Below are 130,375 nucleotides of genomic sequence, written 5' to 3'. Positions count from 1 at the left end.
CCACAGTTTATTGTGATCCACACAGTCAAAGGCTTTGGCATAGTCAATAAAGCAGAAATAGATGTTTTTCTGGAACTCTCTTGCTTTTTCCATGATCCAGCAGATGTTGGCAATTTGATCTCTGGTTCCTCTGCCTTTTCTAAAACCAGCTTGGACAATGGAAGTTCACGGTTCATGTATTGCTGAAGCCTGGCTTGGAGAATTTTGAGCATTACTTTACTAGTGTGTGAGATGAGTGCAATTGTGAGGTAGTTTGATCATTCTTTGGCATTGCCTTTCTTTGGGATTGGAATGAAAACTGACCTTTTCCAGTCCTGTGGCCACTGCTGAGCTTTACAAATTTGTTGGCATATTGAGTGCAGCACTTTGACAGCATCCTCTTTCAGGATTTGAAATAGCTCAACTGGAATTCCATCACCTCCACTAGCTTTATTCGTAGTGATGCTTTCTAAGGCCCACTTGACTTCACATTCCAGGATGTCTGGCTCTAGGTGAGTGATCACACCATCGTGATTATCTGGGTCGTGAAGATCTTTTTTGTATAGTTCTTCTGTGTATTCTTGCCACCTCTTCTTAATATCCTCTGCTTCTGTTAGGTCCATACCATTTCTGTCCTTTATGGAGCCCATCTTTGCATGAAATGTTCCCTTGGTATCTCTAATTTTCTTGAAGAGATCTCTAGTCTTTCCCATTCTGTTGTTTTCCTCTATTTCTTTGCATTGATTGCTAAGGAAGGCCTTCTTATCTCTCCTTGCTATTCTTTGAAACTCTGCATTCAGATACTAATATCTTTCCTTTTCTCCTTTGCTTTTTGCTTCTCTTCTTTTCACAGCTATTTGTAAGGCTTCCTCAAACAGCCATTTTGCTTTTTTGCATTTCTTTTCCATGGGGATGGTCTTGATCCCTGTCTCCTGTACAATGTCATGAACCTCAGTCCATAGTTCATCAGGCACTCTATCTATCAGATATAGTCCCTTAAATCTATTTCTCACTTCCACTGTATAATCATAAGGGATTCGATTTACATCATACCTGAATGGTGTGGTGGTTTTCTCCACTTTCTTCAATTTAAGTCTGAATTTGGCAATAAGGAGTTCATGATCTGAGCCACAGTCAGCTCCCAGTCTTGTTCTTGCTGACTGTATAGAGCTTCTCCATCTTTGGCTGCAAAGAATATAATCAATCTGATTTCAGTGTTGACCATCTGGTGATGTCCATGTGTAGAGTCTTCTCTTGTGTTGTTAGAAGAGGGTGTTTGCTATGACCAGTGCGTTCCCTTGGCAAAACTCTATTAGCCTTTGCCCTGCTTCATTCCGTACTCCAAGGCCAAAAATTTGTCTGTTACTCCACGTGTTTCTTGACTTCCTACTTTTGCATTCCAGTCCCCTATAATGAAAAGGACATCTCTTTTGGGTGTTCTAAAAGGTCTTGTAGGTCTTCATAAAACCATTCAACTTCAGCTTCTTCAGTGTTACTGGTTAAGGCATAGGCTTGGATTACCGTGATATTGAATGGTTTGCCTTGGAAAATAGGCAGATCATTCTGTCATTTTTGAGATTGCATCCAAGTACTGCATTTCGGACTGTTTTGTTGACCATGATGGCTACTCCATTTCTTCTAAGGGATTCCTGCCTGCAGTAGTAGATATAATGGTCATCTGAGTTAAATTCATCCATTCCAGTCCATTTTAGTTCACCGATTTCTAGAATGTCGACATTCACTCTAGCCATATCCTGTTTGAGCACTTCCAATTTGCCTTGATTCATGGACCTAACATTCCAGGTTCCTATGCAATATTGCTCTTTACAGCATCAGAAAGGTCTTTACAGCATTGCTTCCATCACCAGTCACATCCACAACTGGGTGTTGTTTTTGCTTTGGCTCCATCCCTTCATTCTTTCTGGAGTTATTTCTCCACTGATCTCCAGTAGCATATTGGGCACCTACCGACCTGGGGAGTTCCTCTTTCAGTATCTTATCATTTTGCTTTTTCATACTATTCATGGGGTTCTCAAGGCAAGAATACTGAAGTGGTTTGCCATTCCCTTCTCCAGTGGACCACATTCTGTCAGACCTCTCCACCACGACCCATCCTGCCTCTTGAGAAAGCTATATGTAGGTCAGGAAGCAAGAACTGGACATGGAACAACAGACTGGTTCCAAATAGGAAAAGGAGTATGTATATTTTCACCCTGCTTATTTAACTTATATGCAGAGTACATCATGAGAAACGCTGGACTGGAAGAAGCATAAGCTGGAATCAAGATTGTCAGGAGAAATATCAATAACTTCAGATATGCAAATGACACCACCCTTATGGCAGAAAGTGAAGAAGAACTCAAAAGCCTCTTGATGAAAGTGAAAGAGGAGAGTGAAAAAGTTGGCTTAAAGCTCAACATTCAGAAAATGAAGATCATGGCATCTGGTCCCATCACTTCATGGGAAATAGATGGGGAAACAGTGGAAACAGTGTCAGACTTTATTTTGGGGGGCTCCAAAATCACTGTAGATGGTGATTACAGCCATGAAATTAAAAGATGCTTACTCCTTGGAAGGAAAGTTATGACTGACCTAGATAGCATATTAAAAAACAGAGATATTACTTTGCCAACAAAGGTCCATCTAGTCAAGGCTATGGTTTTCCAATGGTCACATATGGATGTGAGAGTTGGACTGTGAAGAAAGCTGAGTGCCGAAGAATTGATGATTTGAACTGTGGTGTTGGAGAAGATTCTTGAGAGTCCCTTGGACTGCAAGGAGATCCAACCAGTCCATCCTAAAGGAGATCATTCCTGGGTGTTCTTTGGAAGGACTGATGCTGAAGCTTAAACTCCAGTACTTTGGCCACCTCATGCAAAGAGTTGACTCAGTGGAAAAGACCCTGATGCTGGGAGGGATTGGGGGCAGGAGGAGAAGGGGACAACAGAGGATGAGATGGTTGGGTGGCATCACCGACTCAATGAACATGAGTTTGAGTGAACTCTGGGAGTTGGTGATGGACAGGGAGGCCTGGTGTGCTGCGATTCATGGGGTCGCAAAGAGTCCGACACGACTGAACAACTGAACTGAACTGACTTAACTGAAGTCAGAAAGAGAAAAACAAATATCATACATTAATGCATATATATATATGGAATCTAGGGAAAAAAAGGGTATTGAAGAACCTCTTTTCAAGGAAGGAATGGAGATGCAAATGTGAGAATGGACTAGTGGACACAGTGGGGGAGGGAGAGAGTGGGACGAATGGAGAAAGCAGCATCAACATATATATACCATCACGTGTAAAATGGATAGCTGATGAAAAGTTGCCATATAACACAGGGAGCCCCATCTGGCGCTCTGTGATGACCTAAGCGGGTGGGACAGCGGGGACGGGAGGGAGGCTCAAGAGGGATATATGTACAAATATGGCTGACTCACATTGTTGTACAGCAGAAACCAATACAACATTGTAAAAAAAATTTTTTAAATAAACAAATATAATACTATGGGCAACAAAAATAAATAAGTAAATAAAATGTTCCCAGATAGGTAGTACCCCAGGTGTCTAGCAGAAGAAAACATAAATCTTTGTTAGAGGAACTCACTTTCATCTCAGGATTCAAATAATTTCCAGCAATAAAATTCCAAAGAAAATGAACAGCAACAAATAGCAGAAACTCATCTACAAAGGAACCAGTTATTAGAATTATGAGACACAGATTATAATATATGTTTGATATATTTAGAGAAAATAATCCTGTTGCTTTTGGCTTTTTTTTTCTTGTCTTATTGTGCTGGCCACAGAACAATGTTAGGTAGAAGTGGTGATGGTGGGTATGTTTGTTTTGTTCAGAATTTTAATGCTCCACACTTTTTCTTTAGGATGATACTTATTGTGGGATTTTTGAATACCTCTCTTGATCAGGTAAAGGAAGTTCCACTTTATTGCTAATTTACTACAAGTTTTATCAAACATATGTTGAATTTTTCAAAGGTTTTTCCTGCATCTTTTGACATGATCATATGGTTTTTCTCCTTTAATCTATTACAATCAATTCCATTTCAGTTCAGTTCAGTTGAGTCACTCAGTCATGTCCGGCTCTTTGCGACCCCATGAACCGCAGCATGCCAGGCCTCTTTGTACATCACCAACTCCCAGAGTTCACTCAAACTCATGTCCATCGAGTCAGTGATGCCATCCAGCCATCTCATCCTCTGTCGTCCCCTTCTCCTGCCCTCAATCTTTCCCAGCATCAAGGTCTTTTCAAATGAATCAGCTCTTTACATCAGGTGGCCAAAGTACTGGAGTTTCAGCTTCAACATTAGTCCTTCCAATGAAGACCCAGGACTGATCTCTTTTAGGATAGACTGGTTGGATCTCCTTGCAGTCCAAGGGACTCTCAAGAGTCTTCTCCAACACCACAGTTCAAAAGCATCAATTCTTCGGCACTCAGCTTTCTTTATAGTCCAACTCTTGCATCCATACATGACCACAGGAAAAACCAGAGCCTTGACTAGACGGACCTTTGTTGGCAAAGTAATGTCTCTGCTTTTGAATATGCTGTCTAGGTTGGTCATAACTTTCCTTCCAAGGAGTAAGCATCTTTTAATTTCATGGCTGCAATCACAATCTGCAGTGATTTTGGAGCCCAGAAAAAGAAAGTCAGCCACTGTTTTGACTGTTTCCCCATCTATTTGCCATGAGGTGATGGGACATTTATTAATATTAATATTAAATTTCACTAATATTAAATTTACTTTCCTGAGATAAACCAAACTTACTTGAGGAGTTTAGCATTTATTTTACATATACTATTTTATTTGATCTAGTAGTGTTTTGTTTTGGATTTTTGCATCCTGTATTAATAAATGAAATAAACCTGATGTTTTCCTGTTTTTTGTTATTTAGGACTTGGTTTCTAAGTTATTCTAGCTTCATAGAGTGTGTTCTTGTCTCTGAAGAAGTTTGTATAAGAATAGGATGATTTGATAGTTGTAAGTTTGGTGAGACACATCTGTAAAGCCATCTGGAACTGGTGCTTTTTTGTTTTAATGGAAAGTTTTTTGTTTGGCCTTGTTTTGTTTTGTTTTACTATTACTTCTGTTTCTTTAACAAGACCTTCATTTATTTTTTTGCTGCCCTGTGTGACTTGTTTGATCTTAGTTCCCTGGCAGTGAAAGCGCTGAGTCCTAACCACTGGTGCACCATGGAATTCCCTAACAGGACTATTTACAGAACTATTTCAAGTTTTCTATTTCTTCTGCATCAATTCTAAGAATTTATATCTTGCTACGAATGTCTATTTTGTCTAAGTTTTCAAACATATTGTCATAAAGTTAATGATGAAATTCTCTTTTTATTTAAATTGGAGGATAATTGCTTTACAATGTTGTGTTGGTTTCTGCCATACAATAGTATGAATCAGTCATAACTATGTATATATATCTCCCCTCCCTCTTGAGCCTCCCTCGCACTGCCCTACCCCACCCTACCCTCTAGGTCATGACAGAGGTCATCACAGAGTGCCAGGCTGGGCTCTGTGTTGCGCAGTAGCTTCCCACTAGCTGTCTCTTTTACATAGAGTCGTGTATACACGTCAGTGCTATGCTATGCTATACACGTCAGTGCTACTTTCTCAATTTGTCCTGCCCTCTCCTTCTCACGCTGCATCCACAAATCCATTCTCTATGTCTGCATCTCCATTCCTTCCCTGCAGAAGATAGGTTTATCAGTACCACTTTTCTAGATTTCATATATGTGTGTTGATATATGATATTTGTTGTTGTCTTTCCGACTTACTTCACTCTGTATAACAGGCTCTAGGTTACATCCACCTCACTACAATTGACTCAGATTCATTCCTTTATATGGCTGAGTAATATTCCATTGTATGTATATTATCTTTTGAATCTGCTTCCTCTGTAATTGTGCCTCCTTCATAATATGTATTCGTGCCATCTCTCTTTTTCTTGATTCTCATTGCCAGAGACTTGTCCATATTTTAATTATTGTAAAGGATATTTTTTTTTTGCTTTGTTGATCTTCTCTACTGTATCTTCTAATTTCTTGATTTCTGCCCTTATTTTTATTGTCTACTTCCCTCTATTTTCTTCAAGTCTACTCCTTCTTTAAGTCACTGCTTAAATTGGAAACGTAGTTTCTTAACTTTTGGCTTCTCCTTTTATTCTTATGTTTTTTCTTAAATGTTCCACAGTTCTTTTTTCTTGGTGCCCTGGATTTAAGTTGCTTCATGCAGTACCTTCATTGCCAAGTGTGGGTTCTTCCTCGTGGCGTGCAGGATCTTTAGTTGCAGGCATGCAGGATCTACTTCCCTGACCAGGAATCAAACCCAGGTCCCCTGCTTTGGAAGCATGGGGTCTTAGCCACTGGACCACCAGGTAAGTCCCACTTTTTCCTCTTTTTAAATATAAATAGAAAGGCTATAAATTATTCTTGGAAATTCCCTGCCAGTCCAGAGGTTATAACTTGGCATTTTCACTGCTAAGTGAGGGCCTGATTCCATCCCTGATGGAGGAACTAACATCCCACAAGCCTTGAGGCACTGAACTCCCCCCAAAAAATTACCCTTGAAAAACTATTTTCACTGCATTTCACATGTTTTCATTATCATTCAATTCTGAATATTCTAAAATTATCATTGTGATTTCTTCTTTGATCTGTGAGTTATTCGGAAGTGTGTTAATCATTTCCAAATAGCATTATTTAATGTACATTTTTGTTATTATCTTCTAACCTCATTGTATTGTAATCAAAGAATCCTGCCTGCACAATACTTATTCTTTGAAACTGCTGTGACTTAATCAATGCTTGTAAAGGTTACATGTGTGCTTGTGGTAGTTAGTCTCCAAGGTGACCCCCCGTTATTCTCCTCTCAAGGTATTTATTCTTTTGGGTAGTCCCCTCCCACAATGAAATAGGGCTGTTATGTACAGTCAATAGGACACTGCAGAAATAACAGTATGTGCCTTCTGAAGCTACATCGTGAAACATTTCGCAGTGTCTATCTTTCAGTCTGAAGTTGCTCACACTGAGGGAAGCTAGCTGCCATGTCCTGAAGACACTCAGCCCTGTGGAAAGAACTGCACGGGAAGGAACCAAAGCTTCCTTCCAACCACTAGCACCAACTTACTAGTTATGTGGGTGAGTCTGTTTAAAAGCAGATCCTCCAGCTCCAGGCAAGTCATCAGAAGACTGCAGCCACTTACAACATTTATGTGACTCTCATAAGAAATATTAAGCGGAAACTACCCAGCCAAGCTGATCCTAAATTCCTGACCCACAGACACTTAGAGAGTTTTAGAATGTTTATTTTCATTTTACACTACTGAGTCTGTACAGCAGTGGATACCTAAGACAGTTTTGGAGAAGATTTTGTACTCTCTAATTGTAGAAAGGAGACTTATGTACAGTCAAGCTTCTGTTCATTCAGTTTTATTGTTTATATCTTCAATATGTTTATTGAAACTTTATCTGCTTGACTTGCCCACAATTTTTTAAAATGTGCTGAAATCTCCTCCTGTGACAGTGGATTTGTCTATATTATATTGCAGCCTTATCAAATTTTCTTTATGTGGTTTAAGGCTACTTTGTTAGGTGCATGCATGATAGGATTAAAGAGGAAAAATAAAGCTATCATTTTTTTCAGATGATATAATTGTCTGCCTAGAAAATAATCTAAAGACAAATTATCGTATTAGATCTAATTGTATTTAGCCATGTGTCTGGATAGAAGACCAATTTACAAGAGTCACTTGCATGTTTTTACATTAACACAATAATAAAACACGTAATTTGTAGAAGTATGTCACTTATAATAGCTATAGAGATGTTAGATATTTAATATTAAATCTAATAAAAGATACATAATAGCATAAATATTTACTCAAAGTCATTTAAAAAAAGACCCAATCAATGGAGAGATATTTCACATTCATGGATAAAAAATTATAATTTTTTTAATGATCTCAGTTCTTCCCGTTCAACATTATTTCAATTTTAAAAAATTTGATAAGCTGATTCTAAAGTTATTATGGAAAACTAAAGAACCAAGAACAACTAAGACATATTCTTTTAAACTTTTTATTATGAAAAATATCAAACATACACACAAATATATAGTAGAGAGATAACTATAATCCCCCCACCCGCATGATCTATTACCTATATTTAATTATTATTATAAATTCCTGGCCAATTTTGTTTAATCTATATCTTCTAGTCTCCCTCTCCATATTATTTTGAAGCAAGTCATAAACATATTTTATTAATACATATTTTAGTATGTATATAAATGATCACATTTTTAAAATTTGACAATCCCTTAAAATCATCAAACATCTAGGGAAACAGCCAAACAAATTTTCTGGCTTCTCATACATTGTACAGTGGACCTTTGAACAACATGGGTTTGAACTGTATATGTCCACTTATACGCAGATTTTTTTCAATGAACGTGTGAAGGCAATGGCACCCCCCTCCAGTACCCTTGCCTGGAAGATCCATGGACGGAGGAGCCTGGTAGGCTGCGGTCCATGGGGTCGCTAAGAGTAGGAGACGGCTGAGCGACTTCACTTTCACTTTTCACTTTCATGCATTGGAGAAGGAAATGGCAACCCACTCCAGTGTTCTTGCCTGGAGAATCCCAGGGATGGTGGAGTCTGGTGGGCTGCCGTCTCTGGGGTCGCACAGAGTCGGACACGACTGAAGCGACTTAGCAGCAGCAGCAGCAGCAGACAAAGAAGAAGTGGCCATTGTTTCTGGATTTCCTCCTATTATTGCAAGACCCAACCCCTCTGGCTAAAGTGATTTCCAGTGGATTTATGGGACTGGAGCCTCTTTTTCCCTTTCATTTTCTTCTTTTCCATTTTTGGAACACAGACATTAAATACCAAGATATTTAAAAGCAACTACATATTTAAGACAAATTAAGAGTGTCACCATGCATGCCCAGGAAAAGATACAGGCTCAGAAAATACCTAAGAAGATATTAACTTTACACCACATGTTGATCCTTGGTACAGAAACAGCCTACAAGAATTTATTTTTTAAAAAACAATAGCAAACCCTGGGGATGAAGGCAAAATCTGATTTCCAAAATTGCCACATTATTAGATTAAAATGTCTAGATTTCAACAAAAAAAGTCACAAAGCACACAAAGAAATGGAGAGGTATAGCTCATTCAAAGAAAAATAATAAGCCAACTGAAACTGTCCCCAAAAGAGACCTAATGGTGGATTTATTAGCCAAAGACTTTAAAACAACTGACAATAAAAATAAAACAAAAAGATATTCTGAGATGAAAAATACAATAACTGAAATACAAATTTACTAGAGAGTTTCAAAGGCAAATGTGAGCAGGCAGAAGAAAATATCAGTGAACTTGAAGATAGGGCAATGGAAAGTCTTGAGGCTGAGGAACGGGGAAAAAGAGGTTGAAGAAAAATATACAGAGCTTAAGGGACCTATGGGGCACCTTAAGGGGCTTTGGGGAAGGAGAACATTGTAGGAGTCCTAGAAGGAGACAAGAAAGAGAAAGGAGCAGAGAGAATATTTTAAAATCTCCCAAATTTGATGAAAGACATCTATATAAACATTCAAGAAGCTCAGTAAATTCCAAGTAGGTTGAACCCAAAAAGACCCACACTGAGACTAATTATAACTAAATTTTTAAAAGATAAAGACAAAGAGAATTTTGAAAACATATCAAAGAAAAGCAGTTTGTCACAAACAAGGGATCATGATTAAAATAGTAAGCAAAGTTCTCATCAGAAAATTTAGAGGCCAGAAGAAAGTGGCCAATATATTCAAAGTGTTAAAAAGAACAAAGTTTGGCAAAGTTCTTTTTCAAAAAGAGGGAGAAATTAAGACATTTACAGATAAACAAAGCTGAGGAAGTTTGTTACTATCAGACCTGCCCTGCAAGAAATGCTCAAGAGTCCTGCGAGTTGAAATGGAAGGACTCTAGACAATAACTCAAAGCTGTATGGAGAAATAAGATCTCACTAAAGGTAAATTCATAGACAATTATAAAAGCTAGTATTATTGTAACAGTGATTCATAATTGTATATTTGGGGTTTTTTCTACATGATGCAAGAGACTAAACATTTAAAGAAAAATTAGTATAAAAGCTAATATTACTATTAATTTGGCTTGCAACTTCAAATCTTGTTTTCAACATAATTTAGGATACTAATGAATTTAAAAGAATTATTAGTTTATATTATGGGACACATTCTACATAAAGACAAAATTTTGTGACATGAACAACTGAAAGAGATGGGGACAGAGCTTTTTGTATGTTATTAAAGTTAAGTTAGTAAGTTCAAATTATTGTGTTATAATTTTAGGATTTTAAAATGAAATCCCCATAGTGACCACAATGAAAATAGCTCTAGAGTACACACAAAGGAAATGAGAAAGGAATTTAAATATTTCACTGCAAAGAAAAAAACACCTAAGCACAAAAGAAGATAATAATGCAAGAACAAGAGTGGCTATACTAATGTCAGACAAAATAAAATTCAAATCAAAATGCATTACAAGAGACGAAGAAGGACACTATGCTGAGTGAAAGAAGCCAGTTATAAAAAGATAAATACTACATGATTCCACTTATGTGAGGTATTTAGAGTAGTCAAAATCATAAAGACAGAAAACAGAATAGTGATGGCCAGTGACCGGAAGAGGGACTGGGGAGTAACTGTTGCAATAGGTATAGAATTTCAGTTTTGCAAAAGGAGAAGAGTTCTGGATATGGATGGCAGTGATGGTTGTACAGCGACAAGAATGTACTTAATACCACTAAATTGTACACTTAAAAATGGTTGTGAGGGTAAATTTTACGTTCTATGTAGATTACCACAGTTTTTTAACTGAAGAAAAATATTAACAAATTTGAATTCTGTTTAAATTAAGCAGATGTTCACTAACAGACACCGTTAAAAGAATGAAAAGGCAAACCACAGACTGGGAATAAATACTTGCAATATATGTATCCAATAAAGAACTCATATCCAGAATATAGGAAGAATCCATCCAAATCAAGATGAAACAAAATAACAAGCCAAAAATTTTAATGAGAAAAAAATCTTGAGTACTTCTCAAAAGAGGATCTCTCATTGGCCAAAAAACCTCAGTTGGATACCACACACCCAATAGAATGACCATATTTTTAAAAGAACAATACCAAGTGCCAGTGAAATGTAGAGCAACTAGAACTCTGGTGTATTACTGGTAAGGGTGTAATGGTACAATCATTTTTAGAAAACTCTTTCACAATATCTCGTAAAGCTAAGCACACCTACACTATGACCCAGCAATTCTACTCCTAGGTATATATCCCTCCAAAATGAGTGCATATGTTCATCCCAAGACATGTACATGAATGTTCATAGCAACTTAATTCATACCGGCCCCAAACTGAAAACAACAAAATGTCCATCAATGGTAAGATAAGTAAATAAATGTTAGACTATTAATACAATGGAAATCACTCAGCAATAAAGAGAACAAACTACTGCTACATGCTACAACATTGAAAACGTTATAACCACATTCTCAAAATGTGGTCCACAAACCAGCTGTATCAGCATCACTTGGGAGATTATTTATTTAAAATACAGCATCTAAGATCTTACTGAATCAGAATTTGCATTTTAACAAATTCACTAGTTGATGCAAATACACATTGAGATTTGAGAAGCACTATTTTGATAGTTAAGTAGATGTATGCTAAGTCGCTTCAGTCGTGTCCGACTCTGTGCGACCCCATAGACAGCAGCCCACCAGGCTCCCCCATCCCTGGGATTCTCCAGGCAAGAACACTGGGGTGGGCTGCCATTTCCTTCTCCGATGCATGAAAATGAAAAGTGAAAGTGAAGTCGCTCAGTCGTGTCCGACTCTTAGCGACCCCATGGACTGCAGCCTAACAGGCTCCTTCGTGCATGGGATTTACCAAGCAAGAGTACTGGAGTGGGGTGCCATTGCCTTCTCCATAAGTAAATGTATATACATGTAAATTTTCACCAATCTATACACATAAGATAATACTTCAGATTGTACATATCCAGATCTATACATTTAAGATGCGCTCTATGGGTTATTTAAATTCAACCACAATTAAGATAATTGAATAAAAGTAATGATTTGGTTCACTAGTATTCTGAAGGGGACCAATGAGGATTTTTAAAATATCATTGCAACCTCATGGATTTAAACATACTTGACGTATTTTAATACACTGAATTAGTTATTCTACTTTTGCTCTCTTTTTCCCCGTCTTTGACCAAATGGAGTCTCTTCAAGCTGATGGCTGGGAAATTTTCAACCCCAGAAATCTTGGTGATTTCTTTACTTTTTAATGTAAGAAAATATTTCAACTCATTTTGTACATTTTCTGTCTAGATCTGAAAAAAGAAACAATTTCTCCAAGGAGCCAGGGTCCTTTTAATTTTTTATTTGTATATTTATATAAATACATATCAAATATATAATTGTATAACCAATAAATGTTTAATTATGTAACATCTATTTATTAAAGATATATATAAAGATTTATTATAAGGAACTATATCATGCCATTATGAAGGCTGAGAAGTCCCCAAGCCTATAGTCGGCAAGCTGGAGACCCAAGAGAATCACTGATATAGTGTGCTAATCCAAGTCCAAAGTCCTGAGAACAAGAAGGGCATTTGGTACAAGTTCCAGTCTGAGTTCTAATGCAAAAACAAGAAAGGACCAATGTCAACTCAAAGACAGTAAGGCAGAGAAAGAATTCTTTCTTACTCAGCCTTTTTATTCTATTCAGGCTTCAGTACATTAGGTTGAGGAGGGAAATCTGCTTTTCACAAATGTTAATCCCATCCAGAAACACCTTCACAGACTTACCCAGAAACAATATTTAACCAAATATCTGGGTATCCTATGACCCAGTCATGTTGACACATAAAGTTAACCATCACAGAAGTATGTTGTTGTTCAGTCACTAAGTTGTTTCCAACTCTTCAGCCCCATGGACTGCTTGCAGCATACCAAGCGCCTCTGTCCTTCGCTATCTCCTGGAGTTTGCTCAGATTCATGGCCATTGAGTCAGCGATGCTACCTAACCATCCCCCTTCTGCTGATCCCTTCTCCTTTTGCCTTCAATCTTTCCCAGCATCAAGGTCTTTACCAATGAGTCAGCTCTTCACATAAGGTGGCCAAAGTATTGGAGCTTCAGCATCAGGCCTTCCAATGAATATTCAAGGTTGATTTCCTTTAGGACTGACTGGTTTGATCTCCTTGCAGTCCAAAGGACTCTCAAGAGTCTTCTCCAATAATTTGAAATCATCAGTTCTTCAATGCTCAGCATTCTTTATGATCCAACTCACATCTGCACATGACTACTGGAAAAATCGTAGCTTTGACTATACGGATCTTTGTTGGCAAAATGATGTCTCTGTTTTTTAATACACTGTCTAGGTTTGTCATAGCTTTCCTTCCAAGGAGCAAGTGTCTTTTAATTTCATGGCTGCAGTCACCATCTTCAAGTGATTTTGAAAGTGAAAGTGAAAGAAGCTCAGTTGTGTCCGACTCTTTGCAACCCCATGGACTGGAATTCTCCAGGCCAGAATACTGGAGTGGATGGCCTTTCCCTTCTCCAGGGGTCTTCCCAAACCAGGGATTGAACTGAGGTCTCCCATATTGCAGGCGATTCTTTACCAGCTGAGCTACGAGGGAAGCCCCTCCAGTGATTTTCAGATCAGATCAGTCGTTCACTCATGTCCGACTCTTTGTGACCCCATGAATCACAGCATGCCAGGCCTCCCTGTCCATCACCAACTCCCGGAGTTCACTGAGACTCATGTCCATCGAGTCAGTGATGCCATCCAGCCATCTCATCCTCTGTCATCCCCTTCTCCTCCTGCCCCCAATCCCTCCCAGCATCAGAGTCTTTTCCAATGAGTCAACTCTTCACATGAGGTGGCCAAAGTACTGGAGTTTCAGCTTTAGCATCATTCCTTCCAAAGAAATCCCAGGGCTGATCTCCTTCAGAATGGACTGGTTGGATCTCCTTGCAGTCCAAGGGACTTGCAAGAGTCTTCTCCAACACCACAGTTCAAAAGCATCAATTCTTTGGTGCTCAGCCTTCTTCACAGTCCAACTCTCACATCCATACATGATCACTGGAAAAACCATAGCCTTGACTAGACAAACCTTTGTTGGCAAAGTAATGTCTCTGCTTTTGAATATGCTATCTAGATTGGTCATAACTTTCCTTCCAAAGAGTAAGCATCTTTTAATTTCATGGCTGCAGTCACCATCTGTAGTGATTTTGGAGCCCAGAAAAATAAAGTCTGACACTGTTTCCACTGTTTCCCCATCTATTTCCCATGAAGTGGTGGGACCGGATGCCGTGATCTTCATTTTCTGAATGTTGAGCTTTAAGCCAACTTTTTCACTCTCCACTTTCACTTTCATCAAGAGGCTTTTCAGTTCCTCTTCACTTTCTGCCATAAGGGTGGTGTCATCTGCATATCTGAGGTTATTGATATTTCTCCCAGCAATCTTGATTCCAGCTTGTGTTTCTTCCAGTCCAGCGTTTCTCATGATGTACTCTGCATATAAGTTAAATAAACAGGGTGACAATATACAGCCTTGACGTACTCCTTTTCCTATTTGGAACCAGTCTGTTGTTCCATGTCCAGTTCTAACTGTTGCTTCCTGACCTGCATACAAATTTCTCAAGAGGCAGATCAGGTGGTCTGGTATTCCCATCTCTTTCAGAATTTTCTACAGTTTATTGTGATCCACGCAGTCAAAGGCTTTGGCATAGTCAATAAAGCAGAAATATATGTTTTTCTGGAACTCTCTTGCTTTTTCTATGATCCAGCAGATGTTGGCAATTTGATCTCTGGTTCCTCTGCCTTTTCTAAACCCAGCTTGAACATCAGGAAGTTCACGGTTCACATATTGCTGAAGCCTGGCTTGGAGAATTTTGAGCATTACTTTACTAGCGTGTGAGATGAGTGCAATTGTGCGGTAGTTTGAGCATTCTTTGGCATTGCCTTTTTTTGGGATTGGAATGAAAACTGACCTTTTCCAGTCCTGTGGCCACTGCTGAGTTTTCCAAATTTGCTGGCATATTGAGTGCAGCACTTTCACAGCATCATCTTTCAGGATTTGGAATAGCTCAACTGGAATTCCATCACCTCCACTAGCTTTGTTCGTAGTGATGCTTTCTAAGGCCCACTTGACTTCACATTCTAGGATGTCTGGCTCTAGGTCAGTGATCACACCATCGTGATTATCTGGGTCGTGAAGATCTTTTTTGTACAGTTCTTCTGTGTATTCTTGCTACCTCTTCTTAATATCTTCTGCTTCTGTTAGGTCCATACCATTTCTGTCCTTTATCGAGCTCATCTTTGCATGAAATGTTCTTTGGTATCTCTGATTTTCTTAAAGAGATCCCTAGTCTTTCCCATTCTGTTGTTTTCCTCTATTTCTTTGCATTGGTCACTGAAGAAGGCTTTCTTATCTCTTCTTGCTATTCTTTGGAGCTCTGCATTCAGATGTTTATATCTTTCCTTTAGAGCCCCTAAAAATAAAATCTGCCAATTTTTCCACTTTTTCTCCTTCTGCTTGCCAGGAAGTGATAGGACCGAATGACATGATTTAGGTTTTTTAATGTTGCATTTCAAGCCAGTTTTCACTCTCCTTTCACCCTGAACAATAGGCTCTTTAGTTCCTCTTCACTTTCTGCCATTAGAGTGGTATCATCTGTATATCTGAGGCTGTTGATATTTCTCCTGGCAATCTTGATTCCAGCTTGTGATTCATCCAACCTGGCATTTAGCGTGATGTCCTCTGCATATAAGCTAAATAAACAGAGTGACAATATACAGCCTTGGCATACTCCTTCCCCAATTTGGAATTGGTCAGTTATTCCATGGTGGGTCTAACTGTTGCTTTTTGACCTGCTTATGGTTTTTTAGGAGATGGGAAGGGTGGTCTGGTACTCCCATCTCTTTAAGAATTTTCCACAGTTTGTTGTGATCCTCACAGCCAAAGCCTTTAGCAGAGCCCATGAAGCAGAAGTAGATGTATAAGAAAATATTATTCTGAACTTGTATTAGTTCCAGGTGGCTTGGTGATAAAGAATCCACCTGCCGATGAAGGAGATGCAAGAGACGTGGGTTTCATCCCTGGGTCAGGGAGATCCCCTGGAGCAGGAAATGGCAACCCACTCCAGTATTCTTGCTGGGATAAACCCATGGACAAAGGAGCCTGGCAGACTGTAGTCCCTGGGGTCACAAAGAGTTGGACACAACTGAGCGCACACACAAACTTGGATTAAGAAGATTTTCTTGAATAAGACAAACAAAAAACACTGTCTAGGAAAGATAAGACTGATACACTTGACTATATTAAAAATCTTCTATTCATAAATCATCTTAAAGAAAATGAAAAGACAAGCTACAAATGAGGAGACATTTGTAACATACATAACTGACTAAGAATTGGCATCAAGCCTCAATACCACTATTAGAGAAACGCAAATCAAAACTGCAATGAGGTACCACCTCACACCAGTCAGAATGGCCATCATTAAAAACTCTACAAGTAACAAATACTGGAGAGGGTTTGGAGAAAAGGGAGCCCTCCTACATTGTTGGTGGAAATGTAAATTGGTCCATTCACTATGGAAGACAATACGGAGTCCTCAGAAACTGAAAATAGAATTACCATATGGTCTAACAATCCCATTCCTGGGTATATATTTTGACAAAATTATAATTCAAAAGGATACATGCACCCCTATGCTCATAGCAACACTATTCCCATAGACAAGACATGAAAACAGCCTAATGGATATATAATAGATACATATATAATAGATACATAATATACCATTAAGTACTGCTCAGCTTTAAAAAAGAATGAAATCATGCTATTTGCAGAAAAATGGATGCAACTGGAGATTACTATACTATACTAGGTGAAGTAAGTCAAAAAAGAAAATACCATATGGCATCACTTATATGTGGAATCTAAAATATAACACAATGAACATGTCTACCAAGCAGAAGCAGACTCATAGAGTACAGACTTGTGGTTGCCAAGAGGGAGGGTGGGGAAGGGATGAACTGGGAGCCTGGGGCTAGCAGAAGCAAACTATTATGTATAGAGTGGATGGACAACAAGGCCCTACTATATAACACAAGGAACAATATTCAATGTCCTGGGGTAACCATAATGAAAAGAATATAAAAAAGAATATATATATATGTATGTATGCATGTATGTATGTGTATAACTGAGTCACTTTGTTGTATAGCAGAAATTAACAACATTGTAAATCAGCTACACTTCAATTAAAAAGAATTGGCATCAAGGATTTTGTAATTTCTTTATATGAATTTCTTCAAATGAATGAGAAAAAGATAATCAAATAGAAAAATACATGGTACAAGAGTAAGGTACATGAGCAAGATATATGAGTAGGGAATTCTCAGAGGAAAGGCCAATGGCCAGTATACACTCAGAGAGATGCTCCAACTTATTAGTAAACAGAAAATCAAGACCACATTGTGGTACTAACTTACACCTATTTGATTGGCAAAAATTAAGATATCTGACAATTTGAAATGTTGGAGAGAATGTAGATCAACAAGATCTCCTGTATTTCTTGTGGAGGTATAAATTCGAACAACCATTTTAAAATAATTTGGCTACAAAGTTTATTTCATAGACCCTCAAGGATAATACTGAAGTATTAACAACCAACACCACATGGGTACTGCCCAATTAAAACAGATGCCTGCCCAACCAGACTGGATGCTAGCCAATAGTTCTACTGGTGTGCACTGGCTTATTACTAATCCTGTTTTCAGCACAACTCAGCATTCCACCTCTATTTACATACACAGTGGAAACTTGCTCCTGTTTATACAGAGATAGATATAAGAATATTCATAGCAAGACTATGAATTAGTTAGTAGCTCTTAATGCCTCATCAAAATTCCCAGTAACAGAAAAATGAATAAAATAATCATGGAATAGTCACACAATGGAATTATAAAGAGCATGCCGAAATATGGGTAAATCTTAGTTAATATAATGTCAATTTTTCTCTAAGTCCCAGGAGATTATATACACTGTGATATGTTGTTTTTTTTTTTTCATAAAGTTCAAAAACAACTAAAACTGAACAATATATTTAGGTCACATAGATAGATTAAAAAACTGTAAAAACAAAAAAGAAAGAGAATAATCATCACAAATTTAGGAAGAGGGAAGCACGGTTATAAGATGAAGAGGAGCAGATAGATAGCTCTCCTGGTTGTTGGATGGTGGGACTGTAGGTATTCACTACATTGGACTTCCCTGATGGCTCAGAGAGGAATGAATCTGCCTGCAATGTGGGAGACCCAGCTTCACTCCCTGGGTCAGGAAGATGCCATGGAGAAGGGAGTGGCCACCCACTCCAGTATTCTTGCCTGAAGAATTCCATGGACAGAGGAGCCTGGCAGGCTACGGTTCATGGGGTTGCAAAAAGCTGAACACAACTGAGAGACTAACACTTTCACTTTCATACATACATACATATTCAAATCAGAGGTCTATGTCCAATAATACCATTGACTATGAACCAAGGGTAATGATTTATCCAATTCTGTGTGTCTCAGACTCATTGAAAAGTAAAAGGTGATTCTGAAATATGAGCAAAGAGCAAGGAATTTTAAAGAATGACCAAGCAGATAAGAAAAGGAACTAAATATAATTTCTAGGAATGAAAACTGTAATAGTTATAATTAGAAACTCAATAAATGGGTTTAACAGCCAAGTGGATGCAGGTGCTAACTGAACTGGTGAAACAGAAAGACAGGGCTGAAAAAATACATGCAGGAAGCAGCATAGGGAAATAAAGCTCTGAGAAAGAAGGGCTAAGGGATGTGAAGGGAGCATGAGGTGACCTAACATACTTCTAATCAGAAGCCCCCCAAAAGAGGGGGAGAACAGGGCAGAGGCAATAAATGGTGAGATAACAGCTGATAATTTTCCAGAACTGATAAATATATCAAGATGTAAATCTCCAACAAATTTCAAGTAAACAAATAGAAATAAATACACACCTACAACATCATATTAAAACTGTAAAACCAGAGATAAAAAGAAGATTTAAAAGCAGCCAAAGAAAAGACGGGTTGTCTTCAAAGAAGCAATAGACAAGCTAACCACTGACCTCACAAAGCAACAACAGACACCCAGAGGAAAATGGATCAGTATGTTCAATGGGCTGAGAAAACGAAACGGTCAACTTAAAATCTATGCCCCGTTAAAAAAGACTTTTCAAGGACCATGGTGAAATAAAGATATTTCAGAGAAGAAAAAGATCGAAAGATTGCCATTAACAGACTTCACTAAAGAAAATTATCGTAGGAATAGAGATGCAGACATAGAGTACAGATACATGCACACATTGGTGGGGGGGCGGACTGGGAGAGTAGCACTGACATATATATGCTATGACGTGTAAAACAGATAGCTACTGGAAAGCTGCTCTATAGCACAAGGAGCTCAGTTGGATGCTCTGTGATGACCCCGAGGTGTGCGATGGGGAGGGTGGGGTGGGAGGGAGGCTCAAAAGAGAGGGACTATATGTATACATATAGCTGATTCACTTTGTTTTACAGCAGAAACTAACATTGTATAGCAATTATACTCCAATAAAAAATAGAAAGGAAGTTCTTTAGACAAAATATCCTTTCATGTAAAAGTGATCTCAGATGGAAGGCTGGGATGCAAGAAGTAATGAAGAACAAAGAAAATAGTCAATATGCAGATACATATGAAAAAGACTTGACTGTATAAAACAGTAATAAAACAGGTTGGTGGGTTTTTCAAAGATAGAATTAAAACATATGTCAACAATAGTATATACCTCTGGAGAAGAAAGAAAAGAACAGAATTAAAGTTTCTAAGACCCTAGTATTTAGGGAGAGGAGGATAAAGAGATATATTAACTTCAGACTTTGATAAGTATATATGTTAAATTTTCTGAAGTAGTCAAAAAAAGAATAGAATACTTCCCAAACAGTTGTAGAAAAATTGAAATAAATATCCTCGATGAAAGTGGGAATCCCAGTAGCATTTCAAGATGATTAGGCTGTGGGCATGATGATAGAAGATGAGATTAATGATAAAGCAAGTCACATTACAAAGGGTCTGAGGAGCCCAGCTGAGGTGTCGGACACCTAAGCAATGCGGAGTCAGTGAGGTTTTGATTTAGGTGAGACTGGCTACCCCACACCCGAGGCCAGGGGCGGCGGCCGGGAGGACCAACCCCACATCCAAGGAGTGGTGGCTGTGCGGGCGCAGGAAGCCCTAGAGGCGCTATCCCATGCTGAAGGTCAGGGAGGGCGGCGGTGAGGAGATACCCGTCGTCCAAGGTAACGAGCAGCAGCTGCGCTTTGCTGGAGCAGCCGTGAAGAAATACCCCACGCCCAAGGTAAGAGAAACCTAAGTAAGATGGTAGGTGTTGCAAGAGGGCATCAGAGGGCAGACACACTGAAACCATACTCACAGAAATCTAGTCAATCTAATCACACTAGGACCACAGCCTTGTCTAACTCAATGAAACTAAGCCATGCCCATGGGGCAACCCAAGACAGGCGGGTCATGATGGAGAGATCTGACAGAATGTGGTCCACTGGAGAAGGGAATGGCAAACCACTTCAGTATTCTTGCCTTGAGAACCCCATGAACAGTATGAAAAGGCAAAATGATAGGATACTGAAGAGGAACTCCCCAGGTCAGTAGGGGCCCAATATGCTACTGGAGATCAGTGGAGAAATAACTCCAGAAAGAAAGAAGGGATGGAGCCAAAGCAAAAACAATACCCAGCTGTGGATGTGACTGGTGATAGAAGCAAGGTCCGATGCTGTAAAGAGCAATATTGCATAGGAACCTGGAATGTCAGGTCCATGAATCAAGGCAAATTGAAAGTGGTCAAACAAGAGATGGCAAGAGTGAATGTCGACATTCTAAGAATCAGCGAACTGAAATGGACTGGAATGGGTGAATTTAACTCAGATGACCATTATATCTACTACTGCGGGCAGGAATCCCTTAGAAGAAATGGAGTAGCCATCATAGTCAACAAAAGAGTCTGAAATGCAGTACTTGGATGCAATCTCAAAAACAACAGAATGATCTCTGTTCATTTCCAAGGCAAACCATTCAATATCACGGTAATCCAAGTCTATGCCCCAACCAGTAACGCTGAAGAAGCTGAAGTTGAATGGTTTTATGAAGACATACAAGACCTTTTAGAACTAACACCCAAGAAAGATGTCCTTTTCATTACAGGGGACTGGAATGCAAAAGTAGGAAGTCAAGAAACACCTGGCTGCTGCTGCTGCTGCTGCCAAGTCGCTTCAGTCGTGTCCGACTCTGTGCAACCCCATAGACGGCAGCCCACCAGGCTCCCCTGTTCCTGGGATTCTCCAGGCAAGAACATTGGAGTGGGTGGCCATTTCCTTCTCCAATGCAAGAAAGTGAAAAGTGAAAGTGAAAGTGAAGTCGCTCAGTCGTGTCCGACTCTTAGCGACCCCATGGACTGCAGCCCACCAGGCTCCTCCATCCATGGGATTTTCCAGGCAAGAGTACTGGAGTGGGGTGCCATTGCCTTCTCCGAGAAAGACCTGGAGTAACAGGCAAATTTGGCCTTGGAATACAAAATGAAGCAGGGCAAAGACTAATAGAGTTTTGCCAAGAAAATGCACTGGTCATAGCAAATACCCTCTTTCAACAACACAAGAGAAGATTCTACACATGGACATCACCAGATGGTCAACACTGAAATCAGATTGATTATATTCTTTGCAGCCAAAGATGGAGAAGCTCTATACAGTCAACAAAAACAAGACTGGGAGCTGACTGTGGCTCAGATCATGATCTCCTTATTACCAAATTCAGACTTAAATTGAAGAAAGTAGGGAAATTCACTAGACCATTCAGGTATGACCTAAATCAAATCCCTTATGATCATACAGTGGAAGTGAGAAATAGATTTAAGGGCCTAGATCTGATAGATAGAGTGCCTGATGAACTATGGAATGAGGTTCATGACATTGTATAGGAGACAGGGATCAAGACCATTCCCATGGAAAAGAAATGCAGAAAAGCAAAATGGCTGTCTGGGAAGGCCTTAGAAATAGCTGTGAAAAGAAGAGAAGCTAAAAGCAAAGAAGAAAAGGAAAAATATAAGCATCTGAATGCAGAGTTCCAAAGAATGGCAAGAAGAGATAGGAAAGCCTTCCTCAGTGATCAATGCAAAGAAATAGAGGAAAACAACAGAATGGGAAAGACTAGAGATCTCTTCAAGAAAATTAGAGATACCAAGGGAACATTTCATGCAAAGATGGACTCGATAAAGGACAGAAATGGTATGGACCTAACAGAAGCAGAAGATATTAAGAAGAGGTGGCAAGAATACACAGAAGAACTATACAAAAAAGATCTTCACAACCCAGATAATCACGATGGTGTGATCACTGACCTAGAGCTAGACATTCTAGAATGTGAAGTCAAGTGGGCCTTAGAAAGCATCACTACGAACAAAGCTAGTGGAGGTGATGGAATTCCAGTTGAGCTATTTCAAATCCTGAAAGATGATGCTGTCAAAGTGCTGCACTCAATATGCCAGCAAGTCTGGAAAACTCAGCAGTGGCCACAGGACTGGAAAAGGTCACTTTTCTTTCCAAACCCAAAGAAAGGCAATGCCAAAGAATGCTCAAACTACTGCACAATTGCACTCATCTCACACGCTAGCAAAGTAATGCTCAAAATTCTCCAAGCCAGGCTTCAGCAATATGTGAACCGTGAACTTCCTGATGTTCAAGCTGGGTTTAGAAAAGGCAGAGGAACCAGAGATCAAATTGCCAACATCTGCTGGATCATGGAAAAAGCAACAGTTCCAGAAAAACATATATTTCTGTTTTATTGACTATGCCAAAGCCTTTGACTGCGTGGATCACAATAAACTGTGGAAAATTCTGAAAGAGATGGGAATACCAGACCACCTGATCTGCCTCTTGAGAAATCTGTATGCAGATCAGGAAGCAACAGTTAGAACTGGACATGGAACAACAGACTGGTTCCAAATAGGAAAAGGAGTGTGTCAAGGCTGTATATTGTCACCCTGCTTATTTAACTTCTATGCAGAGTACATCATGAGAAACGCTGGACTGGAAGAAACACAAGCTGGAATCAAGATTGCCAGGAGAAATATCAATCACCTCAGATATGCAGATGACACTACCCTTATGGCAGAAAGTGAAGAGGAACTGAAAAGCCTCTTGATGAAAGTGAAAGAGGAGAGTGAAAAAGTTGGCTTAAAGCTCAACATTCAGAAAATGAAGATCATGGCATCCGGTCCCACCACTTCATGGGAAATAGATGGGGAAACAGTGGACACAGTGTCAGACTTTATTTTTCTGGGCTCCAAAATCACTGCAGATGGTGACTGCAGCCATGAAATTAAAAGACGCTTACTCCTTGGAAGGAAAGTTATGACCAATCTAGATAGCATATTCAAAAGCAGAGACATTACTTTGCCAACAAAGGTCCATCTAGTCAAGGCTATGGTTTTTCCAGTGATCATGTATGGATGTGAGAGTTGGACTGTGAAGAAGGCTGAGCGCCGAAGAATTGATGCTTTTGAACTGTGGTGTTGGAGAAGACTCTTGAGAGTCCCTTGGACTGCAAGGAGATCCAACCAGTCCATTCTGAAAGAGATCAGCCCTGGGATTTCTTTGGAGGGAATGATGCCAAAGCTGAAACTCCAGTACTTTGGCCACTTCATGCAAAGAGTTGACTCATTGGAAAAGACTCTGACGCTGGGAGGGATTGGGGGCAGGAGGAGAAGGGGACGATAGAGGATGAGATAGCTGGATGGCATCACTGGCTCCATGGACTTGAGTCTGAGTGAACTCTGGGAGTTTGTGATGGACAGGGAGACCTGGAGTGCTGCGATTTATGGGGTGGCAAAGAGTCGGACACGACTGAGCAACTGGACTGAACTGAACTGAACATGATCAGATCTGCTTTAAGAAACAGCTCTTTAACAACAGTGTGGATATAGACTAGATTTTATGTACATACACACTCACACATTTATATAAAATCTCACAAAGATAATCAGAAATCTCAGACTTTGCCAGGAGAGGAATACAAATGTCTCTCATTGACATTCACTACTAAATCTTGGTAGCTTAAAACCCAGACCTTGAGACTTCTCCATGATCCAATGCTAAGAATCCACCTTCCATTGCAGGAGATGTGGGTTCCATCTCTGGTCAGGGAACTATGATCCCACATGCTGAGGGTCTACTAAGCCAACACTCACAATAAAGAACCAGTGCAATCAAAATTTTATTTTAATTAAAAATTTAAAAAACATGAGAACAAGATGGCAGAGGAGTAGGTGGACGTGGAGTACATCTCTCTCCACAGATACATCAGGAATACACCTTCAGACACAGAAGTGCATGCAGAACACCAGCTGTGAGAGGACAGGAGTTCCTGACCAGAGGAAAAGAGTATATAGAACCACGAAACACTCGGTAGGACAAAGGAACTAGGGGGAAAGACAGGAGTGTTAGTAGGGCTGGACCTGCCTTCTGCCGGCGGGGGAACTGAAGCAGGGGTCCAAACCCCACATCGGGGCAATTGTCTGGGTCAGAGGAGAAACATTTTAAGGCTGAGAGTTAAACAGCTGACTTGTGGCAGCTTAAATGGAATCAGAATCAGACAGTCCTGGCCGCAGTCATACAGACCCCGGACAGGGATGCAGGTCCCCTGGAAGGCGCAGAGGCTGGGAGCTGGAGTTCAGGGATTGTGGAGCAATCCCAGGGCGACGGCTGCTATTGACTGCAGAGAAACAGATCGAGGGGATGTGAGGGAGGAGATTGTGGTGGGAAATGCCTGTGGAGAAAAACCAGGCAGCCATGGAAGCAAGGCAATACTGCTGAGTCACACATAGAGGGTGGAGCCATTATCAGAGCCTCTCTCTCCTCTTATGCCAGCATGGGCACCTGAACAATAGAGAGGCTGGGCCATCAAACGCCTGACGCACTGAACTACAGAGCAGGACCCCACCCAGGGTGCTCCTTCAAGTGACTGATGCACCGAACTACAGAACAGGACCCCACCCAAGGTGGGGAGGCCTTAAATGCCTGAGGCACCAATCTACAGAGTAGGACCCCAGCCAGGGGGGGCCCTCTAAGTGCTTGATGGGCCGGACAGCAGAGAAGGACCCCAGGCAAGGGAGACTTCTAAGTGCCTGAATGGGTGGAGCTACAGAGAAAGACTGGCCAAAGAGGCCTTCTGATTGCCAGCTACAAGAGGCTGGAAAAAAGACTCTGATAGGGCCATAACTCCTGCTGCGAAGGCAGTCTGTGTCCCTGCACACCTGGCGCTGCCAGGATCCCCACAAGCCAAGCAGCCGTGCCACCTTCACTCTCAACTCTCACTGGGGCAGAGCTGCCACAGGCAAAAAAAAGTCTTGCAACTATGCACACAGGGTCACTTAGGTCGTGTCCAACTCTGTGACCCTGTAGACTGTGGCCTGCCAGCCTTCTCTGTCAGGGAGGGGGTCTCCAGGCGAGAATACGGGAGCGTATTGGCCAGTACTGGTTGCCATGCCCTTCTAAAGCACTATATTTCCTGCTGCCCTAGTCGCCAACTCCCCTGAGTACCCGGAGCTGCCAGAACCCCTGCGACCCAAGCAACTGCACCACCTCCACACCTGGCCCTCACAGGGGCAAACCCAGGTCCTCCAGGGCAGCCACAGGAGCAAACCCCAGTGGACGACCAATGTGTAGAGGTGGAAATAAAACTACAATTGAAACTCAGGGGCAGTGTGGATAAGGAAGAAGACCCCAAACCTTCCCACCAGCTGTACAAGGTGCAGATTAAGTCCACATGATCAACTAGGCAGACTCTGTGTCTATGGAATATACAAAAGGTCATTGAGAGCTCCCACAAAAGAAAACGCACTGGTCCTGATAGCCGTGGACATTGGAGGCAAGAACAAACAGGAGTAGGACCAGATTAGAATCTGAGCTGCCCCCACAGCAGGTCCAGAGATCAGCACAGCGTTGGAGGGCATGCTAGGGAGGTGAGTTGGACCGTGACTCCCAGAGAGGTAAAGGACTCTGACAGCAGTGACTCAAGAAAAACATTTATTATTCTTAGATTTTGACTTGTTCTGTAGATTCTTTTGGATTTTTTTCCCCCTTTTTTCCCTCCTCTGTTGTAGTTGTCGATTTTATGGGCACTGCTGCTGCTGCTGCTAAGTGGCTTCAGTCGTGTCCAACTCTGTGCGACCCCATAGATGGCAGCCCAGCAGGCTCCCCTGTCCCTGGGATTCACCAGGCAAGAACACTGGAGTGGGTTGCCATTTCCTTCTCCAATGCATGAAAGTGAGAAGTGAAAGTGAAGTCGCTCAGTCGTGTCCAACTCGGCACGACCCCATGGGCTGCAGCCTACCAGGCTCCTCTGTCCATTGGATTTTCCAGGCAAGAGTACTGGAGTGGGGTGCCATTGCCTTATTGACACTATGAAATCTAATTAAGCTTTTGAGCTTTTTTTTTTTCTCAGTCACATTTTTTCTTGTTATAAACCTCTGCCTCTGTGTTGGGCTTTTGCAGTTCTATGCAGTTTTCTTTCTTTCTTTTTTTTTCTTTTCTCTTTTTTTAATTTTAAATTTTAATCTTTTAAAACTATTTTTTTCTACATTTATTTCTTTGTTTGCTTTTCCTACTGTTCTTTTCCCCTTGCAGTTAATCTTTAATGTATATAAATCTTCTTTATCTACCTCTATTTAACTTTGAATATCTATTCTTTCTTTCTTTTCCTTCTTTCCTTTCCTCTCAACATATTTGTTAGTTTTGTTTTCATTGCTTTATTCCCCACTTGGCACCTTGCTTTAGTTTTGTTTTCCAGTTTGAGCTTTAGTTAGTTTTGTTCTGGTAGTTATAATTTTTGATTTCCTTTGTTCACTGGGTCGATCTATTGTACTTTATTTTTGTTGGACTGTTTTGATTTTGCTTATAGGTGCATACGTATATGAGTATATTCAGTCACACTTTTTATTGTTGTTATAAACCTCTGCCTCTACATTGGGCTTTTGCAGTTCTGTGGAGTTTCCCTTTTTCTTCTCTTTTCCTTTTTTCTTTCTTCTTCCATTTTTTTTTACTTTTCTCTTTTTTATAATTTTAATTTTTAATTTTTTAAACCTATTATATTTTTCTATGTTTATTTCTTTGTTTGTCTTCCTTACTGTTCTTTTCCCCTTGCAGTTAATTTTAATGTATATAAATCTTCTTCATCTACCTCTATTTAACTTTGAATATCTATTCTTTCTTTTCTTTCATTCCTTTCTTCCCAACATATTTGTTAGTTTTGTTTTCATTGCTTTATTCCCCACTTGGCACCTTCCTTTAGTTTTGTTTTCCAGTTTGTGCTTTAGTTAGTGTTGTTCTTAATTGTTAAATATAATTTTTATTTCCTTTGTTCACCAGGTCAATCTACTGTACTTTATTTTTATTGGATTGTTTGACTTTGCTCATGGGTGTATATATATATATGTGTGTGTGTGTGTATGTGTATATTCCATTATTTTAATTATTATTTGCCTGATTTTGTAACTGCCATTTGTCTGGGGTTCATCTTTGGTTTCTCATTTTTGGATATTTGTTTTAATTTCACTTAATGCCATAATATACCACTTGTGGAATCTTCATTCCTGACCAGAGATCAAGCCCTGAACCTTTGGAGTGGGAGCACTGACTCCGAGATGCTAGACTGCCAGATAACTAACCCTAGGGAGTATCAGACAGTGAGAACTCACACAAAGGAAAACACTTGAATACAAGACCTGGCATCACCTAACCACAGTAGCACCCTGTGCAGGACGCCTCATCTAAACAACAAACCAAACAAAAATAAAAGCCCAGTCATCAGCAGATAGGATTACCACCTCACTCAGCCTTGCCCATCTGAGGAAAAACGAACAAACAAAAATTCAGCACAAACCTCACCCTATAAGTTTACACAACCCACAGGACCAAACTTAGGAGGGCAGAAACCAAAAGGAAGAAAGAATTCAACTTTGAAGTTTGGGAAAAGGAGAGCTCAAACACATTAATTTAAAAAAGAAATAATGAAAAGGCAGAGAAATACTACACAAATGAAGGAACAAACTAGAAACACAGAAGTTCAAATAAATGAAGAGGAAATAGGCGAACTACCTGAAAAATAATTCGGAATAATGATAGTAAAGATGATCAAAAACCTTAAAAACAAAATGGAGAAAATGCAATAATCAATTAACAAAGACCTAGAATAATTAAAGAATAAACCTATAGAGACAAACAGCACAATTACCAAAATTTAAAATACTCTAGAAGGAATCAATAGCAGAATATCTGAAGCAGAATAACAAATCAGTGAGCTGGAAGATAAAATAGTGGAAATAACTTCTGAAGAGCAGAATAAAATAAAAAGAATGAAAAGAACTGAGGATAATCTCAGAGACCTCTGGGACAATATCAAATGCACCAACATTCGAATTATAGGGGTCCCAGGAGAAGAAGAGAAAAAGAAAGAGTATGAGAAAATTTTTGAAGAGATTATAGTTGAAAATTTCCCCAACGTGGAAAAGGAAATAGTCAATCAAGTCCAAGAGGCACAAAGAATCCCATACAGGATAAACCCAAGGAGAAACATGCCAAGACACATACTAATCAAACTAGCAAAGACTAAACACAAAGAAAGAATATTAAAACCAGCAAGGGAGAAGCAACAAGTAACATACAAGGGAAACCCCATATGCTTAACAGCTGATCTTTCAGCAGAAACTCTGCAGGCCAGAAGGGAATGGCAGGATATATTTAAAGTACTGAAAGGGAAAAATCTACAACCAATATTACTGTACCCAGCAAGGATCTCATTCAAAATTGATGGAGAAATAAAAAGCTCTCCAGACAAGCAAAACTTAGGAGAATTCAGTACCACCAAACCAGCTTTACAACAAATGTTAAAGGGATTTATATAGTCAAGAAATACAAGAGAAGAAAAAAGATCTACAAAATCAACCCCAAACAAGTAAGAAAATGGCAATAGGAACATATATATCAATAATTACTTTAAATGTAAATGGATTAAGTGCTCCAACCAAAAGACACAGACTGGCCGAATGGATACAAAAACAAGACCCATATATATGCTGTCTTCAGACCTCAAGACACATATAGACTGAACATGAGAAGATGGAAAAATATATTCCATGAAATAGGAAGCAAAAGAAAGCTGAAGTAGCAATCCTCATATCAGACAAATAGACCTTAAAATAAAGAATGTTATAAGAGATAAGGAAGAACACTATATAATGATCAAGGAATCAATCCAAGAGGAAGACATAACAATTGTAAATATCTATGCACCCAACATAGAAGCACCTCAATACATAAGACAAACATTAATAGACATAAAAGGAGAAATTGAAAGTAACACAATAATAGTAGGAGACTTTAACACCCCACTCACACTAATGGACAGATCATCAAAACAGAAAATTAATAAGGAAACACGTCTTAAATGATACATTAGTTGAGTTGGATCTCATTGATATCTTCAGGACATTCCATCCAAACGCAGAAGAATACAGCTTCTTCTCAATTGCACATGGAACATTCTCCAGGATAGACCACATCTTGGGTCACAAATCAAACCTCAGTAAATTTAAGAAAATCGAAATCATATCAAGCATCTTCTCCAACCACACACTATGAGACTAGATATCAATTACAAGAAAAAAACTGTGAGAAACAAAAACACATGGAGATTAAACAACACGTGACCAAATAACCAACAGGTTACTGAAGAAATCAAAAGGGAAATCAATTCTAGAACAAATTCTAGAAACAAATGACAATGAAAACATGACAACTCAAAACCTGAGGGATGCAGCAAAAGCAGTTCTAAGAGGGAAGTTTATAGCAATACAATCCTACCACAAGAAATAAGAAAAACATTGAATAGACAACCTAACTTTACACCTAAAACAACTGGATAAAGAAAAAAAAATCCCAAAAATTAGTAGAAGGAAAGAAATAATAAAGACCCAAGCAGAAATAAATGAAAAAGAAGTGAAAGAAACAACAGTAAAGATTAATAAAACTAAAAGCTGGTTCTTTGAGAAGATAAACAAAATTGACAAGCCTTTAGCCAGACTCACCAAGAAAAAAAGAGAAGAATCAAATCAACAAAATTAGAAATGAAAAATGAGAGGTTACAACAGAAATAACAAAGGATTATAAGAGACTATTATGAACTATTATCTGACAATAAAATGGGTAAGCTGGAAGAAATAGACAGATTCTTAGAAAAGTTCAATCTTCCAAGACTGAACCAGGAAGAAAGAGAAATTATGAACAACCCAATTACAAGCACTGAAATTGAAGCTGTGATGAAAAATCTCCCCAAAAATAAAAGCCCAAACCAGATGGCTTCACAGGAGAATTCTATCAAATATTTAGAGAAGAGCTAATGCCTATCCTTCTAAAACTCTTTCAAAAATTGCAGAGGAAGGAACACTTCCAAACTCATTCTATGAGGCCACCATCACCCTGGTACCAAAATCAGACAAAGAAAACTATAGGCCAATATCACTGATGAACATAGATGCAAAAATCCTCAACAAAATTTTAGCAAACAGAATTCAGCAGCACATCACAAAGCTCATACACCATGATCAAGTTGGTTTTATTCCAGGAATGCAAGGATTCTTCAATATATGCAAATTAATCAATGTGATACACCATATTAACAAATTGAAAGATAAAACCATATGATAATCTCAATAGATGCAGAAAAAGTCTTTGACAAGATTCAGCACCCATTTATGATTAAAACTCTTCAAAAAATAGACATAGAAGAAACTATCTCAACATAGTAAAAGCCATATATGATGAGCCTACAGCAAACATTATTCTCAGTGTGAAAAACTGAAAGCATTCCCCCTAAGATCAGGAACAAGACAAGGGTGTCCATTTTCACCACTATTATTCAACATAGTTCTGGAAGTTCTAGCTACAGAAATCAGAGAAGAAAAAGAAATAAAAGGAATCCAGATCGGAAAAGAAGAAGTAAAGCTCTCACTGTTTGCAGATGACATGATACTGTACATAGAAAACCCTAAAGGTAGTATCAGAAAATTTCTAGAGCTAATCAGTGAGTTTAGCAAAGTTACAGGATACAAAATCAATACACAGAAATCACTTGCATTTCTATGTACTAACAATGAAAAATCAGAAAGAGAAATTAAGGAATCAATCCCATTCACCATTGCAACAAAAAGAATTAAATATCTAGGAATAAACTTACCTACGAAGACAAAAGAACTATACACAGAAAATTATAAGACACTATTGAAAGAAATCAAAGATGACATAAATAGATGGAGAAATATTCCATGTTCCTGGTGGGTAGAAGAATAAATATTGTGAAAATGAATATACTACCAAATGCAATCTACAGATTCAGTGTGATCCCTATCAAATTACCAATGGCATTTTCAACAGAACTAGAACAAAAAAGTTCACAATTCATTTGGAAACACAAAAGACCCTGAATAGCCAAAGCAGTCTTGAGAAAGAAGAATGGAGCTAGAGGAATCAACCTTCCTGACTTCAGATTATACTACAAAGCTACAGTCATCAAGACAGTATGGTACTAGCACAGAAACAGAAATCTAGACCAATGGAACAAGATAGAAAGCCCAGAAATAAACCCATGCACCTATGGGTACCTTATTTTTGACAAAGGAGGCAAGAATGTGCAATGAGGCAAAGACAACTTCTTCAATAAATGGTGCTGGGAAAATTGGACACGTGAAAGAATGAAATTAGAACACTTCCTAACACCATACACAAAGATAAACTCAAAATGGATTAAAAACCTAAATGTAAGACCAGAAACTATAAAGCTCTTAGAGGAAAACATAGGCAGAACACTCATTGACATAAATCAAAGCAAGATCCTCTATGACCCACCTCCTAGAGTAATGGAAATAAAAACAAAAGTAAACAAGTAGGACCTGATTAAACTTAAAAGCTTTTGGACAGTGAAGGAAACTACAAGCAAGGTGAAAAGACAACCCTCAAAATAGGAGAAAATAATAGCAAATGAAACAACTAAGGATTAATTCCCAAAATATACAAGCAGCTCATACAACTCAATGCCAGAAAAACAAACAACCCAAACAAAAAATGGGGGAAAGACCTAAATAGACATTTCTCCAAAGAAGACATACAGATGGCTAACAAACACATGAAAAGATGCTCAACATCATTAGAGAAATACAAATCAAACTACAATGAGCTATCATCTCACACTGGTCAGAATGGCCATCATCAAAAAGTCTACAAACAATAAATGCTGGAGAGGGTGTGGAGAAGAGGGAACACACTTGCACTGTTGGTGGGAATGTAAATTGATACAGCCACTATGGAAGACGGTATGGAGATTCCTTAAAAAACTAGGAATAAAACCACCATATGACCCAGCAGTCCCACTCCTAGGCATATGCCCCGAGGAAACCAAAATTGAAAAAGACACATGTATCTCATTGTTCACTGCAGCACTATTTACAATAGCTAGAATATGGAAGCAACCTAGGTGTCCATCAACAAATGAATGGATAAAGAAGTTGTGGTACATATACACAATGGAATATTACTCAGCCATAAAAAGGAATCCATTTGAGTCAGTTCTGATGAGGTGGATGAACCTAGAACCTATTATACAGAGTGAAGTGACTCAGAAAGAGAAAGCTAAATATCGTATTCCAACACATATATACGGAATCTGGAAGAATGGTACTGAAGAATTTATTTACAAGGCCGCAATGGAGAAACAGATATAGAAAATAGACTTACGGACATGGGGAGAGGGGAGGAGAGGGTGAGATGTATGGAAAGAGTAACATGGAAACTTACATCACTATATGTAAAATAGATAGCCAACAGTAATTTGCTATATGACTCAGGAAACTCAAACAGGGGTTCTGTATCAACCTAAAGGGGTGGGATGGGGCGAGAGATGGGAGGGAGGTTCCAAAAAGAGCAGATATATGTATATCTGTGGCTGATTCATGTTGAGGTTTGACAGAAAGCAACAAAATTCTGTAAACCAATTATCCTTCAAAAAAAAAAAAAAGACTGAGAACAAAGTAAAATAAAGAACCAAAACACCCCAGACCTTTTGAAAGCAAGCAAAAACTGGGAGCTTTAGGCCATGACTAGCCAAGCCAGAAACCTGCTCACTCAGGATCCAACCTTTTGTGGAAGCTCCACTCCACACCGGCACTGGCGCCTCACTCATTACTATGTCTCATCGTTAATGGAATTGAAATGCTGCTGCTTTGGCTTGATCTTTGAGGTTAACGTTATCTCTTTTCCATGTTGTGCTCAGTTGGAGAGGTCCTGCAGTGAAATTGCTTGAGCTGTTAGTTAGGTCATTCTTCTCCTCACCACCATGGATATCCAGGCAGGGACTCCATAACCTCGGGCCCTAATGATTCCATGAGAGTCACACTCCTGCTGAAACTCCATTCCTATCGATGTTATCACCACCACCAGCTCTGGGAACCAATGAAGCAGGAACTCAGCCATGCTACATGCTGGTAGAGCTGGAATTCAGCTGTAGCCCGAAGGCCATGAAACTTGGACCCTATATGGTACTCAAGGCCAAAAAATCCATGTCTTCACTCCTTGAAAGTCAGAAAGAAAACTCTCTTAATGAATTATCAGTGGAAGAGAGGAGGGAAGCTATAGCAAGGTTGACTAAGCCCCACATTGTTATAGAGATCGATGATTTGGTTCTTCTAATTTAATTCTATTACCCATGTCTCCCAGGAAGCACACCCACCACCATAGGGGCTAGACTAGAATTACCTCCAGTATCAGCCACTGTCTTGTACCTGGAACCAGAACTCTCTTCATTACTTAGGATCTACTGCTAGAGCTGGTTCTTGTACTCAACTCCTTTTTCTATGCTTCAGGAGTTCCCCCTTAGTAGCTTCTGGTCTCCTTTCTTATCACCAGACTTCTGTTTGGGTCATGGTTACATATATTCATAAAGAGTTCATGACTTATTTTCAGGGGTTCATCAAGACCTTGTGTAAATCAGTAGATGCAAATGGATACAAAGGGAAGAGGATTCTTTTCAGAAACACCTGAGCCCCAGTTTATATTTGTGGATTTTCAACCCGGATGCATGAGTCCTGACTATCCCACATCTCCACCTCCTGTCTGTCTTGTGGCAGTTCCTTTTTTAACATCTTTAGGTGTGGGACTTTTTTCCTGCTAATCCTTAGGTCATTCTCATAGATAGTCGCTCTGTAAGGAGTTGTAATTGGTGTCTCTGTGGGAGGAGGTGAATTCAGGGTCTTCCTATTCTACCATCTTGACCACTTCCCTCTAAGAATTTTCTGATTTTCCTTGTGATTTCGTCTTTGATATTTGTTGTTTAAAAAGAGAATTGTTTAATCTCCACAACTTTGTGAATTTTCCAGTTTTATTTTTGTTACTGATTTCTAACCTCATCTGCTGTGATCAGAGAGATACTTTTTTGATAACTTTTAAAATCTGTTGAAATTTGGGATTCCTTGGCAGTCCAACAGGAATGGGACCTTCCAGAGCAGGGAGTGTGGGTTCAGTCCCTGCTAGGAGAGCTAGGATCCCACATGCCTCGTGGACAAAAAGCTAAAACATAAGACAGAAATAATATTGTAATAAATTCAATAAATACTTGAAAAATGGTCCACATTAAAAAAAAATCTTTAAAATAAAATCTACTGAAGCTTAATTTGTGGCCTAACATACAGTCTATCCTGAAAAATGGCCAATAAGTACTTGAGAAGAGTATGTATGCTACTGTTGTTGATAGAGCGTGTTTTGTACATGTCTATTAGATTATTTTGGTTTATTGTAGTGTTTAAGTCTTCTGTTTCTGTACTTCTATCTGGTTGATCCATCTACTACTGAGAGTGGAGTATTGAAGTCTTCAGCTATTATTGTGGAACTATCTATTTCTCCCTTCAATTCTTTCAGCTTCTTCTTCATATATTTTGATGGTAATTTGGTGGCAAATTTTATAATTGTTCTATCATTTTGCTGTATTAAACCATTTATTAATATATAATGTCCTTTTTAATCTCTTGTAAATTTTTTTATTTAAAGTCTGTTTTGTCTGATATTAGTACAGCTCATTTGGTTACTGATGCATGAGATAATCTTTTTTCATATTTTCACTTTCAACCTGTTTGTATCTTTGGATGTCAAGTGAATCTCTCATAGACAGCATATTCAATTCAGTTCAGTTCAGTCGCTCAGTCGTGTCCGACTCTTTGCGACCCCATGAATCGCAGCACGCCAGGCCTCCCTGTCCATCACCATCTCCCGGAGTTCACCCAGACTCACGTCCATCGGGTCGGTGATGCCATCCAGCCATCTCATCCTCTGTCGTCCCCTTAGTCTCATCATATATTTTATCTGTTCTACTAAGTTCCGTCTTTTGACTGGAGAGGTTAATCTGTTTATATTTTAATTACTGCAACTCTCTTCTGTCATTGTGCGATTTGTTTTCCATATGCCTTCTAGCTTTTTCTGTCCCTCGTTTACTGCATTACTGTCTTCTTTTGTGTTTAGCTGAATTTTTCTTAGTGAAACATTTAGATTTGTTTTTCATTTCCTTTTATGTATATTCTAGAGCTATTTCCTTTGTGGTTTCCATGGGAATTAGATTTAACATCCTAAAATTATAACACTATAATTTGTATTTACATCAGCTTAACTCCAATAACATACAAAATTGCTCCTTTATAGCACTGTCCAAACCTCTTTCAGCTGTTGATGTCAGAAAATTATATCTTCATACAATTCATGCTTAAAAACATAAACTAATAGTTCTTTTAAATTCATTAGTATTCTAAATTATGTAGAAAAGAAGATTTGGAGTAAAACACCAAAGTTACAGTAATAACAGCTTTTGCACTCATAACTTTTAAAAAGTGTTAGTATCTTAAATTACAGAGAAAGCAAACAAAATACAGTTATAAGTGATTGTTACAATAATTGCTAAGTCGTTTCCGTCATGTCCGACTCTGTGTGACCCCATAGATGGCAGCCCACCAGGCTCTCCATCCCTGGGATTCTCCAGGGAAGAACACTAGAGTGGGTTGCCATTTCCTTCTCCAATGCATGAAAGTAAAAAGTGAAAGTGAAGTCGCTCAGTCGTGTCTGACTCTTCGTGACCCCATGGACTGCAGCCTACCAGGCTCCTCTGTCCATGGGATTTTCCAGGCAAGAGTACTGGAGTGGGGTGCCATCGCCTTTTCCGTGTTACAATAATACTTGCTGTTATAATTGACCATTTATTTACCTTTACTGACATCTTTGTTTCTCCATACAGCCTCAAGTTACTATCTAGTGTCCTCTTGTTTCACTTTGCAAGATGCCCTCGAGCAGATTATAGTGTAACAAACTCCTTCAGCTCTTGTTTTCCTGTAAGTCTTATTTTAATTTACTCCTCTCTTTTGAAGGACAGTTTTGTCAATATAGTATTCTTTGTTGGTGGTTATTTTTTTCTTTTAGCACTTTAAATTTATTTGCCACTCATGGTAACCCACTCCAGTATTCTTGCCTGGAAAAGCCCATGGACCGGGAAGCCTGGTAGGCTACAGGCCATGGGGTCGCAAAGAGTTGAACACAACTGAGTGACTTCACTTTCACTTTCTAGTGTCCAAAGTTTTTTGATAAGAAAGTTGCTGATAATCTTATTGATGATCCCTTGGATGTGACAAGCCACTTATCTCTTGCTGGTTTCAGGACTCTCTCTCTCTCTGTCTTTTGAAAATTTGATTATAGTATCTCTCAGCATGAGTCTTTTTGAGTTCATCTGCCGTGGAGATTGTTAAATTTCTTGGATCTTTATATTCATACCTTTCATCACATTTGAGTAGTTTTCAGCCAGTATTTTCTCACGTATTCTCTCTGCTTCTCTGTCTCTCTCCATCTCTTCTGGGACTCCTATGATGCTTATGTTGATCCACATGGTGGTGTCCCACATGTCCCTTAGACTCTGTTCACTTTTCTACAATCTTTTCTTTTTCAGTTTGTCAGCCTCAATAATTTCCATTGTCCTATCTTCAAGTTCACTGATATTTTCTTCTGCCTGCTCAGATTTGCCTTTGAATTCTTCTAGTGAATTTTTCTTTGAAGTTCTTGTACTTTCATCTCCAGAATGTCTTTTTTTGTTTGTTTGTTTGCTTGTTTTAGATTTTCTGTTTAATGATATTTCCATTTTGTTTATACTGCTTTCTTGATTTTCTCCACACTTTCTTTTTCTTCTTTGAGCATCTTTGAGGCAGTTGTTTTAAAATCTTTGTCTAATATATTTTCCATGAGATCTTTTTCAGGGGTAATTTCTATTGTTTTATTTTTCTTCCATTGAATGGGCTACAATTTCCTGTTTCTTTGTGATATTTTGTTGAGCACTGTACATTTTAATCAGTTCTTTTAATTTTAGCCATCCAAAATCAGATGAGTATGAGGTGGTATCCCACTGCAGTCTTAATTTGCCTTTATCTAAAACATAATAATGTTGAACAATTTTACAAATGTTTACTAGCCATTTGGATATCCTCTTTTGTAAACAACTCATTAATACTTTTACCATTTTAAGACTTCAGTTGTATTTTTTTTAATATTACTAATGGAAGAGTTCCTGATATATTCCTGTTATTAATTATTTTTCTAAATATATGCTGCAAACATTCTCTATAAGTTTGTGATTTGCCTTTACAATCCCTAATTTTGTCATTTTGTTGAAGAAAAATGTGTAATTTGAACAAAATCAACATTACCAATATTCGTTTTATAGTTAATTTTTAACTACAAGCCTTAAATTAAGTCCTGTTTAAGAAATCTTTGCCAACCTGAAGGTAATGAAGATATCTCCTCTGATTTCTTTTAGAAGCTTTACCATTTCATCTTTCACACATAGGTCTATGCTTCATCTCCAATTAGTTTTTAGGTACAGCATGAGGTGGGGATCAAGGTTATTTTTTTTTTTTTATTGTTAATTCAAAAGACCCACTTTCACCCTCACTGAATCACAGTAGCATTTTAGTTAAAAATCAGAGGACTATATAGGTGTGGATCTATTTCTTCTCTTCTACTGTGCTCCATTGAGCTAATTGTCAATTTTGGTGCCAATTACACAATATCTTAAAGCAATGTCCACCTTGACTTCAGCTTCTGGCAATGGTGGAATAGCTGGCCCCATGATTACTCTTCCACCAAAAAGAAGTAGAAAACATGGCAAAGTATATGAAACAACTGTTTCATACATTGGACACACAGTGCAGAACTGTGACCCTGAGAGAAGGAAAACAAGTATGGTGAACCCTATGAATTCCCCAGAAATCTGCTTGGAGATATATTCTGGACCATGGTACAGAGTAGATGATCTGATCCTAAGCAGAATACAGAAGTCTTATTTAATTGGGTATAGAAACTGGGATTCATGGAGCCTGACTTAGCTTCAACTCACAGGCAAAGTTATAAATAAAAGGAACCCTGAAGAAAAAGAGCTCTAGAAATCTGGTTAAAGGTCCCCTTGGGTTTATCCTAACCTCCAAACCATACACAAAAAGGGGAATACCACGGGGCAAAGAACATGTAAATAATTGTAAAATTAAAAGTTATCAGAGCTCACACAAGTTTTGGAGACATCCAAACTCTGAACAGTTAGAGTGGAGAGTCCCCGTTTAACAACTGTGGCATTCAGTAAAGCTCTCAGGAGGATCATGTATTTGTAGTAAGGCTAAATTTTGCCTACAGCAAAAGCTACTCCAAACTAGCCCTGATAAAACTTTAAAACAGTGCTCAAGAAGATCAATATGATTTGAAATAATTTAGTTGCCTCATAGTACAAAGTACAAAGCTCTTTAAAAGAAGACACTGAAACTCAATAACATAACGTCCACACACATATACATAACTTTCATATATGACTTTCTTTTGAAAGCGTAACTTTTTCTTTTGAAGGTGTAACTTATGAAAACATAACTTTCACAATGCCCAACATCTAACCCAAAAGTAATATACATGCTAGAAAAATGTGACCCATAATGAAAAGAAAAAAATAGTAAATAGATACAAATATCAGAAATGAGAAAAATAATGGAATTATCAAACAAGGACATTAAATATCCATCATATATGTGTTCAATATAATGAAGAATGTGAAGGAAAATGGAACATAATAATAAGAGAAATAGAAGACTTGAAGATAACTAAGTGGAATTTCCAGACATAAAAACTATAGTATGAAAAAGCCACTGGATGGGGCTAATCACAAATCAGACACTGGAGAAAAAAAGATCAGTGAAGCTGACAACACACAATAAAACTCCAAAATGAAGACAGAGAGAGGGGATAAAAAAGACTAGGAAAAATGAACAGACTGATGGAACAGTTTCAAGTGGGTAGAAAGAACCCCACCAAGCTGTGGGGATGGTGTTGCCACCACAGTGTGTCTGAATGGCAGCACATCTAACCAAGAGGAAATTTCTCCAGACTTAAAATCTTGTGACGCTTGCCTTGCTAGATTTTTTACTGTTTTGAACCCATTGCTCCTTCCTTGCTTCCTATGTCCCCCTTTTGGAATGGTAACATCTCTCCTATGCCTATTCAACCTTGTATTTTGGAAACACATAACTCGTTTGGTTTCACAGGTTCACAGCTGGAGAGTAATTTTGTCTCAGAACGGATTATACCTTGAGTATCATTCATATATGATTTAGATGAGACGACTTTATAGAATTGACACTAAAATGAGTTAAAGTGAAAGTGAAAGTGAAGTCGTTCAGTCGTGTCCAACTGTTTGCAATCCCATGAACTGCAGCCCACCAGGCTCCTCTGTCCATGGGATTCTCCAGGCAAGAATACTGGGGTGGGTTGCCATTTCCTTCTCCTGGGGATCTTCCCAACCCAGGGATCGAACCCAGGTGTCCCCTCTTGCAGGCAGACTCTTTACCCTCTGAGCCACCAGGGAAGCAAAAATGAGTTAAGACCGTTGCAGATGTTGGGCTGGATTAAATATATTTGGCTTATGAGAAGGTCATGAATTTGGCAGGGGCTTAGGCAGCAAGGATGAAATACAGTGGACTTAAATGCTTGTGTCCCCCCCAAAATTCATTTGTCAAAATCTGACCGCCTCCTCAATGTGATGGTTATTACAAAGTGGAGCATTTTGAGCTAACTAGGTCATGGGAGCAGAGCCTTCATGAATAAAATTAGATAATCATCATAAACAAAACTCTTTCAGAAAATAGGTGAGAAGACATCCCAACTTGTTTATAAGAACAGAATTACTGCAATATAAAGGCCAAAGATATTTCAAAAACATAAAACTACTGATCAATATCTCTCATAAATATAGGCACAAAAAACCCTAGGCAAAATATTAGCAAACTGAATACAACATTATATTAAAAAATATGTCTTGATATCTGAAAGTGTAAGTCCTCCAAAGTCCTGTTAAGATTGCTATTATTGCTTGGCTATTCTAAGCCATCGATATTTCTATATAAATTTCAGAATCAGCTGTCAACTTTCATAAAAACAATCATGCTTAGACTGTCACTGAGATTGAATTGAATCTATAGATTAATTTGAGCAGCACTGACATCTTAATAACATTGAGACTTCCAGTCTATGAATGTGGTATGTCCCTTCACTTACTTGGTTCTTCCCTAAGACTATCTTAAGATATTTCAGTTTAGAAAGTCTTGCACATCTTTCATTGAATTTATTAATAGAATCTGTGTGTGTGCATACATACACATTGGTAAATGATATTATTTTGTTTCCTAATTGCTTGCTGTTGTTATATAGATATACCATTATTTTTGCATGCTGATCTTGTACCCAATAACCTTGGTTGTTATTCATTTTTCAGTAGCTAAGTCATGTCCAACTCTTCCAGACTCCATGGACTGACGGGCTTCTTTGTCCTTCACTATCTCCCGGAGTTTGCTCAAACTCACATCCATCAAGTTGGTGATGCCATCCAACCACCTCATCTTCTGTCGCCACATTCTCTTCCTGCCTTCAATCTTGCACAGCAACAGAGTCTTTTCCAAGGAGTCAGCTCTTCGCATTAGGTGGCCAAAGTATTGGAGTTTCAGCTTCAGCATCAGTCCTCCTTCCAGTGAATATTCAGACTGATTTCCTTTAGGACTGACTGGTTTGATCTCCTTGCTGTCCAAAGGACTCTCAAGAGTCTTCTCCAGCACCACAGTTCAAAAGCATCAATTCTTCAGCACTTAGCCCTCTTTATGGTCCAACTCTCACATCCATACATGACTACTGGAAAAACCATAACTTTGACTATATCTTTGTCAGCAAAGTGATATCTGCTTTTTAATATTATGTCTAGGTTTGTCATAGCTTTTCTTCCAAGGAGCAAGCATCTTTTAATTTCATGGCTGCAGTCGCCATCTGCAGTGATTTAGGAGCCCCCCCAAATTAAACCTGTCACTGCTTCCACTTTTTCCCCTTCTATTTGCCGTGAAGTGATGGAACCAGATGCCATGATATCAGTTTTTTGAATGTTGAGTTTCAGGTCAGCTTTTTCACTCTCCTCTTTCATCCTCATCAAGAGGTTCTTAGCTCCTCTTCACTTTCTGCTATTAGAGTGGTATCGTCTGCATATCTGAGGTTGTTGGTATTTCTCCAGCAAGAAAATTCACTTTTCTTGAATTCTAATATTTTCCTAATATTAATTAGGAATTAATATTCTAATTCTAATATTCTAATATTTTGTCAGTTTAGAATTATACACAATCATCTACAAATATTAATAGGTTTAGTTCTTCCTTTCCAATCATTTTAACACATTTCTTTTTCCTTCTTTATTTCCTTTTTTTCCTCACTAGAATCTCCAATAACATGTTGAACGACAAGGTGACAGCTGACATCCTTATCTATTTCTGACCTCAGGAATAAAGGGTTCAAAATTTCATAATGAAGAATAAGATTAGGTTTAGAGCTTTTGGCAAGTAGCTTTTATCAGAATAAGGAATTCTTCCATTCCTCATTTTCTGAGACTTCTTGTCATAAATGGGTATTGAATTTTATTAAATGTTTTTTCTGAATCTATAAAGTTTTTATTTATTCTGCTAATATGGTAAGCTACATCGATTGCTTTTTAATGTTAAATCACATCTTGCATTTTTAGAATAAACTCTCCTCACTTGTAATGTATTATCCTTTTTGTATATCATAAAGTTTGTCAGAATCTTGCTTGTGATTTTTGCACCTCTGTTCATGAAGGATATTGGTCTGTAACTTTCCTTTATTATAATGCCTTTATCAAATATCATTGCTATGGTGTTCTCACAAAATTGAGAAGCCTTTGCTCTTTTTTCTATTCACTGGAAGAGTTTTTGACTAATGGTATTAGTTCTTCCTTAAATACTGAAAGTATTCACTAGTCATGTGGACTTGGAACCTTCTTTGTGGGAAGGCTATACTTGTAGATTCATATTATTTACTGTATAAAGAGAGAAGTTCTAATTTTTATTTTTTTCTAGTACAGAATTATGTCTTTCAGAGGATTTTCTCATTTCAGGTTTATTATTTTTTAAATATTTCTTACAATTACTTCCCCTATTGCTACTTATATTGATAATTTGGCTTTTCAATCTTATATTTATATCAGTTTTGCAGGTTATTTACCAATTTTATCAATCCTTTCAAAGAACCAACTTTTGGCTTTGTTGACCTTATCTTTTGAATGTCTACTTTGTTTTGCATTGATTTCTGTTCCTTATTCTTTTCTTCTACTTCCTTAGGTTAAATTTGTGTACTTTTTTGTGGTTTCTCGGGATGAAGGCTTAGACTGTTGGTTTTAAATCTTTCCTCTTTTCTAATATATTTACTTAAAGCTGTAATTTCCTTTCTAAGCATTGCTTTAGCTGACTATCACAAGTATAACAAAATATTTGGAGCTCAATGATAATGATAATGAAAATGCAGTATCATTCAACTCAAATATTTTATGATTTACCTTGTGATTTCTTCTTTGACTCATGGATTAATTAAGAGTGAATTGTGGGACTTCCCTGGCAGTCCAGTGCTTAGGACTCCATGCTTTCACTCCTGAGGTCCTTGGTTGGAGAACTAAGATCCCACCAGTCTTAGTGAATTGATTAAAATACAAATATTTGAAGGGTTTTTGTGATTGCCAATATAATTTCACTGTGGTCAGAGCATGAGGTCAGGGCAACTTTTGAAAGTTGCTGAAAATGGTTTCCTGCTATATCATGTTACACCTAAAAAAAAAGTTGTTGAGTATTGCCTTATTTTCTTGGGCTCCAAAGACTTTATTTTCTTGGGCTCCAAAACCACTGCAGATGGTAACTGCAGCCATGAAATTAAAAGACACTTGCTCCTTGGAAGAAAAGCTATGACAAACCTAGACAGCATATTAAAAAGCAGAGATATTACTTTGACAACAAAGATCCATCTAGTCAAGACTATGGTTTTTCCAGTAGTCATGTGAGAGTTGGACTGTAAAGAAAGCTGCTCGATGAAGAATTGATGCTTTTGAACTGTGGTGTTGGAGAAGACTCTTGAGAGTCCCTTGGACTGCAAGAAGATCAAACCAGTCAGTCCTAAAGGACATCAGTCCTGAATATTCATTGGAAGGACTGATGCTGAAGCTGAAACTCTGATACTTTGGCCACCTGATGCGAATAGCAGACTCATTGGAAAAGACTTTGATGCTGAGAAAGATTGAAGGCAAAAGGAGAAGAGGGTGGCAGAGGATGAGATGGTTAGATAGCATCACCAACTCAATGGACATGAACTTGAACAAACTCTGGGAGATCGTGGAGGACAGGAAAGCCTGGAGTGCTGCAGTCCATGGGGGTCAAAAAGAGTCGGACACAACTGAGCAAATGAACTGAACTGGTTGTGTCTTATGAATGTCAATTGGGTGCAGTTGATACTGTGTCATTTAAACATTTTAAATTCTTACTGAAGTTTTGTCTATGTATTGTATAAGTTTTTGAGAGAAAAATGCTACATCTCCAGTCTAATTGTAGATATCTTTATCCCCCCTTTTAGTCCCGTCAGTTCTTCCTTTACATATTTCCTACATAGTTTTAAGATGTATTATTCAGTTCAGTTCAGTTCAGTTCAATCCCTCAGTCGTGTCCGACTCTTTGTGACCCCATGAATTGCGGCACGCCTCCCTGTCCATCACCAGCTCCCGGAGTTCACTCAGACTCACATCCATCGAGTCAGTGATGCCATCCAGCCATCTCATCCTCTGTCGTCCCCTTCTCCTCCTGCCCCCAATTCCTCCCAGCATCAGAGTCTTTTCCAATGAATCAACTCTTCGCATGAGGTGGCCAAAGTACTAGAGTTTCAGCTTTAGCATCATTCCTTCCAAAGAAATCCCAGGGCTGATCTCCTTCAGAATGGACTGGTTGGATCTCCTTGCAGTCCAAGGGACTCTCAAGAGTCTTCTCCAACACCACAGTTCAAAAGCATCAATTCTTCGGTGCTCAGCCTTCTTCACAGTCCAACTCTCACATCCATACATGACCACAGGAAAAACCATAGCCTTGACTAGACGGACCTTTTTTGGCAAAGTAATGTCTCTGCTTTTGAATATGCTATCTAGGTTGGTCATAACTTTCCTTCCAAGGAGTAAGTATCTTTTAATTTCATGGCTGCAGTCACCATCTGCAGTGATTTTGGAGCCCCCAAAACTAAAGTCTGACACTGTTTCCACTGTTTCTCCATCTATTTCCCATGAAGTGATGAGACCGGATGCCATGATCTTCATTTTCTGAATGTTGAGCTTTAAGCCAACTTTTTCACTCTCCTCTTTCACTTTCATCAAGAGGCTTTTTAGTTCCTCTTCACTTTCTGCCATAAGGGTGGTGTCATCTGCATATCTGAGGTTATTGATATTCCTCCCTTAGATCATATAAATTTAGATTTGCTGTGTACGTGTTTTGGATGGACTCTTTTTATCATTGAGTTGTTGTCATGCTGTGTTAGCCACTCAGTGGTGTTCAACTCTTTGTGACCCCATGGATTATAGCCAGGCTCCTCTGTCCATGGGATTCTCGAAGCAAGAATTCTGGAGTGGATTGCCATGCCCTTCCCCAGGGGATCTTCCTGACCCAGGGACTGAACCTGGGTCTCCCGCATTGCACACAGGTTCTTTACCATCTGAGTCATCAGGGAAGCCCCTTAAGAAGTATCCTTTTTCCTCTCTATTAATACTGCTTGACTCAAAGTCTACTTTAATATTAATATAGCTGCACCAGCATTCTTTTAATCAATATTCATATATCTTTTCCATATTTTCACTTTCAGCTTGTCTGCATCCTTTTATATAAAGTGTATCTCATAAAAAGCAAATCGTTGGGTTTTGTTTCTTATCTGATCAGACCGGTGTTGACTCCTAATTTGATCATTTTGTGATTTACATTTAATGTAATTACTGATATAGTTTGGCTTAACTCTACTATCTTGCTGTTAGTTTTCTCTCAGTCCCTTTATTTCTTTGCTCTTTTATGTTACTTGCCTTTTTAAAATTAATTGGTGTTTCTCATTTTCTATTTTTCACTTCTATCACCTTCTATTGCTATATATTCTTCTATAATTCTTTCAGTGTTTAGCCTAGAGGTTGCAATATGCATTCTTGACTTATGACAGTCTATCCTACATTAGTTGTTCTTATATTGTAGGGATACTAGTGATGCCTTCCTCAGTTTTTGCTTGTCTCTATTTCACCTTTTTTCTGGCTGCACTGGGGCTTCATTGCTGCAGGTGGACTTTCTCCGGTTGTAGCGAGTGGGGGCTCCTCCTCATTAGGCACACAGGCTTCTCACTGGGGTGGCTTCTCTAGGAGCAGAGCACAGGCTTTAGGCATGTGGTCCTCAGTAGTTGCAGCACACAGGCCTACTTGCTCCTTGGCATGTGGGATCTTCCTGGCCCAGGGATCAAACTCGTGTCCCCTGCACTGGCAGGTGGATTCTTAGCCACTGGACCACCAGGGAAGTCCCAATTTCACCTTTATTTTTGAATGATTTTTTTTTCTAGGTTGTCAGTTTTTTCCCCAACACTTTGAATATGTCATTCCATTGTCTTCTACCTCTCACATTTTCTTTGAAAAAGTACATTTTAATCTTATTATTGCTTCTTTGAATGTAATGAGTCGTCTGTATGATTTTAAGATTTTCTACTCTCTGAATTTAAACTCTTTGACTAAAATATGTCTGTGAGGTTTTTGTTTGGTTGTTTGTTTTTATTTACCGTACTTGGAGTTTACTGAAGTTCTTGAAACTGTGAGTCAAAGTATGTCATCAATTTTGAAAAGTTCTTAGCTCTATTTTCTTCAGATTTATCCCTTACCCTATCTTCTTTATCCTCTCCTCTGGCTCTCCATTACAAGCATATTGGAGTTTTCATTAATCTCATATTTTTTGCTCTGTTCTTACACTTTTTTTTCTTCTTTATTCTCTATGCTCTTCTATTTGAATATTTTCTATTGGCTTTTCTTGAATTTTGCTAATTTTATAATCTATGTCCAATCTGCTGTTGAGTCCATCCAATGAGGTCTTAATTTCAGGTCCTAGAATGTTTATTTGATTCCTTTTCTTTCTTTTTTAATGTCGAAGTTTTTTAAAGTAAAGAAATTCAGATTAGTTTTCATTTTTCTTGGCAAATAGTGATAGCTGGGGGGTTTAGACAAAGGTGGGCTATAGTCTCAACTTGGAAGTCCCGGCTATGACCAGTCATAGACAATCACAGTCCTCATCAGCAGGTACTGCCAGAAGGGACTCTCCCTTCTAACAACATTCTCTGTTTCATTTGCAATGGAAATATGTGAGCACTTCTTTTAGCAGAGGATATAAGCTACTATCCCTGTTTGTTTAACCCTGTCCCGTTTCTTAATAACAACAGCCTTTTCAGAATGGTCACTCACCTGAGTCAGCCAGAGAGAGGAACCTGTTTTTTTCAGTACATACTCTGGTTTTAGTTAAAATTCATAATGTAGAAGATCAGTTATAATACAAAATCTCAAACATCTCCACTTCTGACATTGTGCTAACAATAAGTTTCTTCTTACTGTTACATTCCAGCTTCTCTGTTTCATGTTGAAAAATACTGGGATATAATTCATTCTTACATATCCAAATTTCCTAGTCAATATTCAGCTTCAGTGTCTGTCCTGAGTGTGACCAGTGTTTAGATGCTACGTTTTATATTCCATTATATTATACTTGGGCTTCCTTGGTGGCTCAGCTGGTAAAGAATCCGCCTGCAATGTGGGAGACCTGGGTTGGATCCCTGGGTTGGGAAGATCCCCTGGAGAAGGGAATGGCTACGCACTCCAATATTCTGGCCTGGAGAATTCCATGGACTGTATAGTCCATGGGGTCTCAAAGAGTCAGACATGACTGAGTGACTTTCACTTTCATATTACACTTTATTCCTACAGCACTATAGAAGCAAATCTATGCAAAGAAGTCCAAATTAAAAACAAAATTTTCAAACTGAGCGTTTAATGTTCAACCACTAGATTCATCACAATTGCAAGAATTAGCACCACCGTCTATTGACACCTTTCCATTTTCAAGTATTTTTAAATTTTTTATTTACTCATTTATTTGGCTGCCTGAGGTCTTAGTCTGCATACAAAGGAAGGTCTGTCTAGTCAAGGCTATGGTCTTTCCAGTGGTCATGTATGGATGTGAGAGTTGGACTATAAAGAAAACTGAGCACCAAAGAATTGATGCTTTTGAACTGTGGTGTTGGAGAAGGCTCTTGAGAGTCCCTTGGACTGCAAGGAGATCCAACCAGTCCATCCTAATGGAAATCAGTCCTGGGTGTTCATTGGAAGGACTGATGCTGAAGCTGAAACTCCAATACTTTGGCCACCTGATGCAAACAGCTGACTCATTAGTAAAGATCCTGATGCTGGGTAAGATTGAGGGCAGGAGGAGAAGGGGACAACAGAATATGAGATGGTTGGATGGCACCACTGACTCAATGGACATGAGTTTGGGTGGGCTCCGGGAGTTGGTGATGGACAGGGAGGCCTGGCATGCTGCAGCTCATGGGGTTGCAAAGAGCCGGACACAACTGAGCGACTGAACTGAACTGAGGTCTTAGTTGTGTCATGTAGGATCTTTTATTGCAGCACGTAGAATCCCCAGAACACGGGCTTAGCTGTTCTGCAGCATATTGGGTCTTACTTTCCCAATTAGGGATCAAACACTTGTCCCCTGCATTGCAAAGCAGATTTTTAACCACTGGACTACCAGGAAAGTCCAATATCCAAGTATTAGAAGAGACACCTTATGGGTGCTGTCTCATCCTTTACATCTGAGTAAAACTGATCATATGAAGGGGCAGTACTTTGCCAAGGTCCTGTATCTGGAACATGGTAAAGGTGGGATTCTATCCTGCTGCTGCTGCTGCTGCTAAGTTGCTTCAGTCGTGTCCAACTCTGAGTGACCCCATAGATGACAGCTGACCAGGCTCCCCCATCCCTGGGATTCTCCAGGCAAGAACACTGCAGTGGGTTGCCGTTTCCCTCTCCAATGCATGAAAGTGAAAAGTGAAAGTGAAGTCGCTTAGTCATGTCCGACTCTTAGCGACCCAATGGACTGCAGCCCACCAGGCTCCTCCATCCCTGGGATTCTCCAGGCAAGAGTACTGGAGTGGGCTGCCATTTCCTTCTCCAGTGCATGAAAGTGAAAAGTGAAAGTGAATTTGCTCAGTCGTGTCCGACTCCTAGCAACCCCATGGACTGCAGCCCACCAGGCTCCTCCGTCCATGGGATTTTCCAGGCAAGAGTATTGGAGTGGGGTGCCATTGCCTTCTCCCGGGATTCTATCCTAGGTCTCTCTAACTCCAGATCCCATGCTTTTCCTCGTCTGTATCCCATGCTTCTGTCATGCCTTAATTTCCAAGAAAAATTTAACAATCCAAGCAAAATAATTTGAATGTATTGGAATATTAGATTTTGTATTTTCTTCCAAATCATAGTAATATATCATTTTTTTCCCTCAGTTGGCGCTTTTACAAAGACAGTTTGCTTATATGGCTTATGCCTTCCCTATGTAAACTGCTGCCAGTTTTGAATTTTCAACCCCAGCTCTGATTATCTCTGATGCTCCAAGACAGAAGCCTTGACAGGCTACAACTAAGAAGGTTATTTGACTCATCATTTTGTGTGCCAGAGGCCGATAAATTATTTGATGATAGACTTTTCCTATGTTGTTTCCATCAGTGTTGAAATGCTAATGACTCTTTCTTCCCCAAAAAATTACTATGGTAAAACTTTATTCTGTAACACTAATTGCTCATGTTTACTGATAGATTTGCTTCTAGCAAGAGATTAATTGTTTTACTTTTATATATAGGTTTTTGACTGGGTGAAATTTGATATGTGAATTCTGCTTGTTAACTGTTATTCTGTTAAAAAAAAAAATCCCAAGGGTTGCCTATATTACCTTCTCTCTATTGTTCTCAAATCAATCATTGGATTCCTGTTTGAGAATTCTAATTCTCCACTGAAAATGTCTATTTTTAATACATTTTGTCCTTATTTTCCTCTATTTTCTTTAATCGTTTTAATTAATTTTAAATATTTAAAGTCTTTGTCTTATACTCCAACACCTAGATCATTTATGGATCCATTTCTATTTTCTGTTTATTCTCTTGATCAGTTTCATTTTCCTACCTCTTTGCATTCCTAGTAACTTTATTGTATGCCAGACATTGTCTGTAAAAGACATGTAGAAGCTCTGTATGGTATCTCCCATCATAGAAAATTCCATCTTTTATCTCTTAGGCAGACAGGATAAGGGACTGATCACCTCAATCCAGCCAGAAGTTAAATAAGACAGAACTGGGTGACAGTTTTAGTATGATTCAGCCCACTTACAATTCATTTCTGCTTTCAGGGTGGTGTTTCTCTGGATTTTGACCAAGAGTCCAGAGGCTCTCTGTCTCCTCAACCCTGAAAGACCTGCCGGAGATTCAGCTCTGCCCTTTAAGACTCTGCACCTAGCCCTTTAGCCTCTTTTTCTACTTCCTATTTACCCTAACGTCTTCTAAGTCTGGAAACTTTCTTGAGAGGAATATCAGCAATGTTTTTACATCAGGCCTCATTCTTCTAGTTGGACTTTGTGTCCCAAGCATCTCAAGATTATGAGAGACTTTGCTTGGGCTTTTGGAAGCACTCATCCTAGCTTTCCAGCCTTTCATACTCAAACTGTGAACTCAGAAAATATCCTATAGTTATAACCAGCATGTTTTAGAGATCCCAACTTTTCACAACAGCCCCACTTAACTGCCAAAAGACTTGTGGTTCTTTTTTCTACCAGCAGAAGCTCTTTGCATGAGTCAAGCTCAATTCATGCATAGAATGAGCAAATGCCCAGGGAAGAAAATACCCAGTGACTATCTATTTCTGCTTTATTGACTATGCCAAAACCTTTGACTGTGTGGATCACAATAAACTGTGGAAAATTCTGAAAGAGATGGGAATACCAGACCACCTGATCTGCCTCTTGAGAAACCTATATGCAGGTCAGGAAGCAACAGTTAGAACTGGACATGGAACAACAGACTGGTTCCAAATAGGGAAAGGAGTACGTCATGGCTGTATATTGTCACCCTGCTTATTTAACTTCTATGCAGAGTACATCATGAGAAATGCTGGGCTGGAAGAAGCACAAGCTGGAATCAAGATTGCTGGGAGAAATATCAATAACCTCAGATATGCAGATGACACCACCCTTATGGCAGAAAGTGAAGAGGAACTGAAAAGCCTCTTGATGAAAGTGAAAGAGGAGAGTGAAAAAGTTGGCTTAAAACTCAACATTCAGAAAACGAAGATCATGGCATCTGGTCCCATCACTTCATGGGAAATAGATGGGGAAACAAAGGAAACAGTGACAGACTTTATTTTCTTGGGCTCCAAAATCACTGCAGATGGTGGCTGCAGCCGTGAAATTAAAAGACATTTGCTCCTTGGAAGAAAAGCTATGAAAAACCAAACAGCATATTAAAAAGCAGAGACATTACTCTGCGAACAAAGTTCTGTATAGTCAAAGCTATGGTTTTTCCAGTAGCCGTGTATGGATGTGAGAGTTAGATCATAAAGAGAGCTGAGTGTTGGAGAATTAATGCTTTTGAACTGTGGTGTTGGAGAAGATTCTTGAGGGTCCCTTGGATACCTAGGAGATCAAACCAGTCAATCCTAAAGGAAATCAGTCCTGAATATTCATTGGAAAGACTGATGCTGAAGTTCCAATACTTTAGCCACCTGAGGCAAAGAACTGACTCACTGGAAAAGACCCTGATGCTGGGGAAGATTAAGGGCAGGAGGAGAAGGGGATGACAGACGATAAGGTGGTTGGATGGCATCACCGACTTGATGGACGTGAGTTTGAGCCAGCTCCGGGAGTTGGTGACAGACAGGAAAGCCTGGCGTGCTACAGTCCACAGGGTCGCAAAGAGTCGAACACAACTGAATGACTGAACTCAACTGAACTGATAGTTTCAAGTTGTTCTGATAGCAGTGACATTTTTTGGAGTAATTCAGGTTATACACAATATTTTCTGGAAATTCCCAAAGATGGAATACATTGATGAAATACAACAGATATGACCTCAGTGTCACTTTCAGACACATGGTAGAAACCTCAACTAAATGACATTAATTATATTTAATTTAAGATATATACCAGAAAAATTAAATGAAACAATTAAAATTCTCCAATGAAAAACAAACCATACTCATTGATGGAAAAATATATTAATTTTAAATAGGTATTACCAAGTTACTTGATTTATACTATTGCTTGTTAATTAAAAATGTTAGAAGGCAATGGCACCCCACTCCAGTACTCTTGCCTGGAAAATCCCATGGATGGAGGAGCCTCGTAGGCTGCAGTCCATGGGGTCGCTAAGAGTCGGACACGACTGAGCAACTTCACTTTCACTTTTCACTTTCATGCATTGGAGAAGAAAATGGCAACCCACTGCAGTGTTCTTGCCTGGAGAATCCCAGGGACAGTGAGCCTGGTGGGCTGCCATCTATGGGGTCGCACAGAGTCGGACATGACTAAAGTGACTTAGCAGCAGTAAAAGTTTATAGAAACAGCTGACTAGTTCAGTATTAAAACTAAAACATATTTCTATCAGTTCAGTTGAGTTCAGTCACTCAGTCATGTCTGACTATTTGCAACCCCATGGACTGCAGCACGCCAGGCCTCCTTATCCGTCACCAACTCCTGGAGTTGACCCAAACTCATGTCCATTGAGTCGGTGATGCCATCCAACCACCTCATCCTCTGTTGTCCCCTTCTCCTCCTGCCTTCAATCTTTCCCAGCAATGGGGTCTTTTCAAAATAGTCAGTTCTTCGCATCAGGTGGCCAAAGTATTGGAGTTTCAGCTTCAACATCAGTCCTTCCAATGAATATTCAGGACTTTAAGATGGATTGGTTAGATCTCCTTGCAGTCCAAGGGACTCTCAAGAGTCTTCTCCAACACCACAGTTCAAAAGCATCCATTTTTTGGCACTCAGCTTTCTTTATAGTCCAACTCTCACATCCATACATGACCACTGGAAAAACCATAGCCTAGACTAGACAGACCTTTGTTGGGAAAGTAATGTCTCTGCTTTTGAATATGCTGTCTAGCTTGGTCATAACTTTCCTTCCAAGGAGTAAGCGTCTTTTAATTTCATGGCTGCAGTCACCATCTGCAGTGATTTTGGAGCCCCGAAAAATTAAAGTCAGCCACTGTTTCCCCATCTATTTCCCATGAAGTGATGGGACCAGATGCCATGATCTTCGTTTTCTGAATGTTGAGTTTTAAGCCAACTTTTTCACTCTCCTCTTTCACTTTCACCAAGAGGCTCTTTAGTTCTTCTTCGCTTTCTTCCATAAGGGTGGTGTCATCTGCATATCTGAGGTTATTAATATTTCTCCCAGAAATCTTGATTCCAGCTTGTGCTTCATCCAGTCCAGCATTTCTCATGATGTACTCTGCATAGACGTTAAATAAGCAGGGTGACAATATACAGCCATGACGTACTCCTTTTCCTATTTGAAACCAGTCTGTTGTTCCATGTCCAGTTCTCACTGTTTCTTCCTGACCTGCATACAAATTTCTCAAGAGGCAGATCAGGTGGTCTGGTATTCTCATCTCTTTCAGAATTTTCCACAGTTTATTGTGATCCACACAGTCAAAGGCTTTGGCATGGTCAATAAAGCAGAAATAGATGTGTTTCTGGAACTCTCTTGCTTTTTCAATGATCCAACGGATGTTGGCAATTTGATCCCTGGTTCCTCTGCTTTTTCTAAACCCAGCTTGGACATCCGGAAGTTCACGGTTCATGTACTGTTGAAGCCTAGCTTGGAGAATTTTGAGCATTACTTCACTAGTGTGTGAAATGAGTGCAATTGTACGGTAGTTTGAGCATTCTTTGGCATTGCCTTTCTTCGGGATTGGAATGAAAACTGACCTTTTCCAGTCCTGTGGCCACTGCTGAGTTTTCCAAATTTGCTGGCATATTGAGTGCAACAGTTTCACAGCATCATCTTTTAGGATTTGAAATAGCTCAACTAGAATTCTATCACCTCCACTAGCTTTGTTTGTAGTGATGCTTCCTAAGGCCCACTTGACTTTGCATCCCAGGATGTCTGGCTCTAGGTCAGTGATCACACCATCATGGTTATCTGAGTCATGAAGATATTTTTTGTACAGTTCTTCTGTGTATTCTTGTCACCTTGTCTTAATATCTTTGCTTCTGTTAGGTCCATACCATCTCTGTCCTTTATTGTGCCCATCTTTGCATGAAATGTTCCCTTGGTATCTCTAATTTTCTTGAAGAGATCTCTAGTCTTTCTCATTCTATTGTCTTCCTCTATTTCTTTGCACTGATCGCTGAGGAAGGCTTTCTTAGCTCTCCTTGCTATTCTTTGGAACTCTTCATTCAAATGGGTGTATCTTTCCTTTCTCCTTTGCTTTTTGCTTCTCTTCTTTTCACAGCTATTTGTATGGCCTCCTCATACAGCCATTTTGCTTTTTTTTGCAAAAATGTATTTCTATTTCTATACATATCAGAAAATGGTTTTTTGAAATTAAAAAACACGGCATGTGAAAATACAACCATAATGAGATCGCACTAAAATATAAGGCAGTTAGAACAATGAAAGGAAAATATTTGTCTGACAATGAATAAGATTCAGACCAATAATCTCAAAACAAATTTCTATAGAGGCTACTTTGTGGCCACTGTAGATTGAGTTATAACCCTGATTGAAGAAAGAGCTGAAGAAATTTAGCAACAAGGTGTCCTTTTCTGTTATTTTAAAATTAAATTTTATTATTGAAATTTTTGAAAAAAACTCAAGAATTTCTGTGTGAGAATAGAAATGGCTTGAAGAAATGGTAAAAAATTATAGTAACACATATAATGAAATTAAAGTAACATATTTTCTGTAATAATAATTTATTAAATACCACCCAAATATAATATTTAAACATAATATGTAGAATTAAATTCAATCGTCTTTGATAATTTGCTGACTTTCAGTCTTGAAAAACCACAGCTTGTCAAGATAGATGGATGAAACACATTTTATTTAACAATGTGTTTGCTTAATTAATTTGCTTAATTTTGGCTTAGCAGTAATAGAATCCACTAGCAACGCAGGAGATGCAGGAGACATGGGTTCAATCCCAGCATCAGGAAGATGCCCTGGAAGAGGAAATGGCAAGCCACTCCAGTATACTTGCCCAGAAAATCCCATGGACAGAAAAGTCTGGCAGGCTACAGTCTGGGTCACAGAAAGTCAGACAGGAATGAGCACACACACTTTCATTGCTTGCTTAATTTATAACTTGCAAATATTTAGACATATAATATGTGGGCCTCCATCTATACTTTTGCCCAGGATCCCACAAAGGCTAGGGACGAGCATGAACCCAGCAGCCCAACCAGTACATTTCAGAACTAGACTGGTGCTCAGTAAGAATTAGAGGTGAGGAAGTATGCTTTAATGATCACATTAGCGGACTTCCCTGGTGGTCCAGTGGTTAAAAAATCCACCTGCAAACGCAGGGGACATGGGACCCATCCTGGGTCCAGGAAGATTCCACATACCGCAGGCAGCTAAGCCCAGGCACAACAAATACCAAAGCCTGCACACTCTAGGGCCTGTAAGCCATAACTAGTGAGCTCCTGTGCCAACAACTACTCAAACCTGCGCATGCCCTAGAGTAGGTGCTCCGCAACAAGAGAAGCCCCCGCAAGAAGAAGCCTGTGCACCGCAACTAGAGAAGATCCCCTGCTCGCCGCAACTAGAGAAAGCCTGCACACAGCAGCCAGGGCGGCCAAAAAAATATTTTAAATGTTAAAAAAAAAAAAAAAAAAGATAGCATTAAGGCCAGATGGTGGTCATGTGCTACACCAGTGGCAGAATAGTACTGGGAGAGTCCTAGAATGACAGTTCTGGGAAGAAGGTCCCAGTCCCTGAAGCTGGAATGTAGTCCATGGAGCTGGTTTCAGGGCCAGTGAAGGACAGCTGCAGCCACAGGGGCACCTAGGGGACCCAAGGGGAAACGCTATATTCCCACTAAGTCTAGAAGAAAGGCTAATAGATGGCAAGGCAAAGAATCAGCTGCAGAGAGCACACCTGGGGCCAGGGCCTGAGGACAAGAGAGAAACCAGCTGAAGTCTGACAGGCTTCCCTACAGAGGTGGAAGGAGCAGGTGGGGCCTGGTCTCCAGGGTAGGACTCAGGAAGAGCAAGCAGGGTCACAGAGGATGCGGGGCTGGCTGAGGGACTCTAAGCAGGTGTTTGCAGAGCCCAAGGGGTTGGATCCAGAGACCTGGACAGTAACTGAATTGAGGGAAAGAGCAGGGGTCAGTAGAGAAGGGAAACTTTCTTCTGAGTCAGGAGCAGCTTCTCTGCACCACATGTGCACCCCACAGCCACAGGGTGTGGCCTGGGTGGGTCGGGGTGAGAGTTGGGCATTTCTGGCTTCACTAGAGGGACAGGGGCCTAGGGCATACTGAAAACATGCGCTAGACGCCACCAGCTTCTGGAAACAGTTGGCAGAGTTTTTCCTAGATCCTAGAGAAAGTGGGTGTCCAGCATCTAATCAAGGACCAACCTGGGCTCCTTCTTTTTCATCCTGGTTTGAGAGTGGGTCTTAGGTCAAATTCTTGAAGGTTTAGAATAAATAAGGCAACCAAGAATCCAAAAGGATTGACAGTGCAAAGCAGTCTAGTCTCTCTTATCCCTCAGGCTCTTTGCCTCTGGGTTATCTCCCCAAGTTCCCACTCCTCTGAGTCAGCAGGGAGAGAATTCCAACACACAGTAACTCCAGACAGATGCCTTCTTTCCATTGTGCCTGACCTCCCAGAGGCAATCGACTCTCAAGTTCTTTTTCCCTAGGTCGGACAAATAAGACTAAGTTAGACATCTCCCAAAGGAAACTACTTCACTAAGGGAAAAGTCACATCAAAAGCAAGATAGTACAAGACCACAGGGATGGATGATGCCACAGGGAATCATTTTTTATTTGGACAAAATAAAATTCAGCCTCAGGAGATTCAGCTGGCTCTAGTGTGGACACAGGATCATTTCTCAGACTCAGCTTTGCACAGTCCCTGGGGATGAGCAATTCATTCCACCAAAGCAAGTGAATTCATGATGTGGGCTCAAGCTGTTTCTGCTGGCCTTGGCCTGAGATGATGGTTAGTGTTGCATGGAATGAGCCAACGAAACTCCCAGGGAAGAAGGATGACAATTACTGCAGACCTACCAGTGGGTATTTGGGCTCTTGCTTAATTCCTCCAGTGAGAAAGACAGGGTAAAGTTTGGCTAGTGCGAGGTCTCAGGTGATACCCTTTCTCTTCCTACTCCTGCCCCAGACAGGTTTCAAACAAATATGGAGGAGACTGAGAAGCCTTCTAGGAAAAAGAACAAATTAACTATGCTCACAGTTGAAATACAGACAGAAGTCCAGAGAGGCAAGTGAAAATATCCATTTCTAGTGAGGGTGTGGTAAAACAGGGAGTGTTACAAAGTTGTTGATTGGTATGTAATTGGTACCCCATTTTTGGAGGCAATTTGGTGATGTGATTAAACAACTTAAGTGCACATACATACTCCTTGACACAGCAATTTCATTGCCAGGGATTTATTCTATAGATTTACAAGTATGCAAAGATTTGTGGACAGCGACACTCATTGCATCATTATTTATCACAGTAAAACAGTAGAAACAAATGCCCATTAACAGGGGGACCAATTGAGTAAAATAAATACTTTGCATTTATTTAAAAAATGAGGTTGATCGATATGTGCTGATATTAACAGATGTACAAAATATATTAAATGAGGAAAGCACAGAAAAGCCTTGTACTACTATCCCATTTGTGGATTTTTGGAGGAAATTGACTATACATATATTTGTACTGAAATAGAAAACCTCTGGAAAGATATACACTACAAGAAACTGTGAACAGTGGTTACCACTGGGGGACCTTTATTTTCTATTTTGCATTTTTCTCTAGTACTTTGAATTTATTTTTATGAATGTGTATTACTTTTAAAATGCAAAAGAAAACATTTAAATAAGGAATAAAGGACCAATGAAAGGTAATTTATCAAAAATAAAAGAAGAAATTTCTCAAATTTACTATTAGAAGGCAAATTCAGTAATAGGACTGGAAGTCAGTAAGACATGGTGGCTGATCGGTGAACTTGTCCTGACCCAGCTGACTTGGCAACGTGAATATGCTGCCCTCACTCATTAAACTCGAGACCCAAGCAGTCTTGCTATGGAGCCCCCAGTAACATGGCTGAAGAGAGGGAGAGGTTCCCTTTCCCACTTGAAGCCAACTGCTAAGTCATCAAGGCACAAGGAGAGAAAGAACCAGAGGCCAGAACCATTGGCAGGGATTTGCACCGACAGTCTCTCTGCTCAGCTGAAGCTGAAGGCAGCAAGTCTGGCCAATCCCTCTCCCAGGTAATAGCAGGATGGATATCCAGCTTGGTTATCACCAAGTCTTGGCCCTGGAATCTTGGCACATTGGAGGTGATGGACGAGTTGCAGATAACCAGCAACAGCAAAAGGAAGCAATCATCAGTACTCAGTCAGGAATGCAACTGGGTAATATAAGCTTAGAGAATCCCAGAAACACTTGAAGAAAATCTGAGACTGGAGTGTCTGAATGAGTCCTTGGGCATTTTAAGCTAATGATATTCACGTTTCATGCATTCATCTGACATACTGAAGTGCTACTACGTGCAAAGAACAGTAGCAAGCAGTAAATAAGGCAAACATGGAATTCATTAAGTTGAATTGGATAAAAATAAAACTGCCACTATTCAACCTTTCTGGGTCTATAAAAATGGCACTTTCTTATGGATCAACATAAACACATTCTGAAAAGAGAAAGAACTACAGGCAGAAAAACTAAGAAAAAAAAAAAAAGGAAAGAACTATCCAGTTAATGGATTGCAATTATGGAAAGACCTGTTAGGGAGCAATCATATCTAATCCAGTCTAGGGTATGGCGTATGTGGTGCTGATCAAGAAAACTTCCACCTTTGAGGAGGTGATAATGAAAAGGAATTAATGAAGGAGACCGAGGGACATCATTCCTGGCAATCAATTCCAAAGGCCTTGAAGGGCAGGAAACTGGTATGTTCCAGGGACTGATAATGTGACTCAACCCACGGGGACGGGCAGACGTGGTAGAGAAGAGGGAAGATGCAGATGAGAGGATGCGGAGAGTGAAGCTGGAGCCAGTCAGGCCTTGGAGGACCTTTTAAGGACTTTGGGGTTTATCCCAAGAGATTTTAAAAACAATGGCATACTATGCGTATCCAAACAATGGTAAAGTCTAGGGAACTTTCGGCTTACAAAGTTTTCCCCCTTTTGGCAGAGCCTGGAGGTCTACAATTACAGGCGGCTAGTCTGTGGCTGTGTCAGAATTGGAATCCACGTCCTTGCAAAGAGCTTCCACCACCCAGGACTCGGCTGGGAGGGTGGCAAGGGTGAAGCAGGCAGTGGGCCAGGGACCCTTCTAGGAAGAGGCCAAGGAGGCCGAGTGCGCCCCAGATGCCCCCACCCCCAGACGGCAGCTCAGCGCCCAGCAGTCCCGGCGGAAGCGGCGCACCGAGAAGCAGTAGATGAGAGGGTCCAGGCAGCTGTTGAGACTCAGCAACGCCAGGCTGAGGGTGTGCAGGACGTCAAGCGTGGAGGTGGCCCGGCATCCGCAGCCTTCGCGGCTCGCGGCGACCTCCTGCCCCGTTACCCAGGGCGCCAGCAGCAGGTGGTAGGGCGCCAGGCAGAGGGCGAAGACCAGCAGGAGCCCCAACACCATCGTCCTGGCCGCGCGCCGGTGCGCACCGGCGCGGGCTGGGCCCGGGCCCGAGGGCGCGGCGAGCGCCCGCGCCAGGCTCACGTAGGCCGCGAGCACCAGCAGGAAGGCGGCGGTGAAGAAGGCCACGGTGGTGTAGACCAGGCCGGCGCGCGCCCAGCCGCGCTCCAGGCAGCGAGAGGCGCCGCCCGGCCCGGGGCTCAGCGTGTGCGGGGCGGCCAGCGAGGGTGCGGCGCAGGCCAGGCCTGCCAGCCAGGCGGCGGCGCACGCGGCGCGGGCCGGGCCGCGGCGGCGCAGGGCCGGGCGGGCGGCCGCCTTGGGCCCGGGCCGGTGCACGGAGCTGCAGCGGCACACGCTGATGAGCGCCGCGAAGGCCACGGCCGCGTAGGTGGACACATAGTAGGCGGCCCCGGCTGCGCGGCAGGCGGCCTCCGGGAAGGGCCAGTGGGCCGGGCCCAGGTAGTAGGTGAGCCACAGCGGCAGCGTGAGCGTGAAGAGCACGTCGGCCAGGGCCAGGTTGAGCAGGTAGAGACGAAGGGCCTGGCCCAGGCGCCTGCCGCTGCGGACGAACACCGCCAGGGCCGCCACATTGGCTGGCAGCCCCAGGCCCAGCGCCAAGGCATAGGCCGCAGGCACCACAATGAAGCGAGCAGGGTCGTCCCAGGGTCTGCAGCCGCCAACACCCAGGTCCCCCACGCTCCTGTTCATCTCGGACCTTGTACTAGCAAGAGGAAGAGAGGTCATTGTGGAGGCCAGCCGCACAAGAAGCCCTCCACCCCGCCTTTCCTCGCCAGACCCCAGTCCTCTCTTCCAAAATCCGTGGTGGGAGGAGACTAGAAGCCGGGAAGCCCCTGTGAGGGGCTGAGGAATTAGTTCCGCCGGTGCCCGCTGGAGGTGGAGCAGAGGGGACTACAGAGTTAGTAGAAGGAGCTTGGTGAAAGATGTGGGAAATGAGGGCGGGTCAGGAATCCCAGACAGCTTGGAAATTTTTCACCTTGGCGACTGGGAAGGTGGAAGTGCCCCCTTATAGGTGGAGTAGGGCTCCACTTCGTGGGGCACGGGCATGTGCATCAAGCCCCAGCAAGGCTGAGCCAACAGGAAGTCAGAGAAACCAGGGTGGAATACAGACTCCTTCCCCGAAAAAGCCCAAGCCTCCAGCTCCAGTGCCATCCAGGTCAGTAGGGGAGAGGCATGGATGGAGTTACGGCCGTAGGATGCAGTGACCCAGGAGACAGGCCCCTGCACAGTGACCTTGGACTTACCTTGGTGAATGTCCTCTCTGGGGCTTGCCTGGAGCACCTTGGGCAGGGCTGAAAAGCTTTCACATCTCAGGCTTTCCAGCCTGTTTCCTTCCCCCTCGTCTTTTGACCACAAAGAAGTCCAGGGTCTGATTTGGAACTTTGGACAGCAAAGCAAAAGAGCACAGGCCCAGAAATCAGGCAGATTCTAGATACACATATTTATCTGCCATGTGACCTTGGGCAAATTACTCAGCTTCACGGAGCCTGTCTTCTCTGCTGTAAAATGGAGATTAAAATACCTACCTCACAGGGTTGTTCGGAGGATTATGAGAAAACATAAGTAAAACTCTGAGCACTGGCTGACACTGGGGAGATACTTCATAACCATTAGCTCCCTTCCCCTCTAGGCAGCACACAGATAAATGTGTGCACTCACACAGGCACACACACAGTGTTAGAGACAGACACCTCAGTCAAACAGCACAAAGACATCTGGGCGTACTGCCCCTCTCCCCAAGGGGGGATACGGGCACAAGCCCATGTCCTGTTCCTATTTTTGGCACACAGTCACACTCCTAGGATATCCCAAAACTTGGTTCCTCCAATACCAAAATTTGTACTTCTGCCTTTGAGCTTCGCAGGCTCATCCTTTCTGGGATCCTGAATGAGTCTATTCCTTTCTCCCCCTCTCTCTAGGCTCTGTCCACCAAGTCTCTGTCCCTCCATTTCCCCACTCTGAACGTCTCCCTGCCATCCCACCAGATCACTCCTACCTCTTGCTGCTCTGGCTGCTACAGCTCTCTCTGGGGCCCGGGGTCTAAGGAGCTGAGACAGAGCAGAATCCACTCCCACCCACACATCCTAGACCCTCCCATCAACCAACTAATCCTGGACAGGACATGAAGAATGGGAGCAACAGCTGGAGGGGCGGGGTCCACCTGTGGCAGCTATGAGTGGGGTGTGTGGGATGCGGCCAGAGCCCCAAAGGAAAGGAGTATGCAAGGCCTGGGGGCACAGGGAGGGAGATAAAACCGTATAAGGAAGGCCTTGCTGCTGAATGTCATTCTGCTGACCTAACCAATGCTTAGGCTGTGGTTTGGGGAGGAGGGTGCCATTTCCTAAGGCCTGGCTTCTCCTCCAACTGAGGCAGCATTGCTAAAGCTGAAGATACTCCTGCTGCTGTCAATCCCAACTACTCCTCCATACCAGCTGGCCAGCCTACTTCTCCAGCACCCAGCCTTTCCTGCAGCTGCTGGTTGGGCCCTAGAGTCAAGCTTGCAGGGCCTTGTTGCTTCTAATCTGCTTACAGGCCAGGCCTTGGTAAACAGGAGCCTTCAATCTAATGCCAGCTGTGAGAGATTTTACTCAAAGTCCCGGCTGGAGACAGGCTGGCTGTGGAATCCTGGAAGGGGTGGAGATGGGAAGAGGCCGGGCTCCTAGGGTGTCCAGGCTCTACTTTCAAGAGCTTCAAAATATCCATGCAGAGGGGCAATTCTGGGAAGCAATGCAGATTTAATTACGTTGGACTGATCATCCCATTTACCTTAAAGTTGAAGAGCAGGGGTACCACGCCTGCCCACTTCTGACTTTGGCAGCTGGTGCGGTGGGAAGTGTTGGGTTCTGGAGTCAATCAAGCCTTAATTCTAGTCTCAGCACTGACACGTGGGCACTTAAGCTTTCTGAATCCACTTTCCCATCTGTAGAACTGCTATTTAATAACAGCATTTACTGAGCACTTATTATGTGCAGGCACTATTGTAAGCACTTTAACTCACTAAGTCTTCACAGCAACTCTATAAAAATCTTTGCCATTATTATCCATATTAAGTGGTAAGAGGCACTACCTACTCTCTCCCTTCTCTTGCTGACCACTTGACCAGTGTGGGTAAATCTTAACTAGTCTAAGTCCATCATGGGAATTCCATTCCCCATGCCAGTGATTGGTTTAAGAATGGAAATATGACATAATTCTGCAGAGTGGGATATGAGGGAAACCTAGGGGTCTTCTAAAAGAGCTTTCCTCTCTCTTTTCATCATGGTATATTATATGCAAATGTGTTGTCTGGAGCTGCTGCAGCTATTTTATAACCCTGATGTCAGTAGTCAATAAATTGAAAGAAGCAGAGGACAAAGTTGAAAGAATATCAGTCTGGTGTCATCGTAAAGCAGCCAAAATATGCAACATTGAAACTGAAGCTATGTTATCTCTGGACCTCCCATAACAGAAAAAGGTTCCTTATTGTTTTGACACTCTGTATATGTAGAGGGTTTCCCAGATGGCTCAGCAGGTGAAGAAACTGCCTGCAATGTAGGAGACACAAGTTTGATCCCCAAGTTGGGAAGATCCGCCAGAGAAGGAAATGGCAACCCACTCCAGTATTCTTGCCTGGAGAATTCCATGGACAGAGGAGCCTTGCAGGCTACAGTCCTTGGGGTCACAAAGAGTCAAACAGGACTGAGCAGCACCAGCATACGTAGTATGCATATATATACACATACACACACACCTACTATAGATAGATTGCATCACTGTGTTTTCAGACACCAGACCTAAGAGTGCCAGTTTGCCTGAGGTTCCCAGCTTGTCAGTGTCAGAGCAGAAATTACCGTTCTATAGTGAAGATGAAATGGAGTAATATACACTTCTTTTCTTTTACTTCTTTTACTTCTGTGGGCTAGCAAAAGCCACTGTCCCTACCCCCAAAAGCAAGCTGTAGGCTGTGGCTAGAGTATTTGTATAAATAAATGAACTTTTTTCTTCATTATTTTCCTTGATAGGAAGCACATCATTTCCCTACCTAGGTGAAGGCGGTTGGGGATATGACAGTAGGCACCTTAACATGGTCACTGGCCCTTGAGAACTGTCTTACACGCCCGCTTCTGACTCCCTAGGGCTTCTGCGATTCATCCCCGGTTTCCGGCACTGCTTTAACACACTGCTTTAACAACACCTTTTGGAGTTGGCTGTCCCCTGCCTCTACATAGATGTCCAAGGAGCACTGCACTGAGTGCCCTGGCGGTTTCAGATCCTGTAAAATGATGACTCAATGCCCATTTTTGTTAGCTTTGTGACTCTAAAGTGCATGAGATAAAAAGGAATGGGAGGGATTATCTCATGTGGCTCAGCAGGCAAAAGCAGGTATTCTTAATATTCTGCCATACTCAGTGTGTAAATTCTAAGCTTATAATAAAATCTTAAAAACATGCATGCCTTTTGAATCAGCACTCTCGCTTCAAAGGAAAGAAAATAAGTATGTAGAGGTGATTCACTGTGAGGTTTACAATAGCTAAAAAAATCGGGAACAATCCAAATGTTCCTAGTGGGGGCCTTTATAAATACATCACACTGCAGCCTTACAATGGAATACTACGCAGCCATTAACGTCAATGAGATAAAACAGACGTGGAATGGTGATCACACTGCACCCTTACAATGGAATACTACGCAACCATTAACATCAATGAGATAAAATAGACGTGGAATGGTGTTAGTTAGTGTGTTAGGTTTAGAAAGCAAGGAAAATAAAGTAGTACATATAGTCTCATTTTCATTAAAAATATATCCGAATAAAGACACATGAAAAAGTTGGGAGGTACAGTTATACAAAGGAATTGAAAGTATCAATAGTTATTTGGGGGCATTAAAAGTTTGGGTCATTTAAATTTACTTTCACATGACATGAGGAACGCTAAGAGTATGTAACATGGACTCTTCAAAAAAAAGAGCAGTAAAGTGTCCAAGAGAAAGCAGGGCCAGGTAGACCACATGTCTACTTGAGAAAGCAGAGCCAGGTAGACCAGATGTCTACTTCAACACTGGCCACCCTTGACTGTATGGGTAACAAGGTGACATTCTGTGTTCCACCATGTTTCTGCTTTGACAGTGATATGGCCTGAAGGGACAAGAGATACTCTACTCCCAGGATTCCTTGAATGGACTTGGAGACTTCTTCCTAGTGGGTCTGGACATCTTTTCTGGTTTGGACTTAGAGCTAGCAGATATCCAGCAGCAGCAGGAGCCCCAGGCAGACGATGGCTGGGACGCAGGTGTTCAGTGACTCTTTTAGAGACACCAAAGTGAAGATAGCCCCTAGAATGGAAAATGAGGTTCCTGAGGCTCCCAGGGAATGCCTGGGAGATCCAGGAGATCAGAGCCCTCCAGCCAAGGTTGACTCATTCGAGCTTAAGCCCTCTCTTGAACACCGTCCCCCTCCCCACATACACACACCCTAAACTAGCTGCTCTCAACCCTCTGATCCCCCAGAAAAAGCAGAACCAGAAATCAGAAGTTTCTTAAACTAACACAGCCCCTCTCAGGTGGCAAAAAAGAAAACAGGAACAATCCAACCAAACAGGGCATGGAGTGAGTAGGTGGGCATTTTCTGAAGGATCAGATTGCCCCTGATCCTTCTCCTTTCTCAACCCCAGTGAAGGGAAGGGAAGGCCCAGGGACTGGTGGTGGATATGGTGGGGAAGAGCTGAAAATGGGGCAAGCTGCGGAGATGGAAAGAAAGCCTAGAAGAAGGGCAGGAGCGCCAGCAGCAAGGGTGACACAAAGCCAGGGGATACAGAAGAGCCTGAAGATGTCTGGCCTTTGAAGCAGCAGCTGTCTTTGTACACTGGCAGTTCCTGTGGGGAGAGCTACTGAAAGGGGGCCCTCCAGGAATCATCCGCCTTTCTGTTCAGGGGGCCCGGCTTTCTTGCCGTTCCACCTGCCAGACACATGAGTCTGGTGGCAGCTGCTACTTCCTCCCCTCATCTCAGGGTAGGGGTGAAGAGAAAGGGGTAGGGGCTTTTAGGTTCCAATATATCCTTATGACAGAAATATCATGCAGCCAATAGAACTGCTGACAATTGTTATAGTGTAAGTTTTAAAAGCACCTATCCTAGTCTGAAGACCATGGAAACTGCAAGTGAGCAGAAAGTGCTTCTGGTTCCAGAGAAAAAAGCGTGGCAACAGTAAAGTGAGCAGTCAGATTTTTTCCTCCCGCAGAAGTCCCCATTTCACCAGCCCGGTTGCACACCCCTCCCCCACCCCCTTACCCATCATGAGCAGCGTCAAAATCAAGTTACTCATCTCTTGCAGCATCGGTGGGCCCAGGACCAGCAACAGCCCAGCCAGCAGTTCCAGCCAGCCCACAGCCACTTGGTAGCTCATGGGATCTGGCTGGTAGCCGAACACCTTCAGCGGAAACACCTCAGCGAACTGCACGAACAGGGCTTTCTAGAGGTGGCAGGGAATGCCTGTCAGCCACAGTCACCAAGGATCCATCTCCCAGATGCTCCGCAGGGGCATTCTGTGCCAGCACCCTTAACTCCCCCAGCAAAGGAGCTACTATTCTAGGCCAGGGCCAGGGCTGACCTCAGCCAGCCTGGAAAGGAGAGGGCCTCCCTGAGGGGCCGAGCTTTGGCATCAGAAAACACTTTATGCTCCAAAAAGGGCTGGATGGTGGTACACAGATGGACGAACTTTCTCACCAGATTACAACCCAGCCCCAGATTCCAGGAAGAGGAAGCTAGGCTTGGCCCCTCTCATCTAGTGCCAAGGCTTGGGAACTTCATGACTTCTCTTTCCTTCTGCATGGCCTGGTTTCTCTTCAGGCTACTACGCAAGGGAGTATTTGGAGATGAGGAAGGGGATGGAAAGAGAGATTGTATTGTTCATTAAACAGGTTCTACTGAATATCATATGCTGGGACCTGGATCTCACTGCAGCAGACAGGAGGTTGAGGGGTTCAGAGTGACTCAACTCTCTGACTCAAACTCTGTCCTGAGCGACATGACTTCACCTGGACCCTTAGGGTGGCTTTTTCCTGCTCCCCAACCTCAGTTCTACCTTCCCTACTCAGGGCTCTAAGGAAGAAACTCTAAGCCGTCAGGCTCTGAGGATGTTTCCCCAAACAACCCACCCTAAGCCAGGCCAAACGGGGGCAGGGGCGGGGAGGTGGGAAGTACTTTGTCTAGAAAATCTGGCTGGTTTAAGGGGATGGGTGGATTGGTGGGCAGAAAGACATGTCAGCATTCCCGAGAGTGGAACTAGACAGGAAGCCGAAGGGCGACTTCTAGGCCTCCCTCCCGGCCCCAGGAAGGATTCCGGATTCTAAGTTCAGTTCAGTTCAGCTGCTCAGTCGCCTCCGACCCTCTGCGACCCCACGGACGGCAGCACGCCAGGCTTCCCTAAGGTAGTTGAAGGTCTAAAGTTTGGGTCCTGCTTCCTGACTAGCTGTGTAACCTTTAGCAGAAACACTCCACCTTCAGGGCAAGTTTCCTATTTTGTCAAGGAGGGATTAGTTAAACCTCTGCCTCGAGAACTTTCCGAGAACTCAAGCAAACGAAGGAGGGCAGCAAGGGAGCTCGGTCCTACTCCCTCCCGCAAAGGGTCCCCGAGCATTCCTCTTCCGGCTCTAGGTTTGCCTGGAAGGGGATAGCTGATGGGAAGGGGATGGCAGAGAACTCGCAGGAACTCCCCAGGCCAGTGCCCACGTGTACCGGAGAGCTGGCCGCTCTCCCCCAGCGCTAGCGCCGTCTAGCCCGAAGGCAGGCGGGTCCGCGGGGCGCGGGTAGGCGGGGCGGGGGCCGGCCGGGCACCTGGGTAACGGCCGGGGTTGCAGCCCCCGCTGCCGCGCGGTCGATCCCCCCGCCCGAACGCCCTCCGCCCACGCCGCGCCGCTCACCATCTGCTCCGACACCGGAGCCGAGATCTGCTCCGAGAGCTTGGCCGCCCCCGTGAGCGCGAAGAAGCTGCCCAGCAGCACGCGCAGAGCCGTGAGCGGGAGCGCCATGGCCGCGCAGGCATGCGGGCCGCGCCCGCCCCGGGGTGGGCGCCGCCGAAAACCCGCCCCCTGCCGCCCGGGCGTTGCCTCTCTCCCCGGGCGGCCGGAAGACCTCGCCTCCCAGCGGGGCTGCCACCCTCCCTCGGCCCGGCACCGGCTGCCAGAAGAGGCACCGCAGGGGCAGGGCATCCCCATCTCACAGCTGGGGACACTGACGCCCGCTTGCTCTTAACTGACACTAAACAGTCCCTTCTGAATTCAGGGAAAGTTTCCCAGCCAATATGGACAGAGCAGAAGAATCAAACACGGGTATCTGGACGTGGCTTGCAAAAAAGCTCCATTTGGGTCAAAAGACGGTGGGGCAGGGGGTCGCTCCTGCCCCTGCCACGCTAGCTTGGCGATCGGAGCTGTCACCTAACCTCAGCGGGCCCCAGTGGTGTCCTCATCTGAAATGCGGATAGCGCAGTATCAGTCCTGAGATACAGCACAACGCCTGACACAAAGAATTATTTGTAAATTATTTGTGAAATTATTAGGAATAAATCAATTGCTAGTGATTATAAAATAAGCTGTTTCTTATCTTTGCCTGAAATATATTTTCGCTCTAATATCTCTCAGTTGAAATTCCAATGTGAAAGGTGTTTGAAAATTCAGCTATGTGCAGCGGTGGGTAGAGGCGTTTGCACTGAACAAAACCTTGCAGTCCACTCCTGGCCCATTTTCTTTTACCGAAATCTATCTAAACCTGGATGAGAAAACTATGACGAATTTAGAAAGTGCTTTTTTTTTTTTTTTTTCCCTAACTAACCCCCACCCCCAGCTAACAATGCTTGTTTACATTTTTTAATGATTTTTTAAAAAAATTTAAGGTAGCTTTCATGACACTTGAAAATATATGAAATTCATATTACAGTGTTCATAAATAAGTAGTTTAATTGAACCACAGTTTGTGTACTGTCTACCACTCCATTTGTGATGCAACAAGAGAACTGAGTAGTTCCCACCATATTGCCTGCAAAACCTAAAATATTCACGACCTGGCCTCTTATGAGAAAGGTTCGCTAAGCCAGGTCTAGAGAGCTGAGAGGCCCCTAACAGGGGTCTCAAATTCTCCTGCTGCTTCCATTTCCTGTTAGCCAAGCTGCTTGGATCTGGTTTTCTATCTACCCACAACCGGCTGGCTGAAGACTGAAATGTCCCATGTGTTTCTAAAGGCCAAGCAGTTTCAACATCCAAGTGTGTTAGCTATTACATTATAAACTGGGCCTTTTGCTGAGTCCCTTTGCTGTCCACCTGAAATTATCACAACACTGACAACACTGTTAACTGGCTATACCCCAACAAAAAATAAAAAGTTAAAAAAAAAACACCAACCAAAAAAAACAAAAACAAACCGGGCCTTTCATTACCTACATCTTTGTCACTAATCCAAATGACTGATCCATCAATAAAATAGCTAAGTTCTCTACCTTGGACTATTAAAATTATATATAGTTATGTATAAATGTGTAATTATTAAATTCCTCAACAAAAAGAGAAGAATTATTAAAACACGTATTTAATCACCGAGAACATATATCCACACTAGGAAATTATATTTTCAGATACTCATACAAAATTTAACACAAAATTATAGACTTTGATAATAAGGAATATGCAGATTACTATTCTTTCTCCTTTACCAATTTTTCTATCCTCGGAATTAAAGATGTGACAGCAAGTCGTAGTGCAGGGCCAGAAACCAACAGATTTCTTTGTTTTGACTCAGTCAAAGCTGAAAAGGTAGCATCACATAAATAAATAGTTGAAAAAGGTAATAAGAATCTCATCGCCTTTTCATGGAGTTCTGGGTAACTTGCCTTTGCGTTTATCCAAAACTGAGTTACAGACATTGATTTAAATACTGATTGTAACCTTAAATCTGATGATAATTGTGCTAATTTTTCTTCTTCCAAGTCCGTGAGATTACTCTTTTGGTGATTTGTAAAAGGATTAATTATCCACAGATTTCCTGAACGCACGTCGTCTTCTGGTGGATAACAATCATTGAGCATTTGAGAAAGTCCTTCCAGGTGCTCTAATATAACGCCTGCCATACTGCTCATATTTAAGCCTGATGAGCTGGAGAAGTCAGAAAATGAAGGGAACATGTCATAATCATTCTCTTGTGTGCGCTTCAACCACGTTTTTAACTTTTTCTTAAGCACATCGATTTTATTATACAAATTGAAGAGTGTAGTCATAGTTCCTTGGAGACTTAAATTTAATCCATTTATAAGTGAAAAAATATCTGATAAATAGGCCACCTTTGCAACCCATTCCTCATCAAAAAAATACTTGGCCAAATCTGAATGCTTCTGATTTAAAAATATTTCAATTTCATGTCGTAATTCAAATAATCTTGTTAAGATTCTTCCTCTTGATATCCAACGCACTTCAGCATGAAGTGGTAAATTCACATGCTCAGACCCCATCTCTTCACACAAAATTGTCAACATTCGTGAATTCAACGCATTGCTCTTTATAAAGCTTAAAATTTGTGCTGACTGCAAAAGAATTTCATGTAAGCATGGAGACAACTTTGCTGCTGCTAAATGTTCACGGTGAATAAAACAATGTGTAAATGCCACCGTATTCGTGGCAACTTCTTGAATTTTTGCCCTTAAACCAGAACACCTACCAGTCATACTTGCCGCCCCATCTGTACAGAGACCAACACAATGCTTCCAATTCAGAGATTTACTGTCAATATATTTATTTATTAGTTCAAATATTTCAAAACCCGTCATTTGGGAAGGTATTTCAATGCAACATAATAATTCTTCTTTTATATCACTACAACCATAATCAATGAAACGAATATAGCACAAAAGAAGGGTAGTATTTGAGATTTCTGATGATTCATCTATCTGAAGGGCAAACCACTTTGACTCTCTGACTTTTTGTATCAGCTGATCTTCAATGTCTGCAGATAGTTCATCAATCCTGTGTCCAATTGTATTATTAGAAAGAGGAATGGTTTTCATCTTGTCTCCAGCACTGGAACCCAAAACTTCTGAACACATTTCTACTAAATATGGTTTAATTAATTCTTCAGCAATGGAAAATGGCTTTTTGCTGGCAGCAATTTGGAAAGCAATTAAATAAGAAGCTTTAACAAGTGACTTTTCAACTAGTAAACACTTTTTTAAAGCACTGTTTTGACATTCCATTTCAAGAGATTTTTCTTCAAAAAAATCTACTGGTTTGTTTTCTAATTCTGAATGCTTTGTCTTCAAATGATGAGAAAGATTTGCTGGCTTCATGTTTTCACTGGATAAAATTTCTCCACAGATGACACACTGTGGCCTCGGTGAACTTTCTTTTGATCCCGGACAGATAATAAAACCAACTTTTAAATATTCCGCATCGTAAGTCTGGAAAAAACCTATTCTTTTTTTCTTTGCAGGTGGAGAATCAAGTTCCACATCATTTTTCTCATTAGGCATAGATAAATCTGAATGAAATATTTGAATCAGTTATTTTCAAGAATAAGCAATTTATGTTTATCCCCCAAGCATTTAAAATTTACATTGTTACTATTTATATTTGTCAAGAGCATATATTAATTAAGGTTTAAACACAAACCATAATACTTCCATGATGCCATTTTTAATTCAGCTTTTAGCTGAATTTCTGTTTGTTCAAAGCTTGGTCCCTGACAATAGTATTAATAAAGCCGAGGGCAGTCGTTCATGTCCTAGCAATGCCATGCATTCAATACATGAGTGGAATTAGGGCTGATGTCTGTAGAACACACCAAGTTAAAAATAAACTATTTTACTTTTTAAAAGATGTGGGGACGGGAGTAAGAGGAGAAAAAAAATGTTGAAAAAAGTTAATATTGAGTGAATCTAGATGAAGGGTATATTCATTGTGTATATTCATATATTCTTCCAAGGGTGTTCATTGTGCTGTATTTTCAATCTCAAAATTTTGAATTTTTCAAAATTAAAGTTGAGGGGAAAGGGGTTTCATACCCAGTGTCAAAGTGCAGAGAAATGGATGCTATCAAACATTGCTGGCTGGAGCATAAATTGATATAACTTTTCAGGAGGGTAATTCTGCAATAACACATCAAAATCTATGCCTTAACAATCTATGACAGCTTTTGAATCAGTAATCCCACTACTTAGGATTTATCCTAAGGATATAATTATACAAGTGGAGAAAGATCTGTTTATACACCCTTAACTCAATACTGTTTATAACACTAAAAAACCAGTAGCAATCTAAATGTTCAACCTAAGGAGGATGGATACACGTTATATACATATCCGTATGTTATATACATTGGGATCTGTGCATCCATTAAGAATCGCAATATATATTTAAATTTATGTTGATATGAAATGTTTTCATGCAATATCAAGTAAAAAAGTAGTTTACAACAGTATATGGAAAACATCCTAATAGAATCTAGACATTCAAAAAATGTAATAAGCACACACATACCCACATATGTAGCTGTCCACAGATCCCTTACTACCTTCCATATGTGGATGTGTATTTAATATAAAATACAGGTAAACAAAGAGTGTATCATTTTAACAGGAATATAAAACAAATTAGATTTACTGAGGAAGGAAAACAATTCTCCTTGACTCCTACCAAAAGAAAGACATCCTACATAAAAACTCATGGTTAGTTGTTGACAGAATAAGCTTTTAAATATAGTATATTCTGTGAAGTAAAATTATCATTAAAAAGAAATAGCAAAAAAAGTTTTCAGCAGTATATTTATGACTGAGTACTTTTGCTGTCCACCTGAAATTATCACAATATTGTTAATTGGTTATAAACTCCAATATAAAATAAAAAGTTAAAATAAATGTTTTAGGCAGAATAGGCTATAAAAATACCTGAAAATAAAAGGGTAGTGGGATTAAAAGCAGTTAACATGGATTGGGGCAAGAGTATACAACATTTTCAAATAATTTTCCTGATCACCAATACCTCACACACATAGTTATACTTTTAGTAAATTAATTCAGTGTTTAAAAAAGAACCAAGGTTAATCCACTAAAGCTTGTAACTAAATTTGTATTTAGTAATTATAACAGCCTGTCAGTACATCTCAAGAGCAATGCACATGTACAGGAGATGCTTGTTCAGAAGATATTGTCCACATAACGCTTTGGTATGTATGGATTCAATTTAGTAGTTATTAGTGTTAATGACAATAAATACAAAAGGAATAAATTAGACGTTCAAAGTAAGTGATCCAAGAACTAATGTTTTCACATTTAAGAAACTCCCCATGACTTTTCTTTGTTAAAAAATCAAAACAAGCACACAAAACAGAGAACACACTTACTAAGTGTAGAAAGCACAACACGTACCTGTCTGACACTCCTTGTGTTGTGTATGTGGTTTGCAAGAGGTAGCCTTGGTCTGTGTGACAGGTTTGCACAATAACGCTTTGTTCTTTAAAAGTTTTGAAGACTGGGAAGACAGAAGTTTCATGGCATCTGTCTGCACACTTCCCTAGTTAAAAACAAATTCAGAAACCAAAGACAGATTTTTTTTTTTTTAGTATCTTCTCACTGACTATAATTGCTATTGATCGAAAGGTGATATATATAAAAAGAAATCTAATTCTCTGAAAGAGTGGTACAATAAAATTGCTTTGGAAAATATATACTAATTACTAATTCTTCAATCAGGATCAGTACCATTTATTGATTTTTAAAAGTACTCTGCCTACAGTAAGTACAACGAAAACAATCTGCAGATTAGGACAACTGGATATTCAGAAAAACTGGATCAAACTTCAGACCATATGCAAAAAAATACTTCATATGGATTAAAGACCTCAACACACAAAAAATAAAACTTTAAAATTAATGGAGAATTTTCAAATAACCAGAACTCAGAGAAAATACTGTTCATCTAAGAAGGCCTTCTCATCTCTCCTTGCTATTCGCGAGAACTCTGCATTCAGTATATCTTTCCCTTTCTCCCTTGCCTTCTTTCTCCTTTCCCTTTCTTCTGTGCCTGGTTCAAAATTGGGAAAGGAGTATGACAAGGCTGATTTAACTTAAAAGAACATAGGGCTTCCCAGGTGGCATAAGCAGTAAAGAACCCGCCTGCCAATGCAGGAGAAATAAGAGATCCAGGCTCAATCCCTGGGTCAGGAAGATCCCTGGAGGAGGGCATGGTAACCCACTCCATTATCCTTGCCTGGAGGGCCCCATGGACAGAGGAGCCTGGTGGGCTACAGTCCATAGGGTCCAAAAGAGTTGCACATGACTGAAGTGACGTAGCGTGCATGCATACAGAGTACATCATGCCGAATGCCAGGCTGGATCAATCACAAGCTGGAATCAAGACTGCCTGGAGAAATATCAACAACCTCAGAGATGCAGATGATACTAGATGGTAGAAAGTGAAGAGGAACCAAAGAGCCTCTTGATAAGGGTGAAAGAGCAAAGTGAAAAAGCTGGCATAAAATTCAACATTCAAAAAACTAAAGATCATTGCATCTGGTTCCATGACTTCATGGGAAACAGAAGGGGAAAGAGTGGAAACAGTGGCAGATTTTATTTTCATGGGCTCCAAAGTCACTGCAGATGGTGACTGCAGCCACGAAATTAAAAGACACTTGCTCCTTGGAAGAAAAGCTAGGGCAAACCTAGACAGTGTATTAAAAAGCAGAGATACCACTTTGCCAACAAAGGTCCGTATAGTCAAAGCTATGGTTTTTCCAGTAGTCATGTACAGACATTAGAGTTGGACCATAAAGAATGCTGAGCGCCAAAGAATTGATGCTTTTGAATTATGATGCTGGAGAAGACTCTTGAGAGTCCCTTGGACAGCAAGGAGTTCAAACCAGTCAATCCTAAAGCACAGTCCTGAACATTCATTGGAAGGACTGATGCTAAAGCTGAAGTTCCAATACTTCGTCCATCTGATAAGAGCGGACTCACTGGAAAAGACCCTAATGCTGGGAAAGACTGAAGGCAAAAGGAGAAGAGAGCAGCAGAGGATGAGACGGTCAGCTAGCATCACCGACTCAATGAACGTGGATCTGAGCAAACTCCAGGAGATAGTGAAGGACAGGCGAGCCTGATATGCTGCAGTCCAGGGGATCGCAGAGTCAGACAGGACTTAGCGACTGAACAACAACAACAGAGAAAGTATTCTTAAATAAAACATGAAAGACTACAAGCAGAAAAGGCTGATACAATTGACTACCTTGAAATTTTAAACGTTTGCAAACAAAGGCCTTTAAAGTTAAAGGACAAACAACAGAATGGGCGAATGTATTTAAAACATGTTCATTCAGTAAACATTTACTGAATGTTTACTACAAGCCAGGCACTGTTCTTAGCCCTGGAAGGTCTTAAATTTAAAAACAAAAGCCAGAAAATTAGGATTGTATTTTAAGAGTGATGGGAAACCACCAATGGTACACAGCAGTCCCTCCACGTCTGCAGTTCTGCTTCCTTGGTTTCAGTTACCCATGGTCAACTGCAGTCTGAAAATACAGTATTAAATGGAAAACTCCAGAAATACACAATTCACAAGTTTATGTTACGGAACTGTGCACCATTCTGGGGAGCACGATAAAATCTCCTGCTGTCCCGTTCTGTCCTGAAGAGGAAGTGAACCATTCCTTTGTCCGGCATATCCTGCCCATTAGTCATTTCGTAGCCCTGGTGGTTCAGACAGTAAAGAATCTGCCTGCAATGCAGAAGACCTGGGTTTGAACCCTGGGCTGGGAAGAGTCCCTGGAGAAGGGAGTGGCTACCCACTCGAGTATTCTTGCCTGGAGAATCCATGAACAGAGGAACCTGGCAGGCTACAGTCCATGGGATCTCATAGTCAGACATGACTGAAGCAATTAACACTTCCACTATTTTTTCCACTTTCAGCCATCAAGGATGTCAAACAATTGCCGTGGTATCACAGTGCTTGTGGTCAAGTAACTATTACTGTATTTAGGTTCCCAGATAGCTCAGTGGGTAAAGAATCTGCCTACAATGCAGGAGACACAAGAGACGCAGGTTCAATCCCTGGGTCAGGAAGATCCTCTGGAGAAGGCCATGGCAACCCACTTCCAGTCTTGCCTGGAGAATCCTGTGGACAGAGGAGCCTGGTGGGCTATAGTCCATTGGGTCACAGTCAGACATGACTGAAGTGACTGAGCACAGCACAGCATAACTCTTATTGTATTTGATAATGGCATCCCAAAACACAAGAGCAGCAATTCAGATACGCCAAAGAGAAGTCCTAAAGTACATCCTTCAAGTGCAAAGGGAAAAGCGTAACACTTCATCACAATGCCTACGTACTTCACCTCAATCATCTCATATCATCCAACAATGGTGATACAGTACAATAAGGTATTTTGAGACAGAGATCACATTCATGTAACTTTCATGATAGTATACTGTTATAACTGTTCTGTTATTGCTATGGTTGTTAATCTCTTACTCTGCCTAAGTTATAAATTAAACTTTATCATAGATGTGTATATATAGGAAAAAAATTAGTGTATATATTGGGTTTGGTACTGTCCATAGTTTCAGGCATCCACTGAGGGTTTTGCAACATATTCCCCACAGATAAGGGGAAGACTGTTATTTAAACTTACTTTTTAAATAGATGTTGAAAGAAAATAAAGTGAAGTTGCTCAGTCGTGTCCAACTCTTTGTGACCCCATGGACTGTAACCTACCAGGCTCCACTGTCCATGGGATTTTCCAGGCAAGAGTACTAGAGTGGGTTGCCATTTCCTTCTCCAGGGGATCTTCCCAACCCAGGGATTGAACATGGGTCTCCAGCACTGCAGGCAGGCGCTTTACTGTCTGAGCCACCAGGGAAAGCCACAATAGATGTTAGATGCAATAATTTTGAATGATGTAGTCATTCATAAAGTATATGCATGAAAAGTAAGTTTTCTACAACTGTGTGCCATGTATCCAAACTCAGTCTTGAACACAGTGTTCTCAGTCTCTTATACATCCTTCTAGAGATGGGCTATATAATTAAGTTGCTTCTGATTACACGATGTTGTTGTTCAGTTGCTCAGTCGTGTCCAACTCTTTGTGACGCCATGAACTGCAGCAAGCCAGGCTCGCCTGTCCTTCACTATCTCCTGGAGTTTGCTCAAACTCATGACCATTGAATTAATGATGCTATCCAACATCTCATCCTCTGCTGCCACCTTCTCCTGCCCTCAATTTTTCCCAGCATCAGGGTCTTTTCCAATGAGTAGGCTCTTCATATCAGGCTCTATCATATCAGGTAGGCATTATCATATCACATCAAAGTATTGAAGTTTCAGCTTCAACATCAGTCCTTCCAATGAATATTCAGGGTTGATTTCCTTTAGGACTGACTTGCTGTCCAAGGGACTCTCAAGAGTCTTCTCCAGCACCACAGTTCAAAAGCATCAATTCTTCAGCACTCAGCCTTTACACATGGTAGCATATTATTAGCAAGGTCAGCACCTTGCTTTGCCACTTAGCTAACTATCTTGGAAGTATTTTCATATAACTTTATACAAAGCTGCCTGTTAACACTTTTATACACTGAATGCACTATATGTAATTTGAAAAGTCCCTGCTGCTGAACATTAAATGTTACAAATCTTTTGCTACCATAAACAAATAAATATCGTTACATACAAATTGATTCTGCATGTGCTAGTATATCTATAGACTAAGGTCTTTTCTCTTTTCCTGCAAAGCCTTTACTGTCTCCATTTGGCCCATGGCTTGGGAGAGGGCTCCTGGGTCATTAAAAAGCTGCCTAGTGGCTTTAGGAAGATGTTCAGGCAGAAGTCCTGACACCTGGGGGATGCACAGTGGCCCCTCAGAGGCAGCTGGGCCAGAGGCTCTGAGCCCTTCTGGAGTTGAGGCTGACCCCTCAAAGGGACACGTGCCGGCCCAACGGCAGCCAATCTGTCAGGTGGATGCCCAACTTCTTGCTGAGTTTCACCTCCTCATCTGTTAAGTGATTCTCCAGGACGTCACAGAGCCGGAGGTCTGCACAGGCAGAACCAGGGTATGAAGACCCAAAAGGGCTTGGTTCAGGTTCTTCTCCACGACCACAGCAGTGTCCACAGTGTCCAGGGTTCTACCTCACTCATCGTGGGACAGCTTCGGCCACCCTGGAGGAGGATGCAGCCACTGCACCAGGTTTGTATCTTCAAGAGACCAACTCTCAGGAGAAGTGGTCCACATTCTCCAGAGCCACAGTGCCATGGTGGAAATGGATGCTCAGAGAGCAGTACGTGTGGGAGGCCTGCAGATGCAGGTTGACCACGCATTTCATGCTGGCCTCCACCTTGGTGGAATAATTCTGATTAATCTGGGAGTTCTTGGTTGACTGGTGGTAATAAAGACAATGTTGGCTGGTCCTGGAGACAGTGGATAGCTGAGAAGACGGTTCTGAAGGTTAGGACTGGAAAAGAGGTTGGAGGGTGGTCAGAGGCTGCAAGAAGAGGCGTCCCTGGAATAGACCCTATTGAAACAAGAGACAGATCCGCAGGACTGCCAGGCGTGCTGACTAGAATAAGGTCGTGTAAGTCCTATTTGGTGGGTCAAAGTATATGAAAATCTGTATATTACAATGTAAAGGAGCCTGCCTGTTTCCCAATACTGTTAAACACCATCAAATGTTTTTTGCTGTTTCTCAATAAGTGAGAAATTATGTAATAGTAGTATGGTTAGATATTTTTCATGTTTAAGCATTATTTATTATATTTCCTCTTCTGTGAACTGTCTATTCATATCCTTTTCCTGGTTTTCCTTTATCTTTTAATTCTAGGCATGTTTTTTAATGGGCAGTATAATATGGGACAAACCCAAAAATTCAAATAGCAAATAATGAAAAAATAATTCTCCCTGTTAAAATTCTCTCCCAGTCTTTCAGTTCTCCTCAGAGGTAATCACTGCTGCCTCATTACTGGCTGCCTTCCAGAGGTATTCCATACAAACGTACAGGCACAAAACATATATAAGACTGCTTTGTGTCTGTACATAAAGAGCCACCACATTCTTTTTAACTGCATGATATTCCACTGCACGGGATACGGTATATTTAACTACAGTCTGAACAGAGCAGCTGTGTATGCGTGCAAGGGACTCCACTTGCCAGGCCATGTGACTAAGTGTGGGATTGGAGAGGATGCATTTCAGACTCTATCTAGGGCTATTTTTTTTTTTTTTCTAATTTATACAATATCTCAGGATGAACTCACAACAGCCCTGATCACCGATGAAACCACCAAGATGTTTACAGGCTTTTCCTACTACAAACAATACTGCAACTGTTATCCTTGTACATCATTTCATACATGTGCAGAATAGATCTGAAGGGTAAATTCTTAAAATTGGAGCTCCTGGGTAAAAGAGTACTTACATTTTAAATTTTAACAGGTTTTACTAAGCTGCCCTCTGTAGCAGTTTTACCAACTGCTATTGGCATTTTTATCTTTGCCATCTGATAAAACTATAGTTCTAAATAGCATTTCTCTAATCTTGAAGCTGAATTATGTTTGTGTATGTTTAAGAACTATTTTTATTTCCAAGTCTGTAAAATTATGGATCATACTCTTACCCACGTTCCTAATGGGTGTTGGGTCTTCTGACTGACTCACAGAAACTCTTTACATATGGGAAAAAATAGCCTTCTACAACATAAATTGCAACTTCTTCATTTTTCTCATGTGTCTTGACTTTGAAATGTAGTTGAATTTTCCTCACAAATCTTTTATGGCTTTTGGGTTCTGCGACATATTTAGAGAGACTTTCCCTACTTCTGCATTAAAATTCTTTCCTATACTTTTTCCTAATACTTTCATTATTTTTTAAACTTGACACTGTTCTCCATCTGGGCATCATTTTGGTTTAACTTAGGAGGTAGAAATCCTATGGTATTTTCTTCCTTATGTCTACTCAGTTGTCACAACACTGTTTATTGAATAATCTAGATCTCTCCTAATGATGTGAACTGCCACCTTTATTATTTCTAAAGTCATGTGTATGTGTGTATATATATATACACACATACATATATATATGTTTACATATATATTATATATATAATTTTATATAATTATATATATATATTTATGCATGCATGCATGCATGCTAAGTCACTTCAGTCGTGTCCAACTCTGTGCAACCCTATGGACAGCAGCCCCCAGGCTCCTCTGTCCACAAGATTCTCTAGGCAAGAAAACTGGAGTGGGTTGCCATTTCCTTCTCCAGATTTATATATAATATATATAACATTTCTATAATATTTATAATTATATATAATTTTAAAATAAATTTTATTAAATAAAAAATTATTAAATATTTATATAAATATATTGTATGTATTAGATATTAATAAATATAAATATATATTTTTATATATTTAGGTCTATTTCTGGACTTCTTTTCTATTGAACTGTCTATCCGTGGCTTCCTGTTGTTTCAACTATGTAGCTCTATAAAATCTATTGTATAAATGATTCACTTCACATCTAAAACTACCACAGCACTGTAAATCAACAATATGCTAATAAAACTTTTTAAACTTTTTTTTAAATTTGTAGTTATAATTTGGGGAACTAGCTCTTCCCCTTCTTTATTCTTCTTTTTCAGAATTTTGTTGAAAGTTTTTAAAAGCATCAGAGTGACAATCTGATTTGTGTTTTAAAATGATCATTCTGGCAACACTGTGGAGGAAAAAAACTGAAAATGGCAAGAATGGAAGGAGAAAGACAAGCAGCAGGTCACCACAATAATACAGAAGAAAGATGGTGGTGGCTCAGACTAAGAAGATGGCACCAGCAGTAATAAGAAGTAAGGAACACTGCAGAGGAAGTGTGCAGGAAATAAAAGGACTCGGCTTTACCTGAGATGGCTCTTCATCATCTAACAGTAGATGTCATGCAGACAGTTGGATGGATACGTGAACCTAGAGCTCAGACGTCAAGGCAAGAGAAGTAAGTCTGGTAATCAGCCACCATCCAGGTGGTTTAAAACCAGAGGACTGTATGAGTCCCCTATAAAGAAATGTGAAGATTGACAAAAGAAATAATAAGTATGATGACCTAGAAGTTGAAGGTATTTCAAGGAAGGAAAGAGAGATCAACTGTATCAAATGTTACTGAAAGCATGAGGAGAATGAGAACTGAAAACGGACCACTAGATTTGGCAAAATAAAGACTGATGGAGATCTTGACAAGAAATATTTCAGCAGAGTGGTACAAATAAAAGCCTGACTAGAGTGAGCTAAGGAAGGAAAACAGATTAAAAAAATGATGCAACAAGCAGAGGCCACCCTTAAAGGATTTTTTTCCAAAATGGAAAGCAGAAAAATGGGATAGTAACTGAAAGGCCATGGTATTAAAGAAGGATTTTTTTCAGGTAGGAAATAATACCACATGTTTTTGTGTTGATAAAAATGATGAGTAGAAAGGAAGACAAATCCAGAATATAGAAAGAAATCCATAAGAAAAAAGACAAATACAAAAATGGGGAATAATTAAAAACAGGAAATTCAAAGAAAAGTCAAATGTTCACAAACAGAAATATAAGCAAACTCACTAGTAATCAGTGACATACAAAATAAAACAATAAGATATTACTGAAGACTGGCAAAAAAAAGTTTAAATCTGAAAACGTAAAATGATACTAAGGCTGTAGGAAATGAGTACAAACAGAAACTGCCGGTGGAAATAAAAACTGGAACACTCACTCAACAGGGCCATTTGAAAACTAAAATGCAAATACACTTTGTCCTCAAAATTCCACTCTTCCATGTCTACACTAGACAAACACACCTGTACACATGCACGAGAAGACGTATACAAGAATGTTCATTCATTGAGCAGAAATTTTTGATAGTGAAGCAACATACGCTTATCAACAGGGCAATAGATAAATAAAATGTGGTATCTACATGCAATGTAGGAGATCAAACCAGTCAATCCTAAAGGAAATCAACCCTGAATATTCACTGGAAGAAATTTTGCTGAAGCTGAAGCTCCAATACTTTCACCACCTGATGCGAATAGCCGACTCACTGGAAAAGACACTGATGCTGAGAAAGATTGAAGGCAAAAAGAGAAGCGGGCAGCAGAGGTTAGACAGCATCACTGAGTCAATGCACCTGCATTTGAGCAAACTCCGGGCGATAGTAGAGGAGAGAGGAGCCTGGCATGCTGTAGTTCATGGGGTGCAAAGAGTCAGACCACAACCCAGCAGCAGAACAACAAAATATACAATATTATCAGCAGCAGTAGAAATGCACCAAATCTATTAAGAATCAGATGGATATTTTAAAAAATAAATTATTTTCCATGGATGTGTATATATGAACGTGAAAGATTAAAAGCAGTCTGAAAGGACACACACCGAATTCGTAACAGTAGCTGCCTCTAGGGGATGTGAAAAAGGACTGGGGGCAGTGATTCATTTTTTAAACAGGGAGGGTAAGAAAAGAAAAAACTGTGAGCAAATAAGCCAAATCTATCAATGGTTAATTATGGATGGAGGGAATACCGTAGAACACGGAGTTGGCAAAGCTTGGTTCATCAGCCCATCATTTGTGTTTTAAAGTTTTACTAGAACAGAGCCACTCACTCACTCAGGTATTGTCGATGGCTACTTCTGCACTACAGTGGCAGAAGTAAGGAGCTGGAACAGAGACTGCATGGCCTGCAAAGTCTAATTTACTCTCTAGACCTTTACAGAAGTTTGCTGACATTTGCAGGATGTTTTCTTCTTTGCACTTCCCAGTACCTCACCTTTCCCCCAAATTTAGGACCACTTAAATAACCTGAAGGAATCCAGGAAACAAAGAAAAAGATTCTAAAACAGTCCGGTTTTCTTTTTTTAAAATCATAAAAATACTACATTATTTATTATTATACCTTTTATAGACTAAACTGAAAATATTAACCAGAACTATTCTGTAACACAGTTTAAATGACTGGCTGAATTACAGAAGTACTCCTTATAGGGAAAACATATGTAGGGCAGTCACATTTAATATGAGAAATATGCTCCTGAATAATTCAAAACCAACATAATTTAAGACTAATTGTCCCATACACATAGAGGAAGGATGCATTATCACAGAATATAAACTTATAATATAGAATATTTTCATAATATATAACATAATACACAACAATACTTATTTCATAACAATACACATTAATTTAAGGCACAATACATTAATAATTCATTATATAATTAAGCAGTTCATAAAATTATTAATTCTATAACAGTGATTTGTTAATCATGTAATTTTAAAATAATTTAAAGTACAATACATAATATACATATAAATATGAAATTAACTTAATGACAGTTCATTAACTAATGTGGTATACTGCCTAAAAATAATTAACTAGTGTTATCATTATCCTCTTCCAACAATCTTAATAATGGGAGAGTTAAGAGATATCAAATTAAGTAGGATAAACTCTCTCTCCACATTATGGCGAAGGCTGGTCTGATTTCCTGGAAGACTTCTGCTAAAGAATGAAGCTAATGAATCTAACATGGTTTGGGTTTTCTCTCTTTTTTTCCCCACTGAGGATTTCTTCATATGCAAAGACACTTGTCCATCTTTCACTTCACCACCATGGAGTGCAATCCACATATGGATCATCTTCAAAACTAGCAACTGTTGCTGAAATATGGTCCAAAGTCTATGCCAGTCGCTTCGCTGCTAGTTGATGCGCTGAAGACCCAGGCTAATTGCTGGGGCCCTCTTCCTATTACCTTTGTTTTTCTAATTCTAGCAAGTCCTCCTTTATTAATCCCTGGGAAACAACCCAAGTAAAATCTCAACATCCCTTTCATCAACCTTGCACAAATTTACCTTCTTTGCCATTTTAAAAGCTTCTTTATTAGCAGATGTTATGTTGTCTTCCAAGTTAAAGACTCTTTAAATTCTGGTAAAGCTGAAATAAATAGTCCATCCTAAAGGAAATCAGTCCTGAATATTCATTGGAAGGACTGATGCTGAAGCTGAAACGCAAATAGTCTGGCCACCTGATGCAAAGAACTGTCCACTGGAAAAGACCCTGATGCTGGGAAAGATTGAAGGCAGGAGGAGAAGGGGACGACAGAGGGTGAGATGGTTGGATGGCATCACCAACTCAATGGACATGAGTCTGAGTAAACTCTGTGAGTTGGTGATGGACAGGGAAGCCTGGCATGCTGCAGTCCATGGGATCGCAGAGTCGGACATGACTGAGCAACTAAACTGACTGACTGACTGACTGACTGAACGCTGAAATGTTTTGACAGCTTCAGTGCTAGCAGATATAGCTTGCCTGCTCATTTTTATATTCTTAAAACCTTGGTGGGCTTTAAACTTGAAAAGCCAGCCATGACTTGTAATAAACCTTTTTGTCTCAGTGTCACCTCCTTTCAAATCATCAAAAATACTTCATGTCTTAGCACAGATGAGAGCTTGGCCTTAGGGGCACATTATGGCAGCACTGATCTTACACCTGTGTTGCCAGGACTTTTTCAATTTATTCCATCATCCTTGCCTGGTTACAAGATAATTTCATGAACTAAAGGGTGTATCTGCTCTAAAACCACTTTGGGGTTTTTTGAACATTATCTCTAAGACCCTGCAGGGTGCACTCTCCTAAATTAACAGCATGAGATATCATAGCAATGGTCTAGCCTTCTTCACAGAGTTTTATCACATCTAACTTCTCCAAATTTATTGAATTTGGGGCACACTTTTTTAGTACAGCACTACCACTTAATGAACCTCAATCACATTGTTACCTGACATTTTTTAAAAGACTTTTAATTGTATCAAGAGCAAATATTAAGAGAGCAACACAATAACGAAAACATTAACCCAAGATATGACACATTAGGTTTTGTGTGATATTGATAAAGGATGATAGGAATTTTGTTTTCCTGCTAAAGTGATGCTGACATAAGACAGTGACATAGTCTGCAACTCTTTCAGCCTGCCAGATTTGAAATTATGCATTTCTTTAAATTTTTTTTTAATTTTGGGAAGTTCCACAATAAAGAATTTAAATATTATCTTACTTTGCACTATTTTCAGCTTCACATAATCCAAAGATGCATAAAACAATACAGTGAACTTTTCCAGAACCTTCTAGTCTTAAAGAAAAATACTTGAAAGGAGTAAGAGAAAAATAAGCAGCCAGATGGAATTAACAAGTATTTAAAGAAACTAAGGAACCAGAACACAAACAGTAAAACAAATCAGAAATGCATTCTTATTAACAATCTAACTTTAAAATTCAAAAACAAAAATTAGTGCATAGTATATTACTCCACTTTTTAAAACAACTAAGTAGCAAATAGAAATATACTCAGACATACCTTAGAAGCTATATATCAAAATGAAACTAAACCCAAGGAACATTAATCAGGAAGATAATTAATAAAACTTACATTTTCAATGATCTTTGTTGCCTCTTTAGTAACAACTGCACCTGTTATAAATTAAAACATACATTATTATCCCTAGAATATACACAAGTAAACACTGAAACCAAGAGGTCATTTTCCTCTCTCTAAGGTGGTCTAGAGTCTAGTCCAGAATTTCTCAAAAAATAGTACAAGGAAATTTGGCATCAATATCACCTGGGGTGCTTGGTAAAGGCAAGAGATTCCTGGGTCCCAATCCCAACATACTGTGTTAGAATCTCTGATGTTAAAGGTAGCTATATTAAATCATTGGGATTCCTTAAAAAATAAATTATACATACCACTTCCTTCTCTATGCACGCCACCCTGCTTGCTACCCACTTCCCTCAGGGACAGAGGGGCATGTTTCTTCATATAAATGTACATGCGAGTATTACCAGTAGGTGCTGTTTACACTAGGAAAAAACCTCTACAGTTTACCCAAATGCCTTTACTTCAAGTCATACCTTTTGAAACACCACTCCCTGTGGGCTGGGCAGGAGATATTTTTGCCAATGACACCACATTGGTTATAACTGGTGTTGTATTTGTCCTTGCAGCAGGGAGCGCCACTGAAGCAATGTGTGCCTTAGAAATATTTACTGATTAAAATAAACAAAAAGGTAAGACAAAAGGATCACATGCACACATTAAAAAAACTCTATTTAACAACGAAGTTTCAAGGCAATACAAATATATAACTGCATAATGTTGGGTTTCCCAAAGAAAGGCAATGCCAAAGAATGCTCAAACTACCGCACAATTGCACTTATTTCACATGCTAGTAAAGTAATCCTCAAAATTCTCCAAGCCAGGCTTCAACAATATGTGAACCATGAACCTCCAGATGTTCAAGCTGGTTTTAGAAAAGGCAGAGGAGCCAGAGATCAAAATGCCAACATCCACTGGATCATCGAAAAAGCAAAAGAGTTCCAGAAAAACATCTATTTCTGCTTTATTGACTATGCCAAAGCCTTTGACTGTGTGGATCACCACAAACTGTGAAAAGTTTTTCAAGAGATGGGAATACCAGGCCACCTGACCTGCCTCTTGAGAAATCTGTATGCAGGTCAGGAAGCAACAGTTAGAACTGGACATGGAACAACAGACTGGTTCCAAACAGGAAAAGGAGCACGTCAAGGCTGTATATTGTCACCCTGCTTATTTAACATATATGCAGAGTACATCATGCAAAAAGCTGGGCTGGATGAAGCACAAGCTGGAATCAAGACTGCCGGGAGAAATATTAATAACCTTAGATATGCAGATGACACCACCTTTATGGCAGAAAGCAAAGAACTAAAGAGCCTGTTGATGAAAGTGAAAGAGCAAAGTAAAAAAGTTGGCTTAAAGCTCAACATTCAAAAAAGTAAGATCATGGCATCCAGTCCCATCACTTCACGGCAAATAGATGGGGAGACAATGCAAACAGTAGCAGACTTTATTTTGGGGGGCTCCAAAATCACTGCAGATGGTGACTGCAGCCATGAAATTAAAAGACGCTTATTCCCTGGAGGAAAAGTTATGACCAACCTAGACAGCATATTAAAAAGCAGAGACATTACTTTGTCAACAAAGGTCCGTCTAGTCAAGGCTATGGTTTTTCCAGTGGTCATATATGGATATGATAGTCGGACTAAAGAAAGCTGAGCACCGAAGAATTGATGCTTTTGAACTGTGGTGTTGGAGAAGACTTGAGAGTCCCTTGGACAGGCAGGAGATCAAACCAGTCCATCCTAAAGGAAATCAGTCCTGAATATTCATTGAAAGGACTGATGTTGAAACTGAAACTCCAATACTGTGGCCACCTGATGCGAAGAACTGACTCATTTGAAAAGACCCTGATGCTGAGAAAGATTGAAGGCGGGAGGAGAAGGGGAAGACAGGATGAGATGGTTGGATAGCATCACCGGCTCAGTGGACATGAGTCTGAGTAAACTCTGGGTGTTGGTGATGGACAGGGAGGCCTGGTGTGCTGCAGTCCATGGGGTCGCAAAGAGTTGGACACAATTGAGCAACTGAACTGAACTGAACTGAACTGAATGTTGGGTTGGGTGATCCTGTTTAGTGTTCACTGGGACTTAAAGGGTGCCTAATTCTCTAAAATTAGAAACTTCAAATACTTAATGTATAAAAATACAGTTATCGGCTTCAGGATTGACTGGACTTTTCCATTAGTGAATGTTAAAATTTCTACACCGAAAGCTTGATTCAAATAAAAATTTAACCTGATAATTTTTATAAATAAGTTGGTGACGTAGCTCTTCATCCACATAAGAACACTGATTTTGTTAACCCACATTATAGAATGAAAATTCCACCATTACCCGGACTGGTCTTAGGGAATGGATGATAACACAAAAGATTAGCTCAAGGCATATGTGGTCAAGGTGATGATTAATAAGATTGCAAAAGTAGACAAAGGCCAGACCATAAAGCCAGAGCATGTGAATCCTGTCAATTCAGGAGCACTCCAGGCTTTGATAAGAGAACATAACATCAAATGTTTTTAGCCTAACTCAGAGAAGTGCTACTTCAGAGAGCTACTTTCAGAACATGCCACATATCTATTCATCTGGATATTTTGACCACATTAGCTGTCCTACTTGCAAAATTATTTTATTCTTAGCCAGGAAAAACTTTGCTACCCATGAAGAACTGGTCTACTTTATTCTTTCTGATATAATTAATGTGTTGTTCTTTTTCCCTTGGCTACAAGCAAGCTCTGAATCAAATCTCATACCAGTAACAGCCACTATATTAACATATCCTCTTCCTTTGTTTGCCCTGATTTCTATTTTTATTTCTGCTTTATTAACTGAATAGCAACATATCACTTAGTGTAAGTTATTTATATACAGATAAATTCAATCAAAAGCAAACAAATCTAATTTTCCTAGAAAATTACTGCTTATATATTTATTGATTCCTTGGTATGTTTGATTTTGAAAACAAAAAGCATCAAGATTAATTTGCCCACTAGGGCAATCTTTAAGGATTCCTAAAGGAAAATTTAAGTAAATTTAGGCTATCTGAATGCAGTGAAATTTTGTTATTATATTATTTACAACTTTGAGTGCTGACAGTAACTTAGCAGTGACAGAAAGAGCCCATTAACCAAGTTTAATTTTACCTTTATTTTGTGAAAAAGGGTCATTCATAATTTGCTGACGATGACAAAACTCCAAGACACAAAATAGGTTACAGAAATGTTTGATGTTTCCTCGCCATTTTATGGACTCACTTAGCTTTCCCTGTCGTTTACAACCATCACACTTGGCCATCTGAGAAAGAAATGTGAAACAGGATAGGCTGAAAACTATAAAACAATGAAAACATAACACTAATCATAAAACTAGAAGGAACTATGAAAACAGAATGTATGAGTCAGTTGAGATCACAAAATGCAAGGTTCCTACCTCAAGATATTGTAGTCAAAAACATATACACTATTCATTTTATTGAGAAGATATAAAAATTGATCTCCTGTTTTCAAAATTACTGGTGAAGGAATCAAAAGATAGGCTTTTTTTTTTTTTAAGGTTAAGAGGCAGCCTGCTGCTGCTGCTAAGTCACGTCAGTCGTGTCTGACTCTGTGCGACCCCATAGACAGCAGCCCACCAGACTCCCCTGTCCCTGGGATTTTCCAGGCAAGAACACTGGAGTGGGTTGCCATTGCCTTCTCCAATGCATGAAAGTGAAAAGTGAAAGTGAAGTCGCTCAGTCGTGCCCGACCCTCAGCGACCCCATGGACGGCAGCCTACCAGGCTCCTCCGCCCATGGGATTTTCCAGGCAAGAGTACTGGAGTGGGGTGCCATTGCCTTCTCCAAGAGGCAGCCTACTGCAGTATAAAGAATATGGGCTATGGTCACTCTGCTGTGCACCTGGACTGATACATTGTTGTTAATCAGCTATACTCCAATATAAAATAAGTTAAAAAAAAAAAAAAAAAGAATATGGGCTTTCTGGTCATAAAGACTTAGATTCATTCAAAAAATATCTAACTAGGTTTCCTTCGTCTTGAGCATTGAGATAGGTCCTAGTCATATAATTATGAAAACGACATACCTTCTCTCAAAGAAAACTATATTTTAGGTAGCTAGACAAGTAAACAGGTGATTTTACTGGAGTGTTACAGGTGCTGTTCCTCTCCTACCAGATTCTTGATGGGAACATTACATAACCTCCCTGGACCTTATTCTTTTTCCTTACTTATAAACAGGCAATACCAGAACAACCTAACAACAGCAATACTATACCTTATCTCTTAGGATTGTGAAAGTGTTAGTCACTTAGTCGTGTCCAACTCTTTGCAACCTGATGGGCTGTAGCCCACCAGGCTCTTCTGTCCATGGGATTTTCCAAGCAAGAAAACTGGAGTGGGTAGCCATTTCCTTCTCCAGGGATCTTCCCGACCCAGGGATCAAACTTACATCTCCTACACTGCAGGCACATTCTTTTACCATCTGAGCCACCAAGGAATGTGGTGAAGATTAAATGAAATAATATTTATGAAGCACCAGACATGTATTAGTGGTTTAATTGCAGCTTTTGTTGTTAGGCTTTCAAAAAAGTAATTTTAAAAAAAGAAGGCAGATGAAGGGTAGGGAAGTCAGAGTCATTTAACTCATGAAGTGAGAGCAAAGGCTCACTTCAAGTTCCTCAGAACCACTTCTGAATGAGAGAGCCACTTAAGGCAACGTAACTGTGTAAAATTTCAACTACAAAGAACTAAAAGTTATAAATAAGATCCGTGTGCCTTACAAGAAAGCAAAAAATAAAAGGAACAGTTCCCCAAACAACAATAAAATCTCCAAAAATCCTATCTTCTTGACCCCAAAGATTTCATGTTTGTAGTCAACTGAATTTTGCTTTAGGAGCCCACAGCCCATAATTTATTTACCTAGTTCTAAACAACCAATTTCTCTTCACATAATCTGAATATATTTTAAATAGAAAATAACTGTACCAACTTCAGAAAGTCAAAGAGCTATATCATATTTACCTGATAAAACAGAACAGTAAATTTGGTCATGCAATCTTCACAACAGAACTCTTCCAACTTGCCCTCCAGTCGATTTTCTACCAAATTAGGGGATGTTTGTGAACAATAACTGCACATCTTACAGTAGCTTCCCCATCGTTCTCCAAAGTCACGGGCAGAGAGGAATTTGCAAACTGAGAACCAGAAGGATAAAAGGAAGATACATCAAGTTTACATTAACCAGAAGGCAGTGAAGTGAATTTCTACAGTCTTCAATAATACCAGCCTTAAGCTAACTTCTAAATCTGGACACAATTATTTGGCTCTAAGTTAAAAGACAGTCCTATCTGTATTCACAAAACAAACTCATATCACCTTTGAAACATACACTGTAAATATTAGGTTATCTATATTCAGAAACATAAGAGGTATAAAAGTTCCTTAAGCCGAGAAGCAGTAATTGCCCAAGTACCCCGTTTATGAAAGGGTACAAAAAAAGATCTCTGAAGTTAAACTTACCAAGAGATTTTCTATACTCCATACTAAGACCATTGTTCTAATTCTATTTGGAAAGGTTTTCTTTATTGAGATTATTATAACATTTAAAAGGATAGACTTAGAAGTGAGTTAAGTATAAACTCAATAAAAAAGCTTCAAATTATACCTCAAAAAAGAAATTTCTTGAAAATTAATTGTGGATTAATAAGGCACCCCACTCCAGGACTCTCGCCTGGAAAATCCCATGGACGGAGGAGTCTGGTAGGCTCCAGTCCATGGGGTCGCTAAGAGTCGGGCATGACTGAGCGATTTCACTTTCACTTTTCACTTTCATGCATTGGAGAAGGAAATGGCAACCCACTCCAGTATTCTTGCCTGGAGAATCCCAGGGACAGAGGAGCCTAGTGGGCTGCCGTCTATGGGGTCGCACAGAGTCGGACACGACTGAAGCGACTTAGCAGCAGCAGCAGCAGCCCAACTCATCACAAATTACTTCATAACCACCACATGCTCTATGGCTACAACTGAGCTTTTTTCTTACCTTCACTACAGAATGGCTTATCAACTCCTGAGAATCGTACAGTCTCCTTTATAATTTTCTGTAGTTTACAGTAGTCACACATTGCCATAACTCTATTTTTCTTTTTGTATTCATCAGAGCAAAGCTTGCCACAAAACAGAAACATTCTCCCCTGCAGAAGAACAGTCATTAATATCTAATTAAAGTGTTGCTTTATTTTTAAGAAATCTTTTTCTTTCTCACTTCAAAGAAAACTGAGTGAGTGACTGTCAAACATGAAAAGACAAAAATGCTTCTATTGGATAAACTCATATATTCAATCCCTTTTATGATCTCTCTTTACCTTGTAAAAAAGAAGTTCTGGTTTTGTCGCAAACAGATGGTTACAGTGCTGACACCTGAGTCTGACAATCCTATGGGTTAAAGCAACTTGCTGGAACTGAGCAGGAGGCTGGAGACTGGCTGCAACAGAGCCACTGACGGAGCGGGGGGAAAAGGCAGAGGTGTGACCTCTTCCGGCTGACACTGCTGACCCAGAGGGTGGGCTTACAATCACTTGGGTCTGAGATACAGGCACTGCCGAAGAGTTTGCTCCTTTTGGCTTGTTAAATACATTCTGAATAAATACAGATAAGGCAAAGATTGTATCAAGTAAGAAATAAGATAACTTGGTCATTTTCATTTTCTCATTTTAATAAATTAATTTCCCCCAATGTTTCTGCAAAATTTTCTTAAGGAGTTCACAGAAGAGTTGAAATGGCATATTCCCAGAATAGGACTGAGGAATGTAGCACTAAAAGGTTGCAAAAAAAAAAAAAAACGCTGCAGACTAAAATTCAGGCTTTCCAGACAAAGATCTCTAGTACATAACTCTAATAAGTAAGACCAGGCTTCTCCTTTCCCTCCACCTGCACAGCTATTACCAACCAGAATCTCCTAGCTATTAAGAGCACAGTGGCCACTTTGCTTTCTCCCTGGGGCCAAGGATACCACACCAGGGATCTTCCCACCCAGGAGGATCACTAAATTCTACCCTTTCTCTGTGTATTAGAGAGTAAGGAGAGAATGTGACAAGGGGAGGCTTCCTATTCTGTGCCAGGAGTCATGATGTATCTGGCCCAGGATGAGAGGAACGGACACAGGTGCCCATCACCATGCCACCTATCCAAACCACAGCCTACTTCCATTCTTTTGAAAGGGAGACAGCCAAGGGAGAAAGTGGAAGAGAAAGGCAGTTTAGGTGAGAACGCTGAATAAAGAAGGACTAAAGCTCAAATCTTGGGCTCAGACATTTTGCAGAAATGACCTCTTGGACTATAATTGAACAGAATCTCTCTTCTTCCTAACTGAAGCTTCATCTTTGATAAGGATGGTCCCTTCGGCAGTTAACATTTTGCCACAGACCACTGCCTAAGAGAACTGCAAGGGTACAGCACTAGCTAAGGTCATACCTGGAAAGCCACCACACAGCTGGAGCTGCAGAAGCTGTGTATCGTTCCATTGGACATGGCCAGGTGATACTGAGGGACTGCTGAAGTTTTACAACTATGGCACAAAACCTGGACACCTTGGTAACAAAAAACAAAACCCAATGACTAAGTTACACAGATGAACAAATAAACCAAAAATGTATTAGGGGAGTAAAAATATCAAATATTCAGGAATATGCAAAACGAAAATGAAAGAACTTTATAGTAACATGTACAGCTAACTACAATTAAGTCCCACTTACACAAAAATTAACTTGGAATGTATATGTGTTTTTCGCTCTTTTCACATATGAAATTACAAAATAAATACTTTGATCAAGAAAATCACTGAAAAACTTTGCTGCTTAAAAATCAGCTCTTTGAGGGACTTCCCTGGCATCCAGTGGTTAAAATTTCACCTTCCAATGCAGGGGGTGCGGGTTCGATCCCTGGTTGGGGAACTAAGATTCCACATGCCTTGTGGCCAAAAAACAGAACATAATACAGAAACAATATTTTAATAAATTCAATGAAATTTTTTTTAAATGGTCACATCAAAAAAAACTTTAAAAAAAAATCAGCTCTTTGAAACAAAAGCAACCTTGGGTCTTTATTTAAACCACACAGATTGCTTTAGTTTTGTAATAAAGTGGAAAAAAAAGCAGTTACATTCCTCTTCAATAGTTACAAAATCTATAAATGTATGGAATTAAACATTACCTGAAGAAGTAACTGTCTTAACTCTGTAAGCAGATAAGCAATTAATAGAGCAGAAAAGCTCTGTCTTTCCTGAGTCATTCGTAGTCTCAATCATCTCAGCTGAGGGCCTCAATGATTTCCCCAAGGCATACGGAGGAGTTTGGGCTGAATTCTATTAAAATAAAATAACATTTAAATACCAAGTACAAGCACACATATATACATATGCTGTAAGGAAAGAAAAAAGGAAAAGCTACCTACAACCAAAGCCTCTGGCGAAAGTATCTGAGTATTTGACAATGATAGCAGCTACACCACGTATAGATTTTCCTAAAACTGGGATGTGGGAAAAATAAGTTCTTTCATCTACTAACACAGGCGCACTTCATTTCATTGTGCTTCACTTTATTATGCTTTGCGGATACTGCATTTTTCACAAACTGAAGATTCTGTGGCAATCCTGCGTCAAGCAAGTCTATCAGTGCCATTTTCCCAACAGCCTTTGCTCACTGTGACACATTTTTGGTAAATCTCGCAATACTGCAAACTTTTTCATTATTTTGTTATGGTTGTCTGTAATCAGTGATCTTTAATGTTACCATTGTACCTACTTTGGGGCTGCCATGAGCCACAGCCATTTAAGACAAGCTTAACTGGTAAATGTTGTGTGTGCTCTGACTGCTACACTGACTGCTCGTTTCCCGTCACTCTCCCTCTCCTCAAGCCTCCCTGTTCCCTGAGACACAACAATACTGCAATTAGGCTAATTAATACGCTACAATGGTCTTCAGAGAGTCAAGTGAAAGGGAGAGTCACATATCTTTCACTTCAAATCAAAAGCTAGAAATGATTAAACTTAGAGAGGAAGACATAAAAAGCTGAGGCAGGCCCAAAGTGAGGCCTCTTGTGCCAGTTAGCCAAGTTCTGAATGCAAAGAAGAAGTTCTTGAAGGAAATTAAACATGCTGCTCCAGTGAACACACAGATGTTAAGAAAGCAAAAATGTCTTACTGCTGATATGGAGGAAGTTTTAGTGTCTAAAAAGATCAAAGCAACCACAATACTCCCTTAAATCAAAGCCTAACCCAAAGCAAGGCCCTACCACTCTTCAATTCGATGAAGTCCAAGACAGGTGAGGAAACTTCAAAAGAAAAGTTTGATACGGGCAGAGGTTGGTTCATGAGTTTTAAGGAAAGACATCATCTCTATAACATCAAAGTACAATGCAAAGCACCACGTGCTGATGCAGAAACTACGAGCTATTCAGAAGATCCAGCTAAGATCATTAACAAAGATGGCTACATTAAACAACAGATTTTCAACACAGATGAAACAGCCTTCCATTGGAAGAAGATTCCATCTAGGACTTTCATCCTACAAAGAAGCCAATGTGTGGTTTCAAAGCTTCAAGGAAAGGCTGACTCTCTTGTTAGGGGCTAATGCAGCTGGTAACTTGAAATGGAAGCCAATGTTCACTTATTATTCTAAAAATCCTAAGGCCCTTAAAAATAAGGCTAATTCTACTCTGCCTGTGCTCTGTAAATGGAACAACAGAGCCTAAATGACAGTGTATCTGTTGACAATGCAGTTTACTGAATATTCGAAGCCCACTGTTTAGACCAACTCCTCAGAAAAAAAGATTCCTTTCAAAATACAACTGTTCAATGACAATGCAACCGGTCACACAAGAGCTCTGACAGAGATGTACAATGAGATTAATGTTGTCTGAAAACAAGCCTGCTAACAAATCATCCATTCTGCAGCCCATGGATCAAAGAGTAATTCTGACTTTCAAGTTTCATTATTTAAGAAATACATTTTATAAGGCTATTGTTGCCATAGATAGTGATTCTTCTCATAGATCTGGACAAAGTAAATGAAAAGCCTTCTGGAAAGGATTCACCATTCTAGATAGTGATTCATGGGAAAAGGTCAAAATATCTACATTAACAGGAGTCTAGAAGAAGTTGACTCCAACTTTCAAGGATGACTTTGAGAGATTTAAGACTTCCGTGAATAAAGTAACTGTGCATGTGAAGTCACTTCAGTCATGTCCGACTCTTTGCAACCCCATGGGCTGTAGCCCACCAGGCTCCACGGTGCATGGGATTCTCCAGGCAAGAATACTGGAGTGGGTTGCCATGCCCTCCTCCAGGGGATCTTCCCGACCCAGGGATCGAACCCGTGTCTCCTGAGGCTCCTGTACTGCAGGCGATTCTTTACCGCTGAGCCAGAGCAGAAGCCCCTGCAGACTGGTAGAAATAGCAAGAGAACCAGAATTAGAAGTGGAGCCCAACGATGTGACTCAATTTCTGCTATCTCATCATAAAACTTTAATGCACACAAAAAAGTGATTCCTTGAGATGAAATCTACTCCTGTAAAGATGCTGCAAAGATTGTTGAAATGTCAACAAATGATTTAGAATATTAAGTAAGTTTAGTTAATAAAGCAGTGACGGGGTTTGATAGGATTGACCCCCATTTTGAAAGAAGTTCTACTGTGGGTCAAACGCTATCAAACAGCATTGTATGGCTAGAGAGAAACTGTTTATGAAAGGAAGAGTCAATCCATGCAGCAGACTTCATTGCTGTCTTATTTTAAGAAACTGCCATAGCCACCCCAACCTTTAGTAATCACCATGCTGAGCAGTCAGCAGCCATTAACATCGAGGCAAGACCTTCTTCTAGCAAAGAGATTATGACTCTCCGAAGGCTCAAATGAATGGTTAGCATTTTTAAGCAATAGCGTATGTTTAAATTAAGGTATGCACATTATTTTTTAAGACATAATTCCACTGCACACGGCATAGTATTTACACAGTATAGTGTAAATAAACTTTTATATGCACTGGGAAATCAAAAATTCATGCGTCACTTTATTGCAACGTTTGCTTTACTGTGGTGGTCTGGAACTGAACACGTAATATCTCTGAGGTATGCCTATAAACACTCTCTTTCTAAAGGTGAGGAAAAGACACATTCTGAATAAGTTAGTTATCTAGTAAGCTGCTTTCCTAGCTACAGAAACTGGATTAACTCAATTATACCTCTAAAACTCTTAACTGATGAAAACTCTATAAATAACATTTTGGAATTATTTAAGGATAAGTTGTTCACTTTTTGAAAGGACCCACTGAGACCTGAAACATACCTCTTTAAACCAAATATATATAAATGACATATATGTGTGTGTATATATATATATACATTATATTTGTGTATATATGTATATAAGAATTGCTAATATAATCTTCCTTTATTGCAGTGGTCTAGAACCAAACTCACAATATTCCTGAAGTATGTCTGTAAAATAAAAACTGAAAAAAATTAATAACTATTCAAATATATTAGCAACAAAATACATTAAAAATAATGAATTAATTAGTCATAACATACTTTTCTCATCACAAATAATCAGAGACCAAGTAATCCACAAACCTAAGGACCACCCCCAGGAGAGACTTGGTCATCAGTCTAAGAGACAGTCTACCACCTTGAAGGTCACTTAACTAGTAAAACTCTTTAGCAGGAGACAAAAAAGATGTTTAATGTATATGAGGAGATTCTGCAGAACTACCTGTTTTTCAAGCTGAGTTTCACAATAAAATTTGCCTATAAGTTTATTCACGTTTTAAGAAACACAATAATACTGGCCACCATTTATATAAATTAAAAATATTATTACTTACTGAGTGCTCATCATGAGCCAGGCCCCATACTAAGCAATTTTATGTACACTGTACCGTAAAATCCTTCCAATAACATAGTGAGATACTTTAAAAAATTATATTAATAAACTGTAACTTTAATTAACTTAACCAAAAAAACCCAAAAAACAGAAAAGTAGGAGACTGAACTTACTTCATCTGGATCCAAAGTCCAGCTCCTAGCCACTAGCCTATACTGTCACTGGCACACTGTAAAATCTTTCACTAATAAGTTACACAGGGAAGTAAAAGGTAGGAAAACATAAATTGCAAAGTTTCTTTACATAATCCTCTGGGTAAAAGAGGAACACCACTTACGAAGTGGACAGAATACAATACCAGTAACAAAATCAGGAATGGAACTGATCTGAGGACTATACACACACACACACACATACATACACATATAACATGGATTCTATTCTTGCAAAAATAGTAAGCAGACTGCCAAAAGTGGCTAAGTTCCTAGAAAAAGGATACTTTATAAAGATGAATGTCCATTACTAACTGCTTAGAGGAATTAAACCAAACTCCCTAACTGAAAAAAAAATTTAATTATCATTTACACGTTTTTTGAAAATAATAACTTCTTTTTTTTAGGACTTCCCTGGTAGTCCAGTGAGTAAGACTCTGTGCTTCCAATGCAGGGGGCACAGGTTCAATCCTTGGTCAGGGAACTAAGATCCCACATGTCACATGGTACAGCCAAAACATAAATAAATAAAAATAAATTTTCAGTTTATTTCTTAAATATTCAGCAATGATTAAATTGACACAAATTAATACATTTAGTAACAAAACTAATAAATAAAAATTAGCTAAAGTTAAAAAAAAGGCAGTTGGAAAACAGAAAAATCCAAAAAAAAAAAAATACCTAAAGCATCCTAATAAAGCAATGTTGCCAAAATAATGATAATTAATTCCAAAACACATTTAAAATACATACTTTCTAAAAATGAAAAAGATATGTTTTATATTTGCTGATTGTATCATTGTTTAACTCTTGGTCATAGTTTATCCACAATAATATGGGGTTTTCTTCACTATCAATAGAGCACAAAATATTTCACACTCATGAAATTATGTTTGTGAATTCGTGGCCATGAAGGAAACCCTAAAGAATGATCTAGTTCATCTATCTTATCTTACTATCAAAATCAACCCTTAAAGTTTCACAGTCTATCCCATTTTTCTGGAGGGGAAATCACACACAAGATCAACTGATGGGCAGAGCTCACTCTATTCTGCGCTTTGTCCCTGTGCCGCCACCTGGAAAGGGGCGCGCCTGACAGGGCACAGGAGCCTGCCGTTCGTACCTGCTTATACGCCGTGATACTTGTGGAACTAAAGACCTTCTGGGACTGGCAGGGACCAGAGCTACTGTAGCAGTAGCTCCCACAGTTCTCACAACAGTTCATGGTGAGGTTGTTGGTAGAATGAAATTTTGAAAAACAGGCATCACTACAAAGACCATGTACCACATTTTGATATTTAACTTCAAATCGAATCTAGGAAAGAAAAACACACAGAGATACAAAGTAAGCAGAGCCAGTAGAAAACCTCTGATCTGTGAACAGAATCTGAATAAAGACGAAATAGAACTTACATCAGCATTCTTCTGACACATACTGCACTTGGTTGAAATGCTATTGGTATATATGGTAACAACAGGTTTTCTCTTCAGCTCATAAGAAGAAAGGCATGATTGGCTGCAGAAATCTTTGCTAGGAGAGGAATTTTCAAATTGGGTTGTGATCACATCCTTTGGATTTAAAATGTCTCTAAAAATAAATAACAAAGGCAAAATGAAATGTGTTCTCCCTAATTGTAATTTCTTCCTCTTTGTGAGCTAAAATAACTACATTTACTAAGGACAGCTATTGTATAAGCAGAAAATGGCTGGCCCTGGGACAGGCTTCTGGAAAACTGGGTTTGATGATTAGTTCTATTACTTCTCAGCTGAGGGACAATGAGTGAGGCAACAGGCAATTACTGGCTCAATTTCCTCATGTATAAAATGGAGTTCATAAAACTTAATTTATAGACGTGTTGAGGGAGAATTACATTTAAAAGATATCCAGCCAGATGCTCATGAAAAAAACATTGAGGCTTCCAGTTCCAACCAAGTTTCATCTACTGGAGCCAAAAAGAACAAGTGTCCATCCCACAACCAGACCACAAAACACTTGTCCTCCTATGAGCCAGCAGCTGCCAAGAGTAGAAGCATAAATGAAACAACGAATGAAAAAATTTTTTATTCAAATGTAAGATTTGAGAAACAAATTATCAAAGATTTGCATTAAAAATTAGCATGATATAGAAAACTTCACTGTAACTGAAGAGATCCAAGAAACAAATGACAAACAAGGGTTATTAAGGCTTGGTATCAGAGGACAGATGGAAACAAGAATGAGACAAAAAGAACAGAAATAACTGAGTTGTTCTATGAGACTCCTAGAGTTATTTTGTGAGAGCTCACTGTTACAATAAGCACTGCCAGTAAAAACAGAGGCTAAGTTACTGCCATTCTTCTGACAAGTATAAAAAACTGAAGGAAATAGTCATTAATTAGAAACACTAGTGCAGGCCACATAGTAAAGAATAATACTGGCAATAATATTATGTACTATAATAACGTACTGGGTAATTACTATGTGCCAGATATTGTTCTCTTGACTCAAATTATCCAATCTAATGATCACAAAAAAACTCTATAAGGTAAGTATTATTGGGAGACCACATCAGAAAGGTTAAATAGCTTGTCAAAGTCATTCAGCTGGATAAGCAGTGAAGCCAGAATGTAAATCAAGGCGCTGAGTCTACCATGTACGCAGCTCATCATTTCACTACTCCACCTTCCATCCTGCACCTTCATCACACTTAACTATTCTATGGTAAACTACAAAAGAATTCCAAAGGCAACAGAGCAGTACTTTAATCTTCTATAACTCAGCCTTAATAAAAAATAGTCAATCTTGAGGACCAAGTGGATATGCTTACATGCACATGAAATATTAATACTGAAAAGTGATTCTTCTACTAAAATCAAAGCAATTAAGAATTTCATTTAATAATGAAAACCTACAAGTGCCATGTATACATACATATACCAATGAGAATGACTTTTTAATGAAAATCTGTGCACATGAATATAAATGCATTCTAAACCTTACACATCCAAATGTATATGCTACACCTAAACATTCACCTTAGAAAAACTATACCTCTTCCAACAACAACATGGCTCAAACACTTTTTCTAATTTCTCATTTAGTTTATAAGAACTCTAAGCACAACTTCTTAATTTTATAGTCAGATATCATGTTTAACAGTATGACTCAATTTAATCATCTACAACAGTCAGTTGGAGACATCAAGTAACTTCTGGCAACTTGCAAAAATCAAACCCTAGCTGAAAAGATAGATTTATCACCTAACTTAGCCTAAAGGAATGTTTCACAGTCTCTGAAGGCAATGCCAGATCAGGAGACAAAAAATTTTTCTCAACAACAGTACTGTGGTAAAAAGCCAATGACAAGAGTGACTATTTTTAAGAAAATAATATGTATTTGGATGTATAAGTCATGCTCTATTCTTTCCAATTTAATTAATTTGGGCTTCCTCGGTCCAGTGGTTAAGACTCCACATTTCTACTGCAGGGGGCATGGGTTCAATCTTCGGGTGGAACTAAGATCCCATGTACCATGTGACTTGGTCAAAAAATAAAATAAAGTAAAATTTAATTAATTTCCTCTTGATATTTGATATATTGAAGCTGAACACCTAAAATCAGAAAACTAAATTTGGTTTTCCCCGTAGTTATGTATGGATGTGAGAGTTGGACCATAAAGAAAGCTGAGCACCAAAGAATTCATGCTTTCGAACTACGGTGCAGGAGAAGACTCTTGAGAGTCCCTTGGACTGCAAGATCAAACCAGTCAATCCTAAAGGAAATCAACCCTGAATATTCATTGGAAGGATCACTGCTGAAGCTAAAGCTCCAATACTTTGGCCACCTGATACAAAGAACCAACTCACTGGAAAAGACCCTGATACTGGGAAAGACTGAGGCAGAAAGAAAAGAGGGCAGCAGAGAATGAAATGGTATGGGATGGTTAGATAGCGTCACCAACTCAATGGACACGACCTTGAACAAACTGGGAGACAGAGGAGAATTTATTCTTCCAGATCAGTTTCATGAGAATGACACAAAAAAGTTAAAGTAAGGTATTGGGCATTTTGTAATAAAAGTAAATCTGAATATTTAAGTAAAGTATTTTAAAATTTCTCTTTCCTTTTAGTTGGGGATTTCCATTTTAATAGGATCTACTTTTAGATACCTAAGGTCAACACAACCAATCAGATAAAGAAACTATCGTTATGTCTCCAAAGACAAAATAGAGGTCACAAATTATATGTTAACTATACATAATATCAAATTTATTATTTAAAATAATAGGATCCCACTTATTAAGCATTTGCTATGTGCTAGGTCCTGTGCTAACACTTTCTCACTAAAACCTGAGGAAGTAGATATTACTTACTCATGAAGAAACTGAGGCTGAGAAAAGTTAAATATCTAGCCCAAGGTCATACAGCTAGTAAGTGATAGAGCTATTAATACAATCTAAAACCACGCTTGTTTCTTGCTCCACATTAGTGACTACTCCACAACTCACTATATTCCTAGAATTACAGTACCTCACAAATAGGCAAAACATGCCAAATTCTTCAAACTTACTGAGATAAGTTTATGATTATTATTAACTTTATTATTTTTTATTTTTCTGCCCACACAGTGCCTAGCACGCAGGATCTTACCTAGTTCCCCAACCAGGGACCAAACCCATGCCCCCCGCACTGGAAGTGCAGAGTCCTAACCACTGGACCACCAAGTAATTCCCAAGAAAGAAATTTATAGGACGCTGTTGCTACTTCTTCCTCTCTCTGCATCTACGCGTTATTACAAGGCAACAGTGACCTCCAACAAAAGCTCACAAGGACTTCTCAGGAATAAATGCATTACTTTTGTGGCCAATTACCTTCTAAAGAATTAAATAACTTTCAAATACCATTATAAGGGTGATATTATTTCATTCTATACTTCAGTAACTTTCAAGATAACAAATAATTTTAAATGGTTGTCTACAATTACAACAGACATACAATATATGAGTGATCCTGCAATCTCTCAAAGAGTTTCTTTCTTTCTAGTAAAATTTAAATCGAAAGACATAGGAAAACTGGGTTAGGCAATCCTTTTTTACATCAAGTCACTTATTTAACTTTATAAACTTTAGAATTTGCAAATTTCTCAATTAGCTAAAAAATATTTCCAAAGAAATGTGCTAAAGAAATTTATAGTAGTGATAGTATGTTTGAACTAAATACACTAAAAAAATAAAAAGATATAATTAAGAAACTCATACTTTGAGCAGTTTGCACAGGTTTTCTTGGGAGGAGGTAGTAGGCAGACAGACGAAGAATGTCCGATGATGCACCTTGTGGAGCAAAAGAGCTGAGTAGATCCTGTCTTATGAAATGCAGTTTGACCTTTATAAAGCATTTTTTTACAACCAGAGCAAAAAACCTGAAGAGCTACAGCTGGAACTGAAGGAAGTGATACATTTGGGCCAGATGATGCAAGAGAAAGCTGAAAGCCTGGGGTCAACTGTTGGGCTATAAAAACAAAATAAGAAAAAGAAACAAACAGAAAAAAAAAATTTTCATATCAACATGAACATATATACATTCTCTATTTTTTAGGACAAATTCCCTCAGTCTGGAAATCCAATATGGAGACAATGAACCACTCCAGAACAGGTGATTTCCAATTTATTTAACCGTGACACACAGAAAGAACCACATTTCACATTACAACCCAGGAGACACATACGCAGATTTGTATGTATGTGAATAGGCATACAAAATTAAATAGCTGAAACAACAGTTTTATGAAATAATATGTTTCCTTACTATATGCATCACACTCTGATATACAGTTGACCCATGAGCAATTCAGGGGCGGGGGTGCCAACCCCATGCAGTCGAAAATCCATGTCCTGCTATGTCTGCCTCAAAACCAAAAGAACAGACAAATGACTCATCCAAGGGCAGGCAGCTGAAACTTTGGATAGAATCAGGACTCAAACTCTAATTCTTTTGATTTCACATATTGCGATTTCCAACTGAACATAAAAATCTCCCCATACTTAATTTACAGATCTATAAAATGAAAATACTGGTACTGTATTTATTGAAAAAAATCACCCAAATAAGCTGACCTGCACCCATTCAAATCCATGTGTTCAAGGATCAACTGTAATCATATTCCACTTTTTACAATTGTGGTCAAGACCAACCAGCCAGTCTGAAAAGCACTGCTTTGTCTAAAGGAAGAAAACAGACTTACACGAGGAGGTACTTTCCATCCATTCTACTAGTCAGAATAGAACAGATACGGATCGCAACTAACTTACAGTTCTGCTTCTTACCAAGAGGACTATCACTGACTGAAAACACAGCACTGATTTTCAGTTCACTTTCCTGAGCTTTGGGCTTTGAAGCATGTATATATTCCTTAAAGAAAAAGAAGAGACAGAGAAACAGTATAGTGTTAGTACCTGAGTAAACCAGAAATTCAAACAAAAAAAATAATCGTCATATTTATCTCTTCTACCTTATAATCCTAGTCACCTTCACAAATACTTCAAAAGTCAAAATTTACGAGTTATTAGGCTGATTTAATCTTTACAAAAAGGATCCTGTAACTGGAGAATCTTTTATGATACTTATATTTACTTACCACATGTAATCTTGAAAGGGAGGGGACATACGTATACCTGTGTTGCTATATGGCAGAAACCAACAGAATATTGTAAGGCAATTATCCTCCAATTAAAAAATTTTTTTTAATTTAATCTTGCTATACACAGATATTTCAATGCTGAGCACTACTTTTTTTTAGGCTGTGTTTATAAGGGAGCAATAAATGAAATTAAATCTGAGTGATTTCGAGTTTGGATCACATTAGTAATTTTATCCAACAGATTTGCAAGCTGTCATATCTGTTAATGGCAGAAAAGATATGTGTTTCAATGCAATCTGCTCATTATATACAAAATCATCACAGCTTAAATCAGATTTATCTTTAATATATTCTTCAAAATGCTTTAAAATAATATATAATCATGGAAAAAAATTTAAATACACGAATCTCCCTTAGAAAAGACTGCCCTTTATTCTGAGATATGAACTATCCTACATTTGGGGGGAGGGAACAGATGTTAAAATAGCCCTACATATTTCAAAATAAAAAGCTTTTTTAAAAATAGTCTTACTTTTTTTGAAACAATGGTGATAATAAGCAGTAACTGTTTTAATCTCCCTGTACTTAGCAAAATAACTGATGTATCAGTTCCCAAAGTTACTCGGGCATTTCTCTGGAATAGTAAATGCCAAAGATTAAAAACCACTGCATTAATTTACCACTTTCCATGGCACCAAACAAGCTACTGCCTATAACGTGAGACCTACTGAACCTTCTCTATGGATGAGAAAAGTGAGCTTTAGAGACGTTCATCAACTTGCACAAGGTCACAAAAATAGCAAGTGCACAAATGGGAATCAAACCTAGGTCTGTTTCAAAACCCATGCTCTCTCCCTCACAAATGTACAAATACAATATAACATAATTACAATAATGAATTCCAACCCTGGCCCCCAAGTGAAGTTTCCCTGGTATAGGCTCTCCCATCTCCTTTCACTCACAGCACTTGTCATAATTCATCACTTCATATTTATTTGGGTGATAATCTGCTTAATGTCTAACATCCCTCTTCCTCCCACACTAGACTGAAAGGACCATGTCCACCACAGGCAGGGATCCTATCTGTTTTTCCACTTCTGTACATTCAACACCCAGCACAGTCAACATTACACAACGGAGAAGACTAAGGGCTCTGACAGACAGAAACAAGTGCAATCCTGGTTCTTTTTTTGCAGTGGGGTGGCCAGGCACCGACACAACTTGAAACTTTTTATCGTATAGGACAATGGTTACAGAACACAAAGATTCAGGAAAACCCACTGCTTGGGCCCAACAAAAGACACTATTTGCCTGCTCAGTTCACAGTTCTCTGGGCTGCAAGGGGACAGGCTTTTTCCTACGTGGCTCTAGTAGAAGGTCCATGACAGTAATCGATACAAGAAGAGCCACATCTGAGTCTAGCTGTAGGCGGCTGGGTGGCTAAGGCGGGCCAGCCTCATTTCAATTTCTTGAGGGTGACCCTGAAGACACAGATACGGATGGCTGAGTTGTTGCAGATCTGGAGCAGCGGCTCTCCTGTATCCGTCCCTGGTTCCCACTCATCCACAAGCTCTAAGGCGGAGGTTCTGGCAGCCGTGTGCAAAGACCTGAAGCTGCTAGCCTGCAGCTGTAGGGCAATGTGAATGACACGGGTGACAGGCAGGCCCAAGTGGTGGATGAAGATCTCAGTGCAGGCATTCTGAATCCCTGCCCTTCGGCCTAGCAGTTTCTGGCAGCAGGCCAGCTGGACCATAAGGCCAGTCTTCTTGTGGACATAAATGTCACTGGGCCTCCAGGGCAGGCGGTGGGGAAGCCGCTCCCACAGGGTATACTCCACTGGGTCAGGCTCAGCCTTGACAACCCCAATAGGCTCTCGATTTTCAGCCATGCTGTGTGTCTCTCTTCAGTCCACAGTGCCCTCCACATGCTCGTGGCCCACTCCCCTGCCAGGCCACTCAAGCAACTGGCTGGGATACAAGACGCTGTCCACAACCCCCAGCTCTAAGAAAGGGAGAGAAGGAAAGGGTGCGCTGTAGGAATGACAACGCTAGCAATCCCAGTATTTAGGAATAAGTTATTTAATCTTTTTCAGTTCCAATTTCCTTATCTAAAAAGACAGTATTACCTAACTCACTGGAGTGAATTTATGGGACATATGATTTAAAACAAATAAAGTACATAGCATGATGCCTTACAATTAGCCAAAAGTTAAATATGACTCATCAACAAAATGCTAGCTCTTATTATTATTTTCATAATTATAACACTGAATAAATATTTGTTGAATGAGTGAGTCCAAATTCATTCAATTCAAAGTGTGTGTGTGTGCTCAGTCACTCAGTCGTGTCCAACTCTTTGCAACCCCATAGGCTGTAGCCCACCAGGCTCCTCTGTCCACGGAATTTTCCAGGCAAGAATACTGGAGTCTTTTACCACTGAACCACCTGGCAATTCAAAGTGGACATTCTTAAACACTATACTTAAATAACAATATTCATTTACTGGCACTTGTGAAAAAGGAGAAGTTAAAAGTACATATATAGACTGCCTTCAACTTAACCAAAAAGAACACTTAAGACTCAATAAAAGATCGTCTATCATCAACTCAATCTCTTAATATTTTTCTAATATGCCTGCTACATTTCCCTAGTCAGTTTCTCTTACTTGACAAAGTAACTGTTCCACACCTCCATCACTCATAAGTCCAAACCCCATATATTTCTGACTCAGTAATGCTTCTATTTCACCAAGAAAATAGAGGCAGCTAAGTAAGAATTCCCTCAGCATCCTGACTGCCTCCTCCACCATGCCTACACACGGGCTGGCAAACTGTCCTTGAACCTCACAGGAAAAGGCAACCTCCTCAGCCATGGCTGAAACCATGCCTGTTTTCGGAGTCCCTTTCCCTCCCCCTTCTTACAGCACTTCATACTTTCTTTGTATATCCTAAGCCTCTCTCCACCTTGTCAATGAAAGCGGCATGAACTGTAAAGAGGCAAAAAGGTAGTCTATATGGGTTCTTAGAACTGCAATTCAGGGATCACAGATTCTGGAGGAAGCCAGAATAGCGTCCCAGTGGAGGAGAATGCATAGGAGATTTTACGGGGCAAAGAAGGAAGTTCAAGCAGGCTTACACAAGCTGTTGACTAAGAATTTGGATTGGAGGATAAATCTGTTCTGTACATTTGATTGGGTTATCAAGCACACCTCATCTGTTTCTAGAGAAAGGTATGGTTTCCTTAGTCTGGAAATAGTCCAGTTCTTAGCACTGTTCTTTCCTTTCGGCAACTCAGCAACTATTCAGCAATTTTACGTTACAGAGTTCAGCAAGAGTTTGGCATGGGTACCAAATATCATGACCCTCAAGGAGTCTCAGTCATTCCTGCCTTTGTTCCTTTTACAACTTCTATGTTGGTTTCTTCCCTTCAGCTTATAAGGAACCTATTCCATAGGGAACTACTGACCTCTCTTCTCTCTCCCTTTTCAACCAAACTTAACAGAAAAAGTATCCCATTCTTTCTCTACTTCTTCACTTTGATTCCCTCCTGAACACAATGCAATCAAGCTGTTGCTTCAACTGAAAGATAACCAATTATCTCAAATTGCATAATTCAATAAACAATTTTAGGTTTTATCTTTCTTGGTCTCTCAAAAACATCTGACATCACCAATAATTCTATTGGTTGCCTTCTGATTATGTTATTTCAATTCATCATTACTATTTCTTAGTATCCTTCGTTAATCTTATACTCATCCCAAGTAAAAGGTGGGCTCCCCAGGTGGTTCAGTGGTAAAGAATCTGCCTGCCAATGCAGGAGACACAGGTTCAATCGCTAGGTCGGGAAGATCCTCTGGAGAAGGAAATGGCAACCCACTCCAGTATTCTTGCTTGGGAAATCCCACGGACAGAGAAGTTTGGTGGGCTACAGTCCATGGGGTCACAAAAGAGTTGGACTCAACTTAGCAACTAAGCAACAACAAAGTCAATGGTCCCAAATTCAGTGGCATTGGAAACCCTTAAAATCTTGTTAAGACATAGACTTTTGGGTTTCAGCCTCAAAATTTCTTATTCAGCAGGTCTGGAGCATGAACCACCAAGAACATACATTTCTAATAGTTTCCCAGGTAATAACAAGGCTGCTGCTTGGGAGATTACTTGAAGCCATTTTGAAGCATTAAATTAATCCAGTTCCCAGCGCTCTATCCTGAGCTCTACTCTTTTTTCTATTTTTGTTCCCTGAACAATCTCATCCACTTTCATGTCTTCAACCATCACCTATACAGGGTGACCAAATAGAGCAAATAAAAATATAAAACAACCAGTTAATTTTAAATTTCAAATAAACAACAAATAATTTTTTAGTATAAGTCCCAAATACTGCATGCAACATGCATGCTAAGTCACTTCAGTCGTGTCCGACTCTTTGCAACCCTATGGACTATGGCCCACCAGGCTCCTTTGTCCAGGGGGTCTTCCAGGCAAGAATACTGGAGTGGGCTGCCATGCCCTTCTCCAGGGGATCTTCCCAACCCAGGGACCAAACCTACGTCTCTTACATCTACCTATATTGGCAAGCAGGTTCTTTACCACTAGCCCCACCAATACTTACATGAAAAAAATATTCATTGTTCATTTGATAGGCAAATGTAACTGAACATTGTTTTTAACTGGCAACACAATACCTACATACAGATAACTCTCTAATCTCTAAATACATGCAGGCGCCTCCGAGGGCAAAATTATCACTTGAATGCCCCCATGAGCCCCTTGAACACAACAGATCTCCAACTACACTTATTCTTTCCCCTTAAATCCTGTTCCTAGCCCCTCAGTAAATAGTATCATCACAAACTGAACTTACTGAAGCCAGAAACCTCTGAGTTTTCCTGGATCCTCCTTGACCCTCATACCTCATATACTATCTTTAAGTCGGATCAATTCTATCTAAATATCTAAAATTTATTCTCTTCTCCCACTTTACTGTTGAAATACCCAACCACTGAATATATCACATTCTCTCACCCCTCAATGATTTGGCACATGCTCTCTTCTCTGTCTGAAGGTTTTAATCAACTGCTGTAACTCAAGCACTACCCGCCCTGTGAAACCTTCCTCTTCTCCCTAGACAGACATAGGTATCCTTTTCCTATGTTCCCCATGCACCTTACACAATATTTAAAATTATGGTAATTATATCATATTCTGATTCTGTATCTGTACAGATTATCTGCACAGATTCTGTATCTGTACAGAGGGAGCACAAAGCAACAGAAAGAACACGTTTGAAGTCAGTCCAAGCTAAGTTCCTACTCTAACTCTGATGCTTCCTTTGAGTTTGGTAAGTTACCTAACCTGTCCTTCCTTCAGTTTCCTCCTTTTTAAAATGGGGTAAAGATACTTCCCTCCTATGTTTGTAGAGTTTAAATGAGAATGGGCAAGACACAATCAGCATACCTTTGGCAGGGCACAGTCACCACAAATAATACCTCTCCCATTTCCATACCTTTACTCCCCCTCATGCCATCAATTCACTTGAGAGCAGCGGCCCTATCTTTTCATCTCTGTAGCACCTCTGAAAACAAAATAACTCACACAGCTTAGCATCCTGGTTAAGGGTTTGGGCTCTTGAACCAGACCACTTGGGTTCAAATGCTAGCTCATCGATGTACTAGGTTGTGTTACGTTTTATCTGTGTGTCTGTATCCTTGTGTGTGAAACGGGAATAATAACATACTTAACTCACAGGATTTGTGAGTGTCATGTATAAACTGCTTTCAACAGTGTTCAACAAGTGCTATAGGTCATATAAGCAGGAATAAAAGCTCACTGAATCACTGAGTGACAATTCATATAGCTTTAGTATCCAGAGCAGACCCCTGGTACATGAGGAAATAGCCAACTTTTTCAACTTCTTCTCTACTATTTTCCAGTATTCAAATATTTACAATATGCAAACATGAAAAGGAGCACACACTATTTGTTCAATTGGCTTTTCCATCATAGCCGACACTCAATCATGAAAAATCATAGCCCATTCACCTTCAAGCATTAATATAAACCAAAGAGAACTGAAGAAGCCCCCATCCACATAAATTTACATTGCAAGCTGTCAGTGGGATTTTCTTTACCACAATTTTTATATTCAGAAAGAATACTCAATTAATTCATGGTTCAATATTTCTTAAATTTTTCGACTACAGGCAAAGTACAATGAAAGAAATATTGGATCTGGAATCTTAAAAACTGGTTTTGTATGCCAGCTTTGCCATGAGACCTTGATGAAGTCACTTACTCCTTCATGCTGTTTCCTCGTCTGTGAAACACAGGCTCTTTTATTTTAATTATTGAGCACATGCAGTCATTGTGCAAGCAACTGAGGTCAAGTAAGACCAGACTCTGAAAACAAAATTCATAAAAATGAAAGCACTACACACAATTTAAAGAATAGAGAGAGAGAGAGAGAGGCTAATTCTAAGTGACAAGACAGTTAAACCGTATCTTAAAAGAGGAGAAACTTTCTGCCAAGCTACCTAGTTTAGGATACAAAGGCAGAAGAAATGGCATGTGCAAAGGCAAGGAAACAAAAATTAACAGAATATACCTTTTTGTGAAATGCAAATAGTTTGCAGGATCCTAGATTAGAAAAGGTGGGAAGGATGAGTGGTGATAGTGAAGAGGGAAACAAAGGTCTAAATGTGGATAGTTTGGATATAACATGAAAAAGTTTATGTTTTATCCCACATGAGGAGACAAGGTCTTTAAAGAGAACCATGTCATCAAACTTGTAAAGAGTACCTTAGGGCTCTTTCCCTGCCGCTGTGAGTCACATGGGAGGCAGAGGTTTAGGAGCATTCAAGCTTCGGCTCCACCACTGCCATGGCACCATGGCTGTAACCCACCGCACCTCGGTGGGGGAAGGCATTTCTGCTGGAGGTGTAATGGACATTAAAGCCGCTTTACAAGAGGTGCTCAAGACCACCCTTACCCAGGATGGCCCAGCACGGGGGGTTTCAAAGCTACCAAAGCCTTAGACACGTGCCAAACCCATCTTTTTGTGTTTGCATCTAACTCTGATGAGCTTATCTCAAGTTGGTGAAGGCCCTTGTAATGAATGACAAATCAACCTAATTAAGGACAATGATAACAAAAAAACAGAAGAAAGGGCAGGCCTCTGTAAAACTGACAAGAGAGGGGAAAAAACCCTGTAAAACAGATAGTTGCAGTTGTGTGGTGGTTATGGACTACAGCAGAGAGTCTCAAGCAAAGGATGTCATTGAGGGGTACTTCTAATAGAAGAAATGATTTAATTAAAAACTTGGCTCTTGTTACTCAAAAAAAAAAAAAAGAGAGAGAGAGAAAGAGTACCATGGTATCACTATACAAGATTTTCATGAATGTGACTGAAGAGATGATGTTTAACAGGAAACTCAATGTTATAAAAGTCCAGATGAGAAATAATGAAGAGAGGAAAAGGAAGAGTGAAAAACTCTTAAAAGGTAGAATCCACAAAACGTGGCAAACAAATGGTTACTTCTGGCAAAGGAAGAAGAATTACTATCTGGAGGGAAAATAAGTGTCATAGATACCACCATCCCCCACCCCACATCCTGCAGACACTCCCTCCGAACCCTTCACAGCACAGCCCTTTAGGAAGGCGTGGAGTTGATGAACAGACAAACTATTTGACATCCTGTCCTGGAATGATACTGCCTTTGAGATAATATGAGAAATAAAATCATTATTATTTATATTTTCAGTATTATTGGTTTGCTTCTGCAATAAAGCCAGTAACTGGAGTATATGGCAAAGGAATTGTCCAAGACAAAAAAAATCACTTTTTGCCAAAACAACTAGCTGGTCTCTCTACATTGACGTCCACAGATTTCTAATCTGGGTCCCTAAAGGGTAGCCATATGATCTTTCCAAACATGTTTATCTTATTCTACCAAGTAATACCCTACAATGGCTTCACAAGGTTCTCATGATAAGACCAACATAAGACCAAAATTTGTAACAAAGTCCTGCATAATCTGGCCTCAAATTACTTACAGTGCCTCATCCTAGAAGCAGGATAGCACAGGCTCTCAAGTCTGATACCTGGATTTGAATTCAGTTTTTGCCATTTAGGAGCTATGATCTGTGGTAAACTCCTTGATCTCTATGTACTTTGGTTTCCTCATCTCAAAAATGGGGCTAATGATAAGGTTGTAAGAGTGGTGCTCATCACTGTCTAAGCACATATAAGTTTTAACAAGTTACTATTTATAATGTCATGTTATTATGATATACTCTACATATTGATATATCAATACCACTATTAGTATTGTCATTATGATCACCATTATCATCGTCATCACCATTTTCAGTTTTTATGTCCCAGGCCCACTGGTCTTGCAGTTCTTCAAAAGAACCATGCATCTTCCCAGATGAGAGCTTTCCTATATACAGATCACTCTGTCTGGAACACTATCCTCCATGCCTTTGCCTAGTCAATTCATTCTGCAAAATTCAGCTTACAAATCCTCCTCCAGCCTGCACCTGCCAATCAGAACTAAGCCAGATCTCCCATTTTAGGCCTTTTTTCCACAGCATTTGACATAGTTTGTAATTATATATATTTACTGAACTGAACTGAACTGAATACATCTGATATACATCTGATATAAACGTGATCAATTACTTGTGTAATGTCCATTTCCTCTACTAACTGGCAAGCTCTATGAGGGAAGAGATTAAACTGACCTTGCTCACTGCTGGATTTCCAAAGCCTAGCATAGAGTAGACCACAAATACTTACAGAATAAAAGAAAACTACTATCAGATACATAAGAATTCTTTGTAAAGGTACCAAATAATGGGAAAAGGGTAATACACATTACTTTCCTCCCACAAAAAGAAAGAGTTATCAAGATCTTTTTTCATTCAAGGAACATAAGAGGTAATTTACCCATCTAATGTGGGGAAAAAATCAATTTGGGTTACAAGTCAGAAACTTAACTAAAAATTTGAATTCAACAGATACAAGAAAAGAAATTTTAAAAAAAATTTTTTTAATTAAAGCTGAAATGCTTACTTGAGCATTGTCAGGTTCTTCTTTAATTTTGTCCAGAAGGGCTTGCTGTGGTGCCAGTGCTTTGCCACATTCACCATCCAAAGGTTCTTTCATCCTAATTTTTTACGTAAAGGGATTTCTCAGTCTAAATAGATTTCTTCTTGGTGGTAGATAGCTGGATTCCTAAAACACAACATAAAGGATTGGTACTCAAGCTTATTCTTGTTTTTTTCCTCCTTCATGTGTATCTGTATCAAAAGCTCTGTGTTGAGCGCAAGATTTTAGGGCTAAGCATTTGAAAAAACAACTCTTCTGAGGCCATGACTATACTCCTTCCTGCCTTCTCCTTCAGTAGCTGCCTTCACATTTTAAAAAAAAGTGTCTTAGAACAATAGTTCCCACTTCCCTGATATCTTAAAGACAAACACTCTTGATTTTTTGTACGTTGAAAGTTACCGTGGGATTGAGACTAGAAGACCAAGACGGGAGAGGAAGTTACCACGCTCTTGGAAGAAAGGACCTAGAAATACAGTTTCTGAGACCATGAGAATTAGTACTTGAAGCATACCTCCAGCTTATATGTCTCAAAGTGGGGCACACCAAGCTCCCCACCCCCACCTCTAACTCAGCCTTCACTGGAGGTCTCCATAGGGACCCCATCTCTGGCCTTAAGACAAGCTCTAAGCTCAAGATGCCACCAAATGAACTGGTATACCCTTAAAGTGGTCCACCTGCACCTTTCAGGGTCTCATGGGGTCCATGCCCAGGAAGGAGCCCCTCTGAGCTCCATTGCCCAATCGTCTACTCGTAAACAAGATTAGTCATTCAGCAGATTTCCCTTCTCCTAGGAGTCAACATACTAAATTGGACGTAGTACACCTAAAGCAAACGAAAACTCTGCAAAGTTGTCTTGACCCAGTCAAGCCAGGCATGGAAATGGTCAACGCCAGGCTTAAAAGCCAGTGCGAGAGATGAGAACTTATGTGCCCACTTGCCACAGTTGTAACAGTCTATGAGCGCTCATGTCTTATTCGCTCCCCAAATCTCGTCCCCCACCATTAACTCCCACGCCTGTCAGTGGGTACAAACACGGCAACGCTGTATCTGATGGAGGGAACGCGACCCGCATATGCCTGTCAGCCCATCTCTGCGGCGAAACCCCAACGTTTCAGCCACCCACCCAGACTGCGCTTCTTCCGCCCTGCGCCCGCCTCGTCACGTGGCGCGGCCGCAGCCCCGCCCCATACGGCCCCTCCTGCTGGGGTCGACCGCGCTCACCGTCTGCTGCCCTCGTCGCTCCTGAGAAGCCCTCGTCGCTCCTGAGAAGCCCTCGTCGCTCCGGGAAGCGGGGACAGAACCTGGGGGCCCCACGCCGGGACAATGATTACTTTCTCTTACTGGAATTCTTCTACACGATGCATCGCAACGCAACAACCATACAACTGCGCGTGCGCAGCCTCGGTTACCGCCCCGCCCCCTTCGCCCTTTCCCATCATGCTCCAGATCTGAGCTGAGCTGATTTCCCAGCATTCTCTCTCCTCATATATGGTTGACTTCTTAAAGAGACAGAGATCCAATAGTGAGAAGCTAGAGGAAGGGATTTGGGGGAAGAATCTAAGGGGCCTAAGATGGTACTGTAAGTGCTCTGCACCATTCTTATTTCCGGAAAGGTGACCTCCTAAGAGAAGTTGAATAAGTAATAACTAATATTTATTAAGCCAAGTGTTTGGTAAACACTTGGTATGACTCTTTCCACTTATTCCTGACTACAACTCCAATGGTACAAATGTTTCTCTGGGAGCTGTAAATGAAGAGATTAATGAATTTGTTCAAAGTCAAGATTTGGTACATTTGCATTCAACATTGTTTTGGAGATGCAGCTATGATTTGTGAGGCTGTCGTTTATTCATTTTGACTGCTGTATAATATTCCATTTTATGAATGTGATACAATTTATCTGCTAGTGATGGACATTTGAGTTATTTCCAATTTCTGGCTATTAGAAATAATACTGCTGTGAACATTCTTTCCTCTTGTGACACATATGCTAGGTTTATACATAGCAGTGAAATTGCTTGTTTTGTTTATATGAAAGTTAAGCAAATAGTTTCAAATTTATTATTTAAGGTATTTAATTTATTTATTTGGTTGCCCTAGGTCTTGGTGGGCTACAGTATGTGGGGTCACAAAGAGTTGGACACATATATTAGTTGTACCACATGGGATCTTCCTTAAGATGTGCAAGATCTTCTAAATGGGACATGAAGCATCTTAAGCTGTGACATTCAAGATCTACTTTCCATTGACCCTGGACACCCTGCATTGGGAGGTCCTCAAACAACTTTAGAAAATGGTGGTTTCAATTTGTACTCCCACCAGCCATTTATAAGAATTTCAGTTGCCCCACATCCCTGCAGATAATTACTACTGTTACTGTTGATGTTCAGTCACCAAGTCATCTCTGACTCTTTGCAACCCCACGGACTGCAACATGCTAGACTTCCCTGTCCCTACTGTACACCTTTTAAATTTTAAACATTCTGGTGGGGTATAGTCGTATCTTACTGTAATTTCAATTTGGATTTCCTAGGTTTCTAATGAGACTGAACCCATTTTCCTGTTTTTTGATATCTGGATAGCCTCATTTATGAATTGCCTGTTCAAGTGTCTTACTCATTTTTGTATTGGATTGTCTGCTATTTTCTTATGGATATGAGTTCCTTGTTGAATACATGTGTTGCAACTATCTTCTCCCACTCCGTTGCCAGCCTTTGCACTTTATTATTGGTGTCCTTTGATGAACATGGGCTTCCCTTGTGCCTCAGCTGGTAAAGAATCCACCTGCAATGTGGGAGACTTGGGTTTGATCCCTGGGTTGGGAAGATCCCCTGGAGAAGGGAAAGGCTACCCACTCCAGTATTCTAGCCTGAAGAATTACATGGACTGTATAGTCCATGGGGTCACAAAGAGTCAGACACAACTGAGCTACTTTCACTTCACTTTGATATATATATATATATATATATATATATATATATATATATATGACATTTAAGTGTTTCTTGTATCCTGTCAAAAAATTTTTTTCCTAACAAAGGTTCTGATTAATTTATAGAATTATCATTAATTTGCCTTCCTCATTAGATGTACAGTCCATCTCCAGCTGAGTTTTGTGTATGAGTGTAAGATAAGTCAGGTTTCATTTTTTTAATGTGAATATTAAACTGATTAAGTACTATTTTTTAAAGGTCTGTCCTTTCCCCCACTGTTCTTTATCATCACCTTTACATATATAAGTTGTCTATAAATGTGTTAGCTTATTTGAAGACTATGTAATCTATTCTTTTTGTCTTTTTTGTAGAAATACAACTCTGTCTTAATTTCTATAATGACTATATAACAAATCTTGATCTATGTGCTCCGTTATGTCCAACTCTTTGCAGCCCCATGGACTATAGCTCACCAGGCTCCTCTGTCCGTGGAATTTTCTAGGCAAGAATACTGGACTAGGTGGCTATTTCCTACTCCAGGCCATCGTCCCAACCCAGGGATCGAACCCAACTCTCTTGCATCTCCTGCATTGGCAGGCGGATTCTTTACCACTTGAGCCACCTGGGAAGATCCACTGAATGTTGATATCTAGCAGAAAAAGTCCTTCATCCCATTATGTTTTCAAGACTGTCTTGACTCTTCTTGATCCTTTGCATATCTATATGCATTTTAAAACCAGTTAGGATTTTGTTTAGGATTACACTAAAGCTATAGGCCTGTTTTGGAGAATTGGCATTTGTTATTCACTGTGTTGGATGTGTCCCCAAAAAAGATATGTTGAAGTCCTAACCCTCAGATATGAGCTTATTTGGAAATAGGGTTATTGCAGATATAATTATTTAAGAAGGGGTCATATTGGAGTAGAGTTGGCCCTTAATCCAATATAACTGTTGTCCTTATATGAAAAGGAGATGTAGAGACAGACACGTGGGGGAAGAACACCAGGTGACAACTGCAGCAGAAATTAAAGTGCTGTAGCTTCAAGCTGAGGAGAATCAAGGATTGGTGATAAACACCGGAAGCTGTTAGAGGCGAGGAAAGATTCTCCCATACAGATTTCAGAGAGAGAATGGCTCCACTGATAACTTGATTTTGGATATTAAGCTTCCAGAACTGTGAGACAATAAATTTCTATTGTAGCACTTTATAACAGGAGGACCAGGAGACTAAGATAGCACTATATAGGGTTGACTCTTCCAGTCCATGAAAATGGTATATCTCTCCATTTATTTAAATGTGTATAATTTCAATTAATAATGTTTTATACTTTTTAAGTGTAGCGAACTCATATCTTTTTAAGATTTTTTTCAGGACTTCCCTGGTGGTCCCGTGGTTAAGACTTCACCTTCCAATGCAAGGGGTTCAATCCCTGGTTGGGGAGCTAGGATCCCACATGCGTCATGGCCAAAAAAACAAAGCATAAAACAAAAGCAATATTGTAACAAATTCAATAAAGACTTTAAAAATGGTCCACATTAAAAAGTACTATATTTCTAAAAAAAAAAAGATTTTTTCTAGGTCTTTGATATTCTATTTTAAATGGTAAAATTTCATTTTCTAATAGTTTATTTCCAGTATATATATGTATATATATATATATATATATGTATGTATATTTATAAAGAGAGGGAGAGAGATCTCTACAATTGACTTTTGTATGTTGGTCTTGAAGCCAGCACCATTGCTAAATTTATTTATTTATTCTAATAGTTTATCTATATATTTAAACTTTTTAAATTCCAACTATGTAGAGAATAGTGAAAAGTTATCTCTTCCTTTTCAAGCATATGATATTTATTTATTTAATTTATTGCCTTATTGCACTGGCTAAAACCTCTAGTAATGTGTTAAATAGAATAGTGACATTGGGCATGTGTATCTTCTTCCTGCTGTGTTGCTTTCAACATAAAATCATTAGGTACTATATTTGCTTTAAGTTTTTGCAGTCACTTGTGGGAGATTAAATATGCTAAATTCTTTGCAACTCTTCCCATCAGGAAAAGGATCTGTCTCCCTATCGCTTGATTCTGAGTTGGGCCTTATGAATTATACTGAATTGATAGAATATTACAGAACTGATATTATGTGAATTTCCAAGTGTATAGCTTATAGTCCTTTCAGCTTCTGTTTTACTTTCTCGGAACGTTCCCACAATATATCAAAGTTAGATAAGTTAAACTACTGAATGATTAAAAAAAATCATGCAGAGTGGCCCGAGAGTCAGCACCAATGCCCCATGCTTGTGTGTGGAACTATTTTAGATCCTCCACCTTGCTAGATGACTGCTCAGCCTCGTAGGTGAGCCCAGACAGAAGAACTGCCCAACTAAGCCAAAAATGGTAGAATCACAAATCAGTAAATGATCCTTTTTTTTTAAGTGGGAGATTATTTTATTTTTTTAATTAATTTTAATTAGAGGCTAATTACTTTACAATATTTCTTTGGTTTTGCCATACATCAACATGAATCCACCATGGGTGTACACGTGTTCCCAGTCCTGAACCCCTCTCCCACCTCCCTCCCCATACCATCCCTCTGGGTCATCCCAGTGCACCAGCCCCAAGCTTCCTGTATCCTGCATCGAACCTGGACTGGCGATTCATTTCACATATGATATTATACATGTTTCAATGCCATTCTCCCAAATCACCCCCCCTCCCTCTCCCACAGAGTCCAAAAGACTGTTCTATATATCTGTGTCTCTTTTGCTATTTCCCATACAGGGTTATCTTACTATCTTTCTAAATTCCATATATATGTGTTAGTATACTGTATTGGTGTTTTTCTTTCTGGCTCACTTCACTCTGTATAATAGGCTCCAGTTTCATCCACCTCATTAGAACTGATTCAAATGTATTCTTTTTAATGGCTGAGTAATATTCCATTGTGTATATGTACCACAGCTTTCTTATCCATTCATCTGCTGATGGACATCTAGGTTGCTTCCATGTTCTGGCTATTATAAACAGTGCTGCAGTGAACACTGGGGTACACGTGTCTCTTTCAATTCTGGTTTCCTCGGTGTATATGCCCAGCAGTGGGATTGCTGGGTCGTATGGCAGTTCTATTTCCAGTTTTTTAAGGAATCTCCACACTGTTCTCCATAGTGGCTGTACTACTTTGCATTCCCACCAACACTGTAAGAGGGTTCCCTTTTCTCCACATCCTCTCCAGCATTTATTGCTTGTAGACTTTTGGATAGCAGCCATTCTGACTGGCATGAAATGGTACCTCATTGTGGTTTTGATTTGCATTTCTCTGATAATGAGTGATGTTGAGCATCTTTTCATGTGTTTGTTAGCCATCTGTATGTCTTCTTTGGAGAAATGTCTATTTAGTTCTTTGGCCCATTTTTTGATTGGTTCGTTTATTTTTCTGGAATTGAGCTGCAGGAGTTGCTTGTATATTTTTGAGATTAGTTGTTTGTCAGTTGCTTCATTTGCTATTATTTTCTCCCATTCTGAAGGCTGTCTTTTCACCTTGCTTATAGTTTCTTTTGTTGTGCAGAAGCTTTTAATTTTAATTAGATCCCATTTGTTTATTTTTGCTTTTATTTCCAATATTCTGGGAGGTGGGTCATAGAGGATCCTGCTGTGATTTATGTCGGAGAGTGTTTTGCCTATGTTCTCCTCTAAGAGTTTTATAGTTTCTGGTCTTATGTTTAGATCTTTAATCCAAGTAAATAATTCTTGTTTTAAATAAATAAGTTTTGGGGAGCTCTGTTATCTAGCAATAGACAGCTATTTGAAAATTAATATCTAAAAATGGAGTACTGCCAAAACTAAAACCTAGAGGCTAGAAAAAGATTAACCCATATCATGTAGTGGCAAAATTTTTGGCAACACTGCCACTTGTACTAACACAGAAGATAGAAAATGTGCTTAATGAATTTATGGATCTATCAGATTAGGAGATTTCCAGAAAGAATATTAAAGGTGCCTATTGATTTATTTCAACCATCTTTGATAAGGTATTGTAAAAGAGAAATAAGCTAAAGAAAGAGCAATTTTGTTTTCAAGCAGAAATTGCACAATATATAAAGGATCCAGGACAGTCTCTCCAGCTAGTAAAATATCATCAAAATAAGAAATTGTGGGGCTTCCCTGGTGGTTCAGTGGTACCGAATCCACCTGCCAGTGCAGGGGACATGGGTTCGATCCCTGATCTGGGAAGATCCCACGTGACCTGGAGCAACTAAGCCCATGTGCCACGACTATTGATCTTGTGCTCTAGAGCCCAGGAGCCACAACCACTGAAGTCCACATGTCTTTAGAGCCCACGCTCCACTGCACTGAGAAGCCCACTCACTGCAACTCGAGAGTAGCCCCTGCTCTCTATAACTAGAGAAAAGCCTGCATAGCAATGAAGACCCAGCACAGCCAAAAAGAAATAATAAATAAATAATTTTTTTAAAAAAGAAACAGCCTCAGAAGAAAGATTGCATAAGGACATCACAGGTAGAATGTGGCCTCAAGGTCAAAATCAGTTCAAGAATGCAGCTGTAAGAACTCATAAAGGGTTAAATGTTATCTCATCGACCCTTTCACTCATTTGACAAAAGAGCTTCTAAGAAGTGTAAGGATGTTGTCTCACAGCAATCTGACACACCCAAAGTGTGGTCAAAGCGACTGTCACAGGCCAGCTTTATGAATATTCTGCCTCAGAAAGAAGTATGGGCGTGGGGTGGGGATGAGAGGCTCAGTGAACTGAAGCCTGGGGCCGCATGGACACCCTGGCTCTGGGCCGATGGCAACAGCAGAGGCCAGAGGAGCTGCAGGTTCCAGGTTATACAGTCATGCCTTCAGTCCAGGGATGGGCAAGCCTGAGCTCCAAGAGAGGGCAGGTTCCTAAGGATGGTGGAAGAAACTGGGCCCAGCCTGGCCAGAGATGCATGGTGGGGGAGTCTGTAGGTGTGTTCACCTTTTTGCTGTGACGTAAAAGATAGACCTGTCCTGAAATATTAGATCCATAAAACAAAGTTCATAAAAGCGGCAGTTACGTTTCTATGGAATGAGGGATGTAAATAAAAAGGTGCAAATTGATTTAAACTTTTCTTAGCATTCTACCCTGCTGAAAATTGTTTCCAGTTTCATATTGGAAATAGAAGTTGGATATACATTTTAATTCTTTCCAAAAATAAGGTTCAGGAAGGGAACAGGCCCTGGATGTGGTTAAAATAGAGATTATTTGAGAACATCTTAGAGAAAAGTCCTAACCTCATTCACTGATCCAGATAAGAATCAACGTTTTTTTCTTTTCCCTCTTCAAGCTTTTCTTTCATGTTTGTATAAACCATGGATTTCAGAAGGAGAAACACAGTATTCACACCATTAATTCAAAGTAAAGGGAGGTTTTAACGTTGCCAGAGTCAGAATCTCAGTCTCCTGTGTTGGGCAGAAAATTGTAAAATGTGCCTTAGCATCATGATACCATCATTACTAATTTGAACTTGTTCTAAAAAAAACAAGTTAATAGGTTTGAAACCTCTGTAATTCTTGTTTTTTTTTTTTAATATTAGATTTGAACCATTCATATTGCAATAAAATAGAATTGTGTTTAATATCCACATAGAAGCCAGGAGTGTCTCTGTCTGTATATGTGTATCTGTGTGAGTATTTTCCGAATCACCCCCTAAAGATCTTTAGAGAAACCCAGCGCTGCTTTTGATAAGCAAAGTCATTAAATTACAGAATCTTCACTTGACACATTGCAGGTGACTGTTTTATAGTGAGAAGGGCTCATTTTGTTTTAAATCAAGTCCTAGAACTGTGTTACCACACATGGGAACCTCTCATTACCTGAAGTCATTAGACAAATATGAAGACAAAGACTGGTGGCAGATCCATCCATGAAGATGTGCATTTCTACTTTTGACCTCTATCTTCAGAAAAATTTCTGCACGTTATGTTACATTTTGTGGTGAACAATGGTGAAATCAAAGATCCAGCAACTTGAACATACTATATTTTGATTGATTCATGTAATTGCCAAACATGCCCTGGATTTCTAATAAATAATATGACCCCCCCCCAAAAAAAAGAAGTATGGAAATGCTTTGGGGGGTGCATGGAATGAATCCAGCAAAACCTCATAAAACACCCATAGAGACTTCCCTGGTGGTCCAGTGGCTAAGACTCCATGTCCCAATGAGCCTGGGGTCAATCTCTGGTCAGGGAACTAGATCCCACATACTACAGTTAAAAGATTCGATGTGCACAGTGGAGATGGAAGATCCCTCGTGCCTTAGCTCCCTGTGCTAAGACCTAGCACAGTCAAACAAATAAACAAATATTAGACTATAAGGGGTAATGACAATTTGAAATGAAAAAGATCTCTGGGCTCCAACTTTCAATGGACAGAGAAGTTGAAAAGTCTACTAACCTGCCAAAATGGACCATTTCTTATGGAAAATGAAATTTTCTCAGGAGGTAAAGCCACAAACCCAGAGAGGAGGAGCAAACACATCTGAAAAATGGATTATGAAGCTATTCCCAGAAAACAGAATAATCAAAGAACATTTCCTTCCCCTAGAGTAGGAGAATCTAACAACAGGTGCCCAGGTTGTGAATTATTATGAATCAATGACTGTTATGTGCTTTCTGTTCTTTCTTTTGCACAGGAGTGTTGCTGGAGTCATTATGTCTCTGTAGCATCTGATGTATTGAGTGTGTAGGGCAAGAAATAGGGGAAACAGACAGCTGGTCATTTTAGTTCATAGGTCTCTGGGCTGAAAATGTTGCATATGAGCAGCTGCACTGAATGAACCACACCAGAGGAGTTTCATCTTCATAGGCTTGATTTATGCAGAAGGTTGTTGGAGGGTGGAGGGAATGAAAAGTACCCCTCGAAGTGAGAAGATATCTTGAGTTATTTTCCTCAAAGTTAAGATGATAAATTTTTTATTTTAAACATTTTTTATATTTTATTTATTTTTGGCTGTGCTGGATCTTCATTGCTGCACAGACTTTTCTCTAGTTGCGGCCAGCAGGGGCTACTCTCTAGCTGTAGTGTGCAGGCTTCCCCTTTCAGTGGCTTCTCTTGTTGCAGGGCATGGCTTGCGGGTTTCAGTAGTTGCAGGGCTCAGTAGCTGGGGCTCCCAGGCTCTGGAGCACAGGCTCCGTCGTTGTGGCACACAGGCTTGGCTGCTCCACGGCGTGTGGGATCTTTCTAGATCAGGAATGGAGCCCATGACAAATGGGAGTCTTTTCCTCTGAGCCACCAGGGAACCCCAATGATAAGTTTGTTGACTCTGTGTGTTAAAGACTAAATTTCTATAACAAAGAAACTCTAAAATGTAATTGGTCAAGTAAAACTGAAGTTTCTCCTTCTCTCATGGCACAGTTCAGTGCATGTGTTCCGGGTCATTAGCAGTAGTGATTCCACACAATCATTTACAGAAAGAGCGTTCTCCCAAATTGTTTCTCCATCATTGAATCTGGGTATAGGCACATCTTCCTAAGAGTGTGGAGTAGGCACATATGGGTCTTAAGTTGCTGGGCTCAGAAATGGCACATAACATCTGAGTACATTCTGTTAGAGACAGCTTTGTCCACGTGGCCGTGTAAAGCTGCACTGAGGGTGGAGGGAGGGACTAGTGTCACGTTCCACACTACAGTTATAATCCCAAAAAAAGAGGACTGAATTTTATTAGAAGGCTTGCTATCTCCACCATACCTTGTACAGTATTTCCGAAATGTCATCAGTTGGCCCTGATGAATCATGCCTTGACTGTGTCTAACACTCTTGGATTTTAGTTTCTGTCTTAGTAATGCAGATGAGAAGTTCAGTGCTAGTCTAATCTTTTTCTTTTGTAAGTTTTTGTTTCTTGTTTTTTTCATGCCTGGAATTATTTTATTTAGAATTTTTCCCACTTACACCTCCTGCACTGTGCTTATGAACTGGAGAGTTGCCTATCAGTTACAACTTTATTTTTTTTTCTTTGTTATTTTTTTTTATGTTTTAAATTTTATTTTATTTTTAAATTTTACAATATTGTATTGGTTTTTCCAAATATTGAAATGAATCCGCCACAGGTATACATGTGTTCCCCATCCTGAACCCTCCTCCCTCCTCCCTCCCCATACCATCCCTCTGGGTTGTCCCAGTGCACCAGCCCCAAGCATCCAGTATCGTGCATCGAACCTGGACTGGTGACTCGTTTCATACATGATATTTTACATGTTTCAATGTCATTCTCCCAAATCTTCCCACCCTCTCCCTCTCCCACAGAGTCCATAAGACTGTTCTATACATCAGTGTCTCTTTTGCTGTCTCGTATACAGGGTTATTGTTACCATCTTTCTAAATTCCATATATATGCGTTAGTATATTGTATTGGTGTTTTTTTTTTTCTGGCTTACTTCAACAACTTTTTTTTTAACATACTTCTACTTCATTAAAGCTGAAATGTAGTCAATAGTATTGAAATTTCCATATTTACTGTTTATTATAAATTACTCCTTTTTTTATTTTTATACCAGGAAGTCCATTTGAAATCTGGGTGACTTTTTTTGAGGTACAGTTTTATATAAGTTTCAGGTGTACAACATAGTGACTCAAAATTCTAATTTTTTTGGCTGCACCCAACATCACGTGGAATCTTAGTTCCCCCAACCAGGGATCGGAACCTGCACTCCCTGCAGTGGAAGCTGAGTCTTAACCACCCGACTGCCAGGGAAGTCCCCTCAATCTTTAAAGTTTATATTCCTTTCATAGTTATAATAAAATATTGACTATATTCCCTGTATTGTACAATATATCCTGTAGCATATTTATGTCACCATTTTTTAAAATTTGGCAGCACCTCATAACCAAATACATTATTACTTTTTCAGTAAAAACTTCATGACTTCATACTAAATAGGATAAATAAAAACTAAAAGGAACTGGTGGCTCAGACAGTAAAGAATCTGCCTGCAATGCAGGAGATCCAGTTGCAATCCTTGGGTCAGGAAGATGCCCTGGAGAAGGGAATGGCAACCCACTCAAGTATTCTTGCCTGAAGACTTTCGTGGACAGAAGAACCTGGTGGAGTCGGACGTGACTGAGCCACTTTTACTTTCGTAACCAAGTACATTATTTTTCAGTAAAAATTAAACGACTTCATACTAAATGGGATAAATAAAAACTAAAAAGAGCTTCACATTGGTTCTAGTCAGATTTTGTTGCTGAAAGAGTTCAGGTTAAGTAATTATGCCACTAACTGAATTGTGAAAAAAGTTTCAATTTTTGGAGCCTTTTGTATTTCAGAATTGTAAGTGAAGGATTGTGGACCTTTAGATTTCAACTTTTCCTACTTTCTTGTGAAGTTTTTGTTTATAATGGTAAGAATCAGGGGCAAGGGTTTTGTTAACACGCAGTCTATATCACCTCTTTTCTGGAAATTTGGGAACACTGACTTGAGTCTGAAAGTGAAAGTGTTAGTCACTCAATTGTATCTGATTCTGTGTGACCCCATGGACTGTAGGCCACGAGGCTCCTCTGCCATGGGGTTCTCCAGGCAAGAATACTGGAGTGGGTTACCATTTCCTTCTCCAGGGGTCTTCCCAGCCCAAGGATCGAACACAGGTCTCCCACACTGTGGGCAGATTCTTTACCATGTGAGCCACCAGGGAAAGCTACAAGTGACTTAACCAAAATGTGAGTTTATTTCTCTCATGTAGACATTCATAGGCTGTTGGCATGGCAGATTGACAGTAATCAGAAAAGCCCATGAATCATGAGTTCATTGTAATATACAGGTAATACAGATAATCATAAATTGCTATGAGTGAACATAGCTTGCGAACATCAACCAGACCTAGTTATAGGACATTACTGGTCCCTCAGTACCACCACTTCTAGGGAAATAAACTTCAGAATCCCCTCTTCTGTGAGCCCTGCATTTTAAATTGGGAAGATAAATTGTCTTCTGGCAGCCAGATGAGGAAGTGGACTTGAGGGGAAATTGAGGGGACAGTGGTGCCAACACAGAAGTCACATGGTTCGTAGCAAGAGACCAGACTGACAGGAGCCCAACTCTGCATCATGACAAAACCATCTCCAGCTCCAACACCAAACTCTGGGTTTAAGACAGAAAAACAGGTCCTTACAAAGGCTGTATTCAGAGACATCTCAAGAAGAGTAATACAGTAAATATGTCACACCCCAAAATACTTGCTACACCTGCTGGGTAGCCGCCCTCTGACCTCCTGCAGTGTCAGCAATGTTCAATCACTGTCCTCAACTATGAACACTCCCGTCATGCACTAAGGCTTTGGAGCCAGAGCTGGTTCAGGGTTTAATCCAGAAACTTCAGGATCCTAGCGACAATAGAGATAGTCTCCCTCTCTCACTCTCTCTCAGGCTCAACCTTAGGTCTTCCACCGATGACCAGGTCTGGCCCAGGTCCCCAGCTGTGCACACACCAGCCTTGCAGCCTTTCTGTCTCTGCCTGTTCTTGCCGGGATCTTCACCTTCACCTCCGGCTGTGCCCCGACTTGGCTCCACAGGCATCAGAGTGAAGTCTATTTCATTTCTCCCCCTTGACTTTAAGCCTCAAAGCACTTTCCTTGCAGGTACTTCTCTGCCCTTGGCATCTTCTTTTCTGGTCCCAGGAAGAAGAGGCAATTTTCCCTATGGGTCCTAGAGACCCTTTGTGGCATTAAGTTGAGCTTATCTGACGCAGAAGCCATTAGACTGCTTGTTATCTGACCTCTAGGAACACAACTTCTTTTCTGTAACTAGTGGCCAGAAGGGATGGCATAAGATTCCTTCTGGGATTTCCTTTTCTTCTGGGATTCTCTAGACCTTTTTCTCTCCTCTAGACTGAGCATATCCTGTAAGTAGCTCTCACAGAATAGCTTTCTTTTTAAAATTCTTAGTAATTTTATAGAGATATAATTCACATATCATACAATATACCAATTTAAAGTGTACAATTCGATGGATTTTGTGTATACACAGAATTGTGCAACCATTACAACATTATCAGAAGATTTTCACCACCCCAAAAAGAAACCCTGTATCTATTAGCCATCACTCCATACTTCCTCCCAACTCCTAAGCAACTACTTTATTTCTCTATAGATATGCACATTCTAAACATTTTTTTATAACTCAAATCATACAATAAGTGGTCCTCTGTGACTGGCTTCTTTCATTTAGCATGTTTTCAAGGTTCATCTGTGTTATAACATGTAACAGTATTTTATTAGTCTTTTATTACAAATAATATGGTGGACAGATTACCACATTTTATTTATCCATTCATCACTTAAGGTATTTTTGATTATAACAAATAATGCTGCTATGGACAGTCAGATACAAGTTCTTTTGTGAATATAGGTTTTTATTTCTCTTGGGTATATCCCTAAGAGTTACATTGCTAAATTATATGAAAGGTCTATGGTTAACAACTTGAGAGTGTCTTCCAAAGTGGTGGTATCATTTTTATATTCCCTCTAGCAGTGTATGAAAGTTTTGTATTCTTCTCATCCTTTATACATTTATTATTATCTCTCTTTTTGATGATAGCTGTCTTAGTGAATGTGGAGTTGTATCTCATTGTGGTTTTAATGTGCATTTTCCTGATGACTAATGATGTTGAGCATATTTTCATGTGCTTATTGGTTAATTGTTTATTTTCTTTGGCGAACTGTCCATTCTGATCAATTGTCCATTAACTGGCTTGTCTTTTTGTTATTGTGATGTAAAAATTATTTATATATTCTAGTTACGAGTACCCCTATCAGATATGTGATTTGTAATGGTTTTAATCCATTCTATGAATTGCATTTTTACATTCTTAATAGAATTTTTAATTTTGCTGATATCAGATTTCTTTTGTTACTTATGCATTTTATCTAAGAAACCATTCCCTAGTCCAATATAATAAAGATTTATGGCTATGTCGTCTTCAAGGATTTTATAGTTTTAGTTCTTACTTGTAGGTGCTTGATATATTTTGAGTTAATTCTGTATATAGAGTGAAGGGGGGGGGTATGGCGTCCAACTTCATTCTTTTGTATGTGGATACCAGTTGTCCCAACGCCATTTAATGAAAAGACTATTCTTTCTCCCCATTGAATTGTCTTGGCATCTTTGTCAAAATGAATGTACTGTAAACGTGAAGGTTTATTTCTGGACTTACAATTTGTTTTCAGTTGATCAATATGTCAATACTTATGCCAGCTCCATGTTCTATTGATTGCTACAGATTTGTGGTAAATTTTGAAATCAGATAGTACGAGTCCTCCAATTTCATTTTTACTTTTGATATGGTTTCAGCTGTTCTGAGTCACTTGCATTTCCATATGAATTTTAGGGTCAACTTTCCCATTTCTGCAAAGAGGCTTGCTAAAGTTTTGATTAGGGTCTATTTCTTCTTAATATAGCCTTCTTCATTCCTCAGGGAGAAGGTTAAGCTGCTGTGATATAACTTTTTATTCTACTTTCATAGTTGTTTCCTCAACTTTCTTTTCTGTTGAATTTCTAATATTAGCTATTATGTTTTTTTTTTTAATTTCTGAGTTCCTTCTTGTTCTCTTATTGTTCAATTTCTTCAAAGCATTGTGCTCTTGTTTTGTAAATGTAATGAATTTTCTTAACTTTCAGTTCAGTTCCGTTCAGTTATTCTGTCGTGTCTGACTCTTTGTGACCCCATGGATGGCAGCACACCAGGTTTCCCTGTCCATCATCAACTCCTAGAGCTTGCTCAAATTCATGTCCATCAAGTCGGTGATGCCATCCAGCCATCTCATCCTCTGTCGTCCCCTTCTCTTCCTACCCTCAATCTTACCCAGCATCAGGGTCTTTTTCCAATGAGTCAGTTCTTCACATCAGGTGGCCAGAGTATTGGAGTTTCAGGTTCAGCATCAGTCCTTCCAGTGAATATTCAGGACTGATTTCCTTTAGGATGAACTGGTTTGATCTCCTAGCAGCCCAAGGGACTCGCAAGAGTCTTCTCCAACACCACAGTTCAAAAGCATCAGTTCTTCTATGCTCAGCTTTCTTTATAGTCCAACTCTCACATCCATACATGACTACTGGAAAAACCGTAGCTCTGACTAGATGGACCTTTGTTGGCAGAGTAATGTCTCTGCTTTTGAATATGCTAAGTTGGTCATAACTTTTCTTTCATGGAGCAAGCATCTTTTAATTTCATGGCTGCAGTCGCTATCTGCAGTGATTTTGGAGCCCAGAAAAATAAAGTCTCTCACTGTTTCCATTGTTACCCCTTCTATTTGTCATGAAGTGATGGGACCAGATGCCATGATCTTAGTTTTCTGAATGCTAAGTTTTAAGCCAACTTTTTCACTCTCCTTCACTTTCATCAAGAGGCTCTTTAGTTCTTGTTCACTTTCTGCCATAAGGGTGGTGTCATCTGCATATCTGAGGTTATTGATATTCTCCCAGCAATCTTGAATCCAGCCTGTGCTTCATCCAGTCCAGCATTTCTTATGATGTACTCTGCATATAAGTTAAATAAGCAGGGTGACAATATACAGCCTTGACGTACTCCTTTCCCAATTTGGAACCAGTCCATTGTTCCATGTCCGGTTCTAACTGTTGCTTCTTGACCTGCATACAGATTTCTCAGGAGTCAGGTAAAGAGGTCTGGTATTCCCATCTCTTGAAGAATTTTCCGGTTTGTTGCAATCCACACAGTCAAAGGCTTTGGCATAGTCAATAAAGCAGAAATAGATGTTTCTCTGGAACTCTCTTGATTTTTGGTGATCCAACAGATGTTGGCAATTTGATCTCTGGTTCCTCTGCCTTTCCTAAATCCAGCTTGAATATCTGGAAGTTCACAGTTCACGTATTGCTGAAGCCTGGCTTGGAGAATTTTAAGCATTACTTTACTAGCGTGTGAGATGCGTATAATTGTGCGGTAATTTGAGCATTCTTTGGCATTGCCTTTCTTTGGGATTGGAATGAAAACTGACCTTTTCCAGTCCTGTGCCCACTGCTGAGTTTTCCAGATTTGCTGGCATATTGAGTGCAGCACTGTCACAGCATCATCTTTCAGGATTTGAAATAGCGCAACTGGAATTCCATCACCTCCACTAGCTTTGTTCATAGTGATGCTTCCTAAGGCCCACTTCACTTCACATTCCAGGATGTCTGGCTCTAAGTCAGTGATCACACCATTGTGGTTATCTGGGTCATGAAGATCTTTTTTGTATAGTTCTCCTGTGTATTCTTGCCACCTCTTCTTAATATCTTCTGCTTCTGTTAGGTCCATACCATTTCTGTCCTTTATTGTGGCCATCTTTGCATGAAATGTTCCCTTGGTATCTCTAATTTTCTTGAAGAGATCTCCAGTCTTTCTCATTCTATTGTTTTCTTCTATTTCTTTGCATTGATCACTGAGGAAGGCTTTCTTATCTCTCCTTGCTATTTTTTGGAACTCTGCATTCAAATGGGTATATCTTTCCTTTTCTCCTTTGCCTTTCATGTCTTTTTTTTCTCAGCTATTTGTAAGGCCTCCTTGGACAGCCATTTTGCCTTTTTGCACTTCTTTTTCTTAGGGATGGTCTTGATCACTGCCT

The 130,375-nt window shown here is 39.9% G+C and overlaps 4 protein-coding genes and 1 pseudogene across 11 annotated transcripts; 1 reads left to right on the top strand and 4 right to left on the bottom strand.

The window, feature by feature from the left end:
* Nucleotides 1–57,367: 57,367 nt before the first annotated feature.
* On the bottom strand, nucleotides 57,368–63,343 carry LOC139182287 (platelet-activating factor receptor-like). Its single transcript, XM_070786877.1, has 2 exons — nucleotides 60,837–63,343; nucleotides 57,368–60,295 (listed from the first exon to the last, which is right to left on the bottom strand). The coding sequence occupies exon 2, from the start codon at nucleotides 60,280–60,282 to the stop codon at nucleotides 59,278–59,280; it is 1,005 nt and encodes a 334-aa protein (XP_070642978.1). The 5' UTR covers nucleotides 60,283–60,295; nucleotides 60,837–63,343; the 3' UTR covers nucleotides 57,368–59,277.
* Nucleotides 63,344–64,346: 1,003 nt separating this feature from the next.
* TMEM35B (transmembrane protein 35B) lies at nucleotides 64,347–67,783 on the bottom strand. Its single transcript, XM_019957898.2, has 3 exons — nucleotides 67,490–67,783; nucleotides 65,859–66,039; nucleotides 64,347–64,905 (listed from the first exon to the last, which is right to left on the bottom strand). Exons 1-3 carry the CDS (start codon nucleotides 67,781–67,783, stop codon nucleotides 64,808–64,810), a joined length of 573 nt encoding a protein of 190 aa, XP_019813457.2. The 3' UTR covers nucleotides 64,347–64,807.
* Nucleotides 67,784–69,128: 1,345 nt separating this feature from the next.
* On the bottom strand, nucleotides 69,129–114,248 carry ZMYM6 (zinc finger MYM-type containing 6). 8 transcript variants are annotated; one of them, XM_019957894.2, is made up of 16 exons: nucleotides 114,072–114,248; nucleotides 112,815–112,976; nucleotides 103,427–103,511; nucleotides 102,362–102,611; nucleotides 98,539–98,713; nucleotides 98,249–98,440; nucleotides 93,248–93,398; nucleotides 92,510–92,625; nucleotides 91,402–91,674; nucleotides 91,080–91,230; nucleotides 90,062–90,234; nucleotides 88,189–88,339; nucleotides 85,523–85,657; nucleotides 85,041–85,081; nucleotides 72,970–73,114; nucleotides 69,129–71,084 (listed from the first exon to the last, which is right to left on the bottom strand). In XM_019957894.2, the coding sequence occupies exons 2-16, from the start codon at nucleotides 112,905–112,907 to the stop codon at nucleotides 69,253–69,255; spliced, it is 3,963 nt and encodes a 1,320-aa protein (XP_019813453.1). In that variant the 5' UTR covers nucleotides 112,908–112,976; nucleotides 114,072–114,248; the 3' UTR covers nucleotides 69,129–69,252. The 8 variants fall into 8 exon arrangements, with proteins under 8 accessions (XP_019813453.1, XP_019813451.1, XP_070642974.1 ...); XM_019957892.2 differs by lacking the exon at nucleotides 114,072–114,248 and adding an exon at nucleotides 113,883–114,003; XM_070786873.1 differs by lacking the exon at nucleotides 114,072–114,248 and adding an exon at nucleotides 113,509–113,966.
* Nucleotides 103,518–112,805, bottom strand: LOC109556526 (ribonuclease P protein subunit p20-like). Its single transcript, XM_070786878.1, has one exon. It carries the CDS (start codon nucleotides 105,626–105,628, stop codon nucleotides 105,197–105,199), a length of 432 nt encoding a protein of 143 aa, XP_070642979.1. The 5' UTR covers nucleotides 105,629–112,805; the 3' UTR covers nucleotides 103,518–105,196.
* On the top strand, nucleotides 110,626–111,094 carry LOC109556525 (small ribosomal subunit protein eS12-like; annotated as a pseudogene).
* Nucleotides 114,249–130,375: the final 16,127 nt, after the last annotated feature.

Source organism: Bos indicus, chromosome 3, assembly GCF_029378745.1.
Source record: "Bos indicus isolate NIAB-ARS_2022 breed Sahiwal x Tharparkar chromosome 3, NIAB-ARS_B.indTharparkar_mat_pri_1.0, whole genome shotgun sequence".
Taxonomy (NCBI): Eukaryota; Metazoa; Chordata; class Mammalia; order Artiodactyla; family Bovidae; genus Bos; species Bos indicus.
Note: the sequence above shows the minus strand (reverse complement) of the source record. Positions and strands in the feature narration are given on the sequence as shown.

Excerpts from the sequence above, each read along its gene's own strand:
- ZMYM6 (XM_019957894.2), bottom strand. The coding sequence starts at position 112,907 with ATGAAAGAACCTTTGGATGGTGAATGTGGCAAAGCACTGGCACCACAG. Across the intron at positions 88,340-90,061 it reads TTACTGTTCTGTTTTATCAG|ATGGCCAAGTGTGATGGTTG; the intron begins GTAAATATGATA and ends TTTCTTTCTCAG. Across the intron at positions 73,115-85,040 it reads CAACAAAGATCATTGAAAAT|GGAAGTGTGCAGACAGATGC; the intron begins GTAAGTTTTATT and ends GTTTTTAACTAG.
- LOC109556526 (XM_070786878.1), bottom strand. The coding sequence starts at position 105,628 with ATGGCTGAAAATCGAGAGCCTATTGGGGTTGTCAAGGCTGAGCCTGAC.
- LOC139182287 (XM_070786877.1), bottom strand. The coding sequence starts at position 60,282 with ATGAACAGGAGCGTGGGGGACCTGGGTGTTGGCGGCTGCAGACCCTGG.
- TMEM35B (XM_019957898.2), bottom strand. The coding sequence starts at position 67,783 with ATGGGGATGCCCTGCCCCTGCGGTGCCTCTTCTGGCAGCCGGTGCCGG. Across the intron at positions 66,040-67,489 it reads CTCCGGTGTCGGAGCAGATG|AAAGCCCTGTTCGTGCAGTT; the intron begins GTGAGCGGCGCG and ends TGCCACCTCTAG. Across the intron at positions 64,906-65,858 it reads TTTGACGCTGCTCATGATGG|GGGCTATCTTCACTTTGGTG; the intron begins GTAAGGGGGTGG and ends TTTCCATTCTAG.